Consider the following 144,179-nt stretch of genomic DNA (forward strand, 5'->3'; position numbering starts at 1 on the left):
CGGATCAGTCACATTCTCACCACTCGCAGACTGAATCACAGGCACCACACGATTCACTCTTTCCTTCTTGTCCAACCTCGCTAGGAGTTTGCCCGCCTTATCACCCACATCGTAAATCTGCCTTGTTGCTCACGAAACATCACCTTAGCAGCGTCTGTGACCAGGGATTTATATGCAAACTGTTTCAGACCCAGGGCATGGAGCTTCTCAGGCGTGACACCAGATTCCAACTCATCCTCCAAAGCAGAGATCTCACCCTCAAGGTCCACCACCTCCCTCCTCCCGGCTTTCTTGGCTTCAACAATCAAGGAGAGGGCCTGTCCACGAATCACAGTTTTAAAGGCTTCCCACAGGGACACAGCCGAAGGGACCGACCCCTCGTTCTCCAGGAAATATGCATCTATGGACTTGAGCAAGAGGGTACGAGTCTCAGGAGAGGAAAGATACCATGGGTTAATTGGAGCCACTCGGCCCGCTGTCTCCACCCCAACCTCGAAACGAAGCCAAAGCGGCGAGTGGTCAGAGATACCCCTTGGCAAATGCAAAATCTCGCGAACCGCTGACGACTGGGCCGCGGGCATCAGGAAATAATCCAGCCGAGACAGACTGCCATGAGCCCCAGAATGGAAAGTGTATTGGAGCTGAGTGGGGTGCAAAAGTCGCCAGCAGTCCACAAGGCCAAAGGTATCTAGGAACCCACCCAACCACTGCTGAGCCTGCGGAGCATCCCTAGGGGGATGGCGATCGTGAAGGCCGGAAAGCACCGAATTAAAATCTCCAGCCAGGAAGAGAGTACTTTCAGGGAGATCCAGCAAAACACGGCCCAAATCAGTGAAAGTAGAAGTCTGCAAACCCGGGGGAACGTAAACATTAAAGAGAGATAGGGTGCGGCCCTCATATCTACCCACCAAGACAGTATACCTCCCACGGTCATCCTGAATCACCTCGTCAATCGCCAGGGGGAGGGAGGTTCGAACAAGGATACCCACACCCCTAGATCCGGAGGTGAACCCCGAGTGCGCCACAAGGCGGTAGCCCCATCTATTCATCGCATTACAAACATTACCAATCAAATGGGTTTCCTGCATGAAAACAATATCTGGTGACAAACGCCGTATACAATTCAAGACCACACTGCGCTTAATACGATCTCCCAGGCCATTAACGTTCCAGGAAACAAATTTCAACCCCCTACCCCCCATCCCAACCACCCGAGCCCATACCCCCCATCCACGAGCAGGACACCAGAAACAGCAAGAGAGACAGGAGCAATTCGCCTTGAAAACAACACACAAAAAGGAAAGAACTTCCCAGCCCCCCTCCCCCAAACTGAAAGGAAACACCCCCCACCCTGCACCCCTGCAAAAAGCTAAAGAGCCACCCCAACCTGCAGTGTGCCTGTCGCCCCATAACCCCTAGTCTACACAAAGACCCCGGAGGAGGAAAGGTCTCCGTTCCACCCGCCCCCGACAAACATCAAGAACGAAAAGTAACAAAAGAAAGATGAAATAATCACACTGCAGAGGAGCGCCGGTCAACAATCCTGAAAATGTGTTCAAAATAAAACATGTGAGCCAAACAGTCAGATCTCCACACCACCCTCGGCACCACCAGGGTGAGCGGTGGATTCAGTCTCAGGAGCACGGTCAGGCAAGGAGTCTAGCCAGTCATTAACAGCATCAGGGCGATCAAAGAAAAGGGTACGCTCATTATACTCGATCCGAAGTCTGGTGGGATAGAGCATAGCATAACGTAAGCCCCGATCCCGAAGACGTTTCTTGGCCCCACGAAACTCCATCCGTTGTTTCTGAACTTGTTGGGAAAAGTCCGGGTAAAAGTTCACCGTAGCATTCTCAAAGGCCACCGGGCCCTTCACCCGTGAGGCCTGCAGGATAGCGTCCCGGTCTCTATAGTGAAAAAGTTTCGCCACAATGGGTCTCGGCGGGGCTCCCGGCCGAACCTTGCCCCCCGGAACACGATGTGCGCGTTCCACCGTGAAGAACTTCGTAAGGCCGGAAGGGGCAAGATGGTTCAAGACCAGATCCTCAACCAGGAGATCAACCGAGTGGGGTTCAGGGTTCTCCGGTACACCAACCAGGCGAACGTTGCAGCGACGTGCCCTATTTTCAAAATCCTCCAGACGTCGGGTCATGAAGTCGTGCACCCGACGGAGATTGCCGATTTCTGTCTGGAGCTCAGAGACGTCCTTTGTGAGGCTGGACGATTTTATGTCCAACGATTGCACCCTTTCATTCGTCTTGCCGAGATCAGCACGAATAAGATTAACCTCAATAGCCACGGTGTCAAGTTTATGGGCCAAGGCCTCGTACTGCTGGCCGGTGGATTCCCTCACGCCCGAGATGGCGCCCATGATGTCCTGTAGGGAGGGCTCCGCCGACTCTTCCAGAGCTCGTTCGGACGCCGTACTAGAACCAGGCAGGGCAGCTCCGGGGGACCCCTTAGAATGAGTATAGCGGTCCATGACATTTGATTGAACCGGGGCTCCGCGCAGTGGTGCTTTCGTCTTGCGCGTCTCTCTGTCCCCTCTGCCCGCCATTTTGAAGATGCGACACAGGACAAGCCACCAGGGCCGACGGGCCCGACACCCAAAGCACAGGATCAAAAGTACCCAAAAATGAGGGGCACAACTCGGGTAGAGGTCGCCAAGCCAGCAAATAGTCCGGAGGTAAACCCAACAGCCGATCCGCCTCCAGGTCTCAGCCGCAATTCGATGATCACACCCGTGGCCCAAGTCGGAACAGAATCGAAACCGAAACTTAGGAAGGGGGACCCACAAGGCCAGATCTCCTGCCGTTGTTGTTCAATTCCAGGACGGCTACAGAACCGCACCCCGTCCCGGGCGCACCTCGAGGGTGGAGTCCAAAAGTTCAGACCATCATATCTCAGGAATAAGAGATCCAAATCAATTTCTGAAAGGTGCCAGGCTGATCAGCCAAACGTCCTCCACACGAATTCTTGTAAGAAATCAGGATTCAGTCAGGATAAAGTGCCGGGGGCGGCGAGGGTCCGGAGAGCGCTGTGCTCAAGCGGCCATCTCGGATGCCCGCCAAGCTCCTCCTGTGCTATTAACTGTTAGCAAATAGCTGCATGCAAACTGCATTGTTTGTATATGAGTGTAATGATTCTTTCCCCTGTCTTTCATTTTGGTAATGTTGCAAAAAAGATTTATTTGGGTAGAAAACAATTGTAATTATTAAAGTGAACTCCCAACCCTGGTGTTACGTTTCAAATCCTGAGTTTGCACTTCTACACAACAAACACTCTTAAATTATGCTGCCTTCCAGTATGGATGACTTGTAACTGGTACACCCTATAATCCTCTGTCTTATGTAATATTTCCTATACAGTGATTTACACACACGATTGTTTGTCTCTGTGTAATGTGTGTGTGATGTAAAGTGCTCTGACACCCTTCACTGATATGAGTGGCACTGTAAAACTATTCAATGCATCGGAGAGTTGGTGTTATTGAGGCTTGAGGAGCACTGGTAAAGGGTGGTAGTGAGGGAATCTGTGGCGGAGGTGGTCATTGGGGGGCGGCCCAAACAGTGTCGTACTGGGCACCATCAGCGCTAAAGCTGGCCCTGGAAACCGGTTCCAGTCTTGATGCTCAAGCAAAGAGCTCCAATACTTTCCAGTCATGGTTGCTCAAATAACTGTAAAAAAAAAGAACACATTAAACTTTAATCGTAAAGACTAGCAAATACTTTTAAACCAATCCTCTTTTTTATTCATCATCACAAAGAATGCACCTTCAAATACATGAATTCAATCGCTTCCATTGAAGCATGAGAGAAAAATGTTTTGCATCTGGCATTGAGCATGGCAAATTTCTATAGACCAGTTTCAGATTGGCAGAAAACAGGGATTGGAAAGTAATAAAAGCAGGAAATAATAGAGAGCTGGAGTGGAAAGACGATTTGAGAGTGTGAGGAAGAGGGGAGATTTGAGTGAAAAGGAAACATGTATGGAGAGAATGAGATATGGAAGTGAGCTAGAACGCAAGAAAGGGAGAGGAAAAGAAACAAAGGGAGAGGAAAAGAAAGAAAGGGGAGTAAAAGTAGAAAGGAAAGTAAAATGGTAGGGTAATGATTAAACAAACTAAAGGGGATAGGTAGACCAAGAGGTGGCATTCAAGGAGGTCAAAGCCATGGAGAGGAACAAGATGAGAGAGAAGCATAGTCAAGATATAGATTTGACAGAGTAGGGTGGATTGAGCGATAACAGGGAGTTTAGAGAGACTTTGTGGGAGAGGACAAACATTGAAGAGAGGAGAAAGAATAAGGGAAAAGAGGAGCAGAGCGGAAATAGAAACAGAAAAGTAGGATTGTAAGGAAGAGCAAAGAGAGAAAAAAAGCTAGCAAAATGGAGGAAGGTGATAAGGACAAGCTAGAAGATAGTGTGGAAGTGGACAGTGAAAAGAAAAGGTGCAAGGAGGAAATAATAGTGGCACGGAGATAGCAATTAGGGAGGATTTATAGGTAGAATAATTAGGACACAAGATTCAGTGGCACCTATGCCCAGGAGTGCAAGGAGCCCTTTGCGCCCCAGTAATGGGTGCCTTTTAATACCAATCCAGAGGAATGTGTGGGTGTTTGGGAGAGTGTTCTTTTTTTACTAGTTTGTATTAGGGCCCATGGCACCCTTACTATGCCACCAATTTTGGTAGCTTGCACACCGCACATGCTTCTATATTAAGGTTTTGCTTCTCTTCAGTGCACAGAGCCTTAGCTGCAGTGCACGAAGCACCTTTATTGCGCACACAGAGAAAGAAAATTAGAGGGAACTTTGATCCTGATACGCTTGTACATTTGGAATATCATGTAATATTGTGTCCATAAATTTCTGGAACACGCTGGCGGCAGACGCCAGACCAAAGGGGAGTCGAAGGTACTTGAATGCTCCAAAAGGAGTTATGAACGTAGTAAGTTCAGAGGAGGACTTCGAGAGAGGAATCTGATGATACGCATTCTTGAGGTCCAAAAGTGTAAAAAATTTCGATTCTGAAATACCCGTTAACAACTCCTGAATTTTTGGCAATGGATGGCAATCCACAATAATGTTCTGATTAAGGGGGCGTAAGTCTGCACACAAACGAATGGATTAATCTTTTTTTTTTTAACTAGGACTATGGGACTAACCCAAAGAGAAGAATTAGTTGGAACAATGATGCCTTCCAAAACTAATTTGTCCAAAACTTTCTTAAGTTCATCCCTCACATTCAAAGAAATATTCCTTAACTTATGACAAACAGGAATGGCATTGGGTTTAAGCCTGATTAAATGCTCAAAATCTCTAATGTAGCCAACAGATTCCTTGAATACTTCTGGAAATTCAGATATTAAACTATGAATTTCCATATTTTCTTCATCGGCTACAATAAAAATTGATGTTTCGTTAACTTGAACAGGTAAATCTGATCCTGGTACTAATTTCAATCCCATTTTAGCCAGGTCCTGCCATCCAACAATATATTTGCCATTGATCGCCACATAAACCTTTGTTGTAGTGCACCTATCTAAACATTCAATCTTAGTTAAAAAATACCCTAACATATCAATACTATTCCCATTATAAGCTTTAGGAATAATATCTAGGGGCAAGAGAGTCACTTTTTTACTCCAATGCTCGTTAAATAAAATATCGGAGATGATGGTAACTGGTGCTCCAGAATCTGCCATCATGTCCAATTTTACATTGTCAACAATAACATCGCAAGTAGGATCTTTAACACGTTCAGTGTGATGAGCAACTTCAACTAAATCAATAGATAAAATTTTCCTTTCAGATGAATTGTGGCAATATTTCACATTTTCAACAGAATTAATATGAACATCATCAAAAGAGGATTGTAAGGAAGAAACATCAACATTAGACACATTTGCATGAGAATTTTCAAGTGAGGAAAAAGAGGAAAGATTATTAATTCTGACTGTATTCCTGTTTCTACACACTATATTGAAGTGACCAGTTTTACTGCAAAAAGTACACGTTTTTCCTAATGCAGGACAGGTAGGGCTGTTGCTAAGATGATTTTTTGATCCACATCTAAAACAGTATGAATTAACCTTTCTTTGAAAAGCTTTAAATGAAGAATTTCTTTGAAGAACAGCATTAATCTGAATATCTTTATCCGTTTGAAGCATATTCCCATCAGAGATGCATTTTGAGGAAACTATCGACCTTTCAACACTCTTTGCCATTTCCAAAACATCATTTAAAGTTGGGTCGCGACAACTTAATATTCTTTCCTGTATTTTTTTGTGATAACAATTGTACACAAATCAATCTCTGAGGACAGTGTCAAGATATGCCCCAAAATTACACTCTGCAGCCACGTTTCTTAAAACAGAGATAAACTCTTCCACAGATTCATCTTGTAGTTGTTTCCTTTTCATGAAGTTAAAACGTTCCATCATGACGCTGGGCTGTTCTAAGAATTTTTTATTTAATCTTAAAATAGCGTCTGTAAAAACATTCCATCCATCTCCATTACCCGGTGGTGGTTCAGAAATTGGAAGATTGTTAAAAATCTATTTCCCAGCAGTTCCCAAATGACTGTATAAAATAGCTAGTTTCCTTTTTGCAGAATACTCATCTGCTCCAATTGCCACTAAATAATTCTCAAAGCTTTTGTACCATAATTTCCATGCCTCTTTTGGTTTACCTGGAGTAGGCAGGAAATGACTTAAATAGACGATTTGCTGATTAGTGGCCATTATAAATAAATAAATAAATGAATTCGAATCCTTTGTCAAAGCCTCTTTTTTTTTATTATTAAAGCAGAGTTCTCCAAAATAGTGTTTATTTGTATTAAATAAATTAGTCAAGTGTCTTATTTTGAAAGCAGAGTTGAAGGAAATACCTTTTAAAATGTGGAAGCGCTCGCCGTGAAGAAACGAAGAAATCACACTTGGAAACACTCACTGTGAAGCGTCACCATGGAAACAGCTTCTGAAGTGAAAGCAAGATGGCCACCGGAGCGTGATTGAGCGTGCTGACGTTGGTATGAGTCATTACACTGACGCCGTCATTAGCATCATAAGTGACTCAACGAATCAATCACTCCGTTTACAGAAACCAGAAAACACACAGAAATCTGTAAAAAGGTGAATTCTCAGCTCAGTAAGAGCAGGTTTCCGACTTGAATATGAAGCGATTGGGTGGAAGGTTCCGGCGAGGTGCGTTTCTCAAAGAAGGTATTTGAAGGTTTTAGTGCAAAAATAGTAAAATGCCGCCAAATGAATCCTTGTCGCCAATATGTAAAGTAGAATGAGGCAATAAAGACTTTAAACTATTAAGAAATAGTTTATTCCAGAGATTGGCAGCAAATTACAGGAGCACGTCCAAACAGGATGATGTCCAACAGCCGAATGACAAGAACACAGTTTAACATATAAGAGTAGGTTGTTACACGAGTGATGCACTTTTGAAGAGAAACATTCTCTTCAAAAGTGCGCGCCATAGAACACAAAAGCGTAATAGGATAAAAACATTGAGCGCGCCTGAGCGTGCCATAAACATAGTTAAAGAAACACTTACTTGTACACTACAGTCAAGAAGCAGGAGAGAGAGGGGGTCAAGTCTCCTGCTGTCGCATACTCACACGGGTGTGTGGAAGAGAGTTGCAGCGAGCCCATGGAATAATATCCATAAATCTAGTAGTGGGGGTGATTAAGGGTAAGAACCCCAAATGTTAGAGACTGCGGGCAAGGACCTGGTAAAAAGACCACTGGGAGCTGTGGTCTAGTTGTCAAATAAACGGGAGGGGGTGGGTTTGGGGAACAGATGTAAGGCAAGCCTTGTCTCGTAATGCCAAGTGCTCACACAAGGGTATGGCAAGTAATCGTGGCAAGCCCCAGGGGAAGGGCCGTGGAGGTACTTACTGCAACTACCGCTCCTCAGGGTATAGGACCTACCCCGCATCTGGTTGCCACGGAAGGCGCTATCCTTCTAAGCTGTTGGGGATCTTAACCTCCGGCATGGAAGGTGTAGAGAGAGAGACTGGAATGTGAACCTAGTCTAAGGGTCGTCAATCGACAGGTGCCATGTTGGATTGTCAAATATGGGTTCCATCGGGATGCCCGCAAAAGCACCCTGAAATATGGAGACGTTGGGCAGATTACAGGGGTCTCATATTGGAACCTCCTTCATCACAAACTACAGATGTGGGAACCCTCTAAAGAACATATTACAAAGAACAGCAATGACGCAAAGGGTTATGATGTATGGGGCAGGGCGTGTGATGGGTATGATGTATGGACCACTATGCAGCATAAGACACAGTCGTTGTACAGTTAAGGGCTGATGTTCACAGACTCGAGAAGTTCATCTCTTTGTATTATAAATGTCATATAGAAGTCACCTGCTTGAAAGCTACTACATTAATCAGTATATATACTTTGACCTCTGTCAAGAATGTGCATATGTGTTGTGTTTGCATTCTTAGAATTGGATTATTAACATTCCTTATGATGCATCGTAGAGTTTTGTGAATGTCATTCTTAGAATGTGATTAGGTCACTGTGTATTGCGTTTTTGCAAGGAGACAGTTACATGATGATACATGCCTAAGCTAGATGCATGCTGTTGAGCTCTTCGATTTACATTAAATGAATTACTTCTACCAATTCATTGATTCCTTCTTTACAATAGCTTGTCTGATGACTTAATAAAAAATAAAAAAAATGAGAAAAAAAAAATGGGCGCCATCTTTGAATGGAGCAGAACGTAGTGTGTGAACCTCTATAGACGTGTGTCACATGTTATTACAATATGGTACATATGGGCTGAATGTAGCTGAACATGGTTTGTAAGTAGACGTATGGCACATCTTTACACAGTATGCTCAACCCGGGCATGGATACACGGGGAAGTTAATGTAGAATTGATGTTAATGAAGAAATGAGGGGGCGGTCGCATGTGGTGAGAAAAAATATGTTCCCCAGTAGACTGGATGGGGGAGCTCCGCATTGGTTAATGGAAGATAAGGACATAAGCCCTCTATCGAGAGTATGCTCACAGAGGAGCAGATAGAAGGGTTTGAATGTGATGAGTGGCAGAAGTTAAAAATTAGCTCAAAAACTGACCCGCATGGGCCATGGTGGGTCCTGTGTAGCCAGGCATTGAGGCATGTTAGAGATAGAGTAGCAGGGGCACATGCTTGGGTCTAGGTATGCCAAAAAAGAAGGAAAGTGGGGTTGTAATATACATTATTACCGGGGCACCTCTACCCATGGTAAGTCTTCTTTTAAGCCTGTGCAGTGAGTAGCAAGCTGGTACACCAAATGTTGTTCATTATACAAGAAGGCTCTTGAGCTTATGTTGGTGTGGGCTTCTAGTACCGTTCAGTACATGTCATCTGGGGTGTGGCCCATCTCTGTGTAATGGATAAGCATTTTGGTCATGGTTCTACCGCACCTTACATTACTGCGGTGTTCTGTAATTCTGGTGTTGACTGCCCTTGTAGTCATCCCTACATAACGTTTCTGGCAAGGACATGTGATAACATATACGGAATTCTTCGTGTTTCAGTTAGTGAGTTTTTTTAATCCATGTGTCAGTAGGATTTAAATTGATCTGTTTTGAGAGGCGTGTTGCGGGACATACACTGCATGACCCGCAGGAGTAGTGGCCTATCACGGGGAGCAGGACCCACAGTGATTGTAGCGGTCTTAATGTAGGGGTAGTTGGTCTCGTATGAGCGATAATGTCCTTAATGTTCACAGTCTGTTTGTAAGCAAACCGTGGTCTAGCAGGGGTCATGGCCTCCGTATGCAATAATGTCCAGTGTTTTTTAACGATTTTCTGTATGTGGTTAGACTGTGGCGTAAAAGATGTAACACAGGTGATGACGTCAGTGGATTCCCACCTGCCGGGTTCTAGTAGGCCCTCTCTATTGTTATTCCTAGCTCTCTTGCAGGGTCTTTGTACATATGTTGGGGATATTGCCTTGATACTAAATCAGAGTTCAAGGATATGGCTTGTTGTTTAAAGTCGTTGATGGTGCTACAATTGTGACGTAAGCGCAGGAATTGCCGAAACAGGAGGTTGTCCTGCAGGTGTTTGGGATGATGGCTGTCATATCTGAGTAGACTGTTGCTGTTGGTTTTTTGTATGTTGTTGTTTTTAGGTGTCCTCCTGTGAGTGAAATGAGTAAGTCAAGGAATTGGAGTTCTGTGGCAGAACCATTTTTACTGAACCTCAAGTATGGGTTCCGTGTGTTAATTCACTCCCAGAAATTCCAGCATGTGGTTGTGATGCCCTCCCACAGAATCAGTATGTCATCAATATACCTGTTCCATACCAAGAGGTTGGTCTGGTAGGGGTTACTATCCTCAAGATGCGCTTTGTCTCAAAGTCGGCAATGTATTGGCAGGCCAGACTCGGGGCAAAGGTGCTCCCCATAGATGTTCCTGAGTCTGATGGTATAGTTGGACCTCAAATTGAAAAAAGTTCTTCTTAGGTGCTATCGTGGCGCGGCTGTTTTATCGGTGGATATTGAAAAGGCTTTTGACAGCCTTGAGTGGTGTTACCTAGATGGGGTACTGGAGAGGTTCGGACTCTGTGAGGGGTTTGCGCGCTGGACGAAGGTCCTATATTCTTTGGCCACAGCTAGAGTGCGAGTGGGATCACTCATATTGTCCGCCTATCCGGTACGCAGAGGGACTAGGCAGGGTTGCTCGCTCTCCCCCCTTCTGTTCGCACTCGCGATGGAACCGCTAGCGGCACTGGCCAGGGCGGGGGACTCCTTTATGGGAGTCCGCTGCGGAGAGAGTGTTCACTATATCTCATTGTATGCCAACGACTTGTTGCTGTATTTGGAGGATACGAAGGTGGCTCTAGGTGGCGCTGTGGGGATGCTCTCCTCATTCGGCGAATTGTCGGGACTTAGGGTGAATTGGGATAAGACCTGTGTCTTCCCACTGCGAGCGGATGCCCAGCGCCCCCCCTTACGGTTAATGTGCTCTGGGCGGACAGGTGCTTTACGTACCTGGGAGTCCGAATCTACCATGATGCGGCGAGCCTCCTGGAGGGGAATATCGGGTGGTGCATCAGGGGATTACGTGGCTGCATGTCCTTTTGGGCATCTCTCCCTCTGTCGGTGCAAGGGCGAGTGGCGTTGTTGAAAATGGTGGCACTCCCTCGACTGCTCTATTATTTCAGAACTCTGCCTATTTGGATCCCGCAGCGGATCTTTCGGGACCTGCGGTCGATGGTTATTGCGTTTATCTGAGGGCATGGCAGGCGTAGGGTGGCGTTGCACACCATGATTCGACCCAAACTTGAGGGGGGAATGGCGGTGCCGGATTTTGAGTTATACTACCTGGCAGCCCAGCTTCAGATTCTGATGCAGAACGTGGCCAGGGAGTTTAGAGGTCCTGATCGGCTCCGAGGGATGGGTATCCAGAGACATGTCCTTTCCTATATTGTTATGCAACAGAGGGTGGTGTTGAGGGAGCTCACCCTAGAGGAAAAAACCCTCCGGCTATGCTGGAACAGGAGCCTGAGGCGGGGGCAGGCAGTGAGACCGTATGCTCCGGAGATCCCTAAAGGTATGCTGACGGCGTTGCCGCATGGGGGAGATTGGTCTCCGATGGCGGAATGGGAGGAGCTGGGATTGCATGTTGTGGGTGATCTGTTTATGGAAGGAGTGTTGGCCCCGTTCGCGGTGCTTCGGGAGCAATTTGGCCTCCCAGATGGGGATTATCTCCTGCATGCGGCGATATCTGCCGCAGTGCAGAAACACTGGAAGGGGGGATTGGCGGAGCCGAACACGACCGCGGCCTGTCAGTACGTGATGATGGCTGCGGGTACGGTTAAGGCGGTGACATGTCTCCAATCACGGATGTTGCACGACGGGCTGGAGCCGCTCACGGCGTTGAAAGCCAAATGGGAGGACAGTATAGGCAAGCCTATTCCGGACGCAGATTGGGGCCACATCCTGAAACGGACGTGGAAGGGTAGTAGGAATGCTAGGTTCCAACAAATACATTTCTTCCTTATACATAGAGCATATCTGACTCCGGGGAAGCTCCGCCGGCACTTCCAGGTGCAGGACGCCGCGTGCCCAAGGTGCACGGCGCCGGAGGTTGAACTGGACCACATGATGTGGGGTTGCCCGAAGTTGGATACGTATTGGCCCGAGGTGGGCGCCCTTCTGAACGCGGTCACGGATAGGGAGGTGGAATTTGATATGGCGGCGTGCCTTTTACTGTGGTTTCCCCACACGAAAATCACGAGCAAGTTCATTGATTTAGGGCTTATGTTGGCACAGAGGGAGATCACGTGGCGCTGGAAAACCAAGGAAGGACCTGTGATGAGGAGATGGACGAATGAGCTGTTGAAGTGGTCGAGATGCGAGAGTGTACTGAGGATGCGGCAGGCCACCAGATTGGGGAATGAGAGGAGCATGGAGGCAGCTAGGGCATGGGAGACGATTGTGCAAGCTTTGGGTGATTATTTGACGGACGATACAGAGGAGAGATCTTCGGAAACTGAGTTCCAAGAGACTAGAAACACGAACGTTTAATCATTGTTGCTGACGCACCCATCTATCCAACACACGTCGCCGCCACCCACATCGGCAGCAACTAGGGGGGCGGGTTGAGGAGTTCGTGGACTGCCCCAATAGAGCTAGGATGTAGGCGCCCAGAGTATGAACCGGGTGAGTCATCACACTGATACATAGGCGGGACCAGGCTCTGTAAATTCAGTAAGCTTCGGTGTGACTTGGGTGGTAAACACGACCCTTCAGGGGATGTCCGGGGGGGGGGGGGGAGTTGTTGTTGTGGGGATATAAAATGCGGAATCAGGTGTATCTTTGTGACCAGTCACCCCTACGTAACATACTAGGAACCTTGTTGGACATTGACCTTGCGCCGCCCGGCCTCCGGGATGTGGGCTGATGGGCTGTGTATATTCCAGGAAACATGTGGTGCCTTGTGTGGAGGGGGTGCTAATGGTTGCTTTTCTCGATGTTTTGTTCGTAATTCTGCAATAAAAATATACTTCCCCCCCCCAAAAAAATAGGTGCTATCGTGGCGCACTCCATAATGAAGCTCACTGGGGTGGGGGAGGTCCACTCCTCTTCCATAAGGTTGGTCTCCATCACTCTAAGGTGGCATCTTGAGGTATATTGGTATACAGGGCCAATACGTCTAGAGTGACTAGTAGATCAATAGAGGTATCGTAAGCCAAGTCTTCTAGGAGATTTAGGACATTGGTAGTGTCCTTAAGGAAGGGCAGGGTTTTTGTCACCAGAGGTTTCAAAAAGTGATCACAGGGGTTCGAGTATAGACCCGATCCCTTGTACAATGGGTCTGCCTGGTGGGGGCCTGGTATTTTTGTGGACCTTGGGCAGAGTGTAGAAATATGGTATCCTAGGGTGGTCACTGAAAAGGAAGGCTGATTCCTTCAAACTGATCCAACCCTGTGACTCTGCTAAAAACACCATTGAGCTTATGTAAGTGCTCAGACGTCCTGTGGGGTCCTACCTGGTGGGGGTATAGTAGTCACGGTTGGTAACTTGCATTTGCATTCTACAGTGTAGTCATCAGAGTGCATAATGACTATAGCCCCTTCTTTGTCCGCTGCTTTTACCGTGATTGTGGTGTCGTTCCCAAGGGTCTGTATGACAGCTGTCTCAAGTTTGGACATGTTGTAAAAGGGTGACTTGTGAGGACATGCTTCCACATCTCTAAGCACGGCCTGTTCAAAGGTCAAGACCTAGTGTGGCACCTTCCTGGCAGTGGGAGAGAAGGTGGAAGGGTTGTGGAGGCTCAAATCCTGGACTTCCGACATCGGTTTTTCCAAAAAGAAGGCATTCAAGCAGATCTTCCTGAAGAAGCAGTGTAGCTCCTGTGCGGTTCTGAATTCCTCCTCCTTTGGGGTTGGGACACAGCCCAAGCCTCTGCTTAGGACACTTTTTTCCATTTATGATAGGGGTCAGGTTGATAAATTGACTATCAGCTTCTCTCGCTGGCTGTCTGGCTTCTCGTTTGTCTGGAGGTTGCCACCTCGGTTCCTGCCAATGGACCGGTTTCTGTTGGGTTCTTCCTCTTCTTCCTCGTCCTCTGCTCCAGAATAGAAGGGTTGGGGAAAGGTCTGTGGTGGTCCTTGTGGATACATCTGGTATGGGTGCCAGCCGATGGGAGGACCTTGGAATGGTGGTATCCCATATCCCCATATTCCCACGCAACACCCATGGATTTTTATGCAATCCCAGATTTACCATAAGTGGTAGGCCTGGGAATTCTGCAGCACACCTAGAAATAGGAAAAGGCCACATGAGATTGTTTTTGTGTAAGAAGGTGCCCCTTCCTCCAGAAAACAAAATCCTGCTTACAACTCATGCACCCTTGCACCAGGGTTCAAGACTCCCTGCGTTGGCACTTGACAGCATATTGTGCGGCTGTGCTGGGAAAAGACAGGAATGCACTGTATAATGTTAAATACTGTGCTTTCCCTGTGATGAAGCACAGCAAGGTGGCTTGGTGCACTGTGTGACTATTTGATAAATATGCCCCAAAGTGTGTTCAAATGCAGGTTACCTATAAGAGCTAGAGTAGAGGTAGGCAGATGCCCTGAGTTGCAGTGTATGCAAGTGTCACGAACAGGAACTATACCAAGTCCAGATCAACTAAGTGTTTGGTATGTGCAATATGCTAAGATAGAGCTATTCACAACAGACATAAATCACAAATGCCAACTACATGCAAGCAGACTACTGTTAGCAGAATTGTTTGGGAATGTCCTATCAATGGCATGGTCTGTGAATTTTGCATACCCATTTCTGCCTTTCCTGCTAAATACACAAATGCTGAGGAACATGAGAAGGGAACCTTGATGAATAATTCTCTGTTGCACCAGCTTGACTGAGGCAGCTTTGGTTCTTTGAACAACTTCTACTCTCAGAGGCTCCACAATTTTGGTTGAACCCATGAAAAGATCTCCTGACCAGAGCCAACAGTCAGATGCAACATCCATTGTTGAAGGTGCACGCTTGGCTCTTGAACAAATTGATTTTCAAGTCTAAACATCTTAGAAGACTGCGTAGAAATTCTGGTGCAGGAAAAATGTATGTCAGCAAATAGAACTTAGTGTGCTGAATGAAGAAGATTGTGTGCCTGCTCCAAACCACATCATTTGCATCCTATGTCTGCAATGCCGCATCAGATCCTTCCCCATCTACGAAGTCTTGCTCAAATGGGGGCAAGCCCATGTCTCGATTAAAGTTCATGTAGTTCCTGTAGCACCAATCTCCTGCTACAGAACCGAACTGAACAAACCTTCATTTTGTACTAACAGGCTAATAAAACAATTTGAGAAAGGCCTATTCAGTTATTTTTGTCCGATAAGAAAGCCCCCAGTGGTTAGGCAACTTAATATAGTCCTGTCACAGCTTATTCAAGCACCAGTTGTACAAGTTCATAGGGCAAGAATAAAGTTACTGTCACGGAAGGTAGCCCTACTTTTAGAATTGATATCAGCATAGAGAGTCAGTGAAATACAAGCCTTTACAATCAATTAACCTTTTCTCCGACTTCGCAGTGACAGGGTGATGTTAAGAATACACTGTAGTATTGTGCGAGTTGTGAGAAGTTGGCCTGGTATATGATTTTCACTATTCTAGTGAGCACCTTGTACCAGTCCAAACAACCCTTATGGTGATGGTTGTAAAGTCAATATTATAGACCAGCTATTCTAGTGGTAGCATGGACAAAAGCAGTCTTAGGCTAAACTCAAGAGGGCATGTGAAGCCAGCTGTTTTACCATATGCAAACCTTTTAATACCAAATGAAAGGACACCACACAGGTTATATATTCAAAATATATATGTATTTATTTCTAAATTAATCCCCTTAACTCTTTATGAGCACAGGAGCACAAGCGTATAACAAGTAACTTAATATAACATACAAAAGTTGCACAAATATGGATAGGCCCTGGTGGCCCTTAAAACCATATACTAAAATAGTGGTATAAGAACCATGTCACGAACAATGGTAAGGCCTAGGGCCTTGGGAATCGCTGGGGCTACACTGGACGAAGAGCAGTTAGGGAGCAGGAGGCCCACAGGATGCGGGTGCAGTGTCTAAATGCACACGCGTGCACCTATAGAAGTCAATGGGTGCGTAAAGATAGAAAGTTAGAGATTTAGGAGTCTTCCGACTGGACTAGAACTTAGCCACTTGAAACTAGAACACTAGGGGTGTAAACCTCTACAGGAGCACCGCAATACTCGCGTTACCTCACCCACAGGAAGCGGGTGCATAGGTGTCAAAGTGCGTCGGGTTTTGTCGTGGAGTTCTATGGAGCCTTGGAGAAAAGATGCTGCAGGCGACCAGGAGAGAAGAGTCCGGTTGGATCCAAGGGTGGATCGAGGATGAAGCGTACCTAAAAGCAGAGGGGACAGAGTCTGGGTCACTAGCCAGTGACCAGGATGGAACCAGGAAGGAAACAGGCGATGTCGGGATGCGATCAGGTGCTGTCATGAAGTTTGTCTCCGCTGCCACGTGGACCAGGAGGTGTCAACGACGACCAGGTGCTGGACACGGACTGTCCCACGAAGGCTCTCGCTGTCGGTGGTGTCGGTTCTCGATTCGGAGTCAACAGGCCTTGGCAAATGCAACCCACGCAGGAATCGAAGATGGCTTCTGGATTAGACCAGCTAGGTCTGATGGGCTGCTCCTTTTCAGGGGAACAAGGGCTAGTCTGGAGCAACCAGACCTGCTTTGGAAAATCAAAGGTTCGTCGTCACAGAGGCCACTAGCCAACAGGCAAGTGACCGGACAGACGTGTCGAGCAGGAAAATGCAAAAGGGTCACACGCAGCACTCGGTGAGTGTGGAGAGGTGATCTTTGGTGCAAAGGATGCTAGGGTCTGGGGCTTCTCAATCCCCAATGCACAGCTTCGAGGGGGCCCCAGGAGCTGCACAGAAAGCACTTTGCTGGCTTTCCAAGATGGCCGGTCCCATGTCTCTCGTCGCCTCCACAGGTCTCAGCTTGGCTGTGGCTGTGGATCAGGCTGTTGGATGTCTGGGAGTCCGGTTCTTGTCAGGCTATGTCGTTCGAACTCCGGCGGGAGCACCGATAAAGCAAACCGTTGAGCGCTTGATAGTGCCTGCTTGCACAGGGTGGTCACTCCTTGACCACAAGGGAGATTCTTCAGTCTTCTACGTAGAGTAGGATGTCGAAGGGTCCAGAGTTTCATATCAGAGTTTCAGTCAGGATTATCTAAAGTCTAAGGACACAGCTCCTACCTTTATTCCAAATGAATGGGCTGGATTACCTGCTAGGTCCCTCCTATGGGTGGAACCCAGGAAGGGGGTGGTTACACCCCTTTCCCTTTGTCCAGTTTCGTGCCAGAGCTGGGGCTGGAGTGCCCCAGCAGCGGTTTGAACTGGCCTGGGGCACACACCTTGTGTGCCCCAGGCAGTGTCTAGTTTCATTCAGCCCTCCCTGCCCCAATCCACTATCTCCTGTCTGGGGTGGTGCTAGCACCTCCCTGTGACAGGCAACCTATTGTCCAGGCTTCCCCTGCCGGAGTTTCGTCCAGCAGCAGGAGGCCAGACTTGTGTCTGTGGCAGCAGCATCCATTTTGTGATGCTGAGGCTCTGGTTAACTTTAACCGGGATTAATGGAAGTAACATGTCTTCTCCCTCTAGAAGGGTGGAATGCTACCTCCGTCGCCAGAATTGGCGAGGGGGTAGTATTCCAAAGCGTATGACACTTTACACAACATGTTTTGATAAAGCCAAACCAAAGTTAGCATCTGACCGCGAGGTACATAATGCACTTAAGAGTATATGGTGTGGCAATATCCTGGAACAGCTATAAGGACATGGTTCCGAAAGCTGCAGACAGGCTCAGCTCATGCTAGAGCACCATTTCACATAACACCAAGCACTCTGCCTTCAGGATTGTTAAGGCCTGCCATAGGAGTGACTTATAGGTGTATATGTGTCCAGATATAAGGTTAGACATAGTTATACTATATCTAAGCAAGGGGTGATTACACGACCTTGCCCCCAGCTGAGTGATCAGCCAGTTGTGTCAGTTTGGATGGCCAGCCAGGGGTGGCAAAAGATATGCTGCAGCCCCTGGTTGGCCTTGGATGCACCTATGCCCTGGGTACCTATAGTACACTGTACAGGGGCTCATAAGGTGACCCAATATCCAATTAGGTATGTACCTAAGGTACATGGAGTCCATTTTATAGAGAGAGCAGATAGCCTGGGGTCCTGATTAGCAGGATCCCAGGCTAACTAAGTCGAAAACCAGCTAAACACAAGGCAAAAAATCTGGGGTAACCATAGTCAGGTATCCACCTTCCTACACGAGTATGTAATAATGGAGTGCTCCCGATGAATTCCGTAGACCTGTGACATAAGCATTAGAGCTTTCTATTCTAATTCAAGCTGGTGTATCTATGAAAGGTCCAATACTGGAAAAGAATGTCTTTTATGTTTTTTTGCTAACCCTGGTATTATCTTTCACAATACAGGCATCAAGCACTGTGATACAATTATCAATTCCGTAGCATCTCTGGGGAACAATACTGAACTGGACAGTTATCTCAAACAACATCTCCATCATGGCATCATCCCATGATATGCCTACGAACTCCCTCATAATTTATCGTGTTTTTGAGACATCTTCGTGCCTCGTATATCAGCTTCTCCTGGTGTGCACACCAGTCAACCCCCGCCCTTCACCAAAGCCCCAGTGAGGGGTGGGGGGGTGAAGACTGTCACCATTGGCGAGTGACGTCTCTCTTTGCCACCAAACAAGCCCTCTTTAAGAAAGTTCTCTTGGCACATGGTTCCCCATGTTCCTCCAGGAGGCCCAGCAGGTCCACCGGGGGGTCTAAATCAATCAGACAATCTAACACTGCCGAAATCTTGCGACCCAAATCGTCCCAAAAAGGGTGTAAAGCCAGGTAGTCCTAGGCCACATGATAGAAGTCAGCAGCAGGGAAAGAGCAATGGGTACATGCGGCCTTTGTTGATTGGCTCATCTGTAGTATGCAATGTGGGGACAAGTAGATTGCATGAAGGTGGTTAGTTTGAATCATACACAGCCGCGATGACATCGTCAACTCCCTTGGAGCCACACATACCGCCCTACAGTCACAGTCATCCAATTTGGGGACCCAACTTTCCCACTTCCATAGAAGAGAAGGAAAACCATCTGGGGCGCTGATAATCAGTGAATGATAGATCGTTGATATGGCTCCCTTTCCGAACCACCCCATGAAGGTTTTTGCCTCGAGCGGGTTATGCTCGGGGTTTGAGCATCTAGTGGGAAGTGAGCTCACAAGGTATGATGCAGCTGGAGAAAGTGGAAAAATTGTGTATGGGATCGGGCCTATTGATCCCTTAATTATTGAAAGGACATCACTGTTTTCCCTCGGTAAACATCCCCTTGGTACATCATTCCTGATCCAGTCCCATTGAGCAAAGCCCTTAAGGCTTGTGACCTGTTGAGGACAGCTGTCCCACCACAAGGGAGTCAACTCTGTCAGGTGGCGGTCCCCCCAGATTAGGCAAAATACCGCCCGCCAGCAGAACACTGCCACCAGAGTGCAGGATGGTGGTGCTGGGGGGCAATCGGCCCCCGTAGAGCAAATCAAGAAGCCCCACAACCCCCAGTAAGTGACGTTCCAAGCAGTAAGCAGGATCCTCCCATCCCCACACGAACCATTCATTTATGAGCACCAAATGTGCCGCCAAATAGTAGCCATAAATGTCAGTCATACCAAGGCTGCCATCGAAAGGGGACTTTCGCGCTGAATTAAATACCACTCTATGTTTCCCACCCTCCCATATAAAGGACATCAGCTTTGGGGTCAAGGAGTGGAACCACCCCAGGCGGATTGGATAAGGAAAGTTTGTTAGACTGTATCAATACCAGGGAAGGAATATAATTTTAAACATTGCCATCTGTCCCATTGGGTTAAGAGGCAATCGGCTCCACCTGCGCAGGTCCCTATCAAGTTTTAGGGTCAGAAGTTAAGGGACCAGGCCAAATCTCGGAGGCATGAGATATGAACCCCCAGGTATACAAATAGGTTCTGTAGGATCTGTATGTGGGGGCACCAATGTCGCCTTGTAGTTACCTGGAAGGTGGAACTCCTAAAATGGGCAGAATGTGAGGGAAGAATTCTGATGAGGGAAGCCAAGAGAGGGCTGAGACACATTGACATAGCTAGAGCCTGGGAGACCCTACTACATGAACTAACATCTGAAACCAGGGGGAATCAGGAATCAGAGGGGGGAACGTTAAGAGTGTGACCTCACTCCAAGGAGACGATAATACTGGGACTATCACTATAGCTACTACTAGTTCTAAACCACGAAGATGCATGTATTGACCCAATACTATATAAGCCTCTACATCACAGACTAGCTGGGGGGTGTATATAGGCTTACACGTTCTGTATTCACACCTGAACGTTGCTGTGGAGAGCTTGCGGGGTGGAAGGGGGTGGTAAGTCAGAGGATATCATTTTATAGTTTGTAGACTTAACAAACAGCTTGGATGATACTTGCAGTGAACAATCCTACAGAGCTTACGTCAGCAGACTTGACTTGCACTGAAATCGTAAATATATCAACATAAATTATCAATAAAATATGTTTAAAAAATAAAACAATGTCGCCTTGCAGTCTCCCCTGCCACCTCCACCAGCAAGGAGTTACATGCATTAACCTGTAGACCAGAGGCCTCACAATGTAGGCGGCGAACAAAGTTTAAAAAAGAATCTGTAATGGTTCTCCAGTATTATCTTTCATAGATTGACATGTGACTCACCCTCCTCCCCACTAGAGGCTCACCTACTTATATTACTCCTTCACACAAGCGCTAAATGAAATCTGAAGGATGATGGCCTCTCAGGGCGTGATGTTCAGGCAGTTATTTTAAATGATATGACTAGGTCACTAAAGAGCCATTGTTACAGCCAATGGGCTATGTTTAACATGGAACTTCTATTTTCATGTTACTGTGGGGCTCCCAGCTGGACGGCTACTATGATTCACATTATGTTACTATATGAACGATGCCAATAATGGAGAACCACCAATTCAGGTAAGTAACTATTTTATACATCATTATGTCGTACTAATACACTGTACCCCTCAACTTACAGCACCTCTTTTGTGACAACTTCCTTTCTTAACAGCACCTCTTCTTATACAACAATCAGTCGCACTCATACTCTGCGCTTCACACACACCAGCATTCTCTCCCACTCATAGTGCTGCTTCTCACAGATACTGTAGCTGTTTAATTACCGAAAAGCAGACTGTCAGCAATCTGCGGATGTAAAAAAATCACATCACCTTCTCTTTCTGATGCATACTTCCCCGCTCACTCACAGGACACACGTTTTAAAACGTGTGGGTGTAGGAAGCTGGCTCTGTATACACTATACCAAAGTAATGTATAGTGTGCACAGAGTCAGTGGATCCTCAGAGGCTTTACAGAGGCTAAAGTAGATAATACTAATGCTTCTTTTGTGATAGAGTGGGTGAGCAGATGGGCTTTTCAGAGGGCTGTGTTAAACATGTGTTGTACACACACAGGCAAGAAATTCCTACACACACTGAAAGACTAAATCGAGACCAATTGTTTGTTAATATACTCGTTTTTGTATGGTTAATACTAGAACCAAAGATACTTTGTTGCAATATCAGTTTTTCAGTATAAAATGTTCACACTGCATTTTTCCAACAGTTCAATGTTCACCTATGGGAGGAAAACAATGCAATTTCACAGGAAAGTACACAACGTACAATTTCAGTCTTCCGGTTTTAGGATCAACACTGGGCAAGGTTCAGGCAAATATAGAGACTGAACCACCAGCAGCACTGGGGCAGTTGGGTGCAGAAGTCAAATTAGGTCACTGGGGCCCAATGTAATCAATGAAGGCTGGGGGCAATCAAGGAGGTGCATGGTTGTAGGTAGGTAAAATCGGAGTTGGGGGGTCAATCTCCTAAGGGTTTAGACCAACACTGGGGCGTCCATGACAGCACCAAACACACCCCCAACGGCATGGAGGTGGCCAGGTGCAAAGTGCCAACACAGCATCTGGCACCCAATACAAATCAATGGAGAATGACTGTCTTAATCAAAGGTTGGAAGCTGGATTAAGGGAACTGGTGGCTCTGGGGCCAAGTTGTGATGCTAAAGAACCCTGGGACACCATCGGTTGAACGCCCCAAGGCTTAGTGGCTGCGGGTGCAGGTGTGTCTTTTGAGTCGGCAAAGTCTTGCCGGTCGTGATTGGAGGACCCTTTGTATTGACGCTGCAGGCTTTGTCATGGATTTCAGGGGAGTTCACTCTGGGGTGGACTAGAGCTCAGGATCACTGAGGCGCCTTCTTGAGACCGATGGGCCACTTCAACTCGGGCTGGAGGCGTCAGGTGCAGAGGTGCTTCCGGAGGTCTGGTTGTACAGTTCAGCAAGGCGCAGGAGTTCTTGTTGGCTTCTTTGTGGACATGCCATCTGTCCTCAGGAGTTCTTGGTCTTTGGGGAAGACAGGCAGTCCTCCCAAGGTTTTGGAGGCCCCTGGGCTTGAAGGACGAGTCGCTTTTTGGAGCAGGTTTCATTGAGGGCTGCAGACAGTCTGGAAGACCTGGGGCCAAGTCAGTTGTCATCTGCAGGCTTCACTGCTGGTATGGCTCTTCGGTCCTTCTTTAGGTCGCCAGGAATCTGAGGATTAGGGTTCAGGGTGCCCCTAAATACTCAATTTAGTGGCATTTACAAAAGAGGGTCCTAGGGAAAAGTTATTTAACGGCCCCATAGTCTCCGATCCCCAACTGATACTGAAACACATGGGCTACTTACCTTTAGGGTGACTACACCCTTTGTATTTCCACTCCCTCTGGGGACAGATCATACCCCTTTATCCCTAATGGCTAAAATCCTCCAAAGCAATATGGAAGATTTTCAAAAGAGGGGGTCACTTCAGCTCAGGACACGTTAGGGGTGACCCTGGCTGAGAAGGGACACACCTCTCCTGGTTACTAATTTTCCTGCTGACCTTGCCGCCAAACGTGGGGCTTGGTCAGGCATCTCCACTAGCTGCAGAGGCCCTGGCTAGCATAACAAAGGTTAGGACGCCTTTGAGGCTCACTGCCCTTCAAAGCTGTTCCTGTTTGGGGGCAGGTGTGAAGCACCTCCACTCAGAGAAGGATTTGTTTCTGACCCATGAGAGCAAAAGGCTCTCACCACAGGTGGTCAGAAACATGTCTGGAGGTGGCAAGCTGGTGCAGACCAGTCAGGCACGCACTAGCGGGTTGGTAGGTTTTCAGGGGGCACCTCTGATAAGCCTTCGGAGTGTATTTATCAATTAATCCAACACTGCCATCAGTGTGGGCTCATTAATCTGAGATATTTATTCCAAACATCTTGGGATTCCATGAAGCCATCATGAAGCTGTGGAACTCGTATTGAAAAGCTCCCAGCCCATGTACTCAGTATGGCTTCAATATGCACTTATGCCTAAAAATGGACTTAGACACGATAGGGGCATATCTGTTCATGCAGTTATGCCCTAACAAGAGGCAAAGTGCACCATCCCTTAGGGCTGTACACAGGGATGGGTGCAAGGTCGACTCTTCGCTTTTAGCCACACCAAAACACGCAGGCTGCAGGGCATAGTGCATGTGTTTGGTGAATGGTCTCTCAAGGAGGCATAATACATGCAGCAGCCCTTAGAGACCTTTTCTGGTCACAATGCCCTTGGTACCACTGGTACCTTTTACAAGGGACCTGTATGTGGGCCAGAGGTGTGCCAAATGTGGAAACAAAGGTACAGTTTGGGGAAAGAACACAATCATGTTCCCAGTGCCTAGTAGGAACCCAGTGCACCTTCAGTCAAAGTTGCATTCAGAGTTAGGCAAAAAGTATGGGCTAACTATGCCAAAAGGAGTGCTTTTAACATATGTAAATATATCAGAGAAAGTGCTGACCTAGCCTTTTCACATCCCTAATTTAAATGTGAAGTTGCAGTGCTGTAGGAGGCAAGTATTATCCCTGCATTAATTTGAGTGAACGTAGGCAGCACACAAAGGCTAGTTCAAGCTTAGACAGCACCCCTTTCTTAAGAACACTACATCTCCCAACTTTGAGAACCATCTATTACATATCACTCATGGATGATGTCCTCAAAATGCCCGAGGTAGAGGAAGTGACAAAACACACACCCTTTGGCCTTTATTAACTCACAGAAAGTGACAGCATGTGACTGTTGACCCTGAAATTTCCCAGGAATTCACCTTAACCTTGATGACATCATAATAATTGACATTGGTTAAGTTCTGTAATAACCGCATCATTAAAATAACATCTATGTTAGAAATCACCTATATTAGGGTGCTGACACCATTGAAGGAATATTCTAACATGTAGATAGTTCACAACAGGTTTATTTTCTTAGAAGCGCAATGAAATAGGGCATCCCTGTTCATCCATTGTTGGCTGCAACTGCCAGCAGTCAAGCACCAACATTCCAATGCTTATTGCATTCTAGATCTTAAAATGTAAACGCTACTACATATCTTCATCTTATAACAAAATGTCGAAAAAATCTACTGACAGTAAATCACTTCAGGCTCAAAAAAAAAATCTGATTATTAACAAAGTCTACCAATAAATCAATAATTACATACATGATCATCAAGAAACGTTAGCCCTAACTTTTTGTGTACTATCATAGTCCTCCCTCTCCTCACAAAACTTGTTTTTACTCGAACTCTATTACGATAACACTTTGAGACGTGGCTACTTTACTTACTTACCAACTGCACACTGTTCCATCTTAACCGATCTATTCCTCACTTCAACAACCTTCATAGGACATGTATTTTTGGAGAGTGGAGAATTACATCTGCTGGACCCTTCATAGCAATCTCATTGACCTGAAGAATATTATTCCACCCAACAAACTAAAATTATCAAATTGTATTTTGTTCTTATTTTGTCTACGGATATCTTTTGCTCCACCCACTTTTGGGGTTCTGATCATATTAAGCTTTGTTCCAACACATGCCTTCAAGTGATAAGTGTTGGAATTCCTTCTCCTAAACAAATAAAACAGATCTTTCAGTAGAGCAGTGTGGTGTTAATCTATGTCCCCGTAATTTGTTCAGTATTTCTTTTCTCTGCTACAGATCATTGCAGTTTGCGAATGAATTTTTACCTTTTTTGCTGATCAAATCACAGACTAATAATAATCCTAGAGAATGTATTTATTTTTTAAATAGTAAAACACTTCCTCCATCCTGCCACTCTTTCCCAGCAGTTAGAAGCTCTGCCACCTTATGCGAGAAGTTGTCCGATTTAAGTGAAGATGAGATCATTGGAATTGTTGACAATCTTATGATTAAGCCCACGATTTGTAACTTGGAGAAGATGCTAGAGATTCTAGATAGACCCCCGACTTACCATCTATGCAATTTTACTCCTGTTTCTCTGAAAGAAACGGAACAGGCTATCCTAGCGGGAAAATCTGGCTCAGCAGATGACCCGTGCCCCCCATGAATTTTGATTGCTTGTTAGAAGGCGATCAATCGACTTTTAAACCATTTATAAAGTCGTTCAATCCAATCTGGCACCATACCATCCTGTTGAAACCAGGCTAGAGTAATACTATTTTTAAAAGTCTTCAGTCGATAGAACAATGCTGAATAATTTTAGGCCCATTTCACGGTTACCAGCTCGGTCAAAGATGTTGGAGAAATTTGATAATGGGCAGATCTTAAAGTATTTGAAATGAAGGCAGCCGTTTCATCACTCACAGTCAGGATTCTGAGCACGATTTATTTCTGAATCGGCATTAGTAGAAGTGACAGAGTCCATCAAGCTGCCTTTAGATCAGGGCATACAGACAGCATTGATATTACTCGATATACCGCGGCCTCCTTTGACATGGTGTTCCCCACTTTTCTTCTCCAACGTTTTGAAAATATTGGTGTCGGAGGATCCACTATGGCATGGATCGGTTCCTTTCTCGCTAATAGAGGTCAGTATCTTTGGATAGACCCCTCTAACACCAAAACCAACAGACATAGCAGACTGGATGAGAAACAGCTGCCTCTCCTCATCTAATAAACCTCCACTTGCTCCCTGTCCAGACAATATGCCAGTTTAAGATGCTCACTCACTCCTACAGAGCCCTCCTCAAACAAGGGCCATTTTACATCAAACACCGGCTGAACTTCCATCTTCCCTTGAGACACATGCGCTTCACTTCCCTTGCACATGTCCCCCACATCCATTGCACCCGCAGCGGGGGTATCCCATTCTCCGACATCACGGCCAAAAACTGGAATGACCTCCCCCTACACCTCCCAACGGCACTCTCCCTGGCAGTCTTCAGAAAGCAACTCAAGACCAGCGTGAAAATAAATCCACCATTACTATTACATAATTAAGATTTTTCCTCCTTGTATGGGATGAAATATCTAAATGAACCTCTTCCTCAAGTTCTGAAGGACATTCATAGGATGTGTTCGTATTATTTTCACCATGTTATGTTGACACTCCATACAATCTCTTACGGTTCTCTTCATCCCGGCCAGCAAAAATCAGATCTTAACCTTTCCTTCATTTTGCTTATCCCTAAATGACCTCAATGAGTGATTTCCACTAATCCGACTAGTGTGGTGAAATGTATCTAGTTCCCCTAAACAATAATCCATTAACTACCACCAGGTAACATTTCTTCTTTAAGCTGTCTTCTGGTTGGTTGCAACTTATAAATCCACTCCTTCACTTCCAAAAGTCGTTTATCCTCCAACTTCACAGAGACATTCTCCTTGAGAAATGTATCTGGTTGTTGCTTTACAAATGTTTACGTCTCTCAACCAATCCACTGTCTCATCTAAGTCCATTAAATTATCACTGAACCTATGAAAACAATCGGTTTTACTTTTTGGCACCTAGTAATTGTACCACATCAAAATCGTATTCCTGTAGAGACTCTACCCATTTGGAAATTCTTCTGGAAACATTATCTAAACCTTTCTTATAAAAAATGTTCTTAATACGTTTATGGTCTGTTTCTAGTTTGAATCTCTTTCCCATGAAAAATTATTGAATTCTACTCATTGTATCTGACAGCTCTTCCACATAAGTCTCAGTCATGCAACACCATGTAGCTATGAATGTCACTCCAAATTCTAATAACCCCAGTCAGGATTATAGGTATGCCAAGTCTTCAAGAATAATCATCCCTACTTTTTGACTCAATTGAGAGCATGATAATTATGGAACTCTTGTGTTATTTGATCTGTAAGTTTAACAATGTTTGCATGGGGTGAACTGTAGTCAGCGATGTGCAGATATCAGAAATCTTACTGGGGAATGACACAGTTGACCTTCTAATCGCTGTTTATTAATGATGAACAATTGTGCTAAAAACGATAATTTTAGAGGTGAGCGGTTTAGGTCAATCGACCTTAATTTCAGAGCATCTTTATATTCCTCGCTTTTCTAGTTTTTTTTTTTTTTAATTACTTGGTCTCTTTTCTATCTTTTGAGGAGTATTTACTTAAATGTTCTAATTATGTTGTGTAGACATACAATATTTGTGTGCAACATAGTACTTCCACATGGTTTATTTTTGAAAATGTCTCATCATTTTTAATGATGTTCAATGTGATTTTGAATAGTGTTTTGAAATTTTGTACAATTAAGTTATATAATTGAAGTTGTTCACTTTTTCTTTTACAGCCCTAAAGAGGCAGTGTTCTTACCGCGAAAAATGCGTTGGCTATACATGCGCTGTTTTCTATTGAACTATGAATTACATGAATTATGCTGTTTAAAGAGTCTGAGATCTTGTGAACTATTTGTAATAAATTGTACATTATGATTTGGCAATCCCCAAATTGACAAGCCATTGCTAAATGCCTTATCAGTTTAGTAGGAAAAGTTGTGTCAAACGCCCTAGCAGTGACCTGGTTATAGTAAAAAGTTATGACAAAGTAAGTAGGCCATACTTATTCTGAAAAGCATGTGTTAAATGCATTAGGCTTTTATGGGTAGACTAGCTGTACCCAGCCACCCGTCGCTGTGGCTCAGTCTGGTTAAATGGAAGAGAAAGAAAAGAGTAAGCGCACGTTTCTAATATGTTTAATTTCACAATGCTTGTGGGTATACAATAAGTTTTTGTGACTATTGTCTGTATGCGTCCCTTGTAGTTGTTGCACAGCAAGCAAATCCATAGGGTCTGTTTGGCCTTTCGATTAAAAACACGAGTATTGTACACGCTCGTATTCGAATCCAACGTTGTGTATATATAAACATGCGCTAATGTTGCAAAGAAAACCAACTCCTCCCCCCTCTCTCCACCCACTTCCTGGTCTGCCATTTTAACACCAACTGTCCATCCTAATATATGTAGACTATTGTCTCTATGTGTCCCTTGTATTTGTTGCGCAGCAACCCAATCGATAGGGTCTGTTCGGCCTTTCTATTAAAAACACGCGCGTATTGGACACACGCGTATTCGAATCCAACGGTGTGTATATATAAACATGCGCTTAATCGAGTCCAACGTTGTGTCAAAATTTCAAAGCAATCGGTGAAGAACTTTCGGAGATTTAAGATTTTGAACAAATGAACATTGACATTGTGTCTGTTCGGGCTTTCGATTAAAACCACGCGTGTATTCGACTCCAACCTTGTGTATATAAAAACACGCGCGTATTCGAATCAAACGTTGTGTCAGAATTTCAAAGCAATCGGTGAAGAACTTTCGGAGATTTACAATTTTGAACAAACAAACATTTATTTTTATTTATATAGAAGATTGTTATAACACTGTGATAAAGCTGATAGGCAAGTATTTGGTTATATGGAATCTTGCAGATTACTGTTGTAGGCAAGGGTTTTGGTGGTGATGACCCATCCGAACAAGCCATGGGAATTGAGAATTTGCGCTATATTAATCCTTAAAATCTATTTATTAAAAGGGTCTTTATATTGCTTTGAAAACTGTACTTTGATCACAATTTTAAGTTTAATAATATATATATCTGATTGTTGCCTTGTAGGAAGGGTTTTGACTAACATGGTAGGGCTGAGTTGGTTATGGTGACAGGCCAATGATAACGGATTGTAGGCCTGATTGTTTATAATGTAAAGTTACACTAAAGGCAGTAGGCCTGAAATATTGATTGTGAAAAGCATGTTTAAAGTCAATAATCATTTAAGGATAGCTTGTTATTATTCTATATTAAAGCCTACTGAGTTGTATTTTGTTACATCGGAAGTCAGAGATTGCCTTTGTAGGGAAGGATTTGATGTTGCTACTTCCTCTGACGATCCCTGCACTGCAATAACTCTTTCTAAAATCATTTTTTAAGTCTGCCAGGATCTTGTAATGAAAATGTACTAAATAATGCATCCATATCCCTCTCACAGTATCAATCTTATCTATCTCCATAGAGGGCCTTGGAGTCAGCTCTGGTGTGCAATTGGTCTGCTTGAGTGTAATTTACACTTTACAAACATCAATGACAGCATACTGCATGGGGTAATGGTTCAATTTCTAGCAATGTTAATGTCACGATTTTCTGATTACTTGTGTGCATGCAACAAAAATGAGTGCGCTTTCAGTGACAGGGCTGGTTGGCCAGTCCTTAGGTTTTCAACTTCCTCCTTTATAGTTCCGTTATCATTTTCTTTATTTTAATGTTTCTTTAATTTCTGTAGGATACAGCAGCTCTCCAGGCACTTCTAACAGGCCGCTTGATGCTCATTTTATCTGCAGTGCCCTGCATCTCACTTGGGCACTTTCGCTCAAGCAGGAGAACATTATGGATTGCTGTTGTCCATAGTGTATCATTGCTTTACCATTCCAAGTTGGCCAACAGATTGGTTCTAAATGTAGCGACCATGCTGTAACTTTAAAACAACTATAGACTATTTGCAATACCCCTGTTCAGATTTGTCACTGCAAGCATATGCCCACATTGTTTCAGACAACAACATATTTCCTTTTTTTAAACTGTATTCTTTTAATTGATTGTGCACGTGCTGTCAGGTTTGTGTATGTTTATTGTAGCTGGGTCAGAGGGTGAATCCCAGAATGAATCAATGGATGGATGAATAGATTCATGAGTGCAAAGATGAGCGACAGAGTGCATGTAAGATTAATTTTTCAGTGCATTAACCCATCAATGGCACAAAAGGCACTTTCATTCATAAGCCAGACCTATTGGTATTGCAAAGCTTATTTCTGAGTCTTAGGGCGTAGTCTCTTGAAGCAAGCAAATTGTTATGAGTACTACTCCAATAAAACCTCAGCACAATTCTTGGCATTTTGCATAGCTTGTCCTAGTTTCTGTTACAAAACAGGAAAGAATCATTTCCCTTTTCCAGACTCTTATAAATAAAACATATCCGTTCCCTGAAAACTGAACTAACTCTTTCGACTGCCACATTAATTCCAGTGAGATGCCCTCTGAGGATTACTAGAAGAAGAGGAAAGATAGCTTGCATCAACAGGGAGTTAAAAGGTCAATAGAAAACAATGGTATTAGCAGTACCAATGGTCAAGCTTAAGACAATTTAAAGTAGGAGGGTGTAAACCTTGTTACGGGCCAATGGGTCCCAACGGAAGGAACATTAAATCACTAAGATGACAAGAACAAGGTATAACTATTCCAGAGGGTCCATTACTCAGTAGACTTGTGCCATGTCACGTACCAACCACGTTAATAATCTTTTTATTCCACATTTCCCTCACTAAGAATATCTTTTGGTTTGATAGCCATGAATATCTTCAATGCCAGAGGACACCCACAGGAGCAGTGTTTGCTCTGACCATTGCAATTATATTTGCTGATACCTTAGAGTATAGCACTGTTTTCTGCATGAGTCTGATCCATACACTTCTCAAACACATAAATGGAAAAGACAGATGACATTTTTATGATTTGGCCTAACAATATCAAGAATATCTCCAATTTTGTTGGATGGCTGAACAGCACTCAATCAAATGTGTGCTTCACTTTAAACAGCAGCTCTGACTGTATCCATTGTTTGTATATCGCCATTAAGATACTTGTCAATCATCTGTACACCGCCCAATTTAGGTTTTCTGAAATGTTATTAATTACGCTCTGCTAGATTATAGAGCTCCTAATGTCATCTTGTTACTAACTACACTCTGCTAAAAGCTCCTAACATGTGTATTTCGTCTAAGTGCTGTGTTCCTTATCCATGACTCGCAACAGTTGCATAATAGATATGGAAGTATACTAATTTCCCAATTTCCCTCAGTGATTTAATTTTTCTTCGTTTGGGATGCATTGGCCAGCAGTAAGTTTTGCATCAGACTACCTTAGATTGTCTCATGCCCAGCCACTTGGTAGTGCAAATAGCATAGTTTTCCATTAACAGCCTAAAAGTGCTCCTCCTGTGACAGTCCTGATAGTGACCTTTTAACTTTCTGACAAGATCAAAACTCTGTTGACATCAACATAGTCAGACTTCTGGACCTTTTTCCCTGGTGCATGAAGCTAAAAGTGACATATTCAGCAAGGAGCTATTTTTCCCCCCCAGAGTTTTATATAGTGGGAACTTGACCCAAAGGTATCCGAGCGCTTTACGTGAGCACCAGTTGCGTTACAGACGGACATATTCATTTTTTTAGGCACGGGGAGATGAAGTGATTTGCCCAGAATTACAGGATGTTGGCGTCCCTGCCGAGACTCGAACCAGGTTCCCCAGCTTCGAGGTGGACCTCGTTATGAACCCAGAGTCAGTTTTTATTTATACTTCATGTTTCACCGTCTTTGCACTTGTCCGCTGTGATCTCCCATGAACACATACAAGTTTTTTTGGGGTATTTACCTGGATTTGTGAATAAAACCTTTGCTACCTTGGGTGTTATTAAGCTTGTGGCTGGCATTTCACTTATAATTTGCAAAATGTATTGCGCAATGATCCAAACTGTGACGGTAACGAATAGTTTCTTACCTGTCGGTGTAGTTTTGCAGCTTGAAGATCTTTCTGGATTCACTATGCTGTGCATATTCCGCAATCTGGTGGTTGGGTCCGGAATCGTAGTCTTTTTTTTTTCTTTCGTAGCCCATGTGGGCGTCGACGTCCCACCATTTGGTGTACCTTCGGTGACGTCAGCATGCTTCCGGCGGAAGCTACCACCCTTGGGCGCCATCTTCGGATTCTTTTTTCGGTCTCTTTTTTTTTCTGTGTTGTAGTGAATCCATGGCTATGTTTGTTAATCCTTTTTTCAACGTAATTCTTTTCACGTATCTTGTAAGCTTGAACTTGCTTTCTTTTCTATGTGTTTCCACCTTCTTCTCCAGCCTCATCTTTCTGGCGGAGGCGGGTGGGTTCGCTAGTGAATCCAGAAAGATCTTCAAGCTGCAAAACTACACCGACAGGTAAGAAACTATTCGTTTTGCAGCGTGAATCTTTCTGGATTCACTATGCTGTGCATAGATTTTGTAGCGGTTTTCGTTACTTTTGTGGCGGATGGGTGGAAGATGAGCGTTGGTTGTTGAATACATGTTGAAGCACCTTTTGTCCTACTTGTGCTTCTTTGTTCATTTGTACATCCACGCAATAGTGCTTAGTGAACGTGTGCACTGAAGCCCATGTTGCCGCCAGGCATATGTCCTGAATTGGTGTGTTGGCCAGAAAGGCAATTGTTGCTCCCTTCTTCCTGGTGGAGTGGGCCTGCGCCCCTCCTGTTAGCTCCTGGCCCGCTTGTTTGTGGCAGAATTGTATTGTCTGTGCGATCCATAGGGCTATGGTGTTTTTAGTCACTGGTGTGCCCATGTAACTGTTTGCGAAGGATACGAAGAACTGTTTTGTTTTCCTGTGTCCCTTCGTCCTTTCAATGTAGTGCATCACAGCCCTTCTTGCGTCTAGAGTGTGGAGCGACCTCTCAGCGCTTGTAGTGGGGTTTTGGAAGAAGCTAGGGATCTGAATACTCTGATTCATGTGGAACCGTGACACCACCTTTGGCATGAAGTGTGGGTCTGTTCTCATCACGACCCTGTCACTGTGTATCTGGATGTAAGGTTCCTGCAGTGTGAGTGCCTGCAGTTCGCTCACCCTTCGTAGCGAGGTGATTGCTACTAGAAAGGCTGTTTTCATTGTTAGCATTTGCAGTGATGCTTTGTGGATGGGTTCGAAAGGTGCTTTCATGAGCTCCGTCAGTACCACATTTAGGTTCCAGGCCGGTGGCGGCATTCACTTTGGTGGCGCTATTCTTTTTGCCCCTTCCAGGAATCTTTTTACGACTTGGGATGTAAAGAAGCTTCTCCCCGTTTCTCCTCTTGTGTATGCCACAATCGCTGCCACGTGCACCCTCAGCGAGGATGAGCTTAGCTTAGCTTAGCTTTAATTAGGTGCGTGAGGTACCTTAGCACCGTAGATTCCCTGGTCAGTTTTCTATGGAGTTTTTTCTTGCAACACCATTGAGTAAATCTTTTCCATTTTTCCCCATAGCACTTGCGTGTGCTGGGCCTTCTTGCCTCACGCAGCACCAGCAGGGTGCTCTCTGGTAGTTTTAGATGTGCGAACTCTAAGTCCTCAGGATCCAGGCTGAGAGGTTGAGGCTCTCCGGCTCTGGGTGTAGAACTTCTCAGTTTTCCATGGAGAGTAGGTCTCTTCTTTTTGAGAACTTGTGGGGGGGGCCTGCGCCATCTCCATTATCTGAGAGCACCAGGTCTGCCTGGCCCATTGTGGTACCACCAGGATGAGCGTCATGTTGCTCGTCATGCATTTGTTGAGAACCCTGGGGATCAGTGGTATCGGGGGAAAAGCGTAGGCACATGTTTTTGACCAGCTTATCCATAGGGCATTCCCCTTTGATAGTGCCTCTGGTTGCCTGGATGCTAAGTATTGGCATTTTGCATTCCGGCGTGTTGCAAACAGGTCTATTGTTGGTGTGCCCCATCTCCTGAATAGTCTCTCTGTTTCCTGAATATTGAGTTCCCACTCGTGGGACGCTGAACTCTGCCTGCTGAGCCAGTCCGCTTCTACATTGTCCTTCCCTGGCAGGTGTATGGCTAGCAGGTCTATTTTTAGTGGTATAGCCCATCTCCAGATTTCCTGTGCCAAGCTTGACAGAGGGAATGATGGAGTTCTCCCCTGTTTGTTTATGTAAAACATCATTGTGGTGTTGTCTGTTTGTATTAGCACCTTCTGGTTGTACAGGTGTTTCTGAAAGGCCTTGAGGGCTAGCAACACTGTTTTCAATTCCAGGTAATTGATGTGTCTGACTGCATCTGTAGGGCTCCACAGACCCCTCACTCTGAGCCTGTTCATGTGTGCGCCCCATCCCTTCTGGGATGCGTCTGTGGTGATGGTCACTGTTGGGTCCGGTGGTGTTAGAGGTTTCCCTACTGTTATCCTTTTCTTGGTCCACCACCTTATTTCTTCCTGCACCCTGTGCGTTACAACCACTAGATCCTCCCAACTTCCTGTAGCTTGTGATCATTGCTGTTGCAGCCACTCTTGGAGTGGTCTCATTTGTAGGCATACATTGGGGACTAGGTGTATGCATGACGCCATCATCCCCAAGATCTTGCTCACAGTCCTCACTGTCAGAGCTCGCCCCTTCTGGTAGTGACGTTTCTCCCTCAGTAGGCTGAGTGTTCTCTTTTTGCTGGGTAACACCCTGCATTGGACGGTGTCGATTTGAGCTCCCAGGAAGATTTTCACTTGCTCTGGTTCCATTGAGCATTTTCCCCAGTGTATGGAGAATCCCAGGCTTGCTAGCGTTCTTGTGACCTGTTCTGCATGATCTTTGCATGTCCTGTAAGAGCTTGCCTTTACGAGCCAGTCGTCGAGGTAGGGGTACACGTGTATCCCCTTTCTTCTTAGATGTGCGGCCACTGCCGCGAGGCATTTGGTGAACACCCTTGGTGCGGACTTTAGGCCGAATGCCAGGGTCGTGAATTCGTAGTGATCCTTGTTCACTGTGAATCTTAGCATGTGCTTGTGCTGCCTGTTCATGGGGATGTGCAGGTACGCATCTTTGAGGTCTATGGTGGACAAGAAGTCCCCGGCCCTTATCTGCGGGATGACCTCTTGTAGGGACGTCATCTTGAATTTTTGAGTCTTTACGTATTTGTTTAGGAACCGTAGGTCCAGGATGGGTCTTAGACTTTTGTCCACTTTTGGCACCAGGAAGTAGATTGAGTACACTCCCTTGTTCCGTTCTTTGAATGGAACCCATTCGATGGCCGCTTTGAGGAGTTCTTGAGCTTCCTCTTGGAGTAATCGCAGCTCTCTACCAGAGTGCTCTCTTTTCTTTGGCTTTCTGTTTGGTGGTCTCTTTTCCAACATTATGCAGTTCGGATACTGCATAGAGTTGAGTATCCACTTGTCTGTTGTTATTTTTCTCCACTCCTGGAGAAAAAATCTCAATCTTCCTCCTACCGGCGTCACATGTTCCTTTGTGTCTTGTCCGTGTAGCCCTCTCCTGTTTGTTTTCCCGTGCTACTCCCCCGGAGGGTTCGAGTGGGAGAGCACATTTTCCCGTGTGAAGTCACTTAGAGGGGGGTTGTTCACCGCCTCTCCTTCTCTGGCCCCGTCCATTTCCTCTTGATCGAAAGGACTGGCCCCTGCTCTGGTAGTTCCAGTATTGCCTCTGCTGGCCCTGGTGACTTTGGTTGTCACTCTGTTGTCCCTGGTGGAATGCCTGGTGTGATTGACCTTGCTGGCTTCCACCCCTGCCGTTCGGCCTCAGTGTAGGAGTGTCCCTTCTCATCCTCCTGAATTGCAGGGCCCCCATGGACCTTGCCGTCTCGTTGTCCTTCAGTTGGGTGAGCTTCTCATCAACTGGGGCTCCGAACAGTGTTTCACCGTTGAAGGGTGTGTTCAGGATGTTGTTCTGAACCTCAGCCTTGAAGCCTGAGATCCTGAGCCAGGCTTGTCTTCTCTCGGTGATGCCTATAGCCATCAGTCTGCTGGATGTTTCTGCCCCATCCAAGGCTGTCTTGAGGCACGAGTTAGCGATGCTTTTCCCCTCTTCCACAAGGTGTGATGCCCTCTCACGGTATTGTTCCGGGAGGTGCTTGAGCAATTGGCCCATCTCATCCCAATGCTGGTATTGATGTCTATTCAGGAGGGCGTTGGAGTTCGCCATCCGCCAGTGTGTTGCGGCGTTCCTCTCTATTTTCCTGCCAGTTAGATTTATCCTCCTGCTTTCCTGGTCAGGTGGAGGTCCAGATGTTGTTGGGACGTTTGCCCTTTTCCTGGCCGTTGCAGCGATTATTGAGTCTGCTGTGACGGATCCCTTGATGTAAAGCTGGGTCCTGGGAGGAGAATTTGTATTTCTTCTCCGTCCTCGGCGTTACTGATCTGCATGTAGCCGGGTCCTTGAAGGCTTCCTTCCCCTGGTCTGTGACACTCTTTAGCATGGGCAAGAACTGGCTTCTTGTCTGTGTGGGGAGCAATGTCTCCAGCAGGAAATATGCTTTTGGCTTCTCCTCTTCCAGCTTAACTCCATAGGCTGCTGCCGCCTTCCTGACCACCTCATTGTATGCCCCATTGTCATCCGGTGGCGAAGGCCTCGAGGGGTATGTCTCCACAGCCTCCTCCGGGTTTTCGGCCTCGATGTCCTGCCATTCCTGGTCTTGGGCCGTCGAGGAACCTGAGCCGTAGCTTGACTGCTGCTCCCCGTAATCCCCTTCTGTGTAGTAGAGGTCTTCTTCCTCTTCGTGCTCCGAGGGGTCCGGAGTTTTCGGCGTCTCTTCGACGTCGAACTCCTCGTGCTCCTGTACCTCAGCGACGGTCGGTGCCGGCTTCGAGGTGATCCTGTAACTTCTCATCTTTTCGTCGAAGTCCTTCTTTCTCTGAAGGATATTCTCCATTTCGGCCCCGAGCCTTCTTTTCTTTCTCTGCATCTCTGCGGCCTGCTCGTCGTCGAGCGTTTCGGCTGCTCTTTTCGGCGGCGGCGAAACTTTCTTCGGCTCCTTTTCCTTCAAAGTCTAAGTCGAAGACCCTTTTTCGGGGGCTTGCTTCGATGACCAATGCTTTTCGCTGGTCTTCGGCCTCCGGGAGTCCTTCTCGAAGGATCCGCTGGGCTCTTTTTCGGAGGATGCAGCTTTGGTCGTCGAAGTTTCCGGCGCCGGTGCTCCTTTCGAGGCTCTGACTTTCGAGAGTGCCTCTGGCTTTCGAGACCCTGTGGGGGTTTTCGGGGTGGTAACCTCTCCTACCTTGTCAGGCGTTTTCTTATCGATCTCTGCGACTGTGAAGTCATCTGGACCTTCGGCGATGTTGTCCTCGTCGTCGGTGGAGAGGCCCAGTTCGTAAAGCGTCGGGGCCTGGCCCTTGCCCTGCATCGTGTGGTGAGCTGTCCTCTGTCTCTCTCGAACTCGGAGTGTCTTCGGCTTGAAGACGGAGCAGGCGTTGCAGTCTCTGCTCTCGTGGTCGATTGGCAGGCAGAAGTTGCAGACCGGGTGTTGGCCCTTCTGCGCAAACTTGTGGTGGCAGTTTTTGCCGAATTTAAAGGGTGTCTTGTACATCCCTGCGCTCAGGGGGCCCCCTGTGTGCGCATTCCTCCAAGGACGTCGAAGATCTCGAAGTTCTTTCCTTTCTTCGTCGTCGCTTATGGTCCTCTTCTCCCGATCTTCTTAGGTCTTTACTGTCGAAGAGTTGCTGTATTTCCTCCTTTTCGCATCCAAAACTTCTGGAGCTTCACGCGACGATCCAGACCCAACGGCGGAAAAAAGAATCTGAAAATGGCGCCCAAGGGTGGTAGCTTCCGCAGGAAGCATGCCGACGTCACCGAAGGTACACCAAATGGTGGGACGTCGACGCCCACCTGGGCTATGAAAAAATAAAAGAGAAAAAAAAGACTACGATTCCGGACCCAACCACCAGATTGCGGAATATGCACAGCATAGTGAATCCAGAAAGATTCACGCTGCAAAACTTAATCAAATCTTGTAGAACGAGTCCTCAAAGAACCACTGTTCCATATTTACCCAACGTTCTTTGTGGCATATTGGATTGTGTATGCAAAACTTTCCCAACACAACCAATAACTGAAAGGGCTGGCCTGAACCAACTTATTCTTCATGCTATTGTCAATAGGTACTGGCTAATTATAGTACTACCTAAAAAGTACTTCCCCTTACTGCCAAGTTTTGAAAGAACCCTACAAAATGAAAAAGCAGTACCAACTGTAATAAACATCACTTATCCTTGACAACCAACTGGTGCTAAAATAATGCAGTTGTGAGATATTCGAATTCCTGTCCTTGTATCTGTCCAATATAGAGATACACAGGTTTTGACTTAACGCATTTACAAATTACAACCAGTTCAAAATATTAATTTTATTTTTTATGTACAATAAAGTCCGGATTTTCAGCTTTAAATACATGCTATGTGTCAACATACAAACAAGTTTCTGCACCAAATGGGTCTAGCCCATTTAGAATCCATTTACACCTTGCACAACCTTTTCAAGAAAAGGCAAGTGGAACTTCTGTTAGGTTAAATAAAGTCAAAGGATGCCTTCTTGATACCCTGTTGTGCTCCAACAAATGTGCTAAATGAGAAGCTCTACAGCCTGGCGGCCGGGCTCCATGTCCAAATCGGCATTCCTTCGGTATATCACAGTGCCTCTCAAGAACCACGTTCTCTCTTTGTTGCAACTCGCCCAGCGAATCAGGCAAAATCATCAGGTCCATAGTCTGTATCCTTTTCTATTTCGTAAACTCCTCCTGTTCCTGATGTCCACACCATCATCATGGCGATTTAAGCCACAAAAAGGTACATTTTCATTTGAACAAGTTGAAGGAACAGTCAAGTAATGCACAATTATTTTTTTTCATTTAAAATCCCAGTAATAGTTAGCTCTTTTGGAGAGGAACTAGAAAAAAGTTCAAAAGGTAAAAATCTCCCATCATTTCTGTGTTTGTATAGACCACACAGAAATGAATGTAGGATAATAAAATAAAAAAATAAAATTGCTCTAGTTCATTTCAATGTCTGATTTGTGTGTGAAGCCGATCAGTGAGAACTGAAACTGCCAATGCAGGCTACATGCTCTTCATGCCGGCTACTGCTGCCATCGCCATCTAAATAAAATAAAAAGAACAAGTAAATACTTTGGGAAAAAATGCAAACAATTTAAGACCAATTCCCTGCACTAGACTCTTTATTTGGACTATCAAGTAAATACAGTCAGCATCCTCCATACTTACAATAAAGCGTGTTGGCTCATCTCATACCTTAGCAATGATAAATGGCTGGTGAGACTTGGACATATTGACAAAGACCCAGACAGCACTCTACTTGGGCCCCATCATTGCTCAACATGTACATGGATCAGCTGAGAGGCATGATGAAGGGGTTAGGTATCTACATTCAACGATACGTGGATGAAGATCAAAATTACACGATCATCACCACCTATGCCACATCCTTACTCGTAAACACGGTCTAATGAGCATTCCAAAATGTACGGCATTAAACGTCCTCACGCTAAACCCAGAAAATAGTAGATTGATCCTCATTTCCCTTTAACACCATCTAAAGTTCAATACAGACTGGCTTACTAAAAGTAAAAACAGACTTTTTTCTCCCAGTGTAACTCAAGAAATTAAATCATTCCTTCAAAAAGGTTTACTTCAGGGTGATATCCCATAAAACATAAGAAACCACAATGAAAAAAACCCCCACAAAACAAGTATAACATTTCACCAAATTCATAACAGAAGTGTATGGGCGAAATAAAAAGAATAGGAACACTCATTCGAAATTAGACAATTGTAAAAGCAATAATAATTAAATTACACAAAATCCAAAAATCACGCCCAAATGGCTTTATCATTAACAAAACAATACAGAAGCCTTCTTTTAAAAATACAGGAAGATGTATCCGATCTAAGCACTCTTACTTGGAGACAAATACTGCTGGAAGCCTAAACTGAGGCACGGAGGGTGAATCCCCTTACTTCTTGCTAAATAATATGATGGACAAAAGAATAACATATGCTCCATGTTTTCAGCAGCATGACTATTACATAAAGAACAAATGCTGCTTTCAACAGAGCAGACTTTCCACTTATGGGGTAAGGTTTTTATTTTCAAGGTGCCAAAGAGAAAATGTAAGAAAAGTGTTCTGGATTGATGAGGTTTTCCATTCATAAACTTCTCAAACAAAGGAAAGGATCGTAGTTCTAAAAATGTTTTGCCATTAAGCTCTCATTAGTTACCCTCTGGTGCCTACAAATTAACTACATGGCCCCCAAACAGATGTTTTTATAAGGCCTTTGGAAGCCGGAGTGATAGAAACCGGATCCAACAATAATCTGCCTAATCTCTGTGCACCTATGCAGGATCTATAATGTCAGAGCCAGGGAAAGAGCGACCAGTGTATCAAGGCGCATTAGTTCTATTAAACTGTCGCTATAAGGGGCTAATTTGGCATAGTCGGGCCCAAAGCAATACAAGATGTTTTCTTTAGTGCAATATCCAAATATAGAGGTATCAAGGGGGCACTTTGAGGTAAACTAAGGAGAGATCTGACAAAACCATTCTCCCTTAGAGATAATGCCTTAGCGCTTTCAAAGCTCTAAATTACTGCTCTGTAAAGGGCAGCAGCGTGCGCCTTAGCCTTGTAAATCTCTAAAGCCAGAGATACAGATTTTGACATTGTTGCACATTGTATTTTTAGCACTGCTAAAGTGCTAAAAGTATGGCCCTACCTATCTCAATAAGAAGAATCCAGGATAACCTGCCAGCAGGTCTGATGCGTAAAAAGTACAATCTTTCCACCCTTTCCAGATAGGTAGACCCTAAAATAATACTCCCCCCTAAAAGACACATGTGGACTGATGGCCATATACTTAGTTTTTTGAGAATTAATTTCAAGCCCTTAAAATTGCGAAACACTTTAAATGTTTCCAACAAGTTCTCCAAACCCCTATGGGTTCCTGTTAATAACAAAGCATGGTCTGTGAAAAGTAGGGCCGGAGACAGGAGAACCATTTAGTTTGGGAGAGTCATGCGTACAATCCAGCAAAGTCTCAATAATATCTTTAATGTAAAGAGAGAAGATGGCCTACAGCACATGCTTGCTGAAACCTCTCAAGATAGGTATGCGTTCCCTATGCTCCCCCCTGCCTGCCCCCACTGGCCTTCTGTACCAATGCCAAATTCTCCACAAAAGCACTAACAGTGTACACAGAATTATTCTATTGATGGAAGCACATAAACACTCACTTGCACCAATGAAAGTGGTTTCATTCTAATCAGTATGGCCATACCACCATCACTCTGTTCCTAAGAGATCTACACTGGAGGTTTGCCTCACTTGCCAAATCATCTAACAGCAACCTGTATACCTTTATGCCGCTCTAAAATATTTGGACTGTTTCAGCTAGAATGACAAAGATACAAATACCACGTGGCTGCGACCAAATCCTTTTCTGAGGCTATGTCTTCAGCCTGTATGGTGGAACTTACTCCTCAAGGTCCAGAGATGGCAAGAATGCATTGTTCCATTTCGTAAAAAACTGAGAATTACTTATTCATTTTTAACCTAAACTGCTAAATGTACCTCCTCTTCTCGGCTCTTTACCGCTCTTGCTCAACAGCAGAAGTTAAACCCTCATATAACTGAAGCCTCATTCGTTACTGCTTCCAACATCTTCCTGGGATTTCTAACACCATGCGGCACAGAGTAGTAGCCTTTTCTCAGTCTAAAATATTTTTAAATATTTCTAAGACCTATTCATTGATGCACTGGAAGTTAACAGGACAACACAAGGCCTTATTTCAGTCTTGCAAGGATGCCACTCAGAGTATTGATCAAGTCACCTTGGAGGCCCATCAGTGCTTACAATTCGTTTCCTGACTTGCTCACAATGACAGGTGGATGGGAAGGATACGCCCTAATTGAATGTTGTGTGGATGTAGGTAATTATTTTTGGAACCAAGCTTAGGTTGGCCAATATCCCCTGGGTGACTTCCAAATCGAAAAGCAAACATGTTTAGCACACAAGTTACATTTTCCGGGGCCTTAAAAATTTGTTTGATTAGAAGTCTGCTTTGTGCCACTGAGTGAATGTTGTATTTCAAAATGCGTTCTACCAACTCACACAAGCAAAAGAGTGACTGTTAACATGTGGGCTACTATGGATTAGGCCGATTATAGTTTACATCCGGAGAACAAAATGTAACCCATCAAATTGTTCAAAAGTGCTGGTCTGCAGTTGTCATTCTGAATGAAGGAATTCAACTGGCTTTCAGAAGGAAACTATTTGCACATCATTGACTTTAGAGTTCCATTTAAATGCCAGCATCTAACACACAAATGAAGACCTAGAAACTGCTTGAGAATTATTGTGAAACTATTTGTGATATCAAAGTGATGTGTTGACCACTACTACATGTATGATAAATTGCAAATTCTTTTAAAATGTTTTTAATTTACAACGGAGGATTTACTATATATATTGTGGCTACCTCCCCTTTTTTTTTAATGTCATTGAATAATTGATATGTACATTGTTTTTGTGTAATAAATATATACATATATTTTTTATATAACAATTGTAGTGTGTGTGCGTATATTGAAGCTCTTCTTTCATTTATCAAAAGTCCATGCTTAGCCTGATTTTCGACAGGCCTTCTGTTGCCTAGGAATTTTTCATTATATTTGAATTTACCCTGTCCTAGGAACTCCAATTTGGAATCAGGGGGTCCCTGTTATTTTATATTGACATAGTAACTGCTCCCAGGTGCCAAATGTTCCATGCTTGGCTACAAGAGCACTATGGTAATCCAGTATGGATTGTCCTTCACAGGTAGGTCATCTAGGTGAACAGTAGTTGACCAAGTTTTGGGTCTACACCTTAAAAATACCTTTTCTTTTAAATGAGAACTTAACCTGCATAAATGCACAGTAGAGACAGTTTTATGTATCATACACTTAACAAGTGTACCCACTCTCTCCTGGAGAGCCACAATAAGGAAACCCGAACGAGCCCAAAACTTGTTGATTTCTTCCATCTGCTTTAAAAAAAGTGAGTAATTTGTTTGAAAAGGGTATTGTTCTTGTCCTGACTTGATGTGAATGGGTTGTGTATATGGGTTTGTGAAGCCGCAAGGGAAACAAAGAGTAGTTGTCTTCTTTATCTGTGTATGCCTTGCAAAGCAACAACATTCAACTGTGCTAGAAGGCCATATACCAGCATCGCATATTCAGACATGAGATCCCATTACCTAGGTAAATAACTAACATGCATTTAGCATGTTATGTTACTCCTGATCTCATTTGAAAAGATTAGGGAATATTTACCAAGTAAGGCTGTTGTCTCTCCAGCATCCTCCTTCGGGCTGTTGCAGTGCTCTACGGATTCCTCAGTAGACGAAGATGGTAAGTTGTTTACTTCGCTCCTGTTATCCTCTTGAGTGATGCTCAAACTGCCAGCTGACACGCTGCCAGCCATAGAATCGGGGACAGCAATGTCAAGTGTGTCTTCAGCATCCACCTAAAAAATTAAAAAGAAGGATTACATATACACCATCACTTATGCATAGTATTCTCAAGCTCCATGCGGGATGGTTAATACAGAATACATCTTGGATTCGAATTTTATAGCCATTTTTTTAACTAGGTGGTATGGTTGGATACCTTACTATTACTAGTGACTAACTGTTCTGTAGATTTTACATTATAGGGCTGGGCTAAATTGCATAATTTCTTCTTTCAGATTTTCATGAAATAACATGAAAATGTCAACAAATTACACCATGGTAATCAAATGTGGTTATCTGGTAGTTCACATAATTAATTTTTATCCGAACGTGTATCTCATGTTAAAATTTTTGCAAGACAATGGTAGGAGACTGGTTCAAATAGAAAATATAACCTGGTCAGATATGTTCTACTCGATATAGTATCCACTGGTATCACGCAAGACTTTAACGTGAGATGTGCTCTCAGGTAATAAAAAAATAAAAAAGTAAAATCATGTAGCAAGACCTTATGAGAAATTTCATGTCACCTACATAATCGTCCTTTCCACGTGTTTAAGTGAATTTCCAAGTTTTTTTTTAACAACATGGTTTAGTAAAAGACTACAACAACATTCCTCAACAAAAGTATTTTCAGTGACTTATTACATTTTTTGTATATTTTACTTATTAATAAAGTTTTCAAAGAAACAAGCAGCTTTGAATGTCATGATTCTAAATGCATCACTGAGAAAGAAAACACAATTTCAAGGTAAGGCGTAGGGAATGAAAATTTCTATTTTGAAAGCATCAGAGCTTAAGATCAAAAGCTCCTGAATACAAATACCAGCACGTGCTTCCATTTTTCCTTGTAAACCTCCAGGCAACCCACCATACTTCTATATAAAACATAATTTAAAGGCAAGAAAAGGCATCATAAATACAAAAAAATAAAGACGAGAGGACAGGAGGGATATCATGACACACCTTACCATACGCTCACAGACACAACACAAAGCAAATGGTGGGATAATTAAAAATACTCTGCTGTGGTAAATAAAACAAGTATTGGCAAAACAAATATGTCTGGCTTTAATGTGCTAAGATATATATAAACAAAGACATTCACAAATACTGTTTATGTGTGTTGAATGGGCAAATGTAATTTATCACAATAAAGTCAGCCCTAATGACTGCTGCAAAAAAGAATGGTTTTCGGTAACAAATGTGTATAGGATATGAATATTTGAATGTGTCAAACAGCATAATGAAAGGATTGAATGGAAGCACTTCCAGGAAGGCTGAATGATGACACCAAATAGCCATCAGCATAAAGTGCGAGAGTGATACTTCTATTCGAGCAGCAAAAGCCCAGGGTCTGTAAAATTTTAAGTACCAGTAACAACGGGTCACACAGAGTTGTGTAGTCAAATCAGACCTTAAAAAACACAGGAACGATCAGCCATTTGAATCTCCACTTTTGGCCTCCCAATGTTTCCAAACACAAGGTAAGAAGAAAAAGAAATATAGGGGGTCAGGGATCAGAGGACAAGTGAGAGGCTCAAAACCACCACCTAACTTACAGAAATGGCTGTTATTTGAAACTGGAAAGTAGGGAAAAATGAAACAAACAAACAGCCAAATCACCAAGAATCAATGATAATCGCATTTTCTTGAGTGGCTGGTCTGGTCTACCGTGGCTCATCATCTCCTCAGCCACGCCATGCTCCAGCGTCTGCACGGCATGGTCTGAGGGCTTACTGTGGGTGTTGGAGAACAGAGAGACGCTGCACATAAGGTGACCCTTGCTGTACCTACCGAGTATGACTTCCGGCTTTGCTCAAGGGCATGAACGAACAGTTCAAGAATCGTGCCATATGTGTGCTTTCTTTACTGTACTTAGCTCGGTTACAATATATTTAATAATAAAAAAACATTTTATAAAAACTGCTAACATCAGCTGATCTTTAGTTTGGCCATAATACGATATTCATAAATTGAAGGCTCCACAGATAAGGTCAGCATTGTTTATTGACACGAGAATAATGCAATTTCAAATCACAACGCTGACATAAGCTTCAATAGCTTCCATGTATTACTATCGATTGTGTGGAGTGTACACTTCTATGTAGTTGATAGTCAAAATTTGTTTTTTGCACAGTTAGCCCTAAAACAACATGAATATTGCATAAGTGCTCAAGCTAAGGTATTGTATTAAGGGAAAATATTCATTTTGTTACTTCAGATATATAACAGTGTAATCCTTGAACCACTATATAGCTTGGTAGCGTAGCAGCAGAATATTCCTACATAAAACAGATTTGTTTCCAACTTTGCTTGAATTATGAAGTAAAAACTTTTAGACAGCGGGGAACTTTAATCAATGCACATTTCCAAGGACTGATTTCCCAGTGGATAAAGACAACTGTATAAAGCTGAGCACCATCAAGACAGAAATTGTGACCTTCAGGAAGATCAGATAACCGTGGTACTCCACCTGGTGGCCAACAGATACAGGACCAACACACACACACCAAGAACATCGGGATCATCATGAACAGCAAACTCAACATGACCGCCCAAGTCCATACAGTCAGCGCCTCATGTTTCTATACCCTGAAATGCTGAGGACGTTTTTAAAATGGCTCCAAATCAGCACCAGGAGAACAGTCATGCAGGCCCTCTATGCCAGGATCAACAAAAAACTCACCAGACGGCTGCAGACTATTCAGAACTCAGTGGCCAGAATCACTCTTAAGCTCCCATGCTCCACTCACATCACACCATAATTGAAAGAGTTCCACTTGCTCCCCATTAATAAACAAGCACAATTCAAACTCCTCACACACACTTTCAAGGCACTACATAGCACTGGCCCAGCATACCTCAACAATCACACCTGCTTTCACAAACCGTCCAGACAACTCAGCTCGTCCGGACACCTACTTCAACAAACCTTGCGCATACAGAAAACAAGAACCAGTGCGTGAGCCTACTCCAAAAGTGTGGAACAAACCTGCCGATACACATAAGCGCCTCCTCCTCACTTCTTGAATTACCCAATATGCTGATGACCTGGATTTTCGAGTAGTCACACTAAGCCCTAGGTGTGCCTACACTCATACCTGCTCAGTGCCACGATACCCTCCTGAGTGATAATTCACTCTACAAATTTGCATAAGATAGCAAAAAGGAAATGGAAATAGAACATGTAAATTGGGAGCAGTGAGTGCACACATCCAGACAACACAAGCACAGCCGTTTCACAACAGAGGGACTCACTTGTCTGAAGTATTTGATATTAATGTGTAGTAAGACAAGTGACGCTACTATTAGAACACTTGGGTGCTGTAGAACATAAAAAAGGCCCAAATGACGAAACGCCTAGTCATAAAACCTACACAGACAGGCCGGATTCCAAGAATTTCCTATTATGTCATGCAGTACTGTGCCACATGATGCATGTTAAATGCGTCACAGCAAAGGAATACGCACTAACATCTTTCGGACTTCAAGCTTTTTTCTTTTTTTTGAAGACCTGCAGGCAAAGGGAATACATTGCGTGATGGAAGAGAAGTTTTTCTATTACCTTTTCCTCTTTTTATTGCACTTCCTGACAACCCACAAATCTCACAAATCACGTGGTTCTCTGTTTTTTGCATGAGAAGGCTTTGATGCATCATACCTACCCAAAACCCAAGTGCTTTGATAACATCCAGTTTACACATTGGACAAGTTCTGTGCTCAAGCAGCCACGGGTCAATGCACACTCGATGGAATATATGCCTAGGAAGAATAAGTACAGTTCATTAAAATATTATAATCAAAAACTGGCCGCATTTAGTTCAATATTCAGCTCGTAATGTTAAACTCAACAGCAACAGACATGCAAACGATGGCTATTGTGCTGATACACCTGCAGGCATAGAAGGCTGAGAGCTCAAGTCCTCTACAAAGATCACATTTGTTTATGATCCGTATGAGTGCTTGCACCTCTTTATCATTCAACTGAAATAAATCTAGAGTTAAACAAGACTGTTACACATTTGTGGAGAAACAAATTATGTTCATATAAAAACTAATATATAAGAAGGAATGCTCTGCTTCACTGTTATGGCAGACCAGCAAGTTAAAGGACCCTGCAACAGAAGCTATGTAAAGCCTAGATCTCATGGGTCCCAAACGGCAGCGAGCTGGCTCATCCATTCAGTGAAAAGCAATATATACCACCAATGGACTGACGGGAACCCCTGACCCCCCCCCCCCCCCCCACCTATAGGCATAGAGCACACAGGGGAATAGCGTAGCAGACTCTTCTCACGTTCCCTGCACGATTACCATTATAGATCAATGATAATCCCACACCAGATTATTTACCATTATCCCCCAGAGAGACGAGTTATAGCCATTTTTGCCGCCATGGTTCTCTTGGTTCACACAATGTGTTCTTTTTCATTTTATTAAAGAAAAGAATTACTGCACAGGACTGTCGTCGGGGTGGGGGCGGGGAGGTGTTACGCCTCATGCAACATGTAAAAGGCCCAAAATCCTGACTGTTATACATGTAATGTAATAACTATATCAAAGCAATACAAACAGGTTAAAAACTATATATACCACCAGTGGCATAATGCAGCATGATGTCCCCTGCAAAATGTTATGAGGAGCCTCTGAGCCTCCCATTGCTCACAAATATTCACTGGCCTTGGGCTGAAAAAAGACCCAATGAAGGATTGCGAGCCCCCTAAAGGAAATTGGAAAATAGGGGGACTGTGGTTCTATCTCAAAGCAGGTCGAAATGTATTTCACAACTGAGGTGTATCCTAGGACAACACAGCCTAACAGAGTTGGGTGTGATACCCCAAGTCTAGCAAGGCCTGCAAACCCAAGGTGCCTTATGATGAAAATGCTAATGTTTCAGATGCAAAAAGAGGGCCATTAAACCGCTAAACTTTAAAAGTCAATAAGATTTAGATGCTCAAGAACAACTAAAGTCAGTGCAAGTTGTGCAAAGTCGTTGGCTTTTCCATTCATCTGTAATAATTATACTCTTCACATTGTTCAAAAGTGCTGGTCTGCAGTTGGCATACTGAATGAAGAAATTCAACTGGCTGTCAGGAGGACCCTTCATTTGCACCTCCTTCATTTAAATGCCAGCGTCCAAAGCACAAATGAAGACATAGAATTCGCTCCCCAGTGCCAACTGCTCCATGCTTCCCTACAAGAGCACTAAGCTCATCTAGTATGGATTGGCTTGTGTGCTTGAAGAAAGACGAGTTCATGATCAAAGTTACATCAATGGCATTTAGCTGGAGCTTCCTTATGATACTTGTGAAGCTTTGCATTTAGTGAACTCTAGCATTCAAGACGACTTGACCTGAGGCGACGATTACATTTTTGGACCGGAGAAGAGTGAACAAGATCTCCCAAAATTCCTCAGAGTGAAAAGGCTGCTGTAGCCATTTATGCCCCATGCCCAAACTGTGGTAAAAGGATGCCTCGCTAAGTCACAATTGGGGGTCGTACTTTACGGTTTGATAACGACTCGCACTCCTGTTGTCCCAATACCAAGTGAGATGCATAATTTACAATTTTCAGTTCCACTTTGTCCATGCTTAATTTAAGTGAAACAGTCTCTCTAGTCCATTGGCCGCTTTGGCCAAGCAAGGGTCAGAGAACTAAAAGGCCATCTCAGGCTCGGCATAGAATGAAACTGTTGAAGATTTCATCAGCATGCCTGCCAATAACACTTCCCAGTGACGTAACTAATACAATTAATAGAAGGGTGAGAATACACAGTCATGAGCTCTCGACAGGATACTACTGGGCTCTGTGTCTCTGGATCAAGAAACTTGCAGAGAAAGCATCCTCATCAATGACTGTGAATAGTTTAAAATGGCAGTTTTCCACAAAGTCACCAGAACTGTCATGGATACAGGGGGGATTGCTTCACAAGCTCTGCCTCATGTGTGTCTCAAATACTTCTCCCTACCTTGAGGGTATCAGAAAGCGAGAACCTGGGCCACCACACAGCTGCTATCAACCAGTGGAGAAAACCGACCATGCCAAGTAAACGTAAACTGTGAACAAACTACAATTGAAATGCTAGCCTCACCACTGATGAGCAAATGTGCGACAACAGAAGCAACAATTAAGTGAGCAGAGAAAACCATGCATTCAGCATCAGAATCAGATGTTTGTCTAACACTAGCAGTGTCAGCTTGTATTGTGTCCAAGCAGAAAGAATGTAGACCAGAACACCGCCTCACAGATCTGCAGAGATGCAAAGCGACGCCACTTACAGCCATGTACATCAAAGCCACAAAAATATGAAGCTTGTAATTAAGACAAACCCATGCTGCAATCTTGCTGTCGAGTTGTAATGTGTGGTTTTGTAAAAAGACAATACAAAAAATATTTTAAAAACAGTCTTCCGCACAAAACAAGCGGGTCCAACAAGAACATGGAAACATTCTTCAGAATCAGACAGTCTGAAAATTTGCCTCTGCAAAGACTATATACTCATTCCTCGCGACAACCGACACACCATTACTGCACCCCTGTAGCACATGACAGAGGGCACCCTAAAATCAAGACATACGATGATGGGGTTGGTAGCTGCCTCTACTCCGAGGCAGAATCATACAAGGAGGATGTCAGGGGACAGTGTGGTTTACAAACTGTCATATCAATGTTTTTCAACCTGCACACTGCATCCACTGCCCCCTCCTCCCATTCTTTCCTTGCCATAGAATAGAGGTTGTGTGAGATCCTCTCCTGGAAACAAGAGGGCGATTGTGAACTACACATAGAAAACTGCTCAGCAGCGCCTTTTGAAAATTCATCAAGACTACTGCTAGGATGTAGCCACAGGTAAAAATGAATACTCCCTGATAAACCATATTTTCCATCTTGCTCTCGTACCCATTTTCAGTAGATGTTTCACAGGTCCTCGTCAAAAATATTTTAGAAGATAGCAACACATAGCAAACTAAATTTAAAAACAGATATGTTGTATAAAGCTAAACTTCACCTTCCTGTAGCCAATGGGATACTGAATGTGAAGTACTTGCAAAGCTGGTTGTACTTCTTCACAAGCAACTCCTTGGAATATTCAGATAGCTAAGCCTGCTTTGGCAAAAGACAAAGTTCACGGTTTGTAAAATGTTGCTGGCGACATCCTAATACCGAAGGTAGGAACTAGGCGCCATCCGATCCCTGTTGCTTTCGATATGATACCTCTGATACTGTAGTCAAAAACTCCTTTCCTTCTCGGTTGTCCAGTCATTTTAGAACTAATCAAACTGTGGTTAGTTCAATGCTTACAGCATCAGGAAGCAAAGTTCACATGGCAAACATGTTGCTTTGTAAGCCAGTGTGGTTTTTAGCTCTTGCCTGTGTGAGCCTGCGATAACGCACACGCTCTCGCTTGTGAGACTTGTGTTGTATAAAGAACTTGGGGCCCACCCATGGCTTACCAACCACTGGCATCACTGCCACTCTTCTTTGCGGACTTCCAACTGGGCAATGTTTGCCAGGCATCACTTCCTTTTCTTGCTGTGGCGCATGGACCAAGTACAGATGAATTTAGTTTTATTAGTGTCCTTACGCTATCCGTCCACTGCTTGCACTGTGATTCGGTTACTATTGGTTTTATCCATCCCACCCTCTGAGTTTTGCCATCATCCCTCCCTACCACCCTCTGTGGGATTTGTTTTTCCCTCTCCCTCCCACACTCCATCCGTTTAGCTTTTATCGCTCCCTCACTGTCTGTTTTACCTTTATCCATTCCTCCTTCTCCCCTGCACCTGCCTGCCTTCATTTCCCCTGTCCCAGTTTCTTCACACCCCCCTACAGAACAGGAAGAAAGGTGCTATGATATGGTCTGCGCAGGTCGCTTCATAGCACATTGTTTTTTTTTATGTCCTGCGGTACACCAACCACCTGCCCTCTGGTGTACCACCCCCAACCCATTGCCCTAGCCAATAGCTTGCCCGTAGGCGAGACTTTTGCCAATGATTGTGGGTCTTGGTCTTTGCTCTCTCACAGTTTTAGTGTACGGCGTAAATATTTGGGCAAAACCTCTAGGTAGGAACTCTGCAGAATAGCAGCTCATCTTTGCCACAGGGCTCAGAGTTTTGCCAAACTGCACTCTATTTAAACCGAGATTGGATGGAACTCTGTGAGAATTTCGTCTAGAAGGGAATTTATCTTCAGGAAGGATGCTGCAACTTTTTCTAAAGGCTAATCTTGCGACTGTCTACTGCATGCACGTTGCTGTTTGTACTTTGTTTGACAAGGACTCTGTTGGCTATTTCCGCAATAAATGAATGATGAGTAACTGCCTGCCACCTGTCTCTCCCCCAGGCTGTTTGCTAATCCACATTTGAGATGAAAGGGAACCTACGTAAGGTCACTGCAAGAGTAGAGTGTTATCAGCATTTCCCCAGGCATTACAAATCTGGTCACTGGCTGCATTTCAATGCCGATAACACAAGTCCAACAACTGACTAGTACAGGGCATTCTGCCATCTACCAGCAGGAGTAAGTTCCTGTTACACCACATCTTGTGCGAGGGGATGTTTCGAGTTGCTGCCTTATTGATCTGTACACACACAAGACGTTGTGTTCCATACGTTTTTCATGCAAGACAAAATGGATCGCTGTAATAAATGTAACAAATGTACTTCTCCCTCCTTTCCTAAAGAGCTGCAGGTTTATTTTTTGCCTGTAAAAGGTGGTGATGTGTTTATCGTTATTCCTCTCTTTCTGCATTAAAAGATAGTGCTCTGCAGCCCAGGTGGCTAGCCTTGTGCCATAGGACAAAGAACCGCTGTACAAGGCAACAAACAGTATTTTGCAGAAAGTGCCTACCGCACACTTTCTGAACCAGCACAGCACCAACAGCTGCACGAGCATGCAAACTGCGCATTGACCTGGTTAGAAACCCAAACAGCACACCTCCTGGGGCTACACACTCATGGATAGGCCTCGGCCTACAGTAAACTTGGTGCTTTTTGGAAAAGTCTGACAAATCAACCTGAAAGGCTTAAAGGCCAAACTCGGTGCAAGGGCACGCTGTACATGGATTTGTGGACAGCTAGCACGGATTATTTTTCACATTTCTTAATGCTGGCAGTTAGTTACTCTAATTACATAGAACGTTTAACACGCATTTTACTGTAGTATGTACCACAAAAAAATGCTACCTATACGTGGCCGACGTAGGCTTTCATAAAAGTAAAAACATGATAAAACATTAATTTTACTAGTGATCTCATATAGTTGTGCCATACATTTTATTACTTGTGAAGAAGACAAAAAGGAATTAACCGTGCACTCAAATCCCAGTTAGCTACAATGTCAACACTTAAAAAAAAAATCAGAAAGGAAATAAATCACCATTAAAGTCGGCACTCGAAGTGCAGGAAAAATAAACAGCCAGAACTTTAGCTATATAAAAGAATAAATTAAATTAAAAGTTCACTTCACCCCTGCATGGAAATTGCAGAGAACGTATTATTTTGGTGGACAAGAACAATGTGCATAGGGTTTGTGCGCTCACTCAAAACGAAGGGAGCCAATGGGTAAAGTAGGCTGACCCATGGCTTCTTGCGCTATGCGGTGGTGGATGGAAGCAAAACGCGAATGACAATTTAAAAGGGCCAATAGATAAAGCGTGCTGACAAACGCTCTCCCCTTGTATGTAACTTGTGTATGGATTTCGTGGAAAAACAATAAGGTGAAACAGTTTAAAGCGTCTCAAAGGCCAGACCTAATAATAACATGGGAACTGGAAGCAGCACAGAAAGGACGGATGTAAACCTGTAATTGTTTGTTATACTTGGGTTCCAAAAGTTTTTACATCTTAAGGCGCGATCTTTTGAAGGTTCCGTAAATAATTTTTTTAATAAAGTGCGTTTTCAAACAGGTCATTAGTGTAAACCTAAGTGCCCCAATACACTTTCGCAGATAAAGTTTGGATAAAGTTTGCCTTGTTTTTTTTTTACCGGAAACAGAACATCGAATGTGGAGTTCAATAAACCCACTACAAGGTGATGATATATTTTATTTGCCACGAGTCTCTACTAGCAACAGAAACAGTCTGTACGAAGAGGATTAAACCATTTTCACAAAGACCTGCACCCTGATGGAGACGAGCCTCACAGTACAACTGCTACAAATTTAAAGATACTGTCGCGGTTTTCCTCTCCTGTAATTAGGTATTAGACTAAAACAGCAACATGAGTTATCAATGTATTTGAACCCCTATCTGCAGTGCTGCTAGCAACAGTCAGTCTACATTCCTCTTTTGGGCTGGTCCTTTCTTGTTGGCACAGAGCAGGTCGCCTCTTCTTTATCTGTGCTTATGTTGTGCGCCTTCATTTTACCCGAGGCTCTTTGGCAATTTACAAAACATGCTTTACAAAACAATTTTTGTTTATACCAACAGTTGTTTTCTGAATGGGTCTTTTCTTTTAAGATGCGTCAAATGTTAGTGGTGAGGGGCAAACAAACACCTCTGCAAAACCTCCCCAAAAAGTCGAGCACAAGAATAAACCTGCGGTTCACCTTAAAAAAACACATACTTTTAGAGGCTACCAAAAACAGCCTGCCTGTTTTGAGGACAAACAAGCATACTATCATGGCATTCTAACATCTAAAAAAACTTGGACCTTTATTTTTCTTGACAACATCATTTTCGCCCGTCTTTCTGGTAGAGACGAGTCTGGGTCCCAGGGTAGGGACCAGAGTAAGAAACTGCAACTACCTTGGTCCCGGCTTGGGGTCTCAGTACCGGATACACGGTACCAATAGACGAATTAGCCCCAGAAGTCTTAGGACTTGTCTTCCAATATAAACACCTCAGAAGATACAGAGTTTGGTTGCAAAGATGCCTCCTGGGGGCCCAGTTTTATGATAAGCACCACAGGTTGATGTCTGATGCTAGGGTCTCTGGATATATTTAGACCAGGCTGGGTGTTAGGCCTTAGCTTAGAGGCATCCTGCGGTGTAGTATACGCAGAACCAACCAGCCAGAGAACAAATGATAACCAGGGGTGGTGTAAAGAGGTCTACTCTTATTGTACTTTTGAGTCAACACTGCTCCTCATCTCCCAAAGAGTGCAGATTCCATCGAATTCTATTCACTGACACCACTTTCAGAGCGGAGTCTTGGCGGAAAAGAATTTGCATGTATAAGTGCATTGAGTGGTTAGACGGCAGGTACTCCGATTACTACAACCGACACTTTGGTTAAAAGCAGTAAATGTGCATTTGCACATGATGACTTAGAGTGACTCCTCAACAGCATAAGAGGAAGCCTTGAAATTTAAGAGAGCAATAGGAGTAAGAAACTGTGATTGGAAAAAATGCATGGGCCTTGCCAGTTTGTGTCTGAAATCCCTGGGCACAAGAAAGTAGTAAAGCTAAAAGAAGACCGCATAGGAGAAGATGGGGTCCAAGGGTGGGGGGGGGGGGGGGGGGGGACAATGCATGCAGTGGACTTATACATTTCTTCTGCCTGGTGACATGAGAAAGTGCTCTGGCGCCCTCCCCTACAAGGACAATAAATTAGCTTGGAGAAATGGGTGGCGAGGGGGTGTCCAGGCTTGCAAGAATAGAAGCAACATATTGTAAGGGGTGACATTCCAAAGCAAATACCTTAAGCACTGAGCTACCTCTCATTCCTGGAGTAAACATATCCTGCTGCACTGGTAGAAGACTCCACTAATGCAACTTGTGCAGTAATGAAGCCAAATTTATTTTCAAATGATAGATAAGTAGAGTCTGCTGTCCCCCCACGTGGAAAGTCTCTGCCCGGTCACATACCCTTCTCATTAAATACACTATTACCTGCTCGTTCACGTTTCTTGGCATTCACATCAGATACAGTCATATTACCCCTAGACGGAAAATTCACACTGAGGTTGCACTTTTATATTTTGCTTTTCAGTCAGAATAATATTTATCATCTTGCACATTTGTTCTTTCTTATACCACTATGTTCTATAGTGAAATTTCCTAGAATATGGAAACAATTAAATAAAAACACAAAATCAAACAAAACCGGAGACAAGTGTTGAAGGACATACAGTGTGTGCATTTTGGCTATGCAATATTGTTTTAAAATAATCCTGCCCGTCGAGTTTTTTTTTTGAAAGTTCTATCTTGTATGTATAGTCATCTATCTGTGATTTTGTTGAGTCTTTTAATTTCCTTCGGTCTCAGGTATTTTTTCCAATGCGACTTTACAGCACAGAATGACCCATCTTTTATGCTAGTTTCAACAAGTATGGACAAAGCAAAACAAGTTTCACCTTTTGGCTTTGCCAAGGCATGACCTGTTGGCTGGTTTTCTATTGGCTGGTGTTCAGCGTTGGCAAAAAGTTAAATAAATAACAAAAAAACAAGAAAAGTGTAATGTGTATACTTTTGCATGCGTCCTAGTACTACGGCATCCGCAACCTGGTGACAGATACAAATGGGGCACACGTAGGCACGCATCCCTTAAAGATGAGCCACCTATTTCGCGTTTAAATTAAAAAAAAAAAAAAAACTTTGCCCTCACTATGGCTCTAATGCCTGCAAGTGTAGGAGAAAGGAGGTCCATCCAGCAGAATGTGCCTAGGCAACATAAAACTCAGCTGGTCAGATAGCAAGGAGCTACAGATCAGGCCTGTTGCAGGTGACCTACTTATTGTTAAGATCCCCTCTTCCACAAGCCCTAATGGAATTACCAGTTGACCGTGTGTGGGTAGCACCGATCCTGCTGGCATAGCTTGATAAATAATGCAAAGTCACCCTGACCAGTCTCGCTGGCTAGGGAGATGGGAAAGAACTAAAGACGGTTAAACAACGCCTTTTACATATTCATCTTCTATGGTAATGAAGGAAGTAAAGGCTGCAGAAGCCTGAACTCCTCAATGCTAAAATGGTCTACTGGCATAGGTGGACAGACTGGTCAAATCACTCACAGAGCAGCAGGTCATACCGGATGAGAGGCGAGGCCTATGGGATAATATCAGCCTTGTATGCTGCTCTTCCAGTTTCCAGTCACTTGTGCCCATCTCAGGTCCATGAAAGCGGGAACAAACCAACCTCTCTGAGCGCATGTAGCTTGCTGGCATGCTGCCCTTTTTCCTCACCCATGCACAACAACCTGCACTACGGACAGCAATAGCAGCGCAGGGGTAACACAGAGCGTTAGTAAATAAGAACACCCCACCAGCTAGTAAGGCAGCTATCAAACCAAACAGACAATTCCTCTACATACTGTTTAAAAAGCAACATGTGTAGCGGCCAGGATACCTTTCCCCGCAACAGAAACTTCTGGCGCCAGGGGAAAATAGAAATTCAATGTAACAAGCAAAACGCACAGGATGGAACCTATCCAGCATAAAGACAAAACAACAATTCGATTTCTGGCCTTCAGACTCTAAAAGCACAGGTCTAGACTAGGCTTTGGTCACCCGCCACTGGTTGCATTCGTATTTGAACGCTGGGACGTTATGACTCTCCGCAACAAGATCTTCGGGAGCAAGGAAATGTTGGGAGCGTCTATTAAAGTGAAAAAAAAATTATCGCTGTGTTATAAAACAAATAATCCCAGGGAGCCTTGAGAAAAAAAAAGTATTCATGGCCAATGTTCCCTCTAATTTTTTTCCACTGCGTGCGGCAGTGTAAGATGTCTGTGCGCTGGAGACAAGTCTATGTGCACCAAGGATCCAATGAGGCATGCGATTACTGCGCTCAGCTATGTATATCGGTAGCAATCAGCCTGCCAAACTTTTGTTTATAACAATAGCGAAAACAGGTGCAGTTCACACATACAGCTACATTTAATAAGGTTTTGAGACAGTTTTGTAATATCGATACACTTAGTCATGACATGTATTGTTTACTCGAGTGGCACCTGCGCCACAGGTTTAGAAAAGGATAAGACCATTATAAGATGTTGCTGAAGGTAAAGAGGTGGCCTGGCGACAATGACCTGAAAGGGTTAGAGCTAGTTAATGCAACCTTTATGGGCCCAGAAGAGGGGGTTGAGGTAGGTGGTATTTGTTACAGCTTTTGATTAGAAAACATCCTCCAAAGCAATCCTAATGGGGAACAAGTCATAAGTGACTAACAAAGAGAGTGCAAGAGTGTGGGCCACTCCTTGAAGCTCTGAATCATTAGGGTGATCATGGCCCAGTAGGAGTACAAGGTCTTGGCATGACGTCTGTTGTTTTTCTTCTGCTATACTTACTCCTTCTTGACTTGCTACCCCCAATCCTCTTTCCCTTCAGCCCCTGAGCTCCCCTGACCAGGCTCTCCTTCATGGAATCCAGGACCTCCACGAGTGGTAGGTCTGTGGACTGCAAACTTCACATTATCTTCTCATTAAATATGTCTAGCAACAGTATCAGTGTCCCCTCACTCCTGGACAGACCCAGTATACTACTCCACTCAGTGGCATTGCTATCTGCTGATCCACCATGAAGCTGGAAGTGCAAGTGAAAGTATGTTTCTCATCATGCTGGTAAAAACCAAATAGGGCAAAGTGTGTCTGTGATTTTGAACAATTTTGAGAACTGTTTGACTCTGGCTATCAAAGTCGAGTTCAAACAGGTACTGGCCTCAGACTGTGACAATGAGAAAATTTGCTTGGAATCCTTGAAGCTAAAATTGGGTGTCTCTAATCCACAGTCTGCATAAGACACAACATCTCCTTGTGAATTGATTGTGGGGTGAAATCCTACAAGATGAGGAGTAGGGGCAAAAGTCGCTATGTAATGCATGGATAGTCATGAGAAGTTGCATTTTAAATAAGGTGAAAGTAAATGCAGTCCTTACAAGTGAGCAGCTGATTGTGACACTATAAAGACCACTACTCCTTCAACAAACCCCAGTAACAGTTACACTTCTTTTTGCTGAGCCCCTTTTAGAGACTACCCATTTTTTCATCCAATTAAAAGCGATCCATGGTGGCAAGTATGATTTCTCCTTTTGCTGGCAGCACACTTGACATGTGAAACAGACGGAGGTGTGGACGCTCTGTGCCTTAGCAGGGGATTAAGATCAAATGAACAATTTTCTGCAGTCCAATGCAGAGTGGGTAGTGACTAGAGGTTGGCGAGCCAACTAATTAACAGGGAGACCGGAACCAAGGATCGGCTCTGGCTCTAAGAACCGCTGTAAGAGCCAAGCCCTGAAAATATTTGCCATCTAAATCGCGCAACAAACATTCCGTTAGATTATAATCAGTTGTCTTTGAGATTCAAGAAAGAGTATTTCTTCAACACACAGAAGCATTTTACCGTAGCACATCAGTATATTTGGAAAGTATTTATAAAAAGTGGTAGTTTTTAAACATGAACCGAAAAACCTTCCTACCCAGGCCCGGATGACCATGCTATAACTGAACGAAGAGGCAAGTTAGTTATGTGCAGGAAATATGGCGTAGATTCCTATTTTAAATAGAATAACTTTATACGCTATTAAATGACACACAAGAAAAGTTTTTTTGTACAGTACACATCCTGACTCAATTAGTTAAAAATGGTCTATATGTGATATCGAACAAAAATGCTGCTCAGTGAAATAATGTATTTGCCCAGGTTCACACAATCTGGTCAAGCAGAAACTGATCACAGGTTTTCCAGTTTCAGGCTGTGCACTTCAGCCACTAGATTGGTATCTCTTAGTGCCATCAAAGGTTAATGCTTTGGGTTTAATTCTTAAAGAATGTGATTAGATTTTGGTTGCAGGCAGAATCCACCTTTTATTTTGTGCAGTTTTAACCAGCGCTTTACAAAGGATAACGTATGTTACGTGTTATCTCTCTGCTGCTTCAGGCTTCCAGAGGCCACTGTTGCTGCTGAATCCTTGCAGGCCCCACACTCGACAATAATAAAAGAAATCAGCAATTTAACAACTGCATGCTCCGAGTGCTGTCATCCAACCATGCACGTAAAAGAAATGCTTTAATGTCCTTCCACACACGCACATGCTCTTAAACACAGCCTTGAAAACTCGCTGTTACTGCAGTTCAGCTGGCACTGCAGTTCAGCTCCAAGAAAGTGAGCTTTTTGTCGCCCCGCTCATAAACCATCTCTTGGTCTTGCATGGAGCAGTGAAGTGCGCGCTGTGGGAGACTGTGTGCGCGCTGGTGAAAGGCAGTTTGGGCGCCCGCTCAGGCGCGCATTCTACAGGGAAAAATGTTCATGGCCCAACCCCATGCTCTCGTGGTAAGTCAGCTTGACTAAACACCCTGTAAAGTCTTAGTCACTTCTGCAGACTGCAGGATCCTAGAACCATGAGCGTATGAGCCACCACTCAAACTGTTTTCATATTTCCCTATACTAATTCACCACTAATCCTTTATTTGTTCCGGCGTAGCATGCTACTCTCTGAAAAAGTACTTTGACACCTCATCAGGGGTAGTAGGCGCTATATAAATACAATTCAATACAATGATTAGAACTACAAGCCTAGACGCTCAAAAACACTAGGAAGAATGGAGCCAGTCATGAAATACTTTCTGTTTCAGCGCTAACATTTAAAAAATGGAGCATTAAAAGCAACATACTTGCATGGCAGAATTCGAACAACATCTTTTGGCTTGTAGTTCTCAATGCATACGGCACAGTTTTCAGCATCGACATCGACCCCCTGTAAGAAAATGACAGTCAGCAATGCAAAAACAAGTAGCAAAAAGTAACAGTAATTTACAGTCACTTCATATGGGACTCTCTGGCCACGGACAAGAAATCCAGTCCCAGAGCCTGAGAAACTGAATCTGGGCACGTGAGCAGATCATTTGAAACAAACCACTTCCTTCTTGTAGCAAGTGATGCTCACACTACTTCATCCATTATTAGGCCAGCAGTGCAGCAGAAACGTAGCATGCTAGTTCTGGCACAGGCCTCTCGTCCAAAGTTCCTGGTATTCTACAGCGGCTTCATTCAACCAGAGCAGGTTAGACCTTCAAGTGGCATCATTCAGGGTGCTTAGAGGGTCTCAAAAAGGAGAAAAAAAGGACACCACCTACAAGAATGAAACCAGTAGTGGCAAAGCAATAGGTCTCGCCTGTGCGAGAGCTATTGGCTTTGGTAATGTGTGTAGCCATGTTGTACATCAGTGTGGGTGCTGTTCAGCATGGCTATAAGGTTTGTGGTAGAGTGGGGTAGAATGGGGTGGAGTACGGTAGATTGGAGCAGGGAAGAATTGAGCAAGTCAGAGAATGGGGTGGACTCCAGTGTGGGCTAGACTCCAGTGCAGGGAAGATTAGAGTGAACTGGAGTGGGGTAGATTGGAGTGAGGGACATTGCGGAAGAGAGGAATTAGGGAGACTGGAATGGGGTGTAGTGGGGTAGATTGTTAGAGTGGGATAGATTGGGGTAGGGTAGATCAGAGTGTAGCAGATTGGGTAGGGTAGATTGGGGTAGTGTGGTAGACTGGGGTGCACTAGTTGAGTTTAGTAGATTGGAGTGCAGTAGTTTACGGCAAATTGGTAAAATGGGGTAAAGTGGGGAGGAGTATGATAGACTGGGTTGGGTAGATTGGGGTAAAGTGGGGTAGATTGGAGTGAAGTGGGGTAGATTGGAGTGGAGAGGGGTATATTGGGGTAGAGTAGACTGCAGTTGGGTGGAGTAGATTTAAGTGGGGTAGAAAGGAATGGAGAGGGGTAAAGTGGAGTTAGGTAGGGGGAGGGCGTAGGGGGTTTCGTTCATAAAAAGGCATGAGTACCATTGACTGTGATACATTCTGGAATTGACAAGCATTGATGCATTGTACTACATAATATTCCCTTTGGATAAAACTGCCAATAAAAACGGTTTTAAAAAAAAAGTGGAGTTAGGTAGATTGGAGTAGATTGGAGTGGGGTAGATTGGGGCAGAGTAGATTGGGGTAGTGTGGAGTGGGGTAGATCAGGGTACACTGTAGTTGAGCTTAGTAGATCGGAGTGCAGTAGTTTGGGGCAAATTGAATAGGGTAGATTGGGGTAAAGTGGACTGGGGTAGATTGGAATGGGGTGGGGTATAGTGGAGTAGATTGGGGTGGGATAGATTGGAATATATTAGAGTGGGGTAAATTGGGGTGGGGAGATTATTTTGCAGTGGAGTGGAGGTAGCCTGGAGTGGGGTAGATTAGGGCGGGATGGGGTAGAGTTGAGCAGGGCAGATTGGGGTAGAGTGAAGTAAATTGGGGTGTACAGAGGGTAGATTGAGGTAGAGCGGAGTAGGGTACAGTAAATAGCAGTAGTGTGGAGTGGGGTAGATTGGGGTATATGTAGTTGAGTTTAGTAGACTGGGGTACGTTAGACTGGGGTAAACTGGATTGTGGTACATTGGGGTAAAGTTGAGTGGAGTGGGGTAGAGGTGGGTAGACTATGGTAGACTGGGGCAGAATGGAGATGAGTGGGGTAGAGGTGGGTAGACTATGGTAGACGGGGCAGATTGGAGATGAGTGGGGTAGACTGGAATGGGGTAGACTGGTATAACTGGGACTGGGGTAGATCGGGGTAGCGTGGGGTAGTAGAGTGGGGTAGTAGAGTGGGGTAGTTAGGGGTAGAGTGGGGTAGGGTGGAGTACATAGGAGTGGGGGATTGAGGTAGAGTGGAGTACATTGGAAAGAGGTAAATTGGAGTGGAGTGGGGTAGACTGATAGATTGAGATGGAGTGGTGTGGACTGGAGTGGGATAAATTGGACTGGAGTAGATTAGCGCAGAGTTGGATAGGGCAGAGTGAGGTAGATTGGAGTAGAGTGGGTGGAGTGGGGTGGGGTAGATTGTATTGGGGTGGGGTAGAGTGGGGGTAGAACGGGGCGGGGTAGAATAAAGTGGAGCCGATTTGAGTAGAGTGGGATAGAGAAGATTGAGATAGATTAGGGTGGGGTTGACAGGGAGTACGCTGTAGTCTTTTTTTATTGGAGTGCGGTACGCTGGGGTAGATTTGGTAAAGTAGAACATTGATCTTGGCTACTTCCAACAAGTGCATGCTGTGGGCTACCTCTCTGTCTCTGAGACTAACCCCATTGAGGAATATACCCTTTTAATCCGCTGTAGCTCTAAAGAGCATTACTATGGCTGTAGTTCACCAGTGCAATCCTATGGGCTTTCCTCACTGCCCCCAGATGGACTCAGATCACATGAGCTTTGGAGCCTCACTTGGTACAGTGGAATTTCTAAAATAAAAAATAGATGCTCCAACCTTGGTTGAAAACACATTCTTGTTGAACTAAGTCTGATGTATGTTATTTCATCAGACCTTTTATTTCATGTACCCGCTGTATACAGTACAGCAACTGCTATTATTAATGTTGGGATTGTGAAGAGGCATTCTGCTTTACTCAGTCCACCATGCAAACAGCAGTGTTCTAATTCTCTTTCCAAGTTTTATTTTTGAGCAAGCAAGGCCAATTGCAAACATGTCAGCTCTTTCGGTGGAATAATGCACACCTTAGAAATCCAGAAAAGATTCACGCTGCAAAAATAATGTTCAAAGAGACTTCAAATCCTCCCAATTATAGCAACACTATCAGGTAACGTGGCGCCAAAACAACGTACGCCTTGTGCCAGCTACACATTTTCTATTTTAGATGGTCTAATAAAAGATTATTTTTTTTTAAACTGCGGCGTTTTGAATTTTGGCAGAAGAATCATTCCCTTCCAAGAGCTTCACAAAAAGGCACTTTTACTTTTATACGTTGACGGGCGGGCTGGAAACACATGGCACCCGATTTGCAGTCCTATGCTCACTTGAGAACCCTCCCCAGGCTGATGCATAAAATTATCAGTTAATAGAAATTCTTTAAAGTGTTTCTCAGTCGGGGCAACACTTGCCCATCATGAGCCAGTGAAGTAAGAGCCAGGCACAAGAGGCATTCATTTTCTATTCAATGTCCTTAATTTTGAAAACTCAACATTTTGGAAACACTTTACAAATCCATCTGTGGCCAGCCAGACAGTTTCTTAAGGGAGATCATGCCCGGAGGTGAAGGCACCAGATTTAGAGCCACAGATACCTAAGCCTGTGACAAACCTTGGGAGAACCTCTTCAACACGATCATCACTGAGACAGATACAACAGCGCCCAAAGGCGTCTCCGCTAGCATGAAAACAAGAGAAAATGTGGCTGAGTAGATACCTATATACAAAATATGGTTTACCATATGTGATATACTGGTCTCAAAAATACCTCTAATCCCGCCTGCCTTATGAGATGCATTTGGAGAGTGCCTATAAGCATGTCCTCAAAAATACAACAATTGCTTGAAAAAGTCCGAAGGCCTTTAAGATTGCAAAACTATGGAACTATGTTTGCACATTAAATGTGAAACATACTTGTTGGGCTGAGCATACGAGAGAATACGCTGCAAAATATTTACTTACAAACTCCTCTGCCATTTTAATGTTTCAAATCATTGCTCTGTGCACACACACACACACACACACACGTGTGCAAACAAGCACATAAATAGATATTTCAATGAGGTATTTTATTGGGTTAACTTTATCTTATACTCCAAAAGCTGGAGAGGGCCCGCATCTTTACATCTGTTCAATATTTGAGAAATGATTATTAGTTGTTCATTGGCAAAAGCATAGCTGCCAGAATGTGGTCTGTGTCCACACATAGCATAAATCAATAGAACCTGACGAGACAGCCCTTAAAACATACTGCTTGTAGCAACGGAGGGATTGGAAACCTTTGTAAGTAAATAACTATGTATGCCCTAATGAGAATCAGCATAGTTCAGGTTTAAAAAGCACCTTGGGAAAAATTCACACATGGAGACTGCTGTTGTCTGGTAAATAAAGGACTTTAAACCTCCAAAAAATTAAGTGGTTAAAAGGAGGTTTCATCAGAAACAAAGTACAGACAGGAGAAGGCGTCAGCCACTTGCTGGATAATGTAAACTGGTAGCGATGGTGCCGACAATGTTAAATGTAGGTAATTTCAAACAAGCGATAGAAGTGTGGGCTGCACATATTCAGAGGAGGGGTATATTGGTGGTGTAAGTCAGCTTTCAATATCACTGTTACATAGGATCAGCAGCAGTAGATCAAGGTTGATTGAAGATGAAAATAAAAGACAATGCACCGAAAGCAACCTAGATCCTTGCCTACAAGATCTAACTTTGTCTCACAGTCACACTATGACAAGCAAATTGACAGAGCAGTATTATGTACCATTCAATATACTAAGTCAGGGAAGTGAGTAGTCGTGCTAAATACCCATTAGATTTGTCATATATTGCTGCCTTACTACTTACACATGCCAACAATTCAAATCTGGCCTATCTGGATCCAATGTTTAAGTTTCTCATGTAGAGCTAAACCTCAGGGGTAAAGAGGCCCTTTATTCTCAAATCCTTACCAACGAAACGAAGTTAGAATGACAACCAACGTGGAGAGCACAAAATATCCGCAAAGTAACCACCTACCTTCTCTCCTCGCTTTACAGTGTGAAGTTGAAGCTGGCTGATGGCCTTCTTGGTTTCTTTCCGGTTATTCTTTGGAAGAGAAAAAACAAAAAAAGAGAGCACCACCATTAGAAGCTAATATTGCTTAAGAGTCTGAAGTACAATGCAAGTGATGGGACACCGTGATTAAAGCAGCTACTAGTGTCCTGCAATCACAGCTTTGGGTCATGGAAGTATTATTTCGTTGTTTCCCTTGTACCATATTATCCTTGCATCTCTTTATTTCCACTTTGTTTTTGACTCCTAGCCCCATCGAATGTTTTGAATTTGGCACCACTATGAAGCAACTATTTCACTGGTATTAGCAAGAAAATGAGCTATAGTGCAGAATTCAGAGTATGTTTAACATATATAGACCACTTCCGCTGTTGTCAGGCAGGTCACAATGCCAATTAGTCTTAGCGAGCCTAGAGGACACTCGGGCCCAAACATTTAAGATGTTTAACTCTGGCATAGTCTTAGCATCAATAAAACAGCGTATCTTTATCACAATCCCTAAACAGGTATTCCACAAGGCATTTCAGAATGTGGATTTAGCAAAGAAGGAGCAGGCACATTGTATCTAATGAAACCGGAGAGAGAGGGGATTTACTACTGCCAGCATTGTCTGAAGATAATGGACCTCAGAATACGAAGCAAACCAATTTACACCTACCATGATAAAGAATATCAAACATTATGTTTCATTTGTTTTATCCACGAAAGTAACTCCAAGCTCTGAAAACACAATTCAGAAAAATAAACATAGTGTCTCTAAGTTTTGCACCTGCCGCAGGGGCGTAGCCACTATTTCTGCAGCAGGTGCAGTGGCAGCGGAGCCCAGTCCCTATGGGATCCACAGAACCCTATATTTACTGTGTTTAACTACCATAACAGCAAAGGGCCATATTCCTTGCTTGCTCTTGGGCCTAAGCCATGCAAGCTATGCTTCTGATCTGGTGTGTGGCGTGTAAGCACAAAGAGAGAAACATACCGATCAGTATCCCCCATTGCATAAAACATCACTGGTGTGAAAACTGAAAACTAAGCTCTTTAGATCCTTTCAGTTTCCGGCAGAGAATTGTGGACAGGGGTGGAAAGAATAGGGAATGTGTGTGGATGGTGACTCTGGTGTATGGGTAGGTTTCAAGGTCTAATCATAACTCACAAAATAGCCTCAACAGAATCCCTGCTATGCAAGAAACTAAAATCACATGAAACCATAAAAACAATCACTTAACAGAGAAATAATTCATAGATGAAAAAATTCAGGTTGAGGGACTGCGATTACTTCATCATCTTCAAAAATCCCTTGAGCTGCTTCCGGTCCAGAGTATTTTTGGTCTTTTCCCCCCTCTACTTGCAACTCACAAAAGGTACCAGACATGAATTGTAATGTTTTTCAGGGACATTATCTTTTGTAGCTGTAGTCTGCTCTTATCTTAGTTTTGTTGAATCCAGCTTTACAACGATGGTATTGGCTTTGACCGGATTGCTTATTAAACCCCCTCGGACTGTTCTGATGGTATTTCATACTTCAGTCGGTATGGGGGGTAGCTCCTCAACTTACCTAGGTTGTGAAGAATTCTTGCCTTTGGAGACGGGCAGAGCCCAGTACTCTCAATTTGGTTGCCCCTGTTGCATTCCATAAGCATTTTACTTTTGATTCAAGCTACAGAATGGACAGGTCTCACACCATTGTGATGTCTAGTCCTGGAACGCTGACCAGAGTCATAAGCACCAGGTGCGCCACCGATTCAGAAACCAGCACTTCAGAGCTATGTGAAAAAGTGGCCATGACAGTGCCTGCCAGCTCCATGATTTTCTTTGTAAGCAACATCGTACCGGAATTCAATTATCCCACTCCTCCTCTCTTCCTTCCAACAACATTACTCTTTGTATTTCCTCTTTTTACCAGATTTCTATATAGCATTATTCGCTTCCGTTATTTTACTTCCCATTCCATGTTCTTCACCTAGCGCCCCCCCCCATATCTTTCTACCACTCACTTGAGATCTCTTCTACTTCTTGGTTTTCTCCATTATCTACCCCTTGCATCATCTCATCTGCTCTTCCTCACCCTATAGTTACTCCTGCTGCTTGCCTCCACCCTCCTACCAGTCAAAGGGCTGCACCCTGCCAACAGTACCAGTCATAGAAGCTACCAGGGCAAGGAATTGAATGAGAGGGCATCACAGTACCCTGAAACAGCAAATCGTACATTTAGTCCATAAGCCTATGCAGCTGAAGCTTTCTTATGAGGGAAAAGATGTAACAGACATATTTAATATACATCTCACAAATAAAGATTTACTGTTAAGTCTCATTTCACTCAAGTGTCTACACTTTTAGAATACTTTAACAACTTTGACTGGTAGAGACTTACTCTCCCCTGTGATCCTGCACTGGATGTAGAAAGCCCAAATTAAGGTATCTCTAGAGAAAGAGTGATATTTTAACTGCACAAAGGCAAACACTTTGACAATACTTGTTCCAGCTTTGTGAGTAGAGTGCCCAAACCTCTAAAGTCGGTTGACGAAGACAGTTGGCCATTCTTTTGACACAGAAATTTGAACTTGCTCTGGTGAAGATTATCTGCCACTCTACTCAATGGCTATTTCCATTTCTAAAGAAACACTCACTTTGTCAAACACTAGTGAAAAAAGGAAGTAAGGCAGAGACCACACTATTAAAGGTGACACCAACCTATTTCAGCTCCAGCAATGTACTTTAAAATTTTAAGCCAGACTGGGGTGGTTCATAGACAAACCACTTGTTTGGACTACACAAGACCCCTCTGAAAATCGACAGCGTGCACGGTGCCAGTGGTCATTTTAAACTCCACGCTGTGTTTTTCAACCTTCACATATTTCTTCATAGGAAATATCTAATCTTGGTGCAACACTACATGGCAATATCACAATATCACAAAGTGCAAACATTACTTGAATGCTCTTAAGCCTGCAGTACTAAGAAAAAACGCCTGCAAAAGCAAGCCTGAATTACAACAAAATGACTCAAATGCACACCAATTTACCAGTGCGTCCTTTCTTGGAGGTCCTAAAAAGTACAACCTGAAATCTTTCCTTTTTGAAAATAACCTTTCACTGCTTCTAATTCCACAACACGCTATCCACACCATAGCAGTACCATTTTCCGTGGGCTCACTGCACTTAAAGTATGTAATTTGTACAGCACCTATACTGACATATCAGGGCATTTCTAAACAGTTGAAATGAAATCAAAAAGGGAGCAAAGATTTAGATCTCATTCAAATTCTTCACAGTAATGAACAGCTCTTGATACATTTAAGTATAGAGTTATTTCGGGGTTAACCCCCTCCACTGAAAAGTAAATATCATCCGTGGTTGCTCCAGATGTGAAGGGTATGAAATGATCATCTTGACTACAGGACGAGAGAGTTTACAGATGGGCATGATTGTAAACAAAGTAAACTCAAAACTCTTAAATCCGCAATGGACCCGATTAAACAGTGTGTTTTTAATATTAGAAGGTATCCCAGTCCATGAGTCGTGTGATGATTGCAGATGCGGTTTAATAGGAAACTCTGGTCATTCTGTCATGATTAAAATATAATCTCCTTATTGTAAAGTTAGTGCAATGTCTTTCATAAACCTTGTCTTTAGAAGGTCATGTTCTGACAAAAAACGTGCTGGACAACATTGAGCATCAAAGAAACAAAGGTATATGAAAACATCTGTCACAAATGAATGTATTGATAGTTTTCAAAAGGAGTCAACTGGCAGACCTATGCCTTGAAAATAAATCAGAACACAGGAGCCATGTTCTGACAAACAAACACACACTGTATGAAGAAGAAAAAAAACCAAGACCACAAAATCCTTACTTGATTTCCATACTGTGCCCCAGTGTAGAGGAACCGCTGGATGTAGTAGAATATCAGCCAGGCCAAAGAGATTATCATCATTGTGATGAAGGCTATTGCTACAAAAACCACTGACTGACCGCTGATGTACTCCTGGACATGTCGCGTGCCAACGGTGATCATCATCTTCACCGGAATTCTACTTCGTACGGGTTCAAAAATCTCCATTCCTTTTGGATACCCTACCATGATTACCACTGTACTTCCAGTCCCTGCGAGAGGAAGGAAAGAAGAAGGAGGAGAAGAATTAATGTATAAAACAGTTAACAGATGTGCCTTTATTGTTTGTTTGTTTTTTCTTTCAGTTTTAAAAAAAACAAAGCAGTACGACAGGCAATCAATCAGACTGGCAATACAAAGAAAAGTTATGTTGCCAATCTTTACTGTAGTTATTTTAGCTAACAGCCCAGAAGTGGTAATACCATTATACGTTGATGTAAAAATCACAACATAAGGTAGTGAGGCATCTGCATCACACTCAACTCACCAATGGAACACCCCTCAATCTTTGTAAACCCTCATGCATCATCTGAGCACCTCACCTTTAGTTACTAATACATCAGTTGATATGCAATAAAGAGTTAGTTTGTAGAGCTGGGAGGTCTAAATTTGAGGTACTGGAGCTACAATTAGAATAAACCTACTTCATTAACCGGGCTATTCCTTGATTTTAATGTAAAGGGATAAAAGGGAACACAATTACAATGACAACTTTTTTTTTTAGGTCAAGCCCCGGATGGTTCATTCTTGTATGCAGGAGAAGTCTTTCCCTTTGGTTCACTCTCTATCCCACAATGTCCTTCCCCAACATCAGTACCCTACTAAGAAAGGGTTTGGGGACTACCCTCCGTCTGTCCTGGAGGAATGCTAAAAAGACTCCCCTCCAATGAGTAATATCCCTTGATATGCTCAGGCTCTAAGAACAACATTGATTCAGATGGGTCTTGTCACTCTATCCTATTATGAGCCCTGCGAAGCTGCCTGCTGTATCGAAATTGCCTTTTTTTCTTGAAGGCCTTACAGGTCAAGTAACTCAGTTCCTCATGGTCTTAGGTTAAACAGAGTTTGCACACTCAAAGATGGTCTAAGCATGGGTACATAGAGTCGTATTTGGAGAAGAATTAGAAGGGCATACTCTCCATCACCCAATCCCGCCCCCCCCCCCGCTCCTCAAGAGTCACTCTTATACGACCTAATCATTTATCAAAAGTCCTCCTGTCCAGGTCACATTTAAAGCGAAGACCATGAACAGGAGTACTTTGTTGCCCTCTGTTGGAAATCAAGTGTCTGGAGTTGAACAGTTCTTGGTTGCAGCTCAAAGACCCCAGAACCCTAGATAAACGTCCAAACCAAAACGGTACATTGAGGATTTTAGGGAGTAGTCACAGGGCATCTCAAGATCAAAGATTTCTTCAAAGAGAAGCAACTCCAACACATCAATGCCCAACATTAGATGGCAAATTGTAAATAAGGCTATTTGAGAAAGTTGTGCGTTATCAGGCTATACGAGGACACGTTGCGAGTATGTGACACACCATTGTGCTTAAAAAGAGAGGTCTGATGGGAGTCATTGACCCCGAGAGTAGCCCGTAACTTGAGGGGAGACAGTCTAATATCTTTGTACCCGGTAATTGTGAAGGTGGGGAGCGGGGAGATGAGGAAGGGTTGTGTTGCTAAGAAATTGGGGCTCGAAGAATATTGAATAACCATGTGCTGTAAACAGTGTCCGAAGAATGTATTCTATCATCGAAAATGGAGAGGACTGTAGTTAATTGATGTATGTAAAATCCTGACAACGAAATGAAAATTAAAAGTTTACAAAAAAAAAAAAAAGAGAGGTCTGAGCTTTCTCCTCTGGTCACCACACTTATGGGCAGTACGCACCCACGTTAACTATTCCTGAACAAGCTTCAAAAAGAAGACCCCATAATGGCCCCTCCGCAAGTGGTGACAGAGCTGTGTTCATCCACTTCTTTAAACCTTGGATTCTCAGTAATGCTGTTCGATTCTGTCTAACAGTTTTTTTTAAAGTTGCACTTGCATTATATTTTTTTGCTTTTGATATTTGCTCGAGATGTGTTGCCGAATAGCTTTTCAAAAGCATGCAACTCATCTGCTGACGGCACATGCCCTTGCTACAGCAGTACTCTTTGTTTCAGAGCGGTTACGTTTGCAAGGCCTGACTGACAAAAATATCTGCTGACGCACTTTAAAACCTCAATGCTCCATTTATTGAAAGACAGGCACAAATGTAGCCTGTTTAGACTCGCGCATTGTTCCATTTTTATCTCCAAATGAGACAATATTACTTTTGCCGGGATTGCTTTTCAACACAACTAATTTAATTTATGGTTTACGCAGCAAGGTGTCACATACAGTAAGGTGGAGAAGCGCAATAATGGGAGTGAACTCAGGCAATTAGTTCTAAGAATACATACACAGAAATGTTGATACTGGGCAGTCCCACAAGGCTGGCCCTATTCTGACCTTGCAAAGTCAACGTTTCTAGAAAATGCTCAAAATGTAAGAGAAAAAAAGGGAGTATTTCTGATCTTTGCTTTGCAGGATTGGAAAAAAAAATACTCGTCAGCTGTTCACCCAACAAGCTCTTGCTTCAATGCGTTAGGGCACAGTCTATGTGCAAAAAGAAGGGGCTGTTACAAATGGAGCATAAATGAGGCTTTTATGTATTGAAAGGAATTTGCTGGGGTGTAAATCATTATGCTGTATGCCCACGCACAGCGGGGTTTACTGGCATGCGGAAGATTGTGACAGCACAATAATACTGTCCATTTAAAACCTGCGTCTAATAAGGGTATATTTTACATACGCTTACAATGCTAAACTGGTCCAATACTCACCAGCTTTGAACAGAAAGCTGCCATACCTTTTCAGCATGGGAGAAGTTTCCTCAGCTATTGCTTGAGGCATCAGACACACTGCATTTCAGAATGGAGGGAATTCATCTCATCGGGACTGGGCTGCGTGGGTCGACATAAAGGATCCCCAATAGGCAGTTTCAGTCATCAGATTCAACCCAGATAGGATATTGCTGCAGTTTTGGTCGGCAAGGGCAGGTACATGAGTTTGAAGCATGAATGTTTGGTTTACTGTTTGCCCTGTGGTACTTCACCAAGCTACTGAAGCCACTGGTGGTGGCATCGAGGGCTAATGTTATGATTACGGAGTACCAAGACAACACTGTATTTACGCTGCAGAAAGGAGAGGGGTACATTTGCAGGTCAGACTGGAAGTGAATATCCTCGAGAACTGGACTTCTTTGTAAATTGGGTGCAGGTCCCATGGATCTTTTTGGCCTTTACATTAGACTCTACAGTGTCAATCATCTAGCTCAGGAGTCAACAATGAACCGAAACAGATTCTGAAGAACCACAGGGTTTCTGTCTGGGTGTTGGTCAGATAATCTTCCTCCTGGTATAGATAATCCAAGCAATCTTCTATGGTCTCATGCAGCACAGCACCAACCTCCAGCACCTGCAAATGCTCCAGTCCTCCAAGCTTCTTAGCTGTTCATTCAGAGTTGCTTAGTCTGTTGGGGAAGACCAGATTTACTGGTGGAACCCTGGAATGGGCAAGCCATTTTCAGCAGCACTTCAGGACTTGGTCATAGAGGTTTGATGCCAAAAGGTCATGCTAGGAAAGCGACAGCAACTGGGGGGCATTTGCACCATTGGTGGGCTTTGTTGAATAACAAATGTCGGAAATTCCTGGTAAGGCTCTCAGCACCGGCTACCTAGTAGACATTGCTATATGTTATGGTCTTTTTTTGGGGGGATATTCAGTGTCTCACCAGTGCAGTGAATAAGCCTCCATGGCAGATTGAGATCCAGACTGTTAGTCTGCGTCACTTAGAATCATGAATGCTTTACTTATGGGAAGCTCGAGAGTTCAACCTTTAAGTTCTATCCCACTTTTGACAGTTTCACTCTGGCTGCTCAGGACAACTCCCTTTGACCTGTAGCAATTTTACTCCTATTATAACACGGAAGAAAGCCAAATTTTGAACTTTCTAGTCTTTATTTCAATTTGGTTTACTATAGCGCAGACCTGCAGCGCTCTGTATAACAGGATATGTAACCCATAAATGCAAAGCAACATGGTGAGCACTAAATATTAAAATAGGTGGATACAACAAACAGCATCTTATATAGTTTAAATAGGAAGGCTATCAATGTGTGCATATTTCGTCGATTGGTAATGCATAAGACAGAAATGAGGGAAATATAAGCATGAACAGACCGAACAGAACACTGCTACTGGTGGTACAGGAGCATGGGGAAATATCTTGTAGTACAAATACCAAAATAACTTATGGTACACGTTTAAGGGAGAGGGGGTATTAAAAGGAATGGTTGGATCTAAAAAAGACCAGGGCGACATAAAAACGTGGGAAATTCATTTTTCCGCATTGAAAACAGCAGCAGGGTGTCGTAACAGCTACCCTGCAAACACAAACCACAGGCTCTTTCACAGAGCTCCAAGTGCTTCTGGGATTGATATTCAGCTCCGTGTTACCTTTGGCACCTGCTGAACTCTCAAAGCTCCAAGGTATGCAGAGATAAAAGGCTAGGTCTGAAAACCAGTTTCTCTTCCCGGCGCCTTTCTTGATAGGCCCAGACAGCGACAGACTTCAGAACAGCAGTCTTTTCATCTCTAATTAACGCCAAGAAGCCAGAAGAACAGTGTAAGGCGTGGGCTTAAGGATAGCTCGTCGTTCACAACGCAACCCAATATATTGCACACATCTGTGTTGAGCCCATCATTATTTAACATCTTTATGTCCCCTTTGGCGGCGGCGGTGGAGGCGTGCGGGGCCCAGATCGTGTCCTACGCCGATGATACGCAACTCCTCTTCACATGTGGCAAAGATCAGCCATTTGATGGAGAGGGTATTCGGGCCTGTCTGGCCATGGTATTCGATTGGTTCCAGCACAACAACTTGAAGGCCAATTCCAGCAAATCGGAGGTTCTCTTTTTTGGATGTGCAACTGACCCTGAGTGGCGGCAATGGTGGCCGGCTGAAAAGAGCCCTCCGGCACAGTCATCTCTGGTTGCCAAAAATCTCGGGGTTAAACTTGACAATAAGTTGTCATTGAGAGCCCACGTACTTGGTCTGGTGGGCACCTGCTTCGGTGTTCTGAAGATGCTCCGCAAGTTTCTTCCACTGCTTTCTGCGGAGCATAGGCGGATTACCGTGCAGGCGCTCATTGGGTCCAGGCTGGATTATGCCAATGCCCTTTTTCTTGGCCTCCCAGACTACCTGGTCCAGCGTTTACAGGTGGCGCAAAATTCTGCTGCCCGTGCGATTTTTGGCCTGCATAGGCGATCGCGAGCGTCGGTGCTGCTTCAGAAGCTCCATTGGCTGCCTATCCGTAAGCGGATTATGTTCAAATCCCTTACGTTGATGCACAAGGCACTGTTTGGCTCTGGGGCCGGGTATTTACGGCGCAGGCTGATCTTTTACCGCCCTGCTCGCCTACTGCGTTCTGCGGCTCTCTTTACTGCCGTGGTTCCTCGCGTGTGGAAGGCCCGCACGGGGGGGCCGCTCCTTTGGCTTTAAGGCACCTCAGTTGTGGAACTCCCTTCCACTGGCGCTACGCAGTACTCCTAATCTGCTTCAATTTAGGAAGAGCTTGAAGACATGGCTTTTTAATGTTTAGTTGCTCTTTGGGTGGGTTTTTCTTTTCTGTATTGTTTCTTGTTATGTTATTACACACTGAGTTGTTTGTGGAAAGCGCCGGGACACTCTGTCGGAGTAGCCGTGCGCTATATAAATACATTTTAACATAACATAACATAACATTTAGCTAATCGCAAAAAAGCAAAGTTGCTTCAATTTGTTTGCAAATAGACAATCAATGTAGTCAACAGAAAGTCGTGTGACGCGCTTACCCATTTCAAAGCACGCCTGTTGTAAAACACAACCATAGTCAATTGTGGAGGGCATATTTCAAAATAATTCTTAATGGCACGAAAAAAACCATATATGAGCATTCAAAAGCACATTTCATTTTTCTACCACTAATACCAATTTGCCCATGCTCTGCCTGTCAAACAGATGAGTTATAAATTACCGATCATCAAACGCATAGGGCCTGAAGTTTCTCCTGAAGGCTTGCTCTGATATACCAAAACGAATGGGTGCAAGTCAGACCAAACACTCAGTTATCGAATGCACACACAAAGGCATTTCCCAAGACAGAGGAAAATATTGCATAATCAGTTTTCAAGAAATGCAATCAAACACCGAGCTAAAGATAACCTAGCACAAGCCAACCTAGCACAAGCCAACACGCTAAAAAAACACTATCAGTTAACAAGCACTGGTGAAGCGAAGAGGTCTGGTCTTGCAGGCCGGTGCAGTAGATAAAGGTTATTTTTTTTTCATTGCAAGCCTATGCAACAAGAATAAAGAAAGACCTAGCTGCATATCCTTGCAATTAAATACATTGAAAAAAATTAACCATCACATAGAATATTAACCTAACGGTAGGATTGCTTATTAGCAGGAACGTGTACAAATAACAGGTATAGAAACTTTTTTATTTTAATGCACATAGCAGAAGAGTAGGATTCATATTACCACACAAAAAGGTACTAATATCTTTGTATTCCTGTAACGTGAAGACGCATCATAAGCACACTAAAAACAGGATAAAATTGGAAAGAAAAAAAAAACACGTCATAGTAAAAGTACTGGAACCCGGACCCCTCCCGGACATTGAAGTGTCCTTCTTGACAGGCAGATGTGCACATATGAGGAAGGAAAATGCTGTTACTCACAGTGCAAGAGGGCCAGTGGCTCTAGTAGGCTGTCCCACTGCCCTACGCTGTATGATGTGGTGGGCAGAAGCATAATGTGAATGACAGTTGAACAGACCAATGGATCAAAAGGGGTGACCCAAAGCACCTCTATGCAGTGTTTATTTATGATTTTGTTTCATCACAGGAAGCTATTGAGAACCTTCAATCCAAAGATAACCAGCATTTGCAATGCAATGGTCTCGCATTTATTAGTTTGAACTATTGGCACTGTAAATGATATTCTGCGATTCATGTTTAATCCACATAAAAAGTAGTGATGAGTCATCACTTGCCATGTCCTCAGATGCAAGAACTGCATTGCGAAGTGTAATGTGGTGGAGTAGCGCCTACAATACTTATTGGCACTTTATCAAGCTCATATACATGCGCTTTACACTGTAAGCGAATTGTAATGCATTCATATGTTTTTACTGCAGTGGCATATGTGGAACACACCGTGAATCAGTTGCCATAAACAATAGGATCTCAAACTTCCCACAAAGACTATAACTTGCTTCGTAAGCTGCCAAACCACGTAGAGAGGACAGTACACAGTAATAGAACAAAGGGAAAAAATAAATGTGTAGTTTGTCAATTCAAGCCCACAGGAGTACGGGATGAAAAAGGCCAGTGAAAGAAACACGCGAGAAGCCCTTTACCAGCCGAGGCAAAGGGTGAGTGACGCACATGTGGAGCTGCTTCCGTCTCCATGATGTGCTACGATTTTACCAGCGGCACAAACGAGACAATTGGAGTACTGAACAAAAAGATATGCTCGGTAGAAGCCTGTTGTGCACGCTGCGCTAATGAACAAAATATTAAATAAGCTGTTTATGCAGTGGTGTTACTTGGGCCCTGTGGCAGCCAGGCAATGTTGCAATGGGTGCAGAAGTTCAGAGCATTTATGTGAACTCTGCATAGCCTCACGTACAGGCAGAGAGATGCACAGCGGGTGAAAGCACATCAGGTGCTGCTTTCTTCTTGGTGTATGGAAGTGTGATTGACTGCGGCAAGAAGCCCAAAATAAGAAACCATTTGAATTTTAAAGGCACACACTACAAAGCGTTTTACTGGGCAAATGTAGGCCGCAGGAGCAATTTGTGCACCTAACACAAGTGTTGTGTTAATTATTAAATAAATCTGCCGGACACCTCCACTTTGGAAAAATGGGGTCAGGAACACCCACCCTTCTCGCTACCAGCACTGAAAGCGTCGACCTGTCCGCCCGCAGCCTGCTCACCTCTCCGCTGGTCACATGCTCCTCCAACTGCTGCCACCCTTCAAACAGCAAAGAAAGTTGCTCACCAGCCGGGAATACCTCCGGGTCATGTGGCGAACACCTATTGACACAGTGGAAACCGAGAAAGGACGGACGGAGATGCACCGGAGAATTTCAGGATCCGGCTGAGTGAGAGTGTTACCTTTGTCCGCCATGTCGAAGTTTCATTTTTTACTGTGTGCAGACGTTTGTAAATAAAAAAATTGACTAAAAAGGAATTTTGAAAAGTTTTGTTTTTATAAAAAGCAAACTAACTTTGAAGCTTTGTTTTATTTTAAAATATGTAGAAATAATAAACGTATATATACATCTACGCTTAATAACTTCGCTTAAAACACATTGGAAGCTTAATTTTGATTGTATTACTTTAACAGTTATATATAAATAACTAAATGCTTTAATTATCTGAGAGCTGTTTTTTCCCCGGAAGGGCTGTGTGCACTTCACTCCACTCGAACTACATACATGCTTGCCGAATGGCCGGCATGGCTGAGGGGGAAGAGCAGCCTGTGACGTGAAAAAATTGTGCGAGTTCTCACAGCCAATCCAACAACAAACAAGCATTTCTAATGCAATAGGAGTTGTATTTACGCAACACCTATTGCATTGGAAACGGGAGGGAGGGCGTCGAAGAAGGCACAAACGGGAGTGGGGTGGGGGTCGGGCGAATAGTTACAGACTGCGGGAATTGGGGGTGGGGAAGACAAGGAAGAAAACACAGTTGGAGTAAAGGTGACAATCACCTCGAAGTTTACAGATGACGACATGGGTGTGAGGAGGAGGGACAAACGAGCCTAAACGCAATCAGAAGGCAGCATTTAAGATGGAAGCCAATCGAAAAGATGGGCAGAGCTTAAATGAAGCTCCCCCAGTATAGTGTATACAAGCATGCCTCGAAGAGCGATGGCAGCGCGTTGCGCTGCAACGCATATGCGAGACTTAAAAAAGTGATGTCTGAAACACTGCACTCGAGCAAGCACTCCACTGGAGAAAAAGGTTTGTATTGAACGAGTTGCTAGTGGCAAACTTTGTCCGATACAAGGCCACTTTATCATACAACTTATTTAAGAAATTCACCTGGATCGCCGTTCAGCCAAAACTGGATTGTGACATTCCTAGAGGAAGTCCTAACCACCAGTACTCTGCACATTTCTCTTTTTTGTGCTTGCCTGCACTATCAGCATCCAGTCTTAAAAACACAATTATGATCTATGGTACCTACCCAATGGACCTTGTTAATCTGGTCACCTTAGGAGTGAATGACATTGACGATGTAGAAAACTCAACTGACTTCCTAATGATACTTCCTGAAAGATGTGGGACAAAGGAGTTAAAAGCAATGTATTCTTAGACCAGTTGGTTCTGCTAAAAACAGATGTTGGCAGGGAGGGCTTTCAAAATGTGCACCTCTAAACTGAAAGAGGCTTCAGCCTTTTAAGCTACAACATGCTGAAGGACATACAGCGGATTTGGATATTGTGGGTGGGCAAGAGTCTAATTTCATGAGAAATGTGGGTGCTTGTTCATGGATCCTTATACGAGGAAGCAGAAGTCTCGGATGAACTGGACATTCACTGAGTGCCAATTTAGTGTCCTCAGTCAAATGGTGTCATGGTATTTTCATTCTGGGAACCAGTCTAGCTGCAACATTCTACATAGGATGGAGACAGTCAGTCAGTCAGAAACTTTATTTCGCCAACACAAAGTAGGCATAAAAAGTATACTACATATAAAAAAGCAATTCACAACATTACAACACGCATAACATTTAAAAAAAATATATAGTTACTTTAAAAATTTGGATGGAGACAGGATTTCTCACATCCGGTGTGGAGACACGATCCCTCGATTACGAGTTTGTCATTTGCAGAGAAGGGAGCCCCTCGAATTTGAGGAAACTGAGGAAGTGGTGGGAGGTGGCATTGCCGGATTTTATTGAGCCAGTGAATGTCCTATCTTAGTACTGGAACCTCCTGGGATTTTGGCTCGTGGAGTTTTACTGAATAGGTTTATGTAAAAACTAGACGCCACAAGTGGTTAAGGCAGTTTGACAGTGGTGCTCAATATAAGTAAAGGAAAAACAGTCATGATTAAAAGCCACACACTGCGAGGATGAGCACCGTCATCCATTTATCACGTAAGACAAGCAGTTTGCGAGGGCCTAGCCAGACATGAGAAAAGTCTAATTTATAAAAACTGACGATGTTCATTATATCCCGAATTCTTCAACCCTACAAGCAGAACTGATGTCCAGTAGAAGAAACAAATTAACCATCATATTTTATAATTGCAGATCCAAAACTCAACTTCTGCAAGGGTCACTACTAGTAGGCACTCAACATAGACTCTGCCATATAATGCAGTTCCACCTCAAAGGAAGGAACAAACAAAAACTAGGACGGAACCTTCTTGACGCAAGCATTTGATATTTTAGTCGGACAGTCCAATGCATCAGGACTTGTCACTTGATTTGCAGCAGTAGCACGGTACTCAAAAGCATCCTACAACTAAACCACCACAAGGTACAGTGATGTTGGTATTGTCAGGTTGCTACGCCGTAGAGTAGTCCAATCAGGCCAGTGGACTTAAAGGGTGGCATCCATGGGAAGCCACAAAGCCTTATTTATCACAATCAGCACTTTGAACTCCGTATCTCCTGGTTGTGATATACTCATTGTAGGAGCTGTAAAGACTGAGGTGCACCACACAGGAAATGTAGTATTCCCCTCATTAAAGAAAACAATCCTCACTCCACAGGGAGTCGTTAAAAGGGACTGCATTTAGTAGGCTCGTCCGAAGATTGAGGAAGTGCCGGACTCAATCTTAACTGCTGAGGATGACGAAATCTGGTAACAGTGCATACTCCCTAACTTCGGATTCAAGTCCATACTAATAAAAAACCGCAAATCCAACACAGAGTTGGAAAGAACATTTATGCCTTTAAGGACTAATAAAATAAGGACAGATGTCCATTCTCTTATTTTTTTTTTTTACACCGCTGTACCTCATTCAGATCAGATGATGCCTAAAGCACATCACTTGAAATAAGTTCAGACAGAAACTTTTATGGAAGCCTTGAGGGTGCAAACACCAAAGCAAGATAGGAACAATAATATAAAGTAAACACAAGGAGATGAAAGACGGAGCGCTTAAACTTTCCAGACACTCAGCCCTAGTCCCAGATCTGTTTTGAAACCATGATAGTTCTTTAGCTCACTTCGCCACCCAAATTCAGACCCAGCCATATGCAAATCAGTCTTGACCCTGTTCCTCATAGGAACAGTTTACCCTGAACTGCCAAGCCAGGTCAGCAATAATATGGACATTACAAAACTACTTACTGAAAATTTTTTACATGGACCTGACTGAGGAAAACAACTCTGCTAATGGTCAAGAGACTATTCACTGTGATATTAGGCCAATGTACAGATTTACCTATTTTATCCTAGTCCAGCTGAATAAATGTGTTTAGGACTGCTACACAACACGGCAGGGCACAAATCACTGCAGATATGCAGACTGTGAAATGACATTTAATACCATTATTAGGGGGGGTCGTTATGACCCACTCAAGTCTTCGTCGCCTGTGCCATGGCAGCTCCCCACACTCAACAACGGTAGCAAAAAGGCAAACTGTACTTTGTTCAACTTCATATATCTTTAAAACATTCGCCTGGAGCGGTTTCCTTGAGAAATCAAAGTGAAATAACCATAACCTGAATGAGAAAGGATAAGTAAACCCGAAGTAACAGAAAAAAGTGTAAAAGAGAAGGTACCAATCCAACCCTGGTATATATTAACAGAAAAATACCATCTCGTTTTTCTAGAACGGTATGAAAGCAATCACAAACTTCGTTCCGGCGTCAGAAAATGAAGTAAATCTGATGGACTACAGGAAACTTGAACAAAATCACCAACCATAGTCTAAAAAAATGTACACAACATTTCAAGAAGAAGAAAAAAAAGAAGCAAAGCAAGAAAATAATTTTGTACACAACGTTGAACAGAATAAATATGACGTGGGAAATAAGTAATGGGATATTTATTTCATGTGATTATATTTATTTTTGCTTAGAAGCAGCACGCTCAGAGGAGTCACTTTCACACGAATGACTGGTGTGGTGAAGACACGAATTACATTTAATGCTACACCATCAATTCAATGTTATCTTAAATCAGTCCCCTTATCAAACATATAATTAATCTATGAAACTGTGGAATTCGCAAGTCACCATAGCTGAATATCTTTGCGGAAATATAAAAATGTACTTTAAGCATTCATAATGGCATTACAATCAATGTTATATGCAGTCAAGAGGTTAACACTTTCAAACACCCCAGCTAACTAGATACAGTGTCGCTTTGTAGTCATGCATTACTAATGTTAAAAACTGTAAAGTATTCAAAGCTGTATACTAATATTTTTGTTTCTAGGCTTACAAAACTTCTATAGGCAAATCAGTGACTAATCTTTCGTGGGTGAATGTAGAGGTGTGAATAAAATTTTAGATTTTGACATTCGGAGGGTATGAAAGGCACAGGTAGCGCATGGTAATGGATTACGCGTGGCAACAGGGGGGATGGCCAGATTGCCAATGGCCATGGACCAGGATTGCTCTATAAAGCATTGGAGTCTCACACCGTATGTCCTTCATGTATCTGAACTCTGTCTAGCAGAAAGACGGAGCATAATAAAATGTTTCTAAATGCATGCAGATTAGATGCTCCCTGCCACCTGGTGTATCTAAGAGTCCAAGGGGCTATGAGAGAGGCCTTCTAAAGCCTCATTTGTGCATTCGGTATCCTCAAAGAACCGTGAAAAGCAAGGTTTTGTAGCAAATTATAATCACAGGAGTATTTGAGAAGAGGAAAATGGGATTCTGTTTTTGACCCACTGCCGGAGAGGAGGCAGTTCTACGGAAGAGCTGTATTTCAGTCTGTTAAGCTAGTCCAGCTCCTGTTCTTTTTTCGGGTTCAACCTGTCTGAGTGTAACTACTCATCTTCTCAAAATGCCCGATGGTACCCATCCAAAAACTGGAGTTGGTGAAAGCGGGCCTTCCCTTCCTTGAGTCACTGGTGTAAAGGGGCTACTGGCAATTTGACGTAAAGGTTGGAGCTTCATGGTTTCTACTTACCAGAGAATAGAGGCATTTGTTTTTTGTTTTAACAAATGTCAGTTAGCTTTACTGACTGTGGTTTGAGAAGGCAACAACAGTTAAGCTAGTGACCTCATGGTGGGGCTCAGCCATTTCTGTTTTATCTAGGTCAGGGACTCAGGTTAACAATGCCTCCCTGAAAAGGTAGGGGAAACACGTTAGCACGGGGAAAAAACAGCATTTAATGTTTCCCCACCTGGAGTGTAGTGTCTGTAGTTATTTAAATAAATTACATTGGTATTGAGTTTTATTCTGGGGTTTATTCCTTTCAACCAGTTCAGTACCTTGTCACCCCTCCTTTGTAATTGCACAGAGGTGCATTTTGTTCAAGGTTACTTCAACAACTCAAAAGGGCCCCGATTACAAGGTGGGAGGAATGGGTGAGGTACTTACCACATCCGGTAAACAACGATGTCTCAAGTGAAGGCATTTACCAGGTTTGTTAAACAGCTCCTATTCCATGTTTTCCCCTTGGAAATGAGGCAGAACGTACAAATTCTGTTTTAACACACCCAATTCTGTAGATCTTGCCTTTTTTTCTTAGGCCCATACTCCTGACAGATTCTGGTAGGTTAAATATGACGGAAGCTATCAGGGAAAACGGCAAGGGTGTGATAATTAACATCACTGAACACAGGAATCCAAATGTATCCATGAACTAGCAATATGGCTCTGCATGGGAATTCAACCCTCATTTTGCAGGGACGCACCTTGCTTGACCCCTGAAAGGCTGAGACCTCCTTAAAGAAAGGTGGAATCCCACCCCACCTTTTGCTAACACTGTTCTTAACAAAATGAGACACGCAGTAAAATGAGGTATATTTAAAACATAGGATGCACCTGCATTTACAGACTGCAATATTGTTAATCTGCATTTACTTGTGCTAAAGGATCCATGGGTTTCGGGTGCCCGCCTGGGTACGCTTTCACAATTCACTGATCGGGACCAAGTTGCTAATCATGAAGCATTAATATATAGAAAGTACAGAAAATATGTTCCTAATGCCAGGATCTAGAAAGCTATCAGTGTTTTTGTGTTGTTTGTTGCTGTGGTAACTAAGATCAATTTTATATTTTGTTCAATCAAATCAAAAATGAAAAAAAAATAATGGACACCCTTGAGAACACAACCCGCCAAAAAATACTTTTAACAGGGCAAAGGAAAAAATAAAAATATATACAGTGCAGAAAACGTCAATGAGCAATGTGTAGTAATATTTGAATTTAGTCATTCCCATATATTCCAGCAGTTCCTCCCTTCCCCCCAAACTATGCCTCTAATATGCTTGAGGGGTGAGGCGAAATCAGCAAACATTTTCACTTTAGTGATTTTGTCTACAGCGTACAATGATTTCCAGATGTTTGGAAATACTTGTATTTCGTTTGTACCAGATGCTGTATAAATAATGAGTAGCCCCTCCCCCACCGCCACCACATTTTCCCTACCCGTAACAACTGAAAAGGGGGTACTGAGGAAACGACAGAGTTTGGGTCACCAAAGAAACACATAATTTATTCACACTGTTGCAACACCACTAAACGCCGGTGAAAAGGCTGAATTGGATGTGTGTTGGCACTGTGGTAGGCCTGACATTTCACCCTACGGAGGCACAGCCAGGCACGGCTCGCCTCAGTAAACAGGAGTTCAGACTCCTAAAATCGAAAAGAATGGAAAATCCACTCTCTGAAACAATGTACGGCTAATCCCCGACAATTCCTGAATACTTAGAAGTGACCTTTCCAGCTCGAAACAAACACTCTGAAAGAAAGCTTTCTTCTATTCAATTATGAGCCTGCGATTCGACGTCTGAGCTGGCACCGCCATCAGAGCGAAAAAACAGATTATCTATTTACAGATAAGGGTATTTTCTGCAGCAGGAGTCAATAGCACAGAAAGAAAAACAAGCATTGGAAATGCAATAGGTCTCGCAGTAGGAAAGTTTGAGCTATAGGTGTTATTTATTTTTTTGTTTTTTATTTATGTGTTGTTTTTTCTAATAGCTAAATTAATAGCTTTCTTCTTTACAAAGCCAATAGTTATAATTTTTGTAAATGTGACACCTCTAGCATTTGTAAAGCAACATGTTTTGTATTAACGGGACTTATATGTGACTTATATGTATTGATATAAAAAAAATCAATGGCTTTAAAAAACAATTGATAATTAATACGTAAATAAAATGGATTTTATTTTATATTGCCAATAGCTTAAAGTTTATTAAATATAGTTAGTGAAGATGCTGTGGTTGCGCTGAGTGAGGGTGAGTGAGGGGTTGAGGGTGAGTGAGGGGTTGAGGGGTTGAGGGTGAGTGAGGGGTTGAGGGGTTGAGGGTGAGTGAGGGTGAGTGAGGGTGAGTGAGGGTGAGTGAGGGTGAGTGAGGGTGAGTGAGGGTGAGTGAGGGTGAGTGAGGGTGAGTGAGGGTGAGTGAGTGAGGGTGAGTGAGTGAGTGAGGGTGAGTGAGTGAGGGTGAGTGAGTGAGGGTGAGTGAGTGAGGGTGAGTGAGTGAGGGTGAGTGAGTGAGGGTGAGTGAGTGAGGGTGAGTGAGTGAGGGTGAGGGTGAGTGAGGGTGAGGGGGTGAGGGGTTGAGGGTGAGTGAGGGTGAGGGTGAGGGGTTGAGGGAGGGTGAGGGTGAGTGAGAGTGAGGGTGAGTGAGAGTGAATGAGGGTGAGTGAGGGTGAGTGAGGGTGAATGAGGGTGAGTGAGGGTGAATGAGGGTGAGTGAGGGTGAGTGAGGGTGAGTGAGGGTGAGTGAGGGTGAGTGAGGGTGAGTGAGGGTGAGTGAGGGTGAGTGAGGGTGAGTGAGTGAGTGAGGGTGAGTGAGTGAGGGTGAGTGAGTGAGGGTGAGTGAGTGAGGGTGAGTGAGTGAGTGAGGGTGAGTGAGGGTGAGTGAGGGTGAGTGAGGGTGAGTGAGGGTGAGTGAGGGTGAGTGAGGGTGAGTGAGGGTGAGTGAGGGTGAGTGAGGGTGAGTGAGGGTGAGTGAGGGTGAGTGAGGGTGAGTGAGGGTGAGTGAGAGTGAGGGTGAGTGAGGGTGAATGAGGGTGAGTGAGGGTGAGTGAGTGAGGGTGAGGGGGTGAGGGGTTGAGGGTGAGTGAGGGTGAGGGGGTGAGGGGTTGAGGGTGAGTGAGGGTGAGGGGGTGAGGGGTTGAGGGGTTGAGGGTGAGTGAGGGTGAGGGTGAGGGGTTGAGGGTGAGTGAGGGTGAGGTGGTGAGTGAGGGTGAGGGTGAGGGGTTGAGGGTGAGTGAGGGTGAGGTGTTGAGGGTGAGTGAGGGTGAGGGTGAGTGAGGGTGAGGTGTTGAGGGTGAGTGAGGGTGAGGGGGTGAGGGGTTGAGGGTGGGTGAGGGTGAGTGAGGGTGAGGGGTTGAGGGTGAGTGAGGGTGAGGGTGAGTGAGGGTGAGTGAGGGTGAGGGGTTGAGGGTGAGTGAGGGTGAGGGTGAGTGAGGGTGAGTGAGGGTGAGTGAGGGTGAGTGAGGGTGAGTGAGGGTGAGTGAGGGTGAGTGAGGGTGAGTGAGGGTGAGTGAGGGTGAGTGAGGGTGAGTGAGGGTGAGTGAGGGTGAGTGAGGGTGAGTGAGGGTGAGTGAGAGTGAGGGTGAGTGAGAGTGAGGGTGAGTGAGAGTGAGTGAGAGTGAGGGTGAGTGAGGGTGAATGAGGGTGAGTGAGGGTGAGTGAGGGTGAGTGAGGGTGAGTGAGGGTGAGTGAGGGTGAGTGAGTGAGGGTGAGTGAGTGAGGGTGAGTGAGTGAGGGTGAGGGGGTGAGGGGTTGAGGGTGAGTGAGGGTGAGGGGGTGAGGGGTTGAGGGTGAGTGAGGGTGAGGGGGTGAGGGGGTGAGGGGTTGAGGGTGAGTGAGGGTGAGGGTGAGGGGTTGAGGGTGAGTGAGGGTGAGGTGGTGAGTGAGGGTGAGGGTGAGGGGTTGAGGGTGAGTGAGGGTGAGGTGTTGAGGGTGAGTGAGGGTGAGTGAGGGTGAGGTGTTGAGGGTGAGTGAGGGTGAGGGGGTGAGGGTGAGGGGTTGAGGGTGGGTGAGGGTGAGTGAGGGTGAGGGGTTGAGGGTGAGTGAGGGTGAGTGAGGGTGAGGGGTTGAGGGTGAGTGAGGGTGAGGGTGAGTGAGGGTGAGTGAGGGTGAGGGGTTGAGGGTGAGTGAGGTGTGAGTGAGGGTGAGGGGTTGAGGGTGAGTGAGGGTGAGTGAGAGTGAGGCTGAGGGGTTGAGGGTGAGTGAGGGTGAGTGAGAGTGAGGCTGAGGGGTTGAGGGTGAGTGAGGGTGAGTGAGGGGTTGAGGGTGAGGGGTTGAGGGTGAGTGAGGGTGAGGGGTTGAGGGTGAGTGAGGGTGAGTGAGGGTGAGTGAGGGTGAGTGAGGGTGAGTGAGGGTGAGTGAGGGTGAGTGAGGGTGAGTGAGGGTGAGTGAGGGTGGGTGAGGGTGGGTGAGGGAGGGTGAGGGAGGGTGAGTGAGGGTGAGTGAGGGTGAGTGAGGGTGAGTGAGGGTGAAGGGTTGAGGGTGAGTGAGGGTGAGGGTGAGTGAGGGTGAGTGAGGGTGAGGGATTGAGGGTGAGGGGTTGAGGGTGAGTGAGGGTGAGTGAGGGTGAGGGTGAGGGGTTGAGGGTGAGTGAGGGTGAGGGGTTGAGGGTGAGTGAGGGTGAGGGGTTGAGGGTGAGTGAGGGTGTTGGCTATTGTGCGCCGGGGTTTACACTACTTCAGTTAGGGCCGCACACTGCATGTCAGAGAAGAGAGAGAAGGGGAAGGGGGAGGAGAAATGCGACACGGCGGGCAGGGGAGGGGGCTGTGTTATCTCAGCAGAGTCGAATCAACAAACGGAACAGTGCACCGCCGTTAACATTGTAGAAGTGGACATCCAGAAAAAATACAGGGATGGTTGGAAAAGGTTAATTATCTCGTAGCCCACACGCTGGAGTCAGAGCAAAGTCTTCAATGTTTATCCAGGCGTACTTGACATTAACATACCGTATGATGTTTAATATCCGCTCCCCTTTTTAAAAAAAAAATTCAGCCACAAAACAGCACATGGCGCTTATGATATATCAGTGGGTTGGAAACATTACCGGCGCGCTGGAGCGCCGCTGCGGCGCGCAGCGAAGCACTTGCCCCACTAGGTTTGGGGGAGAGATTGAAGCATTGGACAAGCTGTCAAAGATGCATTTTGGGAATGCTACAAAAACGCGCAATTACCCAGCAGCTCACGGCTGCCAAGAGGCACTTCCGGAACTGAGCTCTGAAATGGGTTGGGGAATGAGAGGGGGTGAGGGGAGGGAGAGAGAGTGGGATTCGAAAGACAAAAGGGGGAGAAAAGACAGGGTAAGGGAAAAGAATAGGAGGAGAGGAGGGGAGAAAGAGACGAAAAGCGAGTGAATAAAAGGGTTTTTTTGTGACAAAGAGGGAAAGTGGTAGTAAAAGGAAGGAGGGGGGAATTTAAAGGGAGCGACAGGAGAGGGAATGGAGGGGTGAAAGGCAAATGGTGTACACGGTTTAAGGAGGATGGATTTGTTGCAAACTACAGTGGGAAGGAGGGGAGCCCGCAGAAGAGTTGGATGAGAGAAGAAATATGTCAAACAGCACAAAATGAAGGAGTCCAGAGTGGAGTGGTAAAGGAGAATAGAAAGGGAGAGTGGGCAGGGGAGGGGGCGGAGCGGGGAGAGGGAACAGACGGAGCGAAGGCAGATAAGGGGAGGGGGAGGAGAAATGCGACACGGCGGGCAGGGGAGGGGGCGGAGCGGGGAGAGGGAACAGACGGAGGGAAGGCAGATAAGGGGAGGGGGGAGGAGAAATGCGACACGGCGGGCAGGGGAGGGGGCGGAGCGGGGGCCTACGTGTGTGATTAAAAAAAGATCAGAATAAACCATGTTTGTGGGCTGGGTCTGCATGGCGATGTTGAAAGCTTAATTTGCTGTGTTTAATTTGGGGTTGAAAGCAATGTGGGAAAGAGGAGAGGAAGTGAGCAGGCAGACACAGAAGCCAAACAGTCTGTGTAGCTGCCTTTAAAAGAGTGGCGGAAATGTCAGGGGGTCTCGAGGAGCCCCTGCAGGATGAGGTAAAGGTGTTTATCAAAGAGGCATTGAAAGGGTTAGCTCACCCCAGTAGGCAGTTGTATGTCCTTGAGAGACATCTCAAAGGCATGTGCGGGCAGACCTGGACTCTGTGAGGGCTCATGGAAGGGCTGGATGTTTACACCAAGAGGCTCACTGAGGTCATCAAAGTGTTGCCGCCAAAGTGATTGCGGGCGCTTAATGAGATGTATACCTCTCGGGTGGCCTTTGGTGGAGGGGGCTGGTCTGTACTCCTGCAGTCTGACTGGCGAGCGGCAGAAAGAAAATACTGCTTTTGTATGCGTTCGTTTGGAACGGCTTGGCTTCCATGTTAATTTGTAGTGGGTAAGGCAGTGGCACTCGGAGCCCTGACTGGCTATATTGTGTGCATTTGGGTGGACCTGCGCCGGTTACCAGTCTTTGCACTGGTGGGGACGAGCTGCTCCTTTGACTGGTTTTCGAAGCACTTGTTCACAAGTGGGACTGTCGAACCTAATGTTTAGTACGTTTCGCAGTTGGTGTGCTTATAGGACGATATTCCTCAAGAAGACCTGGACATATGGAGGCTAAGAAGTGACGCAAGAGACTGCATGTTTTGCAGTCCCGTCAGCAAGATAACGCAGTCACAGATCCTGGGTCAAAAATAATACTTATGTTTTCGCTTGTAATATTGTATGCAGCGTTTTTTTGTTTTTTTACATACTAGCAAGTTGTTACTCTTCAAGAAACTGAGGATGCAAATGACTAAATACAAATATAAACAAGGCAGGCGGCTGGGGGGAGGAGAAATGCGACGCGACCAGGCAGGGGAGGGGGCGGAGCGGGGCTGTGGGAGGAGTGCGGGAACAGACAGCGAGGGGAGGAGAGTAGGGGAGGCACGGCCTAGCGGCCGTGCAATCAAGAAGTGAGGGGGCGGGAGAGTAGGCAAGGCAGGCGGCTGGGGGCATGTGCATTGAGCTAAAAAGTCACGGGCACGGCAAGGAATCGCCACGATTCCTTGCAAGTTGGACAAAGAGTGGATAAGCCCCCATAGTCTCGCTTGCTCGATGCGCATGCGCATCGACAGGCGAGACCTAAAAATGATCATGAATACCAGAGGTGGTACAAACGTCAAGGGGAAAAAACAATAATTTTAAACGATATAGGTGCAACAAAATCGATTTGGAAAACCAGAGTCAAATCTGTGAAGGGTTCGAGAGACAAACAAAATAAAATTGATAGCTGGGTTAAATTATATAAGATATATTAGGAATGGCAGCATTAGGAACCTCTAAAAGGGGAAGTTGTGCAAAGCTGAATGAGGGGGGAAAATGTGCAGAAATGCATTGCTGAGCAAATAGTTGCTCATCTGGTGTATATAATAAGTTGATGGGAAGTTGACCAGACATTTGCAGAAAAGTGTTGGAACGGGTGAATACGATTTTTAATGAATACCATGGTATGTGCAGACATGACAACATCAACATATGCCATAACCTGTGCTCCCATAACAAAATCAATGATCATAAATGCAATATCAATGTATGCCATAATCTATGCCCACACAACAGTATGGACATCGACAGTAGCAATGTCAATGTATGTGATAATGCAGTCATGTATAACACTGTCGTTATGCAGAAGTGAAACAATGCCGATGTATTCCACGATCTAGGCCTGCATAACTATGTCAGTATCAGCATAATGTCGATGTATGCTATGACAACTGTACGCACAATGTTGAGAACGTCGGTAAAAATGAGATGAATGACTGACATTATATTCAGAAGTTCTAATGAACTCTTATCAATGCTGACGGATTCACCCAAGGTGAACTCCCCCATCAACCCAGAGTCTGAGATACGTGGTCAGACAGGTCCTACCACCCCCAAAACACACCTATAGAACGACAGGTCACAGGTGGGGACTCAGCCCAGAGACAAAAGCGCACCCAGAGAAAACCCAGATTGATCCCACAGATAGTTGCACCACAAACAGGTCAGAGGAAATTGGCACCAATAAAACACGTTTGGCCAAAGGCACGCGTTCTCCAAAAATACCACAAAGCTAGATAGGGAAGAAGACTCAGCCAATCAGGAGACAACATGCAAATCACACATAGTGATTACATGTTCCCCACACTGGACATCTGGAGGGGGGGGGGGGGTCTCGGGTCTCCCCCTCCCCCTCTCTCCCTCCCTGAGGTTGAAAGCCATCTGTGTCCTTATCGGATGCCCAAACTTGCTAATTTATGACAGATGCTTTTTCAAGAATGAAGAAATTGTATCATTCTACCTCATGAGATGTATATATTGTCAGCCGAAACTTGTACAAAGGGAGACTTTCCTCAGATGCACTCTGTCGGGACTCACCCAACCGCTCATTTAATTAAACAAACATGTTCCTGTTTTGCCAAATGACACTTGTATTTTCATTTATTTAAGGTAAAATCCTATCAGACTAACAAGAGAAAATGGCAGTGGGATCATTAATTTACAACAGAAAGCTCTGGCATGTTGCAAATGTAATAGAGATCGACAACAAGAATAAATTCAGGCATTAGCAAAGCCAATAGGTTTGTTAACCGTATATCTGGCCTTACATATGGGGAAATTTTCAGACATTTAGGCTGTGTTTGTCTGAAGTAGTAACCTCTTGATCAAAGCAACATTAAAAAATATGCAGGGTAAGCAAAGCAAATATCTAATGCAAACATTGAAAAGGAGATCCTGTAAATGCTGGGGCGGATGTTTACCCTCAAAGTCTCACATAATTAATTACCAAAGCAAAGTAGACCCATTTGAATTCCTTCGGTTTACATGGGGGTGGGTGAGGTGGAAAAATCTTCCAGACACTGAAAGTGTCATGCCGGCATGCCTGTAGCTGGAAGGAGGAGTCCCAGGCATTGATGTGAAGAGGGAGAGACTGTAACAATGTTAGAAATTACATTAGGCCTTTTGTTTAACAAGGAGATGCAGTTTAGTCTTACTGAGCACTGCCATGTAGTAGATGACCGGGGTAAGAGGCTGGACTGCACTTTTTATTTTTCAAGGTGAGGAAGTTCCTAGGTGAGGCCTATCCATTGTCTGTGCCCCATTGCTGCATTAGAAAGGATGACCCAGCCAGGTGCTGAGATTTCACACTTCAGTTTGCTCATGTTGTGGATGCTCCAATTTGGAGCCAGCCACAGTACTTAATGCTGTGAGAGCAGTATTCATGCAGTGAGAACAAGACACTCCTTTCCACCTGATGTTTTCTGAATTATGAGACACGAAGACATTGAAAGCTACGTTTGAGGTGTGTACCGTTTCCACCTCTCACACAAGTAAAGCTGATCCTGCACATATCCAAAGGTGTACTCCCACCTCTCCGTGACACCCCAAGTCATAACAAATCTAGAAGTTAAAATTGTGTTATGCTTTCTAGGCAAACCAATGGCTTCAACCTTTCTGCTTCACCTCTCTTAACTCAATTCCTAATCAATCTCTTCCTACCTCATATTCACCCTTCGCTCCTACATTACCTAAACCATTTTCTTCTCACCAGATCAATTCTTCTACTCTTTATACATCCTATTACCCTCAGAACCACAAGCCCCCTTCTGGCTTACTCTTCTCATGCTACATTCCCCACACCCATTTCATACGAAAGTTGAAGCTAGCTCATCTCTGCTTGCCACTGCACAATCTCATGAACTACGCCACAAGAGTCAAAAAATCATCTCCCTCTCCTCCCTATTTTTATTCGCTCATTTGTGTTTCTTGCCCTGAACTGTGCCCTCAGGGCAACAGTGGCATGGAAGACACTAGAAGGTCAAATGTACTATCTAACTAAAGTCCTACACTATTTGGGGGAAAGAGCAACGTTTCCTCAAATATTCCAGGAGGCTTATTTAATATTATATTGCCAATCGTGGCATATTTTTGGGAAAGTTACACATTTCCCAAGTGTTTTTAGGAAGGGTTGAAAAGTAGTAATTCTTAAATTGCAGAAAGTGCTGCTCCGAGGGCGCAGCTCAGGGCAAAAAACTAGGAATACCTTTTTCATCTATCTCGGACATTCCAGCTTTGTCCCTCCACCAGTTCTTGTTCTTCTCTGCCACAATACAATCCCTTTTCGCACGCTTCACTTGTTACCCTCTTGCCCCATGTGCCTGTATGCTCTTCCCATCTTAACTTCTAAGAATACGTACTCCTCCCGTTTGTCCTACCACAACCAAATCACTCATCTTTCTGTTGTCCAGGGCAAGCCTATCACGTCTATCCACCCTTCTCTTCTGACTGCCTCCGTACCATTAAACAAAATCCACCTTTACCTCCTAATCACTGTCCTGTACCCTCAATAATGCAAGATCAATGGACAAAAAAAACTCCTGGACATTTCCTTCATGACAAACCTGGTTAGGCAATGATACAGCCCTGACACTACATGAGGCAATAACACCAGACTATTACCCTCAGATTAGAGACTGCCAGTCCTTTCGGTAATACAAGCTAGAAGCAGGCATTTAAGAACTTCTTACCCCGGACAGCTTCTAAGATTTCTCATCTGCAAAATTTCAATCACTACTAACCTGCTATCATCATCAGTCTAGTAGCTGCTGATCTACAAACCACCTCAGAATAACTCAGCCTTCTTAGAGGTCATAGTTAACATTGCCATCAAGTATACCAACCAATGTATACAACTGGCAAACTTGAAAATCTGGTTCGGCCAACCAGGTGGGCCACAAATCATGATCTATTTCAAACCTAGACCATCCACCCACTGGCTATGGTCCCCCACATTCAGCCAGGCACTACAATATAATATTCACCCTACCTGGACATTTCAACAGGACAGGAAATCAGTCCATTTCATGGAGTCCCTCCTTCAGCCCTTCAATGTGACCTTAACCACCCTTCTGCTTCCTTCACATCCCCATTCTTAAAAACCAAGATCTTAAGCAGACCATGGAAGAAACGAGTTAGTGGGTTTGATGACTAGCAACACGAGGGGGTTTGTTCACCAGTTGTACCAGTGTCTCTCCTTCGCCAAACTGATTCCCTCTAAAGACCTTCTTATACCCACAGAATCGATAGAAGACTGCCGATCCTACTTAGATGTGAAGATCTTGAAGTAGGTAACAGAAAACTAGGAAGTCCATGGAAAATACAAATTTCCTTACAAGAGGCTGTCTCAGAATCCTCAAAACAATCAACAAAAATGCCATCCAAAAGGCCAAGATGCTTCATTACACACTTCACTTGTGCAAAGCCACATGTGCATGTAAAGAAGTAAGTTATACTGGATTGCAGGGGGAAAACATAGCTTATTCAAGCTGTGGCATAACAAAACTTATGGGCCCCTCCCCCTGCAAAGTACACAGAGACTGACCCCGACCCAGTCAGGAGCTATCAGGCCAGGGACCCACCGCCTGTGGACAGTGCAGGGGGGCTGGAGCTCGGGGCATTACCCGCACTGTGGGGGGCTGTTACACCACTGCGTTCAAAGCTCACTGAACCACCCACCAGGCTGTCCATGGCACAGGACAGATCTTCCTTCAGCTCAAACACTGCAGTTGCTGGCAAAATAGGGATCCCTGATGCAAAATGGAATTACTCCTGATAACCACATCCTTCAGAAAGTCCAGCATATGCAGTACTTTTTTTTCTTTCTTTTTTAAACTCTAGTCAGGTGGCGAGTCTCTGGAACACTCTCATTGCCAGAATAAAGATCCCCTTTAACCGCCTTGAATTCCAGACAACTGTAAAAATCAAGCCGTTTCTAAATACATCACCGGCTTTGGAACAGGACAAAATATAGGAAGAGGTTGTTTGGCCACAAGTCTGACTCTTCTCTGCTACGCAACATGCTACGCAACAAGCTACGGATTTATTCAGTTCTGGACAAGGAAAGCCAATGAGAGAATAGCTTTTGGGTTTGGGCCAATTTTGTTTCTACTATAATTATTTGAATCTAGCTGAAAGTGTTAACCGTGCTTTCTTTTCATAACGTCTTATTCTTTATTGGTTAGTAAAGTTCATAATCTATTTTGGTGTAATTTGTTATTATATAGTCTTATCTTTCACTCTTATGTGTGAAATGTTAATGCTTAGGCTCATACTAATGCACATTTTAATGACTTGAGCAGAGTTCTTATTAATCTAGATCTTATTAGAGTGTGACTTAGTGAACTGGGTTTTAAATTCCTTACAGAACAACACCCTGTGATGTCCAGAGAGATCCAGAATTAAATTCTGTAGCATATTCAGACTCACTATCCATACAGTGACAGTACAAGATGGGTAAGTTCGTACTGCAATAACATGAATATTCTCAGCAAATTCCTGGCTCCATCAAAGGAGTTTTCTCACTTACTTGTATGGTGGTAGACATGCTTTTTTCCTTTCCTGATCCACTTCAATATGAATATTACTGCCGTCAGGACAATTTTAATTTGCATTTCACTTAATTTCCAGCAAATACTATTTTATCACAGTTGGTGCATATATTTCAGAGCTTCTCAGTGTTGTGACTTCATGCTGCAGTGCAACAATCTCCAAGATATGGCCAGTCAAAAGATTGTGCATCCTAGACCTCAGCTAGTCCCAGTTTGCCAACTTTATATGTATACTTTGTTTTAAACCTTACACTCATGCAACTCTTTCAAATCTCCGAATACTTGAAATTCAGTCGACCAATGGGGAAAAAAACAAGGAAATAGAAAGAGGCATAAACTTCAGAAATGAAGAAGACCAATTTACTCAACTGCTCCTATTTTAATTCAAAAGTGATGGCTATATTTTCCTACCTCGGGAAGGGTATTTTTTCTCTCTGCATTTTCTGACTTTTAGCCACAGGCGTGTACCGGAGTATCCAGTCAGGGGGGCACTACAGACCAAGGAGATATGCCAACTCATCATTTGTTTAAGTTGCTGCATTTGTCCTTTATTTAAACAAAAAAAAGGATATAAGGAAATTAGGGGTATATGGCCATTGACTTGAATGCTCAACCCAGTATTGTGATAATAACAGAAGTATTAACTGTCATGTATTAAAGCCTTTGAATTCTAGATGATCTTAGCACGACTACTCCCACCATGACATTCTAATCTAAAAAAAATAGTCTTCACGTGCGACTAGTCAATGGGTTGAATACAACGGATAGATAACTGGCACGTATACTTGACCCCACCCCCCTTCACTGCTCCACCTCCTTTCCACCACACCCTACACTCAACCACCCCACCAGATGTTACAGAACAGCCAATCATTTAAATATTGACCATATCACAAGATATTCAGCAAACTCCTGAAAGCTAAACAATTTAGGCTTGCTTTCAAATTAAACTAATGACAGAGGCTATGATGGAAGAATATCAGACATGCATACTCACCCATCACATTGGACTCCCTCTTCCTTATGCCCTACTCTTTCATCAATCTGTACATTTACTGCATTCTAATGTGCTCTAAAATAACATGTTGTGCTTTATATTTTTTTAATAAATATAAAATTCTTCAGATAACCACACATTCAGCCTGAAAATACTTATACAGCTACAAAAAACAGGCAGTTATTTTGCTCCACAGTGACTACAAGATAAAATGATAGTACTCAACAAAAGAAATACTTTGAAGGAAACAACTGCATCTGATCTCACTCAGCTATTTTTGAAATCACAAATATTAAAGTGAATGTGCTTGGTGAAGTTTTTTACAGATTGGATCTTGCTCAACACCAACATTATCCAAGAGATTTTATAGTAAAGATTACGAGGCTCCAGCACTGAGCACGTTTCCATCTTAACAGTCCTTTTTTCCAAGCTCTACAAAAAAAGGCATCAATATACCACTTCCACAGGCCCTCCTCATACAACACTGAAAAAATCATAGCCCGAACAAAGGTCCCTCCTTCTCCACTCCAGTTTGCACACTATTAGTAAAGTTATCAGTGTCCCCAACCTAGTAGTCGTTCACACACTGCCTTATACTAAACCACTTTCAATCACAGGCTTCTGAAAACCCATTTTCCCAGACCGTCTTAATAGTAAGATCTTCCACATATCTAACATGTCTCTCTATGTCTAAGCATTTTATATCTGGAAAAAATACTCTAGTACAATTTGAATGCCAATGCAATGTAGGTTTTAACCCCGATCATGAGGGAATGCATCTGGTTAAATAAATAATTAAAAAAAAAATATTTAACTGAAGCCCTAAGTCTTCTAAAACTGACAGAAGGGTGAAACTCTTTATGTGATAATTACTTAAAGACAAATTAAATATATACCCCTTTCCAATAATTATGAAGTACCCTGCAGTGTTATAATGTTTTATTTGAACTAACAAAACTAAAATTTAGCTAGTCCCTTTACTCGAACACTTTTTGATCCCAAAAGGTTCTATCAGGGGAGCTTCAGAATATCAAATTACATCAGGTTACCTTAGGATATGAGCGTGTAATGATCTTAAACAGGGTTGACAAGGAGTCTACAAAACGGTGAGTAGTTTATAACACATGAATATTAGCACAGGCTTAAGAATTAAAGCATACCTTCTCCGGAGAAAACTCAGTGTGGGAGGAAAGCGCAATACAATTAAATGCAATGGGTAGAATAAACAATCACGGTGGTGAAGTTATTTTCAGTTGATCTGCGATACTTAGAAGACATGATATGAGATTAAAGAGAAGAATGGGATGTTTTGTTAGTGGTATATAGCTTTAGACAACCATAAAGTTGAACTGAACAGGTCACTGCTGAGATGTAAATGAGGAACCGGGACAGGGGAAATGGGTGAAAGGGAATATGGATGGAGTCCTCTTTCTCAAAACGTTAGCCAGACAGAGGAGTGGTGCATTGTGGGCCGCTAGCTTTGGCCCGCTAGCTTTGGTGCTTGGGCTTCAGTTTAACCCCTTCGACGCTCCTGACGAGCTGGGCTCGTCATGAGGTAGCCTCCTCGCACGCTCATGACGAGCCCAGCTCGTCATGAAACATGCGGTTTTAAAAATCTCAGCACAGGAGCAGAATTCCGCTAGCGCGCATGCGGTTAAAGCAAAACTTACTAGCTGCAACAAACAAATTCCAATTAGAACTGGTAAATTAACAAAAACAATGTTTTAAAAATCCCACACAGAGGTAAGACTGAGCAATGCAAAGGAAAACATGAAGGTTCCTTGAGGAAAGGGGACATTTCATTAGCTGTACAATCAGTCTCAAATGAAAACCTGCATGACTTATTCTTCTGTTAAAAGTCCTTGGAAAGGTTTGTGATACTCGGACGAGGTTTATGTATTGACACTGTAGTAAGAGCGAATGCTGGCAGGGCCATTCAGTCTACCGATTTCTTCTCCAGCTGCAATACCACTGGCACCTACTCATTCAGTCTCACTGGTTCTTGATGTCACTTCACCCATCACCCTCCTTTGGTCAAGGGTTGAGATAGTGTTCCCTACTTTGGCCCCATCAGTTTTGCCGACTAGGAGCACAATATATTTACTGCCCTTCTGAAAAGCATGGTCTCCACCTTGACCAATATTCCAGAGAAGTATTGATGGAATCCATTGAAGACACCTGTGTGGCATTAGGATGACAAGAATGATTTAAAAATAAAAAATTGGTGAAACCCCTATTAAGCACATGTGGCCGGTGCATTATTAAGTGTCACTTCATAAGCCAGTCATACGGTGAAAAAACAATGTCCAATGCTCCTTAAATTCATCAACTGTCAGAAGACATTTCCAAATTTGTGGGTCCAAAATGCTTTCCTCAGATAGGGTTTCCGTCTTTCCAAGCTTGAACGCAGAATCATTTCATCGTCTATTCATGAGATCGCAGCATTTCTCATTACATATTTTCAAAGTAAGTAGTTTGGCTGATGCATAACACACCTAAATTCACAGTTTAACCCCTTGACCGCGGCGAAAATTCCGCCGCGGTGCGGGTGATTTATGGCGTGGGCGTGGTTCGGACGGCCCCCGGCCGTCCTCCGCACACGCCCACCGTGACGTCGGCCGGCCGCCGGCCGTCCGACGCATGGAAGGGGTTAAACACAAAAGGATGTCTAAACAGTCACAAGCACTGGCCAAACAAATGGGTCTGGTCTGAGCTATTGGCTTTGCAAATGATTTTTGCAGCTTGCACAAGTGTCGATGTATCAAGGTGCATCACTTTGCCTGGCTAGCATTCTTGAAGTGGGCTTTGCATTTACCACCATCCATTCCAAGATGGCCACTGATCCGCATGCATGTGTCACAACGAATCAATGCTTCATAAAGCATATGTTGCTATGCATGTGGACAGGTCTAATATGGTAGGTGGCCACGTTAGAATGACAAATAAATTTAAAAAAATTAAAGTACCCGCAAAGCGTGACAATGGATGCAAGTGGCACAGCAGCTCTTTGAAGCCACCGGGCTCCTGTAAAAAAAAATCGTTTAACACTATGACTAGGATGGGGGACTGGGAGGAGAGCAGGGACCATTGGTGAGAGGAGAAGGGAAAGAGGGCATGGGGTAGGAAAACCAGTGTGAGAGCAAAGAAACACATGCACTCTGTTGGAGTGGTAAAAAGAAATTAAAAAAGAGATAAAAGAAAGTTACATTGAACATATAGAGCAGGATGACCAAATGGTGGGTTGCTTTGGGAGCGGGGGGGGGGGGGGGGGGGGGAGTGGAAGACAGGCATGTGAAAGACAAGAAAAACAGGTAGAGAGCAAGAAAAGATGCACTCCGATGGGTGCTGAAAATAAACATGGATACGGAGGAAAACCATTGAATCTGGAGAAGGGGAGTAAGAGACAACAAAGCCATCCAACAATCATAAGCTAATGGCTGAAATTAAACCTACTCTATTAAACAGTAATGTACTAGAAATAATAGGTTTCGGCAACAGAGAGCTAAGGCTGTCTGTAGTTGAAACACAAAAAGGAATAAAGAAAATAATATTACATAAAAAACTATTACTTCGCCACTCCTGGTAACGAAGGGCACTTCTTTTTAGGCAGATGTGCACATCGGATCAGATACAATGTTGTCACATTCTGTGCTAGAGAACCAAAGGCTGAAACACTGACAGTTATCCTGTCTTGTACGCCACGGCTGGCGGGAGCAAAATGTGGATGGCAGTTGAACAGACTAATTAATATGTGTATTTTTTTAATGAAATGAGGCTGATCAGACGGCAAAAGCTGATTCTGGGCAGATCAAACAAACACTAAAAAAATAAGATCCATTTATAAAGTTCAAAAGTATTGCAGCGCAATTGTAAGTGTAGAACAGGCTCAATGACCCTATACAAGCTATGGTCCTTTGTGCACATGAAGAGTATTTACAAGTAACTTACACTATTAGCAAATCTACTTAATCAAACGACTTAAGGATCTTAACTCAAATAAATAGAGATGGTGTATTAGTGAGCAAAGATAAAAAAATTAAATGGGCAAACAATTTGACGAGGGCATGAGGAGAAAGCAAAAAAAAAATGTTAGAGTGCTCATAGATTCATATTTTCAGCAGAAAACAGAGCTTGTGAAATACTTACCATTGACGAGGCTTATGTGGAGTACTGCATCCTGCCAGAAGAAGGACTGTAGCTTCAAAATCTGCATGCACTCCCAGGAGATATGTTAAAACCGTCAATTATTGTGTTCCACATCTATGTTGCTGGCACTCAAGTCCATGTAGGCCTACCAGGACATAGATCACATCAAACCATCCAATTGACAGATAGTGAAATGCACCAACGCTTGGATGATCTCAAACATCGCTGTGCTTCAAAGTCATAAAAACAGTTAGTAACTATAGGATCACCCAGATCGATATCCTCTTTTCAATCCTTCTGTACCGCTCCTCAATTATGAGTCACATTGTCTTTCATAAAAAGTCTTAGTTACTCTTGACTCTCAATTCTTCTTCCAACCCCATATCAGCATACAGAATTCGACAGGAAATGTCCATTAAATGTTTCTTTTTCAGCGCCAGAACTCACTTAAACACTGCTTACACCAGCACTGAACTATTGCAAAATTGGACAGGAGCACTACACCGAAATAAAAAAAATAATAAAAACACTCAAGTACTAAATGTTAACTCTGAAACCTATCCTACCAACCTTTACTACACTCTATAAAAGGTTTATAGTCACAAATGCAATCCTTTGGAGCCCTCATCTCCTGTAAGAAACCCAAGATCTGCTACCATTCCATAACAAGCATTTACAATGCAATGGTTTCGCCTTTGTTAAAGTTTGAGCTTTTGGTATTGCTTTTGACAAATGGTCTTTTCTAACTTCTTTGAATTATGTGTAAAACGTGACTGGGAATAGGAATCGCATGTACCGAAGCGCGTCTGTGGTCCTCTGCAGTATGAACATATTCGGCATTGGATATATTTTATTATATAGTCTGCCGTCATCCCTGAAGATGCTAGGGACATTATAAGTGCCCGCAGTTTATTGTTGGTTCCTGTCTGCATTAGAAGATGGGGCGAGTATCACCGTCCTGGAACTACACTCCTTTTTTCCGGGGGTGTTGGAACGTCGCCCCCCCCCCTCCCCAGGCCTCATCCAACGCCCTTCTTTCCCTGGGCGTAGGAGCGTTCCCATGGTGTGCGCATCCGATGTCTAACTGCAGTTATGGCTCTGGGACGCACACCCTAATGTCCCTGCTCCGCTCTAGCCCCTGACCCTACCACCGGGGAATGCCCACCACCCCCGACCCGTACTCACAAGGGCCCCGCGCTGCTCCTGTTCAGGCAGGGACGCTGCATGGCCCGGATTCCCCTCTCTGGTCTCCCTCTCCGGGGCTCCCTAATAGAGTGTTCGCGGGACCTCGGGTCCCTCAGCCACGGACCTCGGGACCCGCTCTGCCCATCTAGGATCGCCCCTTGAGTGCTCCCCGCAAAGCCTTCCACTACGGGCGACTCCTCGGCGCAACTCCGACTACGTCATCAACCTGCACGGTCCAAAAAGTGGCAAAGCATGGGCACCCCAAAGACGGGCTTGGGAGGAGCAGGAGCCACTGAAAGAGTCTGGCAAAGCAAAGCGTGCTTCAGAGGGGCATCTACTCAGAGATTAACTTTGAAGCGTGCACTAGGCTATGTTAACGCACGCAAAAAGCCAAAGATAATGCACCAAAACACGCCATCCGTTATGGACAGACCAGTGACAAATACTGGAGAACCATAGTCTGTTAGCATTAAATACTATGCTACAATCAAAGGAGAGAGTAAGGGAGTTTGTTCACTCAAATGTGAACCTGAGATCACTCCTATTCCCCTGGGAGGAATTATATCAAAACAAAGAGAGGAGTATCCCCCTTGAAGATAAAGAACAGACGTGTCTGGAGGGCAGGTTTTTTGGCAAGAAGGAGAGTATTCATCCTTTTGTTTAAAACCCCTCACTCACCAACCTAGTGGTGACATGCTTCATCATCGGGGTCCACCCTGGCGGCCTAGCGCCACCGGGGTGTGCTACGACACCTGTACTACAGTGGAGCGGGTTGTGACTGTGGGTGTGAAAAATTAAATGTTAAAAATTTTCCTGGTTGTACTCAAAAATATGATTTTTATTATGGAGCAACTGAACAATATTAAAAATTAAGTGAGCGAGATCCTGGTAGGGGAGTTACGACCAAGGGATCTCTATATGTGTTTATGTTGGTTGGTCAACATGTTTCTACCAATAGGGCGTTTGCCCGGTATTCTTCAGGACCAAAAAACAGGTGGACAGAAGGTGTGTGCTCCCTAAAAAGCACACCCTACCCTGATCCCCTGTGTACCTACTGGCAAAATGGCCAGTGGTATTTACTGCTCAATAAAATAAGTGAGCATGTGAAGAAGTGAAAAAAGAGACCTGTGGGGAGAAGAAAGGTAAACAATCAGGTTATATATTAGCTTACTCTCCTGTAACGTCGTGTAGTGTCTCTGTGATTTGAAGTAACGTGCCAATGGGTATAACCCTCCAAATGTATCAATACCGTGGTGATGGAGTGTCCAAGTGGGATATTAATCAACATCTATACCGATCGATCAGTGCGTGCGTATTGCATGCAATGTGATTATAGCACTTGTGAATCATATCTATCTATGTATCAAGTGCATGCATTAAAAGATGCATATCGTCTGCCGCTATGGTTGGTGAACAATAACTGCATGGTAAGTATCCCGTGGTGCTTGTAATTATAGCAGGGTGGTTAATAACTGCGCGGTAGCTCTCCCGTAGTGCTTATAATCATAGCAGGGTGATCTAAGGCATAGCGGTATAACGGCTGTGCTATATTCATTCATAGCATTTAAATGACGATCAATGGACATACATGACAAACACACATGTAACAATAAGGAACACACTGATGCTGTATGGCGTGGGCTGAGGCTTACTCAATTATGGGCTCTATGGAGCTTCAGCGGGCAGGGCGTAGTTTCATTGCCGTAAGAGCAACATATTCTGTAAAATTAAGAGAAATGGGGCAGTGAAGAGCAAGTCGCTGCCGAGGATGCCCGTGTAACGAAGGAAGGTTCCCTCGCGCTTTCCGGTACTCGTTCGTGGACCTTGGAACAAAGAGAGATGTTCTACTTACAGTTGCTTGGCGGGAAGGACAGAGTCTGACCTACTCCTAACGGCCTCTGCACGGCTAGTGAATGCCGCGGGCAGCGGTCGTTGTGAAGAGGCGTCGGCCGCTTCCGGGTTGGGCGTGGCCACGTCTTGCCTGGGGGCGGGGCTATCAGCGCATATTGGCGTGCTGACGTGTGTATTACTACTGCGGGGAAGGCAAGTGCAGTATTGCACAGCAGTAGAGATATGAACACAAGGGCAGATGTAAATGTGCATCGCTGCTATCAGTAAAGCAAAAAGGTACTGCGCAGCCATAGTAATCTAACCACCAGGACAAATGTCAAGTGTACGTGATTAATAATCGCTAAGGGGCGCTATTAGATAAATACAGAAAAAATGCTCTGGCATTCGAGATGGGTGGCACAGGCGCTCCTCACATGGTGGAGAATGTTTAAAATAGCGCTATAGTGTGTGGCCTAATCTATTGGGAGATGTCAGATTGTGGATATCCCTTATTTGATTAGGATCTAGTTAGGCTACGTGGTTAGTGACAGTGTGCTAGTCACATTCCAGGATAGATCTCTCATTGTCGTAGGTCAGGTGGACAGATTGTAATGTTTTATGTTAGAGGAAGATGATTCAGATCGTCAAGAGTTCTTATTTCAATACTGAGTTCCATGGAATATTATCGTTAAGCCCGATCTTATGGGAGGAAAGTCGATAGATAGGCTCTGGCCCACTGCGGCTTTAGACCAGTTCAAATTGCACTGTGAGCTAGCCTCCTTCTTCCGAAAACTTAAGTTGAAAGCGTACTTTGAAAAAAACACCACCACTGACTCTGATGAAACCATGAATGAAACAGGTCTCAGACTGCGATCTACCTTCACTCCCCCGCCACACTCGATCCCGGTGGAAATCAACACCTTCGAGCAAGCTGTATTTAATGACATAGAAGCTCTAACGGTCACCACACAGTACCATAACAACAGCCAAGCGGAGAACAAAGCCATAGCAGACTTGAAAAATGATGACTCCATCACAATTAAACCAGCCGACAAAGGAGGGGGACTGGTAATAATGAATAAGACCGACTACGACACTGAATGCAAACGTCTGCTGGGGGATAACACAAACTACAGAATGCTAACAACCGACCCCACTGAAGATCTACGCATTGAAATAACCAACATGGTGGAAGCGGCAGAGGCCTTAGGCCACATCTCCAAACAAGAAGCGGACTACCTCTGCAAAACAGAGGGTAAGATCCCTTACTTCTATGTGGTCCCCAAAATGCATAAAGGCAAGATTCCCCCCCCTGGCAGGCCAATCGTGTCAGGCATAGGCTCGCTCTTAGAACCGCTATCACGTTTCTGTGACTATTTTCTGAAAACCATTGTACAAGACACTTCAACTTACCTAAGAGACACCAAAAGCCTATTGACAATCTTGGAAGATATCAAGATGGAACCAGACTATATCCTTGTGAGTCTAGACATAGAAAGTCTTTACACGAACATACCACAAGACGCCACCATCGAAGTACTAAAGAAAACAATGGACAATTCGACGTGGGACTACAGGACCCCAAAAGAGTTCATCATAGAATGTGCCACCCTCGCTCTCAAGAGAAACTTCTTTGAATACGATGGCACACTATACCTCCAAATAGGGGGTACATCTATGGGCAGTGTTTTTGCCCCCAGTGTGGCGGGTCTCTATGTATATGATTTTGAACAAAGATTCATCATAGCCGCCAACACCCCCTATGGCAATCATATCAAATTTTGGAGACGGTACATAGACGACATCTTCACAATCTGGCAAGGACCACAAGAAACTTTGATGGCATTCATAACTTGGCTCAATAACTGTGACCCAAACCTACGGTTTACACACTGCATAGACAAAGACAAAATGGTCTTTCTCGACATCGAAATCGAAAGAGACAATGACAGCCTCAAGACCAAAACACACTTCAAACCTACAGCCAAAAACAACCTGCTGAGATTTGACAGTTTCCATCCTCGCCCCCTAAGGGAGAACTTACCCTATGGCCAGTATCTCCGACTCAGGAGAAACTGCAGCGAACTAAAGGATTACAAAATCCAGGCAGACGACCTCACGAAGAAACTAGCCAACCGAGGATACCCTGAGAAAATCACCAAGAGATGCCAAAAGCGGGCTAGAAATCAACCTCGACAAGCTCTCCTAGAGGACACACCTAAGCCAGAGGAGGACATCCCACTCACATGTGTTACCACATACAATGCGGTGTCCAACCAGGTGAGCAAAAGTATCAGGAAACACTGGTCCATACTGCATACGGGAAACCACAAGTGGGACAAGCCACTTTTCTCCTATAAGAAGGCACGTAGCTTGAAAGACCCTCTGGTCAACACCAGACCAAAAACAATAACAACAACAACAAACCAAACCATCACAAACATTTGGGGTTTACCTCCAGTCACAGGACACTCTAGGTGTGGTGACTGCAGTGTCTGCCACCTCACCAGCAACACAAAAACTCTGAACCTTGAACAAGGAAAAGTCTGGCAACAAAGGTCGCACACTAATTGCAATAGCACGTTTGTCATATACTTAATCCAATGCAGCTGTGAAAAACCCTATATAGGGATGACCACACGAAAAGTCAAACAACGGATATCAGAACACCGGAGCACAATCAGATGCAAAAAAAACAACACCAGGCTCACTGATCACTTCCTCACAGCACACCATACTCCTAACGATATGAGATGGACAGTGATCGAGCAAATCCAGCCAGGTCCCAATGCACAGGCGCGTCTTTTTGAAAAGGAGCAGCGATGGATCTATCGACTTTCCTCCCATAAGATCGGGCTTAACGATAACATTCCATGGAACTCAGTATTGAAATAAGAACTCTTGACGATCTGAATCATCTTCCTCTAACATAAAACATTACAATCTGTCCACCTGACCTACGACAATGAGAGATCTATCCTGGAATGTGACTAGCACACTGTCACTAACCACGTAGCCTAACTAGATCCTAATCAAATAAGGGATATCCACAATCTGACATCTCCCAATAGATTAGGCCACACACTATAGCGCTATTTTAAACATTCACCACCATGTGAGGAGCGCCTGTGCCACCCATCTCGAATGCCAGAGCATTTTTTCTGTATTTATCTAATAGCGCCCCTTAGCGATTATTAATCACGTACACTTTACATTTGTCCTGGTGGTTAGATTACTATGGCTGCGCAGTACCTTTTTGCTTTACTGATAGCAGCGATGCACATTTACATTTGCCCTTGTGTTCACCCCCAGTGCCAGAGCATTTTCTCAGAATGTAGCTAATAGCGCCCCTCAGCGATGCACATTTACATTTGCCCTTGTGTTCACCCCCAGTGCCAGAGCATTTTCTCAGAATGTAGCTAATAGCGCCCCTCAGCGATTATTAATTTTGTACACTTGACATTTGTCCTGGTGTGCAGATTACTATGGCTGCGCAGTATCCATTTGCTTACTGATAGCAGCGATGCACATTTACATCTGCCCTTGTGTTCATATCTCTACTGCTGTGCAATACTACACTTGCCTTCCCCGCAGTAGTAATACACACGTCAGCACGCCAATATGCGCTGATAGCCCCGCCCCCAGGCAAGACGTGGCCACGCCCAACCCGGAAGCGGCCGACGCCTCTTCACAACGACCGCTGCCCGCGGCATTCACTAGCCGTGCAGAGGCCGTTAGGAGTAGGTCAGACTCTGTCCTTCCCGCCAAGCAACTGTAAGTAGAACATCTCTTTGTTCCAAGGTCCACGAACGAGTACCGGAAAGCGCAAGGGAACCTTCCTTCGTTACACGGGCATCCTCGGCAGCGACTTGCTCTTCACTGCCCCATTTCTCTTAATTTTACAGAATATGTTGCTCTTACGGCAATGAACCTACGCCCTGCCCGCTGAAGCTCCATAGAGCCCATAATTGAGTAAGCCTCAGCCCACGCCATACAGCATCAGTGTGTTCCTTATTGTTACATGTGTGTTTGTCATGTATGTCCATTGATCGTCATTTAAACGCTATGAATGAATATAGCACAGCCGTTATACCGCTATGCCTTAGATCACCCTGCTATGATTATAAGCACTACGGGAGAGCTACCGCGCAGTTAATAACCACCCTGCTATAATTACAAGCACCACGGGATACTTACCATGCAGTTATTGTTCACCAACCATAGCGGCAGACGATATGCATCTTTTAATGCATGCACTTGATACATAGATAGATATGATTCACAAGTGCTATAATCACATTGCATGCAATACGCACGCACTGATCGATCGGTATAGATGTTGATTAATATCCCACTTGGACACTCCATCACCACGGTATTGATACATTTGGAGGGTTATACCCATTGGCACGTTACTTCAAATCACAGAGACACTACACGACGTTACAGGAGAGTAAGCTAATATATAACCTGATTGTTTACCTTTCTTCTCCCCACAGGTCTCTTTTTTCACTTCTTCACATGCTCACTTATTTTATTGAGCAGTAAATACCACTGGCCATTTTGCCAGTAGGTACACAGGGGATCAGGGTAGGGTGTGCTTTTTAGGGAGCACACACCTTCTGTCCACCTGTTTTTTGGTCCTGAAGAATACCGGGCAAACGCCCTATTGGTAGAAACATGTTGACCAACCAACATAAACACATATAGAGATCCCTTGGTCGTAACTCCCCTACCAGGATCTCGCTCACTTAATTTTTAATATTGTTCAGTTGCTCCATAATAAAAATCATATTTTTGAGTACAACCAGGACAATTTTTAACATTTAATTTTTCACACCCACAGTCACAACCCGCTCCACTGTAGTACAGGTGTCGTAGCACACCCCAGTGGCGCTAGGCCGCCAGGGTGGACCCCGATGATGAAGCATGTCACCACTAGGTTGGTGAGTGAGGGGTTTTAAACAAAAGGATGAATACTCTCCTTCTTGCCAAAAAACCTGCCCTCCAGACACGTCTGTTCTTTATCTTCAAGGGGGATACTCCTCTCTTTGTTTTGATAGCATTAAATACTAACCTGTGGCATTTCAAAAACAGATAAACTATTAGATAAAATCTCTTGAAGCACAGATAACGGACAAATCTACTAACACTTAATAGCTCTCATTCTACACAACAACAACAAAACAAGGTCTGTGACAGGAAGGATGCATGCTAACATATTTAGGATTATTTATTTAAGTACTGCACAGACTCAATGTTGCGTGACAGGGTGGGGCAGTGAGTGGGCAGAGGAGCAGTGAGTGGGGCAGTGAGTGGGCAGAGGGGCAGGGTGAGGCAGTGAGTGAGGCAGTGAGGGGCAGTGAGTGAGGCAGTGAGTGGGGCAGTGAGTGGGCAGAGGGGCAGGGTGGGGCAGTGAGTGGGCAGAGGGGCAGTGAGTGGGCAGAGGGGCAGGGTGAGGCAGTGCGAGGGCAGAGGGACAGGGCGGCGGGGATGGCGAGAGAGAAAGAGCCTCGGTGGGCAGATAAAGGAAGAATGAAGATGGTAGAGGGAGGGGCCCGGGGGGGGGGGGCACAGGGAGGGGGCCGCGCTCAGCCACGAGCTGCTGTCATTCAGCCTCGAGCTGCTGTCATTCAGCCTTGATGACGTCAGACACCCACACACAGCAGCAAGAGAGCCCTGGGGGCAGATGCGGGAGCACACCGGAGGGGAAGACATGCAGGCGAGGGGGGGGGGGGGGGGGGGCACTTCAAAGGACAGCGCGCGCTGAGGCATGGGAGGGGCTCCAGCCAAAGACGTCGGTGGAGGGGGGGCATGGACCACATGGGGGGGTGGGGGGCATTGTACATTGTGGACCAGCACATCCTGGGGCGCCGGGGGTGGGGGGGGATACATGGCCAAGCCCACATCCTAGAAATGGGGGAGGGGTGCAGACCGCACATCAGTGATAGGTGGGGGGGGGGGTCTTACGAAAAAACTGAGGGAGGCGGGCGGCCCCTGGGGGTGGGGGTCGTCGGACGGATGAGTGACAGCCCCGCCCCAGCCTGTGAGGCACCGGCGTGCAGGCCAGTCCACTCTGGAACCCCCACCCCCCATTTTGGAGAGGTTTGAAACCCGGCCCCAGGGCAGTGGGACCCCCCAGATGTGTCGGGCAGGTCACTGGCTGCGGTACCACCCGTGCAGAAGAGACATGTCTGCCCATCCCTGGTGCAAAACTGCCCCTCCACCATCGAGCAGAGCAGGCAGACACCGCCGCCAGAGCAGGCAGACACCGCCGCCAGAGCAGGCAGACACCACCGCCAGAGCAGGCAGACACCACCGCCAGAGCGGCCGATGGACCGGGGAAAAGGCGGGATTTCTGCTGTACCGGGGGTCAGTCCCAATGCAGCAGACTGACCCCGTCTCCTCTCTTCACGGGGGACCTAGGTTTACTTGTGCACCTGCTCTCCCGGCCCGACTTCCAGGACCCTGGCTGCCTGCACCATGCCCACCTCTTGCACTGCTGCCTTGTCACTCTTGGGAGCCGCTAGAGAACGCCTGCTGTGGACACTTCTGCGCATGCCTGCGAGGTACCCCTCCATGGCTGCCTGTGCCCAGTGCAAGCCTGACTGCAAGTTACCCCATACGTAGCTGCCTATAGTACACAATGCCTGCCTGACAAATTCCCTTTCATAGCTGCATGTACCCAGTGCATGGCTGATAGTTGCCCCTCAATGGCTGCCTGTAGTCAGTGTATTCCTGCCAGCTACCCCTCCATGGCTGCCTGTACTCAGTGGCTGCCTGTGTGTTAACCCGCAGTGGCTGACTGTACTCAGTGGCTGCCTGTGTGTTGCAGCTCCAGTCCCGGGCTGCTGGCCGCTTCTTCTTGCTGCGTCAGACGGCCAATCTCCCCGGTCAGCAGGCGGGTCGCCTCCTCCTGAGCGGCCATGTGGGCTGCCATGTCCAGGGAGGCCTCCAGAGCAACAGCCGGGAACCCGGCCGGAGACGAGGGAGGCGGGGATCTGCTGTGGGAGGGGAGAGGGATGGGGGGGATCTGCTGTGGGAGGGGAGAGGGAGGCGGGGAGAGCGGAGCCGTGTTACATCGGGATCAGCTGCGGCTCGGGAGGCGGTGATCTGCTGTGGGAGGGGAGAGGGAGGCGGGGATCTGCTGTGGGAGGGGAGGGGGAGAGCGGAGGCCGTGTTACCGGCAACGGGACCGGCTGCACTCGGGAGGCGGGGATCTGCTAGGGGAGAGGGAGGCGGGGAGAGCGGAGGCCGTGTTACATCGGCATCTGGACCGGCTGCGGCTCTCACGGGACGCCCACCGCCGCGATGACGACATCGCAGAGGCGGAGAGCGAAAAAATCGCGGGAACGCCCCCGAATCTGGTCCGGCCTTGACGGACAGATCCGGCTCCCAATGGCTAGCCTCCATTTATGGAGCTAGCCAATGGGAGCCGGGGGACGTTCCAGAAGCCCTTAAAGTTAACAATAGATTCCACCTGCGCCGAAAAGCTGCGCAGGGCGCAGCCTTCGGCAGGCGAAACCTAAAAACTGAAAAACTTTGCCATCCCAACAATTGCCTTATTCTAGTCTATTTGACAGTTTTTTGTAGATACCTGGAGATTTATTTGTAAAGAGCTCGCCTAAAAAATGCTCTCAAAACACATGGGACACAATTGTGTGGCAGTGGTTAGGAAAGGGACCATGTAGCACCTGAGGTGAAGCAGAAGTGCCAGACTGAATGGAGAATGGTGGTTTTCACCTAGTCCCACTTTTGTTTCTAATAATAGTGCCTAGCCTAGGGACTGCACCACTTTCGCCCTGATTTTTAGTTTCCACTTTCTATAAAACTTAGCAGCTATCTCCACAATGCCTCCAGAGAGCATGTAGAACAGAAAATAATCGTTACAAACTGCTGAAGAGGCCTGTCAGCCATACCACACTAACCAGAAAGCATTCAATACTGAGAACTTCCTGGTAGAGGTGGGCCAGTCGATGAAAGCTCGAGCCAGGTTCGAGGCTGAAGCCTGGCTCTGCATCAGCTCGAGATCCTGTTGAATCCTGGAGCAGAGCAGAGCTAGCATGTGGCTTCTGTCCGTCACCCTCATGCACGGAGGTAAAAACGTATCATTAACATTTGAGGTAAAAAAAATGGAGGGGCAAATAGACATTTAGTGGCTGGTTTGTACACAGTGAAAGTAGAAAACCTGGATTAATCTGAAGTGCCCCGCATAACCAAATGATGTGATCCTAGGCAAACATTTTTTTGTTTAACCAATCCTGTTTTTTTTTCACTACTGCATATGAAAGCACCTTCAAATGTGTAAGTTCAGAACACCAGGTGTACAAAACCTATTGCGTTTGATTGAATAGACTATAATTTTGCTCGGTCTATAAGAATCTAGCGACACATGGGGGTTCACATGACAACTGTCTGCCTCTTAGTTCACTAATAGTACTGTCGTCAGGGGGAGGATGGGCAGGAAAAGTTTAAGTTCATGTTTAAAAACTTCCCCTTTTAATAAGCACTTCTCAGTGCAGCGCTGTAACGTGACGTGCAAATTAATGTCAGCGTTTCTGCATGCTTTACAGGGCAAACTTTCTCAGGGCTCGGCTCGTGCACGACTTTAAGAGCCAAGCCAGACCCTAGGCTCGGCTCGCCGTGTTAATATGTTGTTTCGCCCACCTCTACTTCCTGGAGGGCTAAGGCAGTTCAGTCAGCAGTGATTCCATCGTGATCAGGTGGAAATGTTTCTTACGAGCCAAAAGGTTTCTTTGTTCTTTTACCATTAACATAATGTCGCCCAACAACCAGCTCTGCAACACACAGAATCAACATTTCAATTCAAACGTTTCTGTGCCTTCCACCAAGCGTGTGCGAGGCGGATAAGTGAACAAATATTGGAACCTATTATTTGTATGTTGACCTCCCTTCATTTTTCCTTCAGCACGTTTGCATTATTGCATGTAGAGCTGCAGAAATGAAAGTAGCATCTGCACGACAGGCAGTATACCCATCTGTGCTTGCTGAATCGCAAAGGCGGCGCAGATACTAAAGCTTTGGATGTGGGGGGCTGCATGTATGCTTGCCTTTAAAAAGTGCTCAGACACGTTTCGTCTGCAGAGGAAAAAGTGTGGGGCAGATTTGACATCGATACACAAAACTGCACCAGTTCAGCATCGCATCGACCAACCTCCACCCTGCAAAAAAAGAAGGACTGTGAAGCATCCCTAAAAATGCATTCTTCCTCAATGTCATACAACCAAATAACTACGCTTCCACAATGTCTAGCTACCAAAAAATCGACGCTTTAGAGAGTGTCACCCCCTCCACCTCCAACAAAAGGGGAGATTTAAGGTAAAAGTCGAACAAGCCAGGGAAACTCTCTCAGCATACAACCCTTGCACCAACATCAAGCAATGAGACAGACAAATGAACACTGCCATGAGACCGCGAGGTGGGCACTGCATACCGACAGGATTATTCCCCTTTAATTGCATGGTTTTCTATCAGGAGCAAATGGGCAAACAGAGCACACGATACTTTAGCTGCAGCCTCAAGGTCAAAGTCACATGTCAAAGAAAAAGTTCTGAAGATATCGCACATTACTAGGCACCTCGGGGTGTACTTGGCCACTGCACAAGATCGACCCTTCTGAGCGGTTGTGGATGTGCACCGGGATAAAAGCCGGCGATATACACGTAAGACCAACGGCCAGACCTTTGTTCTGCAGAAAGTTTCACAGAAATAAAAAGGATCACTCAAACTGTGGGCTTTCGTTGGAATTGCTTATAAGTAAAGTACATGGGAACAGGGGACACTGGAGAATTCGTTAGGTGGGAGCTCTACTCGTTCGTTGGAACAAGCAAACACGTTTATTACAGGAGTACCTGAAGACGCCATAATGACCAACCTCTTAATCACTTCACCTCAACCACAGTCGGTTTGTTTAGTGGATGCAACTTAAATCTAGACCGGGGTGGGGGCGAGCCCCTCGGTGGTCCCGCCTCAGGCTGCTGCATAATTAAAGTGCCAATTATCAAGGCCGGGCGCGTGATTGGTGACCCTAAATATACATTCAAAGTCACTGGCCACAACGGGTAGCTAAGGGTCAAAGCAATAAATAGGGCGTCGTCCTCCCTCACCCCCTCCTTCGGCGAAGGACAGTTGGCAGTTCAGGGGTGGACCCCCTAAAGGGCCGCTCCTTAGGCAACCGATGCCTGTGAAAGACAAAGAAACGCCCTCTCTGTGTGCTCCTTCCTGGGCCCGAACAATGGTTAGCTCGTGCTTGCTGCTTGACGGTGTCAAAGTTTAGGGGGAAAAAACGATTTCAGGGGAGAGGAAGACACGTCAAATGAGTCCAACAGAGGTCATTAAGAATACGATAGAGGCCTTTATGGTGGACTGGTACAGGTATAAACTTCATAGTACATGGTCGGCACCTTTAACATTCAGAGCAAGTGCTCTCTGTGGTAAGTGGGTGCTGAATGGGGTAGGGTGAAAATAAGGTCACTGAGGTCAATTACATGTTGTATAGGTATGCAAATGAAGCTAAAGAACAAGCTGATGCCGACGTAGGGATAATAGATAGCGCGGTGGGGGGAGGTAGGAGTCTGTTGCAGTGTGTGAATGTGGCCTTTGCCAGAGTTTACTACAGTGACTATGATTGTATTGCCCGTCTGTGTGTATAAAGGTGCAGGATTTATGTGGGTATGGGGTTGTGCGGTATTGTGGGTGTCGAGGGTACAAGTCTGCTTCAGGAAGATTTAGGTGTGAAACAGTCCTCTTACATAGAAGGGCACACAAAGTGCATGACCAGGGACCTAAGGCCGACCAAACAACCTAATGCCATGCCACCAACCAAGTTTAAAAAAACACTCTCCAAACTGTCCAGAAGCGAGGATTTTACCCCATCAACCACCTGAATTCCAAGGTGGAGGAAACAGATGATGCTACCGTAGGCTTAACGCCCAACTGTAATTAGGCCAGCGCGTTATTATCAACTAAAATATCATTAAAAAAAAAACGAAATGACAGTTGCCTCAACCACATCAGAATTCTCTCCTGTACCATGCGAATCCTATAGAACAGTCTTGGCATTACATGATCGTGCTTTCAAGATGTCTCAAATGTTACTAGCGCTTTATAAACCCTATCCCCCCCCGCCCCCAAGATGACGTATATATAAAAAAACATTATTATTAAGACCTTGTTGTTTTCCCACCGACACATGGATCTTTGAGTCCTAAATGCCTTCTACAGGGCCCCGAGCAGTTTTGACAGGGGTGGTAGTGGGGGGGGGGGGGTCATATTGTGTTGGTCTTTGTGGGTAGCTTGGTGTGAAAGATTGTGTGCGCGCCTACTCTAGTGCTCAGACAGGCATCAGTAATGTGGGGTAGCTTCTCTAAGGAGATGGTGTGTTGAAGGAAGGGGGTCAGTAGGCAGCTGTGGGGAAGGAACTCTGGGGGAGGGCTGCGTGTGGGGGGTGATCTAGATAGAATGTGTGAAGCTTGGGTCACTCCTGTTGGAGCCATGGCTATGTTCCTGTGGTGGGGGTCTCTTACAGAGGTAGATCGCGGTGATACCAGGAGTTGTGCGAGGAGGGGGTCTGAAGACAGGATTTCAGGGATGGGCACTTCTTGTTGTCGTGGTATCTGTGTTTATGAGGAAGCCTCTTACAGAGAGGTGGTGGGGGGCTGTGCGTGGAGGTGGTATGGAGGCAGACAATGGTGCCCCCTGGTTTTCAAGGAACCTATTCTTACGTTGGTTGGGAGCCCTTCTAGATGAAGAACAGGGTGGTACCTGGGGCTGTGTGTGTGTGTGGGGGGGGGGGGGAGGAAGAGGAGGCACTCCTAGTTGGAGAGATGTCTTGCCTGTGTCTGTAGTGATCATCTCACACGTAGAACTGGGTGGTGGGGGGCGCGCTAAGTGGGTCATGGGTACAGCCAGGGGTGGTGTGTATATGAGGAGGCGGCGTTAGACTCTTACCTATGTGAGACATGGAGACGGTGGCGTTGCCCGCCTTGGGCTCGTTGTAGATGACCACGGCGGCGGCGTTCCTGCGGGCGGCGTTGAAGACCTTTTCCTTAAAAGTGCAGCCCCCCCGGGCCACCAGCGCGATCCACGAGCCGGCGGCGCCCTCCTCGCCGTCGCCGCCGGGGGGGCGAGGCCAGGCGGCGGCCCCCGGCACATAGTACTCCGTGTCTGCCGCACAGCCCTCCAGGGCTTCGGGGGGCGCCTCGGGGGCCAGCGCGGCCCGCGGGACCCCCACCAGGCCCTGCACGCTCTCCTTGGGCGAGCTGTCCCCGTAGCGGCCGCTCTCCGTGCTCCCCAGCACCGTCAGGTTGCTGGCCGGGTCGGTGTAGGCCGTGTTCACCAGCGCCGTGAACCACTCCAGGGAGCGGCCCCGGCAGGGCGCCCAGCAGCACAGCAGCACCAGCAGCACGGCGGCCAGGGGGGCCCGCGCCCCCGCCATGGGCCTGGGTGAGGAGCCGGGGCGAAGAGTAGCCGGGGACCAGAAAGACGACGGTGGTAGGAAGGCACCGACCCGGAAGTGTGAGAGGAGACCGGGTCACACCGGGAGGAAGGGAGCAGGAGACACAAGCAAGCACCGCAGGAGCCGGCACCGGCAGCCAAACTGAAAGCTGGACAGGAAGCTCCCTGCTGTCAGAACAAACACACGGCGGCAGGGGGAGGAGGCGTGAAGAGGGGAGGCCTGGGAGCAGGCAGGCACGGGCTGGGAGGGAGGGGGAGCACAGGGCCTGGAGGGGGGAGGAGACATGCAAGGGGGCCTGAACCTCTTCACTGATAACCAGAACAAGCTGTGGTGGACTATCTGGCAGAAGGGAACATTTAAGGCACCCAGAAAATACACCTAATAAACAGGGCCTGACAATGTTCGAACATTGAAGAAACAGGTCCCTAATCGAGTTCATCACATGCACAGCTAGCTTTGTATGTAAAATAATACCTATATATAAATGAATCACCTACCACATAGCCCATTCGGCAGGAAACATATTTAGTCATACCAATAAAGTGTTCTTGTGTCATACGGTGTAAATTTGTCAATAAGATACAGATTCGCAATCGGAAAAACATCAACATGTATTGTTTACAACTTAAAGAGTGTCTGTAAAGGCAGGATCGGTAGGAGAAAGCAATACATTTGAAATGCAGGACATTTCATAAGCTGGGAAGTGACGTCAATTTCTCCCCCCCTCCTCACTAGCACGGCAATTTACATTATGCAGTTCATCTACAACTATACTGATGTACTGTCGCTATATATCTCGCAACGAAGAGTTTCTTGTGATGTGCTGTTTAAAAGCAATAAACATAGTCCCATTATTCCCAGTCGCGTTTTAAACGTGTGAGTCACATGGGTTCGAATGTAACATTTTTGACTCATCACAACTAGGTTCCCCTGGCAAAGACTACATCAAGTTGTCTTTCTCCTACTGAGAGCAGGCCATGACGTGTTTCTTTTAAAGGTGATATTGCCTCTCCTCTTCTAGTTGTGTCATATTTTTTTTGTATTTTACTATTCTGTATAGTACTTACTACCAAAAAATGGGGTGCTTGAAGCACCTACCCACCTGGATAGTAAGTTACGCATGTCGGGTGTGAGGTTGAGAGGATGTTTTTCTTTTGTCTAGTCAAGTAGAACATGATGACAACTGAGGTGCGGTTATCATGTTATGGGATGTAGTAGTGCCTGGCAGTTTGAAGGGTGTAGATATGTGAGAGACAGACATGAAAACTGTAGCTATAATAAGGACCAACCAGCTTAGCCACAGGGGCAGTGGGGTGCTGTATGCCCCTACACCAAAAATGTGGGTAATCGGAGAACGCCTAGTAATTCATTCAGTGGCATGTGCCAGATAGAGAGATAGTCAAATGAGTAAAATGATACCAAAAGGGCAAGAATGGGAAATGGTGGCAAAAGCCGTATCTGTGCACCATTCCAATTTGTTTATTTTAAACTATCTACTGCTGTACACCCTTTGTAAGGAGGAAGGATGTAGAAGAGCTGTCAACTCTGGAAAACTGAATAGCAACAACACAGACTTTAAACAAGCATTGGAAATGCAATAGGTCTCGCATTAGAAAAGTTGGAGTTATTGGTCTTGTAAATGACATATTTTATTTATTTGTTGGTTTTTAAAATTGCTAAATTGATGGCTTTGTCATTTACAATGCCAATAGTTATAACTTTCGCGAATGTGACACCTATAGCATTTGGAATGCAACATGTTTTGTATTTACGTGACTTAGATGGCAGCTCTGGTCGTTAGGCCACATCTCTAGAGAGCAGGAGAGTGCAGCAGGGGAGAGAAGCACAGCAATGCAATAGGTCTCGCATTAGGAAAGTTTGAGCTATTGGTATTGTAAAGGACACATTTTTTATTTATGTGCTTGTTTTGAAAATAGCGAAATTAATAGCTTTGTTATTTACAATGCCAATAGTTTTATCTTTCGCAAATGTGACACCTATTGTAACACAATATGTGTTGTGAGGGTGAGTGAGGGTGAGGGTGAGGGGTTGAGGGTGAGGGGTTGAGGGTGAGTGAGGGTGAGGGGTTGAGGGTGAGTGAGGGTGAGTGGTTGAGGGTGAGGGGTTGAGGGTGAGTGAGGGTGAGGGTGAGGGGTTGAGGTTGAGTGAGGGTGAGGGGTTGAGGTTGAGTGAGGGTGAGGGGTTGAGGGTGAGTGAGGGTGAGGGGTTGAGGGTGAGTGAGGGTGAGGGGTTGAGGGTGAGTGAGGGTGAGGGGTTGAGTGAGGGTGAGTGAGGGGGAGTGAGGGTGAGGGGTTGAGGGTGAGTGAGGGTGAGGGGTTGAGGGTGAGTGGTTGAGGGTGAGGGGTTGAGGGTGAGTGAGGGTGAGGGTGAGGGGCTGAGGTTGAGTGAGGGTGAGGGGTTGAGGGTGAGTGAGGGTGAGGGGTTGAGGGTGAGTGAGGGTGAGGGGTTGAGGGTGAGTGAGGGTGAGGGTGAGCAAGGGTGAGGGTGAGTGAGGGTGAGGGGTTGAGGGTGAGTGAGGGTGAGGGTGAGTGAGGGTGAGGGGTTGAGGGTGAGTGAGGGTGAGTGAGGGTGAGGGTGAGTGAGGGGTTGAGGGTGAGTGAGGGTGAGGGGTTGAGGATGAGTGAGGGTGAGGGTGAGGGGTTGAGGGTGAGGGTGAGTGAGGGTGAGGGGTTGAGGGTGAGGGGTTGAGGGTGAGTGAGGGTGAGGGTGAGGGGTTGAGGGTGAGTGAGGGTGAGGGGTTGAGGGTGAGTGAGGGTGAGGGTGAGTGAGTGAGGGTGAGGGGTTGAGGGTGAGTGAGGGTGAGTGAGGGTGAGTGAGGGTGAGGGTGAGGGTGAGTGAGGGTGAGGGTGAGTGAGGGTGAGTGAGGGTGAGGGTGGGTGAGGGGTTGAGGGTGAGTGAGGGTGAGGGTGAGTGAGGGTGAGTGAGGGTGAGGGTGAATGAGGATGAGGGTGAATGAGGGTGAGTGAGGGTGAGTGAGGGGTTGAGGGTGAGCGAGGGTGAGTGAGGGTGAGGGGTTGAGGGTGAGTGAGGGTGAGGGTGAGTGAGGGAGAGAGGTTGAGGGTGAGTGTGAGTGAGTGTGAGGGTGAGGGGGTGAGGGTGAGGGGTTGAGGGTGAGTGAGGGGGTGAGGGTGAGTGAGGGGGTGAGGGGGTGAGTGAGGGGTTGAGGGTGAGAGGGTGAGGGGTTGAGGGTGAGGGTGTGAGGGTGAGGGGTTGAGATGGGTTCATATAAGGTTCCAAAGGCGAGGCCTATTGGCTATGCCAGTGCTTGTTTTATTATTACAGTTTTCTGTTTTATTTTTAGCAGTATTTGAATCACGAGTTAATTTCCCTGTAACTGTCTGACACGAACCTCGAACAATTATATGAGCTATGTGCATGTTGTACTATTTTGGAAATCTTGAAAAACTCAAATAACAGATTCAAACAAAAAAATCACTACATCGTTACGTGCTTCATGTGCAGATTTTGAACCCCACATCCTACTGCCTTGAGTCTAATGCGCGCGCTGTTCCAAGCTGTGCACGTCAGCCTCCTGAGACATTTGTGTACCAATGCGTGCCGTCATGGTTGTGTGACGTTTTCTCCGTGCATGCTGGGAATGTCACACACGCTCAGTATAATGTGCTTGAGTAGAGTGCGCTAAATATAGACAACCTTTCACTGCTCACACAGTTTATTATTGCAACAGAAGCTTATATGCAGGAACGCATTGAGGCAACTTTCAAGACTTAACTAGCTTTGAGGTGTGTTTGACTTTTTAAAGTATGGCTTCAAATAAGTTATTTAATCATTAACCCAGTCCATTTCTCCAGATTCCTGGTAAACCACAGGTCAAATGGCAACTGTGATTTAGAGCATATGAGAACTGTATTATCGCAAATGATGGAAAAGATATCTCACCTGAAAGAAAAACAAGAAAGGAAACAACACGGAGGGCATTGCTGTGGGGAGGGGGGGGAGGAGAAATGCACACGGCGGGCAGGGGAGGGGGCGGAGCGGGGAGAGCGGCATGAGGGTGTGAAGCAGCCGGGGCCTTTGAAGTGAAGCTAAGCTTCACTTCAAAGGTGTGGGAGGAGTGCGGCTGAGGGAACAGACGGCGATTTGGTGATGTGCACGCGCATTTTAGGTCAATGCGCTTGCGCATTGACCTAAAAGCCACGGGCACAGCACCAAATCGCCACAGTTAGGTAAACTTTGTTTAAAGCCCTATAGTCTCGCTTCTCTCAATGCGCATGCGCATTGATAGGTCACGAGACCCAAAAAGGCCCAGGTTCCAATACCCCTGCAAGGAGTAAGGATGCCAAAAGCTGAGCAGGGTTTCACGCCCCAAGCCCTTCTCATGCTCTTGATGGATCCCAAATGTGGACAAGCCCCAGTCGGAGGAGCCATAGTAGGGTCGTAGGTCAGACCCCAGCTAGAGGGGCACTTTGCATGAGTGTGGATGAGAGATGAAGGGATAGCTAGGTCCTGCCCTGGCAGTGCAGGAGAGAATCAGCTTGCTTTGTGTTACCTTGCTGTCCTCACACACCCCCTGCATGCCTATTACTTTCTGTGGATCTTAGAGATCCGTGTTCTTTGTAATGTACATAATGAGGCGTCTCCCTGACCTAGACTTTTCCACAAGAACAACTTCCACTTTCATTATTGGTAGTGAATGCTCTTTCAGGGTAAAAAAGAGACGATGTTGTGAAAGGAAGTTTAGCCCACATCTGTTATTCTGGCCACGACAACAGCATGGCACCAATTTGGTAGGTCTCAATTTGCTGAATCTTAACCGAGCGGTTTGGCACATCTGGTGGAAAGAGGACACTCACAACCTTCAATGGTTTGGGACTTGAGGGAGTCTTTGTTTTTGTTTATGTGAAATTCACAATTTCGATTATTGACAACTACAAGAATAGTTCCACCTTACTGCTGGTGCGTAGAGTGGAGTATATAAAATTCATAGTCTACATTACTCTGAGGCACTAAGTGGCAATGTAAACTGACATTGATCTTGTCATATGTATCAGCCTCATCTTTGGCGAATTCATAGATAATGCCTCTCTTAATTGGACCCATCCAGTGCATTATAAGTCTTCTTTTGGCTCCTTGTCCTTTATGCTCATGGCCACGAGGAAGAGATCTGCAAACACTTTATAATGCTTCAATTGACTGCAATGTTCTTTATCAGATTCATAACTGATTCTAGATGCCAGATGTTTTAAAAACACTTTCAAGTGTGCTGGGGACCACTCCTGTAAAAGTGCAACCGTGCATTGAGGACCCTCGAAGGCTTTCACCATATTCCTATTAAAAGTATACCCAGATGCTTCCTCTCTAAAAGTCTCCAATTTTAACAGATATCTTAAGGTGTCTGGCGCTGCATGTCATAAATTGTACGCCCACCTAATAATATTAGAAATTACTCTGGCTGGGATTCCCGTTACCGTATAGGAAGAGATCACTTTTTTTGACCCATTTATCCCTCCTGGGACCGAGGTTCCTGGATTCTGACAGATCAAAGCTCTGCGCATCGCTGATCACTAAGGCCCTAGTGGATGTGGTACTACCTGCGCTGCTCTACCTGTTTCGAATGCATCAGAGTGCGCTGTCCTCAAATTAGGTCCTCCTGTGCCAACACTGCATATGCAGTAATATCGCATCGTTACATCTTCTTCACATTTCCTGGCTTAAGCAATGTAATCAGTTCTGCTTCCTGGCTTGGGTGTTGTCAGTCTCATCATCAGTGTAAGATTATCTGTAAGATAGTGACTTGCACTGTGTAATTATAACATTAAAGTATATTGTTTTACTTGAGGTACACATGAAAAGAAGGATTCTAGAAAAGAATGACTTTGAAATGTAGGCATTTTGTGTGCTCTCTTTAGTTTAGTTCAGCCAAAACAACACTTCCCTTACTGCATCATGGTGAGGCACGGGAACTCAAGAGAAGCAGCAAGAATACATATTGATATTTAGTGGATGAGCAGAAGTAAGAGCGGTGGAGCACGCACACAAAGTGGGGATCGGCCCATCAGGAAACAGTTTGCAAAGGCCCTGCATATCTGTTCTGTTGTTTTAATTGACTGTAGCACTTTAAGCCATCCTGAGGTTTCCCCATAGGCCTGACAGGAGAGATATAAAGGAAAGCCCAAGTGAGTGAAACGGATGGGGCAAGACAGAGAGGAGGGCAGTGCCTTTTGTACGTGACCTTTCCATAACATTGGTATATCAAAAGGCAGCAGAAAAGTGTATTGTGACACACTGCTTCCTCTGCCCACTTCGGAATGTCAATGGTCAGGCGTCTCATGGAAGCCTCTCCCGGATAAATACTTTACGTTTAACCCCACAGTCGAAGAGGTAGATGGAGAGTTGGGAGGGGGGAACTCAAATCCAAGAAACCAAAGGTCATAGGGACCCAGCACAGGGTGCTAAAGGCTGGCCAAGGCATTCACCTATTCTTGTGTTGCCTGGGATTTCAATGCTCAAGCACTATATTGCTTAGTTGGCTACTCTGGGTACATAAATATATATATAGTTGCTTATGGCATTTAAGGTTTCTTTATATTGCTGTAGCAGCGTGTGTCTTTCTAATACCACTTAACACTAATGTTAGGCTTCTTCAAAGCACTACTCTTAAAAGAGCTCGAGGGAGGGGCAGAGAGATAAGGAAGAGGAGAAGAGATAAATTCATGGCTCTATTGAACTTAATTCTAGCCACCAGGCAAGGATGAAAGGTAGAGTCATCTCAACCCAAGCTCGAACTGTGCGCTCACGTTCTTACACAGATCTCTACATCATGAACTCAAACAAAGGTGCTGTGCTGCCAGTAGAGAGACCAGTAAGAAAGACCTAAGATGAGAGTTTAACCAGTTTTTGCTGTTCTCTCCAAACTTGCTTGGCAAAGTCTTATCTATGCAGCTTGAATGAGGAGAAGCTATGTTCCTCGGACAGTGTGGGTTGGAGGCACGCAATAGTCACAGGATGCTGATTGGCTATGTGATGAGATAGCTTTTTAAATGTGGTTCATGTACAAAACCATCAAAACAAGCATTGAAAGTGCAACAGGTCTCGCCTTTGGTTAAGTTAAAGCCATTTGCTTTGCTAATGGTATTGTATAGCAAAGCAAATGGCTTTAACTTAATAAAAGGCGAGACCTATTGCATTTTTAATGCTTGTTTTTTTAGCTCACTGGAAGTACATGAAAGCATAGAAATTGACAATCAAGCTTGTCCAGCCTATGTGCTTCCACGAGCTAAGTGGATCAAACCAATCTACAGTTAGTTGGAAACACTCAACTGCGAATCTGCTCTGTGTATATTAAGATTGGATGCCAGACCCCTATATGCCTGTGCTGCTGCTAAATTTTCAGGGCATATGTGGGTTATCAGGAGGAAAACCCCAAAGTATTAATGTATTATTTATTTTATTGCTGACAATTGGCAGCCATGCCAATATCTGGTAATGTTTATTAATGTTCTCGTGATTTCAATATTAAGATGTAGCAATGAATGTTTGAAAACTGTAGTGTAGCCCTTCCGTGCTTACGGTGTTATGCATTAGGACAGGGCGACACTAGGATGGGAAATAGGGACAAGGGACTCGGCGTAACTTAAAACGAGCAACCAAAGCACAGAAGAAGTACGTTGGGAGTGCAAGAGGCCAGAAGAGCGTATAGGCATGCGCGAAGCCCCGGTGTCTGAAGGGAAGCAAAGTCCATGGGGTAATGCGGAACTGGGAGGCTCCAAAAGAATGTTGACTGGTCGCCTAGTAACGGTCAGTGTGCAGCGTGCGTTGCTATCACAGGTAAGAGCAGCAGACAGTTACCGCTGCCCAAGGCAGAGCGATCTATGCCGGGAGCCTCGCACCGAGCCCCGGTCCCCGAGTCCATCTGACCCTGCCACCCACCACCCGCTGCCCGGGAGCCAGAAACCCAGTACCCTGCCAGCCCTCAGGATCTAGGCCGGTGGTCAGACAGAGATGGTTGCAGAGCAATAACAGCAGAAGCAGCCATAGGTGAAAGGAGCCCCCGAGAAGGCCGCCTGCAGGAGGGAGGCTGTGGCCAGCAGTAGCAAGCACCCCCAGGCCTTCACTGTCAGAGCCCTCATGAAGAATTCGGTGGTGAGTGACAAGCAGCATCCCCCAGCCCATCCATTGTTGTAACCATCAGCAATAGCAGTGTGTAACAGCCCCCTCTGCATAATGGGGTTAGAGTTGTGCATTGTTTTTGGAGTGATGTTGTGACGGAGAAGGGAAGTTCACATCTCCACTTCCTTTTTATCTCTTTCCTGGGTCCCAGTAAAAATCAATAGGAAGTCTCTATTCAATGCAAGAAAAACATTCTGAGTAGCTGGCTGCAATAGAGAGGGGCGTGGGGGAGGGAGCCGGCAGTGTGGTGAGTGCACGAGGGGCGGGGGGAGTGAGCGCAGCAGCGTGGTGAACGCACGAGGGGGGGTGAGCGCGGCAGCGTGGTGAATACTCTTTTCAGGCAAGATGGCGTCGGACTGTCCACAGCCCGTATGGACACGCGGATGCTGTTTGCATTGGGCAGATGGCGAGAGCAGTCATCTTTGTCCATGTAGACGCGCGCATGCAAGCGAGAGAGAATTGATTCCAAAAGGTGCTCTTCATGACGAGAGCAGTGTATGCGCTGCTTTCGCCAGGCGAGACCTAAAAAACAAAAGTGCACTACGAAAAGTAAAACAATCAATACGTTTTAGTCCACTCATACAATAAACATAATTAAATGAATCCAAATAGAACAATACATTAATTCATCTAATTAAAAAAATTCAAGAGTTTGACTTTCCTGCAAAAAAAAACTAGTTAAAGAATTGTGCGCAGCAAGATTAGAAGTTAAAAATAATGTGAGTCTCATAATTTTACAAGAAAAATCATTAAAAATAAATAAATGTTAGCCAAATGCTTGCTGAGCATAGTGGCAAGAGACTTGCACTGAAAACATTATTCGAGAATGAACCTTGAAGGAGTGGCTCAATACATGTGTATATATCCAAGGCCCCATTTTTAATAGTCTTTCTAGTGTGCGGACATGTCGGAGTAGACTGCACATGAATGCAATAATTCTGCTGCTATGAAATAAACCTTCAAACAAAAGTATTTCATTTTTTTGTTAAAGTAATTTTTATTGTAGACACACTTTACACAGGCCAATAGTCGCACATATTCAGCATCATTCACAGTGCTAAAGTCAGGTTCATCCACTTCTCGTGTACACAGCCTGCAGGCCCACATCCCGGGGGCCGGGCGGCGGCAGTAAATTCGCACCCCCATGCCTGGTTGGTCTTCCTCAGGAGTATGGACTCGGATTAGTGTGTGTGCCTACTTTTCTATCCTCGCCTTAATGAAACCCCGAACTCCCCCCCCAACTTGCCCCTCAGTCCCCAAACCCCTTACCCCTCCCCCCCCGTCCCCTCCTCCCCCCCATCATCCGCTCGGGAACCTCCCGTTGCGTAACTCTAATCTCGGGTTCCAGGCTTTCCCCTCCATCGGTCCTATTAACACCAGTTTATTGTACTGTGCTGACCCCTGCCGCGTCTAGGCCCTCCCCGTCATCCTCTATCCCACTATCCCTGAGGCCTTGTACCATTACCTCCCAGGCCGTTGCTTGTTCTAGCGCTCTCTCATTGGCTGTTCTGCGCGCCATCTGATATCTATGCGTGCTATCGCAGGCCGCCCACTTCAGGAATTCATTGTACCACCTCCTATACGTCGGGCTCGCCCTAGCCTTCCAGTGTCTGGTTATCTCGCGCTTGGCTACCATCAAACCCATATCTATGAACTTGCTCGAGAGCTTGTTTTTGGGGGTGTGTGGAAACCAATGCAGGATGCACGCCGCTGCATCAAAGTCAACAGTCCGGGCCGTCACCTCGTTCATGGATTCCCCCACGGCTCGCCAATAGTCCGATAGGGCCGGGCATGACCAGAGCATATGCACCAGCTCGGCTCCATCAGCCGCGCAGCGGGGGCACCTCGCTTCAGTCGCACCAAAGTATCTCAGGATTCTCCCAGGGGTCATGTACGCCCTGTGCAGTATGTAATAATGGATAACTTGAAAATGAGCATTCCTCGTGCTATTGCGCGCCCTCCGCACCAGCTGCGCCCACGCCGTGTCTGGGATGGGTTTACCTAGGTCAGTTTCCCATTTGAGTTTCAGTGCATCGAGAGGCGGCAGGCGCTCGCGGAGCATTCTGTTGTATAAGCAAGATACCGCTTTCACCGTTCCCGCCGCCATCATGGTGTATTGGCACGCCATGGCCGTCTCCGGCTCCGCCAGTCCCAGTCCCCAGTGCTTCTGCATTGCTCTCGTCACAGCAGCATGAAGGAGATAGCCCCCGCGTGGGAGGTCAAAGCGTTCCTGGAGGGCCGAGTACGGGAGGAGTTCCCCATTTTCGAAGAGGTCCCCTATCACCTGTATGCCTACCTCCTCCCACTGCTGCAGGCGGGACCAATCGCCTCCATGGGGCAATGCTGTCAGCATGCCCAGTGGCATCTCCGGGGCATAGGGGTGCTGAATCCCTGCCCGCCTCCGCGCCCTGTTCCAGCAACGCCGAAATGTATCCTGTTCAAGGGACAGATCCCGGGTGGCGAGTTTCTGTCCTAGCGCAATATAGGCTAGTATGTGTCGTGGCGTGCCCCGCTGTCGTGTATCCTCCGGGCCTCGGTAAACCCGAGCCACCTCCTGCGTGAAGATCTGCAATTGGGCAGCGAGATAATAGAGCTCATAGTCTGGGAGCGCCAAGCCGCCCTCATCTTTCGGGCGGGTGAGCGTCGCCAGCGCCACTCTACATCTGCCCGTCCCCCACAGGAATGAAGTGAGCTGGGAGCGAAGTCGGCGGAAAAAGGAGCTGGGGATCCAGATCGGAAGCGTTCGGAAGAAATATAGCAGCCTCGGGAGGGCCACCATTTTCAGCAGCGCTATCCTGCCAGCAATGGATAGCGGAAGTGTGGCCCAGAACGCCATGCTACCCTTCAGCCCCCTGACGCATCTCTCCACATTGCCCTCGAATAAAGCCGTCGCTGTGTGGTAGACGTATACTCCAAGATAGTGGAGACAAGTCGGCTCCCAACGAAGCAGCGGCCTGTGTTCTGGGCGGACCACGTCCTCCCTCAGTGGGAAGAGGCTCGTCTTCGCCCAGTTAACTCTGAGGCCCGAGAGGTCTCCAAAACGTCCTAGCAGCTCCTCCGCCCCCACAAGCTCAGTCGCGTCGTTGTCCAGGAACAGCAGGAGATCATCGGCGTACAGCGAGATAAACTGTCGCCCGTCATCAGTTTGCACACCTGCGAAGTATCGCCCCCTGCGGGCTTCCATAGCCAGCGGTTCGATCGCTAAAGCGAACAGTAATGGGGACAGAGAGCAACCCTGCCGGGTGCCCCTCTCCACTGGGTATTGGTGGGACACCAGGGATCCAACCCGCACTCTCGCTACGGCCGCCGTGTAGAGCACTTGCGTCCACCGGATATATCCTGCGCCCAGCCCGAAGCGCGCCATAACTGCATATAGATAATCCCACTCCAGGCTATCGAACGCTTTTTCGATATCGACCGAGAGGGCAAGTGGAGTGCCATTCCCCTCCCGCAGGTCTTCCATGAGTCGGATAAGCCGTCTAATGTTCAGTGTCGTGTTCCGGGTAGGGATAAAGCCGTTCTGGTCCTCGTGGACCAGGGCGGTCATGTGCGGTAGGAGTCTCGATGCTAGTATAGAGCTCAAGATTTTATAGTCGGCCGTGAGCATCGAGAGCGGCCTATAGGAGGCCGGACTACTACCTTCCCTGCCAGGTTTCAGTAGCGGGATGACTATCGCTTCCCGCATCGATGGGGGGAGGCGACCCGCGGTCCTTGCCTCTTTGTACACAGCCAGAAGCCGCGGCGCTAAGGCGTCAACATATTTGCCATAAAACTCGATGGGCAGGCCATCTATACCCGGCGTCTTATTACGGGCCATGGACTTAATAGCTGTTCGGATTTCCCCTAATTCGATGTCCCTTCCCAAGTCCGTCGCTTGCTCGTCTTCCAGGCGCGGTAGGGTAAGGTCATCCAGGAAAGCCTCCGCCTCCATTTCCCGGTCGCCCGGGGTGCTACTATAGAGCGTCTCATAGTATCGCTGAAAGCCGTCCACTATGGCCGACTGGGTGTAGGACATATTACCCCCCTCCCCGGCAAGTTGCAAGATAGGGGAGCAGCGTTTCGTGGGGTTGGAGAGCCATGCCAGCAGAGTGCCCGATCGGTCGCCTTCTACATGAGATCTCAGCATGTATGCTCGGTAATCGTAAGCCCGTAGTCTTTCCACTTCAGCCGCTACCGCCTCCCTGGCCGAGCTCACCGTGTCCTGCAGCTCCGGCCTGCCTGGTCGGTCCCTCTCCGCTGCCCTCAGCTTGGCGTCTGCCCTCTCTAGGTCGGTCAGCAGCACCCGCCTCGTGCCTACGAACTGTGTGATGCACTGCCCTCTCATTATCACTTTGAAGGCATCCCATTCCACTGCTCTAGAGCCCGTGGAGCCCTCGTTATTGGCGAAGTATTGTGTCAACCCCTCCTCCAGGGCCGCTCCGAATATCGGGTCCTCCAAAGTCTCCGGCCGGAGCCTCCAGATTGGTACCCTAGGTTTTTCCGTCATCCAGTCTAAATGGATCAGGAGCGGATTGTGGTCCGAGACCGTTCTCGTCAGGTATTCCGACCAGGTAACCTGCGTCAGCACGTCTCGTGTGCACAATATCGCATCCAGCCTAACGTGGAGTTCGTGTACCCCGGAGTAAAACGAGTAATCTCGGTCTGTTGAGTGCTGCGCCCTCCATGCATCGGTCAACCCCCAGCTCTCTTGCCATTCATGTCTACCCTTAGCTATACGGTACACCGGGGAATCTCTCAGGGGAGGGTGGGACCTATCCAGTTGTACATCCGCCACGGAGTTAAAGTCCCCTCCCATGAGTATCGGACCCACCAGGAAGTGCGCCAGTGTCCCCGACAAGCTCGCATAAAAGGCTAATTGGTCTATGTTCGGGGCATATACGCTGCATAGGACTATAGCTTTCCCCCGCAACTTGCCCTCCACGACCACAAACCTCCCCTCCGGATCTATCAGCTGTCTAGTCATTTGAAAAGGCGTCCCCGCCCTCACCCAGATCAGAGCGCCCCTTGCGTAGGCCGAGTAAGAGGTGTGGAAAACCTGCCCTCGCCATCTCCTCTGTAGTGCCACCCCTTCCTGCTTCGTGATGTGTGTCTCCTGTAGGAGCGCTATGTGTATCCCTCTCCTCTGTAGGTAGGCGTGCACTGTATGCCTGCGCTGCATTGTGTGTAGTCCCCTCACGTTCCAGGTCATGCATTTCAAAACATTCGAGTTAGCCATTGTCCCATAAGTCACGGTTCTCCTACCCCTCCCTGTTCACACTCCCGCGGATGATGGTCCCTCCCCGTCCCAAAACAGAACCTCCCAACTGGTCAACCCTCAAGAAAATCAAAATCAGCGTCTGCAGAATCCCCCCATCACCAAACCCCAACTGTGGTGCTCCCCCTCCCCCCAGAACAGGCCCCAATATCAAGATACCAGACCCCATCCAAACACCCTGAACTCAGAACCCCCAGGTATTTAGTTCACAGCCGGAGCTGCAATCGCCTTAAGGGCGTGCGGAGCGAGGCCTCGCCCTAGAGGGGGCTGCGTGACCCAGGCCCGCCGCCATCCCCCCACTACGGAGAACAGCGCGTAATCGGTCACCCAGCGCCCGCGCCTGGAACTAACCCCCCCGCTAAGCAGGCGGACCCCCCACAAGGCCCAGACCCCTTACCCAACAGGTCCAAATCAAATGTTCAGGATTTCTTCTGCCGTTTGCGGCGTCACCACCGGATCCTTGGCGTCACGGAGCCCCGACAGGTCCGACTCCGAGCCCGAGGCCGATATGATCGTCTCCGTGTCCGTGCCTCGTGTGGATTGAGAGTCACCCCCATTTCCAATGGTAATCACTGCTTGCAGCGCAGCTTTGCGCTCGGCTTCCGTTTGTGAAGCGGTCGGTTTCCCGGCTCCGCGGCGTCGCTTGCGCAGTCTCTGCGATTGGCGCGGCCCCGCCGGTGCTCTTTCCCGTTCCTTTTCCTTCTCCTCCCGGACCTTGGCGCCATCCGTACCCGCTTTGTAGGACTCCCACCAGTCCCAAGCGTCTGCGGCCAGGTTGAAGAACATTGTTATGTCGTCCACCACAATTCGGAGTCTGGCAGGGAACAGCAACGAGTATTGGATACCTTCTGTGCGCAGCTCTTTCTTGATCGACAGGAAGGAGGCCCGCTGCTTCTGCGTTTCGAACGTGAAGTCAGGGAACAGCGTAACCCTACTGTTCGCGATTTGGAACGGGCCATCGTCTCGGGCCCTCTGTAGCAGCAGGTCCCTGTCCCTGTAGTGTAGCAGTTTAGCCACGATAGGTCTCGGTGGGAGGCCTGGTTTAGGTGGCCCGGACGGGACCCGATGAGCCCTTTCCAGGGTAAAGAAGGGCGACAAGCCCTCAGGCGCCACCACAGTCCTTAGCCAGTTGTCGCAGTAGGCCAGTAGGTCCGTCCCCCCTTCGCTCTCCGGCACACCTACGATTCGCACGTTACTGCGACGGCTTCTGTTCTCCGCATCCTCTGCACGACGCTCCAATACCTGAATCCGGTCTAGAGCCTCCGTGAGTTTCCCCTCAAGTGTCTTGTGGGCCGGTGCTAGTATCTTCAGGGCCCCCTCAGTCTCCGTCACTCTGTCTTTCAATTTGTCGTGGTCGGCTCGGAGCAGGCCGAGCCCCGACGCCACCTGCGCAATGTCGTCATGCAGCGCCTCTCTCGTTGCTGTGATGGCCTCCAGGATCCGATCCTGCAGCCTCTTCAGGTCCGTGGGCTCCCCCCCGTCTCCTTCCGCCGCTCCCGAAGCCGTCGCCTCCTCTTGCTTGCCTTTTGGCTTCCCCATAATGGCCCACGCGTGGTCTCGGGGCTCGGTGCAGCACCCACTCGTCTCACTGCTCCGCTAGCGTGGCGCGAGCACTCACAAAGCCGGGCCACCCCCCTTGATTAGGCCTCCAGCGTTGGCAGCCAGTGTCGCCGGGCAGGGGACAGCCCCCAGGAGGCACAAGCGTGGGGCTCCAGGCCGTGAGTGGTGCGGCTCCAATTGCGCAGCGCCGCCACGGGTAGGTCCCCCCCCAGCCGTCGTCCGCCACTGTCCGGGGCCCAAGGTTCACCAGCTCTCGTGGCCCTCCAGCAGGCAGTCCTAAGCACTCCCTGGCGTGCTTGTCTCCCTCGCGGTCAAACAGGGCGCCCCTTGACTTTGGGCTCCCTCTCTCTCAACCCCCCCTCCGTGTCGCTCTGTTTTGCGGCTCACCTCACAGTTCAGGGGGGGGGGGGGAGCATGCAGGTTTCCTCCGGTGCGCCGGGCCCCCGCCGCGTCCGTCAGGCCTCAGGGTGTCCTCAGCGCGCAGCGCTCTTCCCGCAGCCTCCCGGGCCGCTCGGTCGCGGCCGCTCCGCTGCTCCTCGGCTCCCCCAGGAGGGAGCTCCTCAGGGCCCCGGGGGGGGGGGGGGGGGGAAGGGGCGCCTCCTCCCCGGTTTCGGTCCTCGGCGGGTCCCGGCCGTGTCCCCAGGTGTCGGCCCACAGTTTAGGCAGCCGGGCTTCTCGGGTCCGTTACTGCGGACGCCATTTTGGGCGTTCTTTCGGCTTGGCCCCGGCGGCTCTGCAGTGCGGCGGAGGTCGGACTTCGTGGCGGTCCCTCGAGCGCTCCGCTGTTGCACCAGTGACGCCCACGCTCGGCCCGATGAGTTCCAGGCGCAGCGCCGGGCTCTCCGCAGCAGCAGGCAGGATAAGTTTGGGGAATAGGCGCGGAGCTCCGGGCTCACGCCGCCATCACCCTCAGCGTGCAAGCCACGCCCCCAAACAAAAGTATTTCATATGATGTAATGTACCATGCACAATACAAAGTCTAGGAAGACATTCTTTGCAAATTGATCAGGTCGGAAGAGATGTGCTTTGTGTTAATTACATGACACAATTTGATCGCTACTCAATTAACAGTGGTTGCACGATCAATAAAGATCTAAAAAAAGGACTGGAAACTTCAGTACGGTATTACAAAATGCCATACATTCGTAAAATGTAGCCACAAGTGAATTTTTTTAAACCTGCAAGTAACCAAGCAGACAATATAAATTTTAAGCATGCAGTAGAGGAAAATACCAAATGCAGGTCACTTCTAGGGTGAAGCCCATGAGGACCTTTGGCCAATATCTGGTTATATTACTTCAAGAGTCGTCACATTTTTGATGCCTAAGAATCTATGCTGTATATATCCTTCAAATCGGGCAACTGGAAATGTAATGGCAGGAGACCAATTACAGCTACTGAAAATGTTGTATCAGAGCTGCTTCTGGTTTGTAAACTTTAATCTGAGTTTTATTAATATGAACCTGGAGATCTGGATAAGCTGTTGAATAGGTCGCTAGAGCGTTGAGGGCCTCTTTCATGCCGACAACAGTTTTTTTGAGGATCAGTAGATGGTTTGTGTACTAAAGGGCTCATCTGTGACGATACCTTAACACACGTGGATCCATTTACGCCAATGCAAGTGATGTCTCAAATCCACTCAGAATTATATTAAACAAGTTAACCCCTTCGGGGCTGATGACGAGCTGGGCTCGTCATGGCGTAGCCTCCTCGCACGCTCATGACGAGCCCAGCTCGTCATGAGCCCCACCCTCGGGGGAAGCGCCAGCGCTCCCCCCGAGTCAGCCCGATTTTTTTAGTTTCTGCGGGGATGGCAGGGGAAGACCTTCCCCTGCCTCCCCCCGCCCTCCCCGCCCGCGTCATCAATGACGTCAGCGCGCGAGGCGCGCTGACGTCACCGGAGGCTCCATTTGTTTACCGACGCGCAGGGAAGCCATTTGCTTCCTGCGCGTCGGATGGTAAACAGGTTAGTTTTGCGGCTGGGGCGGGGGAGATTTCTGTATTGGTTCTAAGGAGGGAAAGGAAAGGCTTTTCCTTTCCCTCGGTGGCATTTAGAGGTTTCCTGCTGCACGATCGTGCGATCGTGCAGCAGGAATGTTAGGGATTTTTTTTTTTTTTTCATGGATGATCAATTTCGTAGTTCGGGGAGCGGCCCCTTGGGGAAGGGTCGCTCCCCTTGTTGGGGGAACATTATCTATGAAGTCTTCTCTTTGCTGCAATGTTGTTGAAAGGCCGTTTTTTCTACAAAAATGCCGATGGGGGTCATTTATAAAGTAAAATAATAGTGCTCATTGTAATGAAGGATGCAAGTGCCTCTGTCCTTCATTACTTATACTGATGTGTGTTTCTGAAGTGGCTAAAAAACACACCTGTGCTGCCTAGGCAAAGCTCACTAGTGTTTTTGGCCTGATGAATGTTTTTTTTTTGTGTGCTGCTTTTCAAACACATGCTTTGTCTCCAGTGACCATGTGTGTGTTACTATGCCATGTGCGAAGGGGTCCCTTGAGTGAGCTGTCCATCATAGTGGGAAGCTCACAAATGTTTTTGGGCTGTTGATTGTTACCTGAATTTGTGCTGCAACTCTAGCGCCATCTTTGTCTCCATTGACCATGGGTGCGTTACTATGCAACTGCACAAATGTGCGCAGGGGTCCCTTGAGTGGGCTGTCCATCATAGTGGGAAGCTCACAAATTTTTTTGTGTTGATGATTGTTTTCCTGAGTTTGTGCCGCAACTCGAGCGCCATCTTTGTCTCCAGTGTCCATGTGTGCGTTACTATGCAATTGCACAGATGTGCGCAGGGGTCCCTTGTGTGAGCTGTCCATCATAGTGTTTGGGGTATGCACGAAACATGTCGACGATAGGAGTTGATAGGTACATCTGGACACATTACGTTTAGGGCAGCCTATCTTTCCACCCCGTTTATTACCACCTAGAGGCAAGAATAAAGTTTATTGTAAACCTACTGGGCAGGTATTTCACACATCACATAGTCCACTCCTCAAATACACATGCACCACACATAGTCTAATAAAGTGCTCCTACGTAACTTTCGCAAGTCGCAGCACGCCCCAGCCCGTAGAGGACTGGGATGGCCCCAATGATGAAGCATGTCACCGTGGGGCAACCCTGGTGAGTGAGGGGACACCTAAAAGAGGAGCATTTCTCCCCTTTTTTGTACACAATACCATATTTTCACAATCGACCCCAGTGTGTGTTGGTTGTTATCTGAATAAACTAGCAACGCTCTTAGGTATCTGGAAGCAGAGACCATTTGTTCATCATAGTGGGAAGTTCACAAATGTTTTTGGGCTGATGATTGCTTTCCTGAGTTTGTGCTGCAACTCGAGCCCCATCTTTGTCTCCAGTGTCCATGTGTGCGTTACTATGCAATTGCACAGATGTGCGCAGGGGTCCCTTGTGTGAGCTGTGAATCATAGTGGGAAGGTCACAAATGTTTTTGGGCTGATGAATGTTTTTCTGAATTTGTGCTGCAACTCGAGCGCTTGCTTTGTCTCCAGTGTCCGTGTGTGTTACTATGCCATCGCACCAATGTGTGCACAGGTCCCTTGAGTGAGCTGTCCATCATAGTGGGTAAATTTAGGAAAGATGGTGCACTCCGCTAGTTGGTGGGCGTTGCCAATAGGGGATCTTCTGTGTGAGTTCACATGCCTCTTATGTGTATAAATGGTCAGAGACTGTTGAGAGCAGCAGATGGGGAGAAAGAAGCTCCTGGTCATAGGAACTGTTTTAGGATTGCGCTTGTGAAAATCAAGGATGCAAGTGCCTCTGTCCAGCATCGCAGTTAACCACAGTAATTCTGTTGTCCCCCTCCCCATGAGAATCCCTGATGATGTCAGCGCGCACAGCACGCGCCAACATCTTCAGGGATTCCCAGGCGGTCGGGAAGCCATTTGCTTCCTGCGCCTGGAGGTGTTAGGTTGGTTTTGAGATATTTGGGGGGGTTTGCAAAGAGGCTTCAGGGGAGAGGTAAGTGATTTTCCTCTCTTCTGATGTCTCTTTGCAGGGCATTTCTGGCTCACGGTCGCGCACAGCATTGCGATTGTGCGGTGGAAATGCCCTCACTAGCACCAGGGATTTTATTTTAGATTGTAGGAAGTGACCCATTGTGCAAGGGTCGCTTTCAGGTGGGTCGGATTTTAAATTTAGATGTTCTGGCCCCCCCCCCCCGGTGGGCAAATCAACCCGTACTTTTGTCCGTTTTGCCCTTTTTGATGGCCCATCTGTGTGGATGTGATTTTGGGGGTACATTTGTGTATTGTTTATTCATTTGTTATGTTGTTTGTGAAATGTAGTATTAAATTATTTTTTTTCTTCTTTGTTTTTGATCCAGGCTTTTGCTGTTTGTATTGGTGTAGGTTGTGGTTCGGTTAATGCTGGTTTTGCAGCTTGTGTAGTTGCATGTGCTTGGTAAGTAAATGTTTTTTGTACTATTTTTCCTAGATAAATGTGTTGTTATGAAAAGTGAAGTTATTGCTGTTTGTGTGGCTTTGTGTTTCTTGATTGTTAACTTTTTTTTTGTATTGCTGCTTGATGTGTACTTTGTCTAATCTATACTTGTTTTTTTTTCTTTCCAGTGGGATTTCCTTTCTTTTTGCTGTGTTTCAGCAGAGTAGGTGCTGGTGAGTCTTCTTATATTTGGTTAGATTTGAATTGTTTTTGAGTGTATTGATTTTTGTGTGAAGACTCTACCTTGTTTACTTCTTCCTTTGCACAGTGTAGGTTGTTGTTCACTTGTGTGTGTAGTCTTCTTGATTTGTAAGGATAATGGCTGCTCGCAGGATTACTGCTAAGCAGGTTGTTAGTTTGCTTTTTGAGTCTTCCTCTGACCATGGTCCAGACACTGACTCCGATTCGGAGCTTGAGTTAGGTGCAGAAGATTCAGGCAGTGAGTTTTCTCTTCGCATGGTATCATCGGATGATGATTCTTCTTCTAGTGCTGATGAAGTGCCTGTGGTAGAGAGGGACATTGATGTGCCGGTAGAGAGGGAAGAGCCATGTGAGCGGCAGCCTAGGTCCTCAAGGTTTCCCTTTTTTTCTCGTCAGGAACAGGCAAGTGTGGTAAAGGCTGCGCCCAAAAGGTTTCACATTGCTGTGGTGCGCCAAAGGTTATCTGGTGCTGCTAGTCTTCCTGTTGTTGAGCAGCATGAGGCATCTGGTGCTGCTAGTCTTTCTGTTGTTGTTGAGCAGCAAGTGGCATCTGGGGATGCGAGTTCTTCTGTTGATGTTGAGATGCAAGAGGCAGCTGGGGATGTGAGTTCGTCTGTTGGTGAAGAGATGCAAAATGTATCTGGGGATGCTAGTATTCCTGTTGGTGTAGTGAGGCAAGAGGCATCTGGGGATGCTAGTGTTCCCGTTGATGTAGTGCAGCAAGAGGCATCTGGCCTGCAGGCTAGGGTGGCTTCTTCTCCTCATGTTAGTGATGACGTCTGGGTTGCCCCTGGCATGGTGCAGCCGGAATTGCCAGACTTCACTGGTGTTCCAGGGTGTAGAGTGGATACTGACAATTTTTTGCCAATTCAATATTTTCAATTGTTTTTTGACGATGAGTTTTTGCAGGAGATTGTGGAGCAAACTAATTTGTATGCAGAGCAGTATTTGAGGGACCACAGTGCCAGCCTTAAGCCCCATTCCAGAGCTACCCATTGGTCTCCCACATATGTTGAAGAGATGAAGAAGTTTTTGGGATTAACTTTTTTGATGGGCTTGCTAAGGAAGCCATCAATGTCTTCTTATTGGTCCACTAGTCCCTTGATGCAACATCTATATTTCCAGCACTTATGACTCGTGATCGATATATGCTTCTTCTTCGCATGATGCATTTTGTTGATAATGATTTAGCGTTGCCACGCGATCACCCTGATTGTGACCGTCTTTTTAAGATTCGGCCTGTCCTTGATCACTTTGTTGATCGTTTTCCTGAGATGTTTGCACCTGGAAGAGAAATAGCTGTGGACGAGTCTTTGGTGTTGTTCAAGGGCCGCTTGGTTTTTAGGCAATACATTCCTAGTAAGAGGGCACGCTATGGCATCAAACTGTATATGCTGTGTGACAGTGAGACTGGATATGTTTATAATTTCAGGGTGTACACCGGTAAGGATTCCAGCATTAACACTTCTGCTTGTCCGTCCACTTTTGGAGTGACTGAGAAAATTGTGTGGGAACTAGGTAGACGATTATTTAACAAAGGCCACCATTTATATGTAGATAACTTCTACACTAGTGTGCGTTTGTTCAAGGAGTTGGCCAAAGTGGGCACTGTTGCATGTGGCACGATGCGCAGTAACCGGAAAGGTTTTCCAATAGAACTTGTTTGCAAAAGGCTTGTGCGGGGACAGTCTACTGCATTGCGATGTGGGAAGCTTCTAGCTGTGAAGTTTTCAGACAGGAGAGATGTTTACATGCTGACTACTATCCATGACGAAAGCACTGAAGCTCTGCCAGTTCGGGGTGAGACTGCTGAAGTGCGTAAACCTGTGTGCATTTTAGACTATAATAGGCACATGGGTGGTGTTGACAGAGTAGATCAGAGGTTGGAACCTTATGCTGCTCTTCGAAAGGCTTACGTTTGGTACAAGAAGTTGGCTATCCATCTTTTCCACTTGGCATCCTTTAATGCTTTTGTTGTTTTCCAGAAATCTTGTCCTGAGTCAAAGATGCCTTTTGTTAAGTTTCAGGAGACTATAATAGGCAGCCTTGTACTAGTGGAACAGGCAAGTGTGCCAAGATTTGGAGTGGTGGAGGAAGTGGCTAGACTGAAAGATCGCCACTTTCCAGAATACATTCCTCCCACAACTGCAAAAGACAAACCCACTAAAAGATGTAGAGTCTGTTGGCGAAGAGAAGTGCGGAGGGAGTCTCGTATGCACTGTCCTGACTGTCCTTCAAATCCTGGATTGTGTGTGCCAGCTTGTTTTAAATCGTACCACACACAAAAGAAGTTTTGGGAGTTTCATTGAGCTTGTAAGTGTACTGTCTGGTTTGTTTTCTGTAATATTTTTTTGTTTGCTTTTAGGTTTGCATTAGTGCAAAGCATTTAGGTTTTGAATTTGTGTTAGCAGATTTGTAGGTTTCTACATTTGATTTGTGGTATTTCTTTAAAAAATTCTAATTTTGATGGTGGTGTGTGCAGGATTGTGCTTGGATTGTTGGTGTGCGTGGACAGGCGCTTGGCTGGTGGTGTGCGTGGTCTGGTGCTTGGCTGGAATAGTGCATGGATTGGAGTTGTGCTGGGGGGGTTAGTGGATTTTTGCTTGGCTGGCGGAGTGTATGGTTAGGTGCTTGGCTGGCGGTGTGAGTGGAGTGGTGCTTGGCTGGCGGTGTGTGTGGAGTGGTGCTTGGCTGGCGGCGTGTGTGGAGTGGTGCTTGGATGGTGTTGTGTTTGTGGAGTGGCGCTTGGCTGGTGGTGTGCGTGGAGTGATGCTTGGCTGGTGGTGTGTGTGGAGTGGTAGTTGGCTGTCGGTGTGCGCTGAGTGGTGTTTGGCTGGCAGTGTGCATGGTCTGGTGCTTGGATGGTGGTGTGGGTGGACTGGCGCTCGGCAGGCGGTGTGTGAGTAGTTACTTTCTGTTGGTCACTACACACACTGCTAGTTGAGTGACACTCCACACAGTCCATCATTTTGTGTAGTTGCAGTGTCAGAAATGTGGGCGTGTGAAAGTGATGGGCCCTTGAATGGCGCTGTTTGCTGGTGTGAGTGTTGAAATGTGATGGGTCCGCGGCTGGCGGTGTGAATGTTTTGTATGTGTCACGCGTACGAAAGGTGTATGAATGGCCTGTAAAGAGGTTGGTGCCTTGACGTGGCTTTACAGCTCACGAGCTGCGAGTCAGTGGTTCAGTTTATCATACTTTCAATTATACGCAGTGTATTTCATTTTTGATGAAATTACTTGCGTATCCAATTGTATGTACTGAATCATCACTCACCCTCGTGCCAAATCCAACCAGTATGTGTGTGTGCTTGCGGATTAGATGGGTGTGCAGTAATAATTGTTTTTTTTCTAATTTCTGCAGTAGGGTGTACCTTGCCCCTTATTGTGATTGTTGTTATGTGTTGCTTTTCCATTCGGATGGTGTCAATGGTCTGGTTTGTATCAGGTATGAAAGGTGCGTGAATGGCCTGTAAAACGGTTGGTGCCTTGTCGTGGCTTTACAGCTCACGAGTTGCGAGTCACTGGTTCAGTTTTTATGCATTTATTTATTGACAGAGCATTTCATTTTTTTGAAATATCTTGTTAATAAAATTTTATGTACTGAACCATCACTCGCCCTCGTGCCAAATCCAACCTGTATGTGTGTGTCTTTGAGGAATAGATAGCCGTGCTTGAATGTTTGACTTTTGAGTAACTCTGTTAAGGTGTGGTATCCTTTTACTTGGGAGAACAAGGGGAGCGCAGGGTGGTAGGACTTTTTTGCCGGCACGGCGATCCCACGCCAAAATGTTTGGAAAAGTGCTATTTTTACCTATTTTTAAGGTTTGCAAGGAGTTCTGGGTAGGAAAACATTGGTGGACCCACACATGCCATACCTCCCTGGACTCTCCCGGGTGTCTAGTTTTCAGAACTGTTTGGGTTTGCTACTTTCCAAAGAATACCACCCATCCCGGGCCAAAAACTCAGGTGCCTCCCCCCCAAAAAATCAAAGTTATATTGCTTCAGGGTATTTTATATTCACCACTGTTAGATTTGGACCTTTTCCTGTTGCAGCCACTATGGCTACCCACGCAAGTGAGGTACCGTTTTTATCGGGAGACCTGGGGGAATGCTGGGTGGGAGGTAATTTGTGTGAGCCCAGTGATGCCACGCTTTCCCAGACTACAACGTGTGAAAAAATTGATTTTTTTCTGCTAAAATTGAGGTTTGCAAGGGATTCTGGGTAAAGGAACGTTGGCCGATCCACGCAAGCCATACCTCCTTGGAAGCGCCCGGGTGTCTACTTTTCAGAAATGTGTGGGTTTCGTAGGTTTCCATAGATGGCTGTCTCGCACGGGGCCAGAAACCCAGGTAACCCCTAAGTCCACCAGCTTTTGCAAGAGGGGTTACCTGGGTTTTTGGCCCCGTGCGAGACAGCCATCTAGGGAAACCTACCAATCCCACACATTTCTGAAAAGTAGACAACCGGGGGCTTCCAAGGAGGTATGGCTTGCGTGGATCCTCCAACGTTCCTTTACCCAGAATCCCTTGCAAACCTCATTTTTTGCATGGTAAAAAATCAGTTTTTTCACACGTTTTAGTGTGGGAAAGCGTGGCATCACTGGGCACACACAAATTACCTCCCACCCAGCGTTCCCCAAGGTCTCCCGATAAAAATGGTACCTCACTTGCGTGGGTAGGCACAGCGGCTGCTTTAGGAAAAGGCCCAATTCATACTGTGGAGACAAAAACTTTACCTTTAGCCAAATAATCTTATTTTTTGAGGGGGTCACCTGAGCTTTTGGCCCGGGGCTTGGCAGGCATCTTTGGAAACTACCAAACCCAAACAGTTCTGAGAACTAGACACCCAGGGGAGTCCAGGGTGGTATGGCATGCGTGGGTCCCCCAATGTTTTCCTACCCAGAAACCCCTGCAAACCTGAAATTTTGGTCAAAAAACCCACTTTTCCATACTTTTTTGGGTGGGATCTCGCTGCCGGAACAAATGTCCTACCACCCAGTGTTTCCCTTGTTCTCCCGAGTAAAATGATACCTCACTTGTGTGGGTGGGCCAAAGGCATGTGACTTAGGCTGGGGTGCTTAATTTGTAAAACGTAAATATGAGTAAAAACTACTTTTTTCAAAATTCATTTTTGGCGTATTCTGCTTTGGGGCACCCACACAAGTGAGGTATCCTTTTACTCGGGAGAACAAGGGGAACGCAGGGTGGTATGACTTTTTTGCCGACCCGGCGATCCCACGCCAAAAAGTTTGGAAAAGTGCAATTTTTACCTAATTTTAAGGTTTGCAGAGAGTTCTGGGTAGGAAAACATTGGGGGACCCATGCATGCCATACCTCCCTGGAGTCCCCCGGGTGTCTAGTTTTCAGAACTGTTTGGGTTTGCTACTTTGCAAAGAATACCACCGAGCCCCGGGCCACAAACTCAGATGCCCCCCCCCCAAAATCAAGGTAGTTTTGCAATAAGGTAATGTAAATTCACCACCGTACAATTTGAACCGTTTCCTGTTGCAGCCACTATGTTTACCCACGCAAGTGAGGTACCGTTTTTTTCGGGAGACCTGGGGGCACGCTGGGTGGGTGGAAATTTGTTGATCCACGCAGATTCCAGAACTTTCCACCACAGAAATGTGAGGAAAATGTGTTTTTTTGGTCAAATTTTTATGTTTGCAAGGGATTCTGGGTAACAAAACCTGGGGGTAGGCAGGCGAGTCACCCCATCCTGAATTCCCCTGGGTGTCTAGTTTTCAAAAATGTATAGGTTTGCTAGGTTTCCCTAGGTGCTGGCAGAGCTACGGCGCAAAAACAAAAGGTAGTCTTTTTGTCCGAATCGTGCTAAATTTCACTGGGAAATTGAGGTGCGACCATGCTGCGTTTTGCGCTGTTTCATGTCGCAGCCACTATGCCTACCCACGCAAGTGAGGTACCGTTTTTTTCGGGAGACCTGGGGGCACGCTGGGTGGGTGGAAATTTGTTGATCCACGCAGATTCCAGAACTTTCCACCACAGAAATGTGAGGAAAATGTGTTTTTTTGGTCAAATTTTTATGTTTGCAAGGGATTCTGGGTAACAAAACCTGGGGGTAGGCAGGCGAGTCACCCCATCCTGAATTCCCCTGGGTGTCTAGTTTTCAAAAATGTATAGGTTTGCTAGGTTTCCCTAGGTGCTGGCAGAGCTACGGCGCAAAAACAAAAGGTAGTCTTTTTGTCCGAATCGTGCTAAATTTCACTGGGAAATTGAGGTGCGACCATGCTGCGTTTTGCGCTGTTTCATGTCGCAGCCACTATGCCTACCCACGCAAGTGAGGTACCATTTTTTTCGGGAGACCTGGGGGCACGCTGGGTGGGTGGAAATTTGTTGATCCACGCAGATTCCAGAACTTTCCACCACAGAAATGTGAGGAAAATGTGTTTTTTTGGTCAAATTTTTATGTTTGCAAGGGATTCTGGGTAACAAAACCTGGGGGTAGGCAGGCGAGTCACCCCATCCTGAATTCCCCTGGGTGTCTAGTTTTCAAAAATGTATAGGTTTGCTAGGTTTCCCTAGGTGCTGGCAGAGCTACGGCGCAAAAACAAAAGGTAGTCTTTTTGTCCGAATCGTGCTAAATTTCACTGGGAAATTGAGGTGCGACTATGCTGCGTTTTGCGCTGTTTCATGTCGCAGCCACTATGCCTACCCACGCAAGTGAGGTACCGTTTTTTTCGGGAGACCTGGGGGCACGCTGGGTGGGTGGAAATTTGTTGATCCACGCAGATTCCAGAACTTTCCACCACAGAAATGTGAGGAAAATGTGTTTTTTTGGTCAAATTTTTATGTTTGCAAGGGATTCTGGGTAACAAAACCTGGGGGTAGGCAGGCGAGTCACCACATCCTGAATTCCCCTGGGTGTCTAGTTTTCAAAAATGTATAGGTTTGCTAGGTTTCCCTAGGTGCTGGCAGAGCTACGGCGCAAAAACAAAAGGTAGTCTTTTTGTCCGAATCGTGCTAAATTTCACTGGGAAATTGAGGTGCGACCATGCTGCGTTTTGCGCTGTTTCATGTCGCAGCCACTATGCCTACCCACGCAAGTGAGGTACCGTTTTTTTCGGGAGACCTGGGGGCACGCTGGGTGGGTGGAAATTTGTTGATCCACGCAGATTCCAGAACTTTCCACCACAGAAATGTGAGGAAAATGTGTTTTTTTGGTCAAATTTTTATGTTTGCAAGGGATTCTGGGTAACAAAACCTGGGGGTAGGCAGGCGAGTCACCCCATCCTGAATTCCCCTGGGTGTCTAGTTTTCAAAAATGTATAGGTTTGGTAGGTTTCCCTAGGTGCTGGCAGAGCTACGGCGCAAAAACAAAAGGTAGTCTTTTTGTCCGAATCGTGCTAAATTTCACTGGGAAATTGAGGTGCGACCATGCTGCGTTTTGCGCTGTTTCATGTCGCAGCCACTATGCCTACCCACGCAAGTGAGGTACCGTTTTTTTCGGGAGACCTGGGGGCACGCTGGGTGGGTGGAAATTTGTTGATCCACGCAGATTCCAGAACTTTCCACCACAGAAATGTGAGGAAAATGTGTTTTTTTGGTCAAATTTTTATGTTTGCAAGGGATTCTGGGTAACAAAACCTGGGGGTAGGCAGGCGAGTCACCCCATCCTGAATTCCCCTGGGTGTCTAGTTTTCAAAAATGTATAGTTTTGCTAGGTTTCCCTAGGTGCTGGCAGAGCTACGGCGCAAAAACAAAAGGTAGTCTTTTTGTCCGAATCGTGCTAAATTTCACTGGGAAATTGAGGTGCGACCATGCTGCGTTTTGCGCTGTTTCATGTCGCAGCCACTATGCCTACCCACGCAAGTGAGGTACCGTTTTTTTCGGGAGACCTGGGGGCACGCTGGGTGGGTGGAAATTTGTTGATCCACGCAGATTCCAGAACTTTCCACCACAGAAATGTGAGGAAAATGTGTTTTTTTGGTCAAATTTTTATGTTTGCAAGGGATTCTGGGTAACAAAACCTGGGGGTAGGCAGGCGAGTCACCCCATCCTGAATTCCCCTGGGTGTCTAGTTTTCAAAAATGTATAGGTTTGCTAGGTTTCCCTAGATGCTGGCAGAGCTACGGCGCAAAAACAAAAGGTAGTCTTTTTGTCCGAATCGTGCTAAATTTCACTGGGAAATTGAGGTGCGACCATGCTGCGTTTTGCGCTGTTTCATGTCGCAGCCACTATGCCTACCCACGCAAGTGAGGTACCGTTTTTTTCGGGAGACCTGGGGGCACGCTGGGTGGGTGGAAATTTGTTGATCCACGCAGATTCCAGAACTTTCCACCACAGAAATGTGAGGAAAATGTGTTTTTTTGGTCAAATTTTTATGTTTGCAAGGGATTCTGGGTAACAAAACCTGGGGGTAGGCAGGCGAGTCACCCCATCCTGAATTCCCCTGGGTGTCTAGTTTTCAAAAATGTATAGGTTTGCTAGGTTTCCCTAGGTGCTGGCAGAGCTACGGCGCAAAAACAAAAGGTAGTCTTTTTGTCCGAATCGTGCTAAATTTCACTGGGAAATTGAGGTGCGACCATGCTGCGTTTTGCGCTGTTTCATGTCGCAGCCACTATGCCTACCCACGCAAGTGAGGTACCGTTTTTTTCGGGAGACCTGGGGGCACGCTGGGTGGGTGAAAATTTGTTGATCCACGCAGATTCCAGAACTTACCACCACAGAAATGTGAGGAAAATGTGTTTTTTTGGTCAAATTTTTATGTTTGCAAGGGATTCTGGGTAACAAAACCTGGGGATAGGCAGGCGAGTCACCCCATCCTGAATTTCCCTGGGTGTCTAGTTTTCAAAAATGTATAGGTTTGCTAGGTTTCCCTAGGTGCTGGCAGAGCTACGGCGCAAAAACAAAAGGTAGTCTTTTTGTCCGAATCGTGCTAAATTTCACTGGGAAATTGAGGTGCGACCATGCTGCGTTTTGCGCTGTTTCATGTCGCAGCCACTATGCCTACCCACGCAAGTGAGGTACCGTTTTTTTCGGGAGACCTGGGGGCACGCTGGGTGGGTGGAAATTTGTTGATCCACGCAGATTCCAGAACTTTCCACCACAGAAATGTGAGGAAAATGTGTTTATTTTGTGAAAAACTTAGCTTTGCAAGGGATTCTGGGTAACAAAACCTGGTGGTAGGCAGTCGAGTCACCCCATCCTGAATTCCCCTGGGTGTCTACTTTTCAAAAATGTATAGGTTTGCAAGGTTTCCCTAGGTGCCGGCAGAGCTAGGGTGCAAAAACTACAGGTAGGCACTTTGCCAAAAAAGGGTCAATTTGTAACTGCTAAATTTAGGTGTGACCACGTTGCATTTTCCGCCGTTTCCTGTCGCAGGCACAAGGCCGACCCACACAAGTGAGGTACCGTTTTTATCGGGACACTTGGGGTAATTCA

At 45.8% G+C, this 144,179-nt stretch overlaps 1 protein-coding gene across 1 annotated transcript; it reads right to left on the bottom strand.

Annotated features, from left to right (window-relative positions):
• Positions 1–38,349: 38,349 nt before the first annotated feature.
• RNF149 (ring finger protein 149) lies at positions 38,350–115,377 on the bottom strand. Its single transcript, XM_078658032.1, has 7 exons — positions 114,635–115,377; positions 68,817–69,067; positions 64,931–64,999; positions 60,072–60,154; positions 47,188–47,284; positions 43,341–43,533; positions 38,350–39,111 (listed from the first exon to the last, which is right to left on the bottom strand). Exons 1-7 carry the CDS (start codon positions 115,119–115,121, stop codon positions 39,044–39,046), a joined length of 1,248 nt encoding a protein of 415 aa, XP_078514158.1. The 5' UTR covers positions 115,122–115,377; the 3' UTR covers positions 38,350–39,043.
• Positions 115,378–144,179: the final 28,802 nt, after the last annotated feature.

Source organism: Lissotriton helveticus, chromosome 8 (assembly GCF_964261635.1).
Source record: "Lissotriton helveticus chromosome 8, aLisHel1.1, whole genome shotgun sequence".
In the NCBI taxonomy this organism is placed as follows: Eukaryota; Metazoa; Chordata; class Amphibia; order Caudata; family Salamandridae; genus Lissotriton; species Lissotriton helveticus.

What these genes read in the sequence shown, in the direction of transcription:
- RNF149 (XM_078658032.1), bottom strand. Translation starts at nt 115,121, where the DNA reads ATGGCGGGGGCGCGGGCCCCCCTGGCCGCCGTGCTGCTGGTGCTGCTG. An exon ending in GGGCACAGTATGGAAATCAA is followed by an intron (nt 65,000 to 68,816) that starts GTAAGGATTTTG and finishes TCTCTTCCAAAG; the next exon opens with AATAACCGGAAAGAAACCAA. An exon ending in CTGTAAAGCGAGGAGAGAAG is followed by an intron (nt 60,155 to 64,930) that starts GTAGGTGGTTAC and finishes ATTTTCTTACAG; the next exon opens with GGGGTCGATGTCGATGCTGA.